We start from the raw sequence: 144,179 nt of genomic DNA on the forward strand, positions 1-144,179 counted from the left end.
TGATATAGTCTTTTCAGGAAAAAAGAACTTATTACTTTAAATCTTTTCGTTTTTTTAAGACTTTATAGTTTGGCCTTCTATCTGTATGCTGGAGAAAAATTTTCAGCAATTTTTAACAGCATACACCCTTTTAAAAATCTGGACACAAATAGTAGTGTTTAATTTAGTTTCTTACCTCCTCTAGTTAACCTGGAATTTAAGACTTGATACCATTCGCAAAAAAATCTGTTTACTTTCTTTGATAGCTTGGATACACTTACGCTATTTTGATTTGGTTAAATTTTAAGAGCAGAAGTAGCCCCAAAAGTTTGAACATAATACCCCCAGTCGTTCTTGGGATACTGCTGAGATGCCTTATTGGGAATTAGCATTAACACAGTGCATTTTGATTTAATCTTATGGCAAAATTTAGTTTGGAACCCTTTTTGAAATTTCTATAACAACTTTCTATATGAAAAGAGTCCTTTTTGAGTTTCTATGACAACGCTTTCTATAAACACCTTATATGCCCCCAGGGCCTGAATTACAATCCTTACCCTAAGGGCTGTGAATAGGGTTGTCATCTTCAAAGACCTAATTTCCAGAACTTTCAACTACGTTAAACAAAATGGCTATCTCAACATTTTGATTACATGTGTTTGGGGAAATGGTGGGCATGAGAGGGGCGTTAGTTTCTTTTCAATCACTTTCAACTATTAAAAAAGGCACTAGCCCTTTCAATTTCCAATCAAATGAGCCCTTTCAGAAGTTCTTACGACAACGCTTTCTATAGAAACCTTATATGCCCCCAGGGCATAACTTAAAACCCTTGCCCTGAGGGTTGTGGGGGAGTTTCCTCCTCAAAAACATGTTTTCTATCTGAAAATCAACTACGCTGAAACAAAATGAAAAAAAAAGAATTTCCAATCGAATGAGCCTTTGAATTTCCCATCGAATGAGTCTCTTTTGAAGTTTCTACAACAACGCCTTCTATAAAAACCTTATATGCCCCCAGGGCATAACTTAAAACCCTTGCCCTGAGGGTTGTGGGGAAGTGTCCACCTTAAACATATTTTTTTTAACATGAAAACAACTACGCGGGAAAAAAGGGCAATCTCAAAATTTTGATTGGATGTGTTTGGGGAAATGATGGGCGTGGGGGGGGGAAGGGGGTTGGTTAGACTCCAATCACTTTCGACTATTAAAAAGGGCACTAGCCCTTTAATTTCCAATCGAATGAGCATGTTTTTAAGTTTCTACGACAACATGTTCTATAAAAACCTTATATACCCCCAGGGCATAACTTAAAACCCTTGCCCTGAGGGTTGTGGGGGAGCATCCTCAAAAATGTATTTTCTATCTGGAATTCAACTACGCTGAACAAAATGGCTATCTCAAAATTTTTATTGGATGTGTTTGGGGGAATTATGGGCGTGGGGGGGGGAGCGGCTAGTTGCCCTCCAATCATTTTCGACTATTAAAAAAGGCACTACCCCTTTAATTTCCAATCGAATGAGCGTGTTTTGAAGTTTCTACGACAACACCTTCTATAAAAACTTATATACTCCCATGGCATAACTTAAAACCCTTGTCCTGAGGGTTGTGGGGGAGTGTCCTCCTCAAAAATATATTTTCTATCTGGAAATCAACTACGCTGAACAAAATGGCTATCTCAAAATTTTGATTCGATGTGTTGGGGGAAAGGGTGGGCGTGAGGGGGGGGGAGGGGTTAGTTACACTCCAATAACTTTCAACTCTTAAAAATGGCACAATCACTTCAATTTCCAATCTAATGAGCCTGTTTTGAATTTTCTACGAAAACACCTTCTATAGAAACTTTATTTGCCCGCAGGGCGTAACTTAAAAACCGTGCCCTGAGGGTTGTGGGGGAGTGTCCTCCTCAAGAACATCATTTCTTTCAGGAAATAAAATATGCTGAACAAAATGGCTAACTCAAAATTCTGATTGGATTTGTTTTGGGGTATGATGGGCGTGGGGGGAGGCTAGTTTCCCTCAAATCACTTTCGACTATTAAAAAGGGCACTAGCTTTTTGAATTTTCAATCAAATGAGCCTGTTTCGAATTTTTTAAAAGACAAACCTCTATAGAAACCTTATATGCCCCCAGGCCATAATTTAAAACCCTTGTCCTGAGGGTTTTAGGGGAGCGTCCTCGCCAACAATATATTTTCTATTTGAAAATCAACTACGCTGAACAAAATGGCTATCTCAAAATGTTGATTGGAAGTGTTTGGGGAAATGATGGGCGTGGGGGGGGGAGGAGGGCTAGTTACATTCCAATCACTTTTGACTATTAAAAAGGGTACTAGCCCTTTAATTTCCAATCGATTGAGCCTGTTTTGAAGTATCTACGACAACACCTTCTATAAAAACCTTATATGCCCCCAGGGCATAACTTAGAACCCTTGCCCTGAGGGTTGTGGGGGAGTGTCATCGTTAAAAATATATTTTCTATCTGGAAATCAACTACGCTGAACAAAATGGCCATCTCAAAATTTTGATTGGATGTGTTTGGGGGAATGATGGGCGTGGGGGGGCCTATTTGCCCTCCAATCATTTTCGACTATTAAAAAGGGCACTAGAACTCTCGATTTTCAATCGAATGAGCCCCCTTTGAAGTTTCTACGACAACCCCTTCCGTATGAAGTGCCTCTGGGAAAAAAAATAATAATAACTTTCTATATGAAAAGAGTCCTTTTTGAGTTTCTACGACAACGCTTTCTATAAACACCTTATATGCCCCCAGGGCCTGAATTACAATCCTTACCCTACCTTACCCTACCCAAACATATCCAATCAAAATTTTGATTGGATATGTTTGGGGGACTGGTGGGCGGGGGGGGGGCTAGTTGCCCTCCAATCATTTTCGACTATTAAAAAGGGCACTAGAACTCTCAATTTTCAATCGAATGAGCCCCCTTTGAAGTTTCTACGACGACCCCTTCCGTATGAAGTGCCTCTGGGAAAAAAAATAATAACAACTTTCTATATGAAAAGAGTCCTTTTTGAGTTTCTACGACAACGCTTTCTATAAACACCTTATATGCCCCCAGGGCCTAAATTACAATCCTTACCCTAAGGGCTGTGAATAGGGTTGTCATCTTCAAAGACCTAATTTCCAGAACTTTCAACTACGTTAAACAAAATGGCTATCTCAACATTTTGATTACATGTGTTTGGGGAAATGGTGGGCATGAGAGGGGCGTTAGTTTCTTTTCAATCACTTTCAACTATTAAAAAAGGCACTAGCCCTTTCAATTTCCAATCAAATGAGCCCTTTCAGAAGTTCTTACGACAACGCTTTCTTTAGAAACCTTATATGCCCCCAGGGCATAACTTAAAACCCTTGCCCTGAGGGTTGTGGGGGAGTTTCCTCCTCAAAAAAATCTTTTCTATCTGAAAATCAACTACGCTGAAACAAAATGAAAAAAAAAAGAATTTCCAATCAAATGAGCCTTTTAATTTCCAATCGAATGAGCCTGTTTTGAAGTTTCTATGACAACGCCTTCTGTAAAAACCTTATATGCCCCCAGGGCATAATTTAAAACCCTTGCCCTGTGGGTTGTGGGGGAGTGTCCTCCTCAAAAATATATTTTATATCTGGAAATCAACTACGCTGATCAAAATGGCTAGCTGACAATTTTGATAGGATGTGTTTGGGGAAATGATGGGCGTGGGGGGGGGGACGGGGGTTGGTTAGACTCCAATCACTTTCGACTATTAAAAAGGGCACTAGCCCTTTAATTTCCAATCGAATGAGCATGTTTTTAAGTTTCTACGACAACACGTTCTATAAAAACCTTATATACCCCCAGGGCATAACTTAAAACCCTTGCCCTGAGGGTTGTGGGGGAGCATCCTCAAAAATATATTTTCTATTTGGAAATCAACTACGCTGAACAAAATGGCTATCTGAGAAGTTTGATTGGATGTTTTTGGGGGACTGATGGGCGTGGGGGGGGGGGTGGCTAGTTGCCCTCAAATAACTTTTGAATACTAAAAACGGCAATAGCCCTTTGAATTTCCAATCGAATGCGCCTTTTTTGAAGTTTCTACGACAACGTCTTCTATACAAACTTATATACTCCCAGGTCATAAATTAAAACCCTTGCCCTGAGGGTTGTGGGGGAGTGTCCACCTTAAAAATATATTTTCTATCCGGAAATCCACTACGCTGAACAAAATGGCTATCTCAAAATGTTGATTAGATGTGTTTGGGGAAATGATGGGCGTGAGGGGGGGGGGGGGGGTTAGTTGTCCCCCAATCACTTTCGAATATTAAAAAGGGCACTCTCCCTTTAATTTCCAATCAAATGAGCCTGTTTTGAAGTTTCTAGAACAACGCCTTCTATAGAAACCTTATATGCCCCCAGGGCATAACTTCAAACCCGTGCCTTGAGGGTTTTGAGGGAGTTTCCTCCTCAAAAATATATTTTCTATCTGGAAATCAACTACGCTGAACAAAATGGATATCTCAAAATATAGATTGGATTTGTTTTGGGGAATAATGGGCGTGGAGGGGGGGCTAGTTGCCCTCAAATCACTTTCGACTATTAAAAAGGGCACTAGCTTTTTGAATTTCCGATCGATTGAGCCTTTTTTGAAGTTTATAGGACAACACCTTCTATAAAAGCCTGATATGCCCCCAGGGCATAAGTTAAAAACATTGGCCTAAGGGTTGTTGGGGAGTATCCTCCTCAAAAATACATTTTCTATCTGTAAATCGGCTACGTTGAAAAAAATAGCTATCTAGATTTTTGATTGAATGTGTGTGGGGTAATTATGGGCGTGGGGGGGGAGGGTGGATAGTTACATTCCAATCACTTTCCACTATTAAAAAGGGTACTAGCCCTTTAATTTCCGATCGATTGAGCCTGTTTTGAAGTTTCTACGGACAACGCCCTCTTTAAAAACCTTATATGCCCCCAGGGCATAGCTTAAAACCCTTGCTCTGAGAGCTGTGGGGGAGTCTCCTCCTTAAAAATATATTTTCTATCTGGAAATCAACTACGCTGGACAAAATGGTTCCCTCAAATATTTGATTGGATATGTTTGGGGGAATGATGGGCGTGGGGGGGGCATAGTTGCCCTCCAATCATTTTCGACTATTAAAAAGGGCACTAGAACTCTCAATTTTCAATCGAATGAGCCCCGTTTGAAGTTTCTATGACGATCCCTTCCGTATGAAGTGCCTCTGGGAAAAAAAATAATAATAATAATAAAACATTGGAGCCGTATGGCCTTTACTCTAGGCAACGCTACAGCGTTGCCTCTGATACCGGTCTTTTTGGTTCTATATTGTTCATTTTTTAGTAAATATTGAGCAATTCATGTTACTGATCTATGGGTGAAGTAAACATACCACTCGATGTCTTTTCTTATCTTCTTTCCAAAACACTAATTGCTTTTGGCATTAATTCTCTTTACTCCCAAGCCTTAGGTTATATATTTACTCATTAGGGGGGGGGGGGGGCTTGTAAAGTTCATTTCCGACGAAAATAAATGTTAAATTTGGATTCAAGATGCAATTCTGACTAAAGAGGTACGTTTGAACTTTACCCCTCACCCCCACCCCAATGTGAAAATATATACCCTGAATTGGTATATTTGGGCCCCACCCAAATAACGAAGTGAATATGCACCAAAAACGATTATTATATTCGGACAGAGCATAAGAAAAGGCATCGAATGGTATTATTGATAGGTCAAAAATATGAACTGCTCAATATTTGCCCATTTTTCATTGTCATTTTCAATTGGTTCTAATATTTTTGGCCCTGGATTCATTTCTGAAAGTGTCATTCACCTAACTCAACTGCTTTCCAGAATTGCAAGAAGTGTCTAAAGTCTAAACTACAATTTTAGGGTACCCTACATTTTCCTAATTTACCATTTTATATCATGTTGATAGTATGGATCCCACCCAAACAAATTCTTGGGACCCCTAGCTTGTAAGATACGATGTTTGTTTTAGAAACAATGGCTATCACACAATGGCTATCACAAGAAAATATGGATCATTCACGCTTTAAAATGGTGCACAGGTCTAAAGTCTTTGCAGAATTTTATCAGTTTGAGATTAGACTTTAGTAGGTTTATTTTGGTTGTTGCTTCTACATTGCCTTAGTTTATGTTTCATACTCATTTTTCTTTTTTCACGAAGAACAGTTGTGCCCAACAGCTTTCAACTTCCTTCTATAAAACTTTATTTGAATTTGCCACATTTTCGCTAGTTATCTATGCTTTGATCTACTTCTTGTTAAATGGCTGAAAACACGAGAAAGAGGCCTGGGGGACGGGCCAGGTATAGATAACAAAGATCATACCGGCTAGCTGTTCTATCTTTTACGCTTAAATAGTTTAATTTTAATTTTTTATTTCGCTTAATACTTTTTCTATCATTTCTTAAAAATGCGCAAAAAAGAGTGCAAAGAGCAAATAATTGGCAAAAAGAGTGCAAATATGGTCCGTGGTGTGAAAGAGTGCAATGAAAAAAAGAGTGCATTTCACACGAAAAGTGTGCAAGTTGGCAACCCTAATTGGCACAGTGTTGATACACAAATTCTGGCAGGTAGAAAATTCATATAAATTTAATTTGGAAAAGTTTCACTTTTTAGCAGCGCCTCTTCAATGTTTGAATTGTTTGTAGATAGCGTATTACGAGTGAAAATTTTCTGTTCCTCACCATCTTTATAAAGATCAAAATTTTCAGAAGACCAAAATGTTTGGGAAGACCTCGCTCCCTATTTTATCACAATGGTGAGCCTTTGATCTATTGTCATTCTTTGAAAAACTTGGCAGTAATTGCCTTGTCCAGTGTTTTTTTCTTGATAAGGCATACAATTAATTTGGGCTCAAGTAGCCTATTTATGGCAGGCTATGCTACAGAGACTAGATAGGAAATAGGCTACCTTTACCACTTGATCCTTCCTCCATTTGAAGCCCTGTAACTCCTATCACAGGATCAATCCTAACACAATTGTACCCCATCCCTTACCCTAACAAATTTGCTAATTAGGCTAGGCCTATAGGCCTAGCCCTAGGCTAGGTAAATTTGGGAAGGTGCCCAATGGATATTCTTAAAAAAATTACATTCTATAGAATGTAAAAATGATATCCAACTACACTTAGTAACAAGATAAAATATCATGCTAGACAGATAATAAGATTTTTAAGACTCTTACACCTTTACCGGTCAATATCTACCAAATCATATTATTAAAAGGGGCACCATCTATTAAAAGGGGCACCATCCCTTTGAATTTCCAATCGAATGAGCCTTTTTTGAAGTTTCTACGACAACGCCTTCTATAAAACCTTATATGACCCTAGGGTGTAACTTAAAACCCTGGCCCTGAAAGTTCTGGGGGAGTTTCCTCCTGAAAAATAAGTTTTCTCTCTGGAAATAAACTACGCAGAACAAAAATCGTTATCTCAGAATTTTGATTCGATGTGTTTGGGGAAATGATGTGCGGGGGAGGGTGGGTGGGTGGGTAGTGGCACTCCAATCACTTTCGACTATTAAAAAGGGGACTCCTTAAAAACATATTTTCCATCTGGAAATCAACCACACTGAACAAAATAGCTATCTCAAAATTTTGATTGGATGTGTTTGGGGAAATGATGGGGGGGGGGGGGGGGCTAGTTGCCCTTCAATCACTTTCGAATATTAAAAAGGGCACTAGCCCTTTAATTTCCAATTTAATGAGCCTTTTTGGAAGTTTCTATGACAAAAGCCTTCAATAAAAACCTTACATGCCCCAAACCTTATTGAATTAAATTGAATCTTAGCAAAGTTATGGTTTCGTTAAGAAAACAGTAACTGTGCTAGGAATTTAAGCTTGGAAGGTTGTCAGACAGCTATCATATCCTGACTAAATTGTAAAAATAGCAAAGCTTTATTATGACTTTTGGGTAATGGTAAAAATAACGAAGCATTAATTTTCTTTATGTAAGAAAAACCAACCTAACATTGTGAAATCAGACTTGAACCAAATACCCTTGATTCAACAAGGTCCATAAAATGCAAATAAACCGGACCGTTTCAACATCAGAGTTCGATGGTTAGAATGTCACATGACAAGATATAGAACAAAACACGGTTTTTTGAATAGGGAAACCAACATTTTGAACAAAAAATTATTATATTAGCCTTGTTACAAAAAAGAGGGATTACATCAAAACTGGTCTCTCGCCAATGGGAGACAAGAATGAAAAAATAAGACAAAGCTTAAAATAATGGTTCTGGGACCGAAAGAGGGAAGTCTTTTTTGGAACTATCAATGAGTAAGTGTTTTCTTGTAAACTACCACTGTCTGTCTGAATTCCCCTTTGAAGATAATACTAAGATAAGAAGTAACGTTCTGAAAGTTTTCTGTCACCTGGATAATTCAGGCTAAATAATAAATTTAATACGTATGCAGGAGACATAAGAATAAAAAACTAGTGTTGAAGACAAAGCACGACATTTTATTATAATTTAGTGATTTGTGATATCTTGGATTAGAAAGACTTGGGGGCCCTAGGTGGAATACAGCATTTCCTAAGGATTGGAATAGAAGTAAAATCAGTTCGTCTTAGAAACTTGAACTTGGAACAACCTAAGGTTTAAGTACAATATAAACTCCTTGACCTTAAAGGATAAATTAAATACCTTTTTTGACTCCTTCTTCCAGCTTAGTGCCCTTTGGAATTGCTGAAGAAAAATTTTCAGCAATTTTTAACAGCATACACCCTTTTAAAAATCTGGACACAAATAGTAGTGTTTAATTTAGTTTCATACCTCCTCTAGTTGACCTGGAATTTAAGACTTGATACCATTCGTAAAAAAATCTGTTTACTTTCTTTGATAGCTTGGATACACTTACGCTATTTTGATTTGGTTTAATTTTAAGAGCAGAAGTAACCCCAAAAGTCTGAACATAATACCCCTAGTTGTTCTTGGGATGCTGCTGAGATATCTTATTGGGAATTAGTATTAACACAGTGCATTTTGATTTAATCTTATGGCAAAATTTAGTTTGGAACCCTTTTTGAAATTTCTATAACAACTTTCTATATGAAAAGAGTCCTTTTTGAGTTTCTACGACAACGCTTTCTATAAACACCTTATATGCCCCCAGGGCCTAAATTACAATCCTTACCCTAAGGGCTGTGAATAGGGTTGTCATCTTCAAAGACCTAATTTCCAGAACTTTCAACTACGTTAAACAAAATGGCTATCTCAAAATTTTGATTACATGTGTTTGGGGAAATGGTGGGCATGAGAGGGGCGTTAGTTTCTTTTCAATCACTTTCAACTATTAAAAAAGGCACTAGCCCTTTCAATTTCCAATCAAATGAGCCCTTTCAGAAGTTCTTACGACAACGCTTTCTATAGAAACCTTATATGCCCCCAGGGCATAACTTAAAACCCTTGCCCTGAGGGTTGTGGGGGAGTTTCCTCCTCAAAAACATATTTTCTATCTGTAAATCAACTACGCTGAAACAAAATGAAAAAAAAAGAATTTCCAATCGAATGAGCCTTTTATTTTCCAATCGAATGAGCCTGTTGTGAAGTTTCTACAACAACGCATTCTGTAAAAACCTTACATGCCCCCAGGTCATATCTTAAAACCCTTGCCCTGAGGGTTGTGGGGGAGTGTCCTCCTCAAAAATATATTTTATATCTGGAAATCAAATACGCTGGACAAAATGGCTATCTTAAAATTTTGCTGGGAGGTGTTTGGGGAAATGAGGGTCGGGGGGGGGGGAAGGGGGTTGGTTAGACTCCAATCACTTTCGACTATTAAAAAGGGCACTAGCCCTTTAATTTCCAATCGAATGAGCATGTTTTTAAGTTTCTACGACAACACGTTCTATAAAAACCTTATATACCCCCAGGGCATAACTTAAAACCCTTGCCCTGAGGGTTGTGGGGGAGCATCCTCAAAAATATATTTTCTATCTTGAAATCAACTACGCTGAACAAAATGGCTATCTCAAAATTTTGATTCGATGTGTTTAGGGGAATGATGGGCATGGGAGGGGGGCTAGTTGCCCACCAAACATTTGCGAATATCAAAAATGGCAATAGCCCTTTAATTTCCAATTGAATGAGCCTGTTTTGAAGTTTCTATGACAACGCCTTCTATAAAAATCTTATATACCCCCAGGTCATAGCTTAAAACCCTTGCCCTGAGGGTTGTGGCGGAGTGTCCACCTCAAAAATATATTTTCTATCGGGAAATCCACTACGCTGAACAAAAGGGCTATCTGAAAATTTTTATTGGATGTGTTTGGGGAAATGATGGGCGTGAGGGGCGTGATGGGCGTGAGTCGCAATCATTGTTGACTACTACAAAGGACATGATCCCTTTAATGTCCTATCAAACTAGCCTGTTTTAAAGTTTTTAGGGCAACACTTCCTATAAAAACCTCAAATGCCCACAGGGCCTAACTTACAACCCTCATCCTGAAGGTTTTGGGGGAGTTTTCTCCTCAAGAATATATTTTCAATCTGGAAAGCAACTACGCTGAACAAAATGGATATCTCAAAATATAGATTGGATTTGTTTTGGGGAATAATGGGCGTGGGGGGGGGGGCTAGTTGCCCTCAAATCACTTTCGACTATTAAAAAGGGCACTAGCTTTTTGAATTTCCAATCGAATGAGCCTTTTTTGAAGTTTCTACGACAACACGTTCTATAAAAACCTTATATGCCCCCAGGGTATAACTGAAACCCCTTGCCCTGAGGGTTTTGGGGAAGGAGTGTCCTCCTCAAAAATATATTTCTATCTGAAAGTCAACTACGCTGAACAAAATGGCTTTCTCAAAATTTTGATTGGATGGGTTGGGGGAATTGATGGGCGTGGGGGGGGGAGGAGGGCTAGTTACCTTCCAATCACTTTTGACTATTAAAAAGGGTACTAGCCCTTTAATTTCCGATCGATTGAGCCTGTTTTGAAGTTTCTACGACAACGCCTTCTTTAAGAACCTTATATGCCCCCAGGGCATAACTTAAAACCCTTGCCCTGAGGGTTGTGGGGGAGTGTCCTCCTTAAAAAGATATTTTCTATCTGGAAATCAACTACGCTGAACAAAATGGCTATCCCAACATTTTGATTGGATGTTTTTTGAGGAATGATGGGCGTGGGGGGGCCTAGTTGCCCTCAAATCATTTTCGACTATTAAAAAGGGCTCTTGAACTCTCGATTTCAAATTAATTGATACCTCTTTGAAGTTTATACAACGAATCTTTCCATATGGATTGTCTCAGGGAAAAAAAAAATAATAATAACAACATACTCGGGTCGTATGATTTTTACTATAAGCTACGCTACAGTGATGTCTCTGATACCGGTCTTTTTGGTTCTATATTGTTCATTTTTAGTAAATATTGAGCAATTCATGTTACTGATCTATGGGTGAAGCAAACATACCACTCGATGTCTTTTCTTATCTTCTTTCCAAAACACTAATTGCTTTTGGCATTAATTCTCTTTACTCCCAAGCCCTAGGTTACATATTTACTCATTAGGGGGGGGGGCTTGTAAAGTTCATTTCTGACGCAAATAAATGTTAAATTTGGATTCAAGATGCAATTCTGACTAAAGAGGTCAGTTTGAACTTTACCCCCACCCCCATCCCAATGTGCAAATATATACCCTGAATTGGTATATTTGGGCCCCACCCAAATAACGAAGTGAATATGCACCAAAAACGATTATTATATTCGGACAGAGCATAAGAAAAGGCATCGAATGGTATTATTGATAGGTCAAAAATATGAACTGCTCAATATTTGCCCATTTTTCATTGTCATTTTCAATTGGTTCGAATATTTTTGGCCCTGGATTCATTTCTGAAAATGTCATTCACCTAACTCAACTGCTTTCCAGAATTGCAAAAAGCGTCTAAAGTGTAAACTACAATTTTAGGGTACCCCATATTTTCCTAATTTACCATTTTATATCATGTTGATAGTATGGGTCCCACCCAAACAAATTCTTGGACCCCTGGCTTGTAAGATACGATGTTTGTTTTAGAAACAATGGCTATCACACAATGGCTATCACAAGAAAATATGGATCCTTCACGCTTTAAAATGGTGCACAGGCCTAAAGTCTTTGCAGAATTTTATCAGTTTGAGATTAGACTTTAGTAGGTTTATTTTGGTTGTTGCTTCTACATTGCCTTAGTTTATGTTTCATACTCATTTTTCTTTTTTCACGAAGAACAGTTGTGCCCAACAGCTTTCAACTTCCTTCTATAAAACTTTATTTGAATTTGCCACATTTTCGCTAGTTATCTATGCTTTGATCTACTTCTTGGTAAATGGCTGAAAACACGAGAAAGAGGCCTGGGGGACGGGCCAGGCAAAGATAACAAAGATCATACCGGTTAGCTGTTCTATCTTTTACGCTTAAATAGTTTAATTTTAATTTTCTATTTCTCTTAATACTTTTTCTATCATTTCTTAAAAATGTGCAAAAAAGAGTGCAAAGAGCAAATAATTGGCAAAAAGAGTGCAAATATGGTCCGTGGTGTGAAAGAGTGCAATGAAAAAAAAGAGTGCATTTCACACGAAAAGTGTGCAAGTTGGCAACCCTAATTGGCACAGTGTTGATACACAAATTCTGGCAGGTAGAAAATTCATATAAATTTAATTTGGAAAAGTTTCACTTTTTAGCAGCGCCTCTTCAATGTTTGAATTGTTTGTAGATAGCGTATTACGAGTGAAAATTTTCTGTTCCTCACCATCTTTATAAAGATCAAAATTTTCAGAAGACCAAAATGTTTGGGAAGACCTCGCTCCCTATTTTATCACAATGGTGAGCCTTTGATCTATTGTCATTCTTTGAAAAACTTGGCAGTAATTGCCTTGTCCAGTGTTTTTTTCTTGATAAGGCATACATTTAATTTGGGCTCAAGTAGCCTATTTATGGCAGGCTATGCTACAGAGACTAGATAGGAAATACCTTTACCACTTGATCCTTCCTCCATTTGAAGCCCTGTAACTCCTATCACAGGATCAATCCTAACACAATTGTACCCCATCCCTTACCCTAACAAATTTGCTAATTAGGCTAGGCCTATAGGCCTAGCCCTAGGCTAGGTAAATTTGGGAAGGTGCCCAATGGATATTCTTAAAAAAATTACATTCTATAGAATGTAAAAATGATATCCAACTACACTTAGTAACAAGATAAAATATCATGCTAGACAGATAATAAGATTTTTAAGACTCTTACACCTTTACCGGTCAATATCTACCAAATCATATTATTGAGTTAGGAATAAAGTGAATACACCATTTGATGCCTTTTTTATGCTGATTACGAATATAATAAGCATTTCTATTGGAAATAAATTTCAGCTCCCCCCCCCTATATAGCCTATGCCAATTCAGGGCTAGGTTAGGTTAGGTATAGCCTATATAGGGGGGGGGCTGAAATTCATTTCCGATAGAAATGCTTATTATATTCGTAATCAGGATAAAAAAAGGCATTGAATGGTGTATTCACTTTATTCCCAACTCAATAATATAATTTGGTAGATATTGACCCCTTTACCTACCTAGATGAATTGGTAAATATCTACCAAATCATATTATTGAGTTAGGACTAAAGTGAATACACCATTTGATGCCTTTTTTTATGCTGATTACAAATATAATAAGCATTTCTATTGGAAATGAATTTCAGCCTCCCCCCCCCCTATATATGCCAATTCAGGGTTAGGTTAGGTTGGGTTAGGTTAGGTATATATAGGGGGGGGGGGGCTGAAATTCATTTCCAATAGAAATGGGTAGGCTATTATATTTGTAATCAGCATAAAAAAAGGCATCAAATGGTGTATTCACTTTAATCCTAACTCAATAATATGATTTGGTAGATATTTACCAATGAATATTTGACTGTCTATGCAATATACAGAATATCTTGTAAATTTCTACCAAATCATATTAGGCCTGTTTTTTCACTCATCAATGTGCTCAGATCTTACATCTTTTGTCAGAAAATGCTTAAAAGTGAAATCTTTGAACAAAGATCTTACATCTTTGGTCATTTTTGTGCAAAAGTCTTTCATCATTCTGCTATAATCGGTAGTCTGAGAACAATGATGAATGGATCATCAAAGTTCTCTGATCATTCTTCTGTATAGCAAAACAGTGGCGTTCTTCACAGTTTTTGCCAACATCAGTGAGCTTTAAGATCTTAGAAGAAAGATGAGTTAATAAACGATAATCTTTGCAGAAACATGCAAGATCTTAGTGCTAAAAAACAGGCCTATTATTGAGTTAGGAATAAAGTGAATACACCATTCGATGCCTTTTTTTATGCTGATTACAAATATAATAATCATTTCTATTGGAAATGAATTTCAGCCCCCCCCCCCTATATATGCCAATTCAGGGTATATATTTCTACATTAGGGGGGGTGGGGGTAAAGTTTAAACTTACCTTCCATTTACATCAGAAAAAAAATTTGCCCCCACCCCCTAATGTAGAAATATATACCCTGAATTGACATATATAGGGGGGACTGAAATTCATTTCTGATAGAAATGATTATTATATTTGTAATCAGCATAAAAAAAGGCATCAAGTGGTATATTCACTTTATGCATAAGTCAATAATATGATTTGGTAGAAATTTACCAAATATCTACCTAGTTGGATAATAACATAGCTTAGGGCTTTGGATATATATCCAAGTAGCCAGATAAATTGTTTCTCTTAGGCACAGCAAGAATATCTACCTAGTTGGATAATAACATAGCTTAGGGCTTTGGATATATATCCAAGTAGCCAGATAAATTGTTTCTCTTAGGCACAGCAAGAATATCTACCTAGTTGGGTAATAATGTAGCTTAGTGTTTCTGATATATATCCAACTAGGCAGATAAGAAGATTTGGTAAAATTCTACTTTAGCTACTTTTGGCTATCTTGGAATGGGCTTAGGTTAGGAAAATAAAACTTTCAAGTATGGGTCTACAGGCCAAAGTATGTACTGGGAAGGTATTTTGAAGTACCTACCTCCACTCCTTCTCCCTCTAGAGGGTCATGAAATTTGCCTACATGACAGGTGTATACCCATTGAAATTTTGACAAAACAACATGTTACAATAAATTTTAGTTACCATTTTCATCTTCTCGTGCTTTGCTTCTGAAAATGCAATTTCTGTTATTTGAGCAGAATCTTAAGACATATCAATGTTTTATTTTCAAAATTTGGGAAATGTATTTGCATAGGCTATCTTTAAACCTTTTAAATTGGGTTTGAACAAAGTTGTAAAGCTGAAAACAATTTTGTTGTACTTCATTTGGTAAATTTTTTCCAAATCATATTATTGAGTTACAAATAAAGTGAATATACCACTCAATACCTTTTTTTATGCTCTTTAGAAATATAATAATCATTTTTGTTGGAAATAATTATTAGCCCACACCCCTATATATACCAATTCAGTGCATATATTTGCACATTAGGGGGGTGGGGGGAAAGTTTAAACTTACCTCTCATTTACATCAGAAATAATATTTACCCTACCCCCCTAATGTGCAAATATATACCCTGAATTGTATAAATAGGGGTGGGGGTAAAATTCATTTCCAACAAAAATGATTATTATATTTGTAAAGAGTATTAAAAAAAGGCATCAAGTGGTATATTCATTTTATTCATAACTCAATAATATGATTTGGTAAATATTTACCCTTCATTTAAGCAGAAGATCTATTCTGCAAAGTTTCACTTCTATAATTCACAGATTTTTAATGGTCATCAAAGGTCAGAACCCTCTAGAGAGAGAAAGAGTGGAGGTAGGTACTTTAAAATACCTTCCTGGGACATACTTTAGCCTGTAGACCCATCCCTAAAAGTTTCATTTTCCTAACCAAACCCCTTTCCAAAATAGTCAAAAGTAGCTAAAGTAGAATTTTACCAAAGATTCTCTATGCAGTTTGGGGTTAATATCCAACTAGACAGATAATTCATTTCTCTTAGGCACAGCATGAACATCTAACTAGGTGGATAATACCAAGTCTTAACACTCCTGATATATATCCAACTAGGAGGATAAGCAAATTCCATTATACAGTTTTGGGATAATATCCAACTAGCCAGATAAATTGTTTCTCTTAGGCACAGCAAGAATATCTAAATAGATGGATAATGATGCGGCTTGGTGTTTCTGATATATGTCCAACTAGGCAGATGAGAAGATTATGTAAACATTTTGGGGTTAATATCCAACTAGCCAGATAAATTGTTTCTCTTAGGCAGAGAGAATATCTACCTAGTTGGATAATAATATTGCTTAGTGTTTCGGATATATATCCAACTAGGCAGATAGGCATAAGAAGATTCTCTAAGCAGTTTGGGGTTAATATCCAAATAGCCAGATAATTCATTGCTCTTTGGCATAGCATGAACAAGTCTTAACACAACTGATATATATCCAACTAGGAGGATAAGTAAATTCCATTATACAGTTTTGGGATAATATCCAACTAGCCAGATAAATTGTTTCTCTTAGGCACAGCAAGAATATCTAACTAGGTAGATAATAATGTAGCTTAGTTTTTCTGAAATATATCCAACTAGGGAGATAAGAAGATTCTCTAAGCAGTTTGGGGTTTATATCCAACTAGCCAGATAATTCATTTCTCTTAGGCACAGAATGAACATCTAACTAGGTGGATAATACCAAGTCTTAACACTCCTGATATATATTGAACTAGGAGGATAAGTAAATTCCATTGGGCTATGCAGGTTTAGGATAATATCCAAGTAGCCAGATAAACTATTTCTCTTAGACACAGCAAGAATAGGCTATCTACCTAGGTGAATAAGGCCAAGTGTTAAATCTTCTGGTATATATACTGAACTAGGCAGGAAGTTACTTAACTACCTAGTTGGATCAATATCAAAAGGGCTAGGACAAAGTGTTATCTACCAAGTTAGATGTTCATGCTATGTCTAAGAAAAAAAATTGTCTGACTAGTTGGATATTATCACTAGTTTGTATGAAGAATTTACCTATCTGTCTAGTTAGATATATATCAGAAGCAAAAGTATTATCCACCTAGTTAGAGATATTAAGTTGGCTCTTATGCTTTATTGTATTTGGCTAGCAAGATAAAACTATTTTTCTTTTAAATTTTAATTATTTTCCTAGTTGAATAATTTCTTATTTGCTTAAAAGGATTTTTCAGATAGCTAACTAGTTGGATAATTTTGGCAATAACTAAGTATGGTTGGATATTATTTTTACATTCTATAGAATAGAAATTTCTAGATATTATCCATTGGGTATACTCCTGGTAAATTTTTGGCAGTTCATATTATTGACTTATGAATAAAGTAAACATACCACTTGATGCCTTTTTTATGCTCTTTCCAAATATACTAATCATTTTTGTTGGAAATGAATTTTACCCCCACCCCTTTATATACCAATTCAAGGTATATATTTGCACATTAGGGGGTGGGGGTAAATTTTATTTCTGATGCAAATGAGAGGTAAGTTTAAAATTTACCCCCCCCTAATGTGTGAACATATACCCTGAATTGGTATATATAGGGGTGGGGGTGAAATTCATTTCCAACAAAAATGATTAGAATATTTGGAAAGAGCATAACAAAAGGCATCAAGTGGTATGTTTACTTTATTTGTAAGTCAATAATATGAACTGCCAAAAATTTACCAGTATTTTGTAGTACATACCTCCACTCCTTCTCCTTCTAGAGGGCAGTGACCTTTGATGACGTTTAACAATCTTTGTGTCATAAAAGTGAAACCTTGCAAAATAAATCTTTTGCTTGAATGAAATACAAGAAAGCTGTTTTCAGCCTCACGACTTTGCCCAATCCCAGTTAATGAGAAAGGTGCCCAATGGATATTCTTTAAAAAATTCGATTCTGTAGAATGTAAAAATTTAATGTTCTGCCTTATGATAAGGAGACATGTTAAGAAAACAATTCTTACTTTAAAATATGTATGATGATCCTAGTTAACATATTATCCAAGGGGAGAACCTTTATCCTCAAATCTGTCCTTTTTTTTCCTTAAAAGAAAGAAATTATGATTTTTCCCATGCTTTTGACACAATGTGTAAATCTTTGGAAATTTTTGCTATAAATTGTTTTTATAGATGACATTCATCCTGGTTGTTGTTAATTCTGTTTTTTTTTTTTATGATAGAAAACAAAGTGGCAAAAATACAAAATATTGCTATAAACATACATATACAATACAGAGTTTTTCTAAGAAATTCATGAATTTCTTAAAACTTATATAGGCTATTAACAGAGTATATACCCCCACCCCCCTCAGTGGCAGATCCAGGGGAGGGGTGAGGGGGCGCATAGTCTAAAGTATTGTAATTTACTTAATTAACGCAAGTTTGTGTTAATTAAATTTGCTCCTAATTCAATTTTATTGGATAAACGAATTTTGCGCCCCCCCTCTAAAAAAATCCTGGATCCGCCACTGACCCCCCTAATGTGCAAATATAACCAAAATTGCATTCTGAACCTAAATATAACCAAATGAACTTTACCCTAACCCCTAAATATATCCAAATCAGGGTATATATTTGCACATCAGGTTGGTGGGGGCAAAATTCATTTGTGATACAAATGAAGGTTATATTTAGAATCAGAATACAATTTTGGGTATATATTTGCACATTAGGGGGGTGGGAGTATAATAATTTTTTTAATGATTGGAAATGCAGTGGCAAAAATACGAATAAACCACCATTCATATGTTTACTAAAAACAGAATTGAGAATAAATAAAATGGACATAAAAATTACCTTTTTTGATTCTAGGATGATCTTGCAGTTTCACAATCAGAGGGAATTATACAGATGATTAGTTTATAATGATGAGATGATTTAGATGATTAAATTATAATGTCATAAATCAAGAAACTTCTGCTGATAAATTTGATTTAATTTAGTTATTGGCTGGTGCCTTGACTGATGCCAGGTAAACTTTGATCTGGCTGATGAATATCAGGCTTATATAACTCAGCAGCCTGTAGCAATAAATGATGAAGTCTGGCCCCTTTATTGGGAAAAAAAAGTTTTCCAATAAAATTTGGCAAAATATCCAGCCATGTGGTTGTCCAATTTCCTGTACTTAGGGATTGCTTCATGCATTGGATGCCATAGACATTCAATATTTTGTGTGTGGGCCCTAGTCACAGGGTCCACAAAATTTTAAGAATGATTCACAGTTAGGTGCTGAAAACCTTGTGTGCCTAATCTATTGTAAGAGCTCCAGCAATCTGATATTATAGTTGTTCCTGGATGAATCCACTCTTTTATAATTTCAAGTAGTGTGTCTGCTGTCCAGTTGGGAATGGGAACAATAAAAAATTGCGTGTCCCTCTCAATTCCTCCAAACACCCACTGTCCTTCAATGTAACATCCCCTATTATATTTTCTTTTTCCTACATTTGCTTTGTCAATTTCAACCATTTTTCCAGGACCACCCAATTTAGCACTATGTTTATCAATGAAGTCACAACATATTTCACATCAAAAACTTTGCCAATCAATGGCGGTTCTTGATGAAATGCCAATCCCAGGCCTCCCGCTAGATTTTTTGTGAAAAATATGAACTTTATGAACTTTTGACCACAAAAATAGGAACTTTTGATTGCGCTTTTTATGAACCTAAATTTACAATATGTGCACCTCAGAAACTGTCCATGGACACAAAAAGTGGCAGTTGGTGTTTTCATCAGTGGTGCACATATTCTTCTTGTTTTTTTTTGTTTTTTTTTCATGAGTTCAGTTAAATGCGTTTAATCTGTATAAAGGTACAAAATACAACAGTAAAAAATAGTTCCCTCTACTTGTTCCTTTTGGCAAAATATGATGAAATTAAGGACGGCTTTCGTTCGTTTACCCTGCTCTGTATCCGCTCAACCTCTCTGACTGCCTCATCTTCTTCACACATCTTCCGGCTCAAAGCCTCGATCATACTTTGTGCGAGGCTTATTTCTACAAAGTCTTTGGCATCTATGGCTTTTTTCAGATTCTCATTAGCTTCTTGAAGAAGACTTTCTGCTACTTGTCTCTTCTCCTTTTCAACTGAATTCTTTTCAATAAAATCTTTTTCCAGGTGTTCAATGGTCTTCTTCTCAGATAACATCCTCTTTTTTTCCTCTTCTTCTTCTTCCCTTTTGTACTCCTCTTCAGGCTGTCTAGATTGCTCGGTTTTCAGGCACAGTTTATAGCTCTGGCTAGTATTTTGCCCCAAATTCAACAGCTCTCTGGTAATAGGGACTATCTCGGACCTGTTCTCAAACTTCTTTAGAGCATCAGAGACTCTCAGTCTAGCATTGAGCATTTTGACTTTCATAGATGATTTTTCCTCAGTCATGATCCGTCCTGACCAGGAAAAATCATTTTTAACGTCAGCGTTCCCATGTGACATGCAGAGAGCTGTTTTTACTATCTTTGAAACAAGGGGATATTTTGTCTGTCCTTGATGGTTTTTCAGACTAAAAACCTAGTTCCATAAATGCATGTTGCATGTCCCAATGTCAGCTAGGCCTTGGTTGCTGTGCACAGTTTTAACTTTGGAATCAAATAACCTCCAAACTTTCTTGTTGACATTAGGTCCGTCACTTCCCAGCATCAAGACTTGACGGAGATCAAGGTTAGCATCCTTTAGAGCTTGTAGTAGGTGCTGGTGTAAATCTTCCGCTTTTGCGTGTCCTATGAAAAAGAACTATAGGTGGCATACAGAGACTCTTTCTTTGGTCTCCAACCAGTATCTAACCATGATATTCAACTCCTTCATTTGTAGTCTCATTGTAAAGCAACACCAAGTAAGAAGATCCAATGTCGCGTAGAAGGTCCTTGCAAAAAGCATTAGTGTGAATCCATGTAAAAAAAAAAAGAAAAAGAAAGAAAAAGAATAATCAATCAACTTATGATCTTCTGCCAAGAAGTTATGTTACAGCTCATAAGCTTAAATCAACTATTTAAGAATATTACTACTAGAAAACTCTATGAAGGTAGCAAAGACTCAAGCAAGAAAAATTAAAAGACTAAAGGATAGCTTCGTACAAGAAGATATAGGGGCAATATAGGAACCAAGTTAGATGTAACAATGTCTTTTTGAACAGAAGAAAATGTATGTTCACAAAACATGCTGAGTGTTACAGTTTGAAACGTTTTAAATAAAACTATTGCAAATACATTTGCTTCGCTTGTCCTTTATAAAGAAAAAGACACAAACCGGAAGTGCTTTCCAGATAATGACAAGAAAAATATAAAGCTTATGAACCTTTTTTCTAAATTATGAACCATTTATGAACCTAGGTTAAAAATATGAACTTTTTTCATAATTATGAACCCAGTGGGAGGCCTGCAATCCCATCCATCATGAATTGCTGAATATGCAATCCTCTATTCAAATTGCAAAAAACAGCATAATTTTTGTTATTTGCTGATAAGGCAAGTTTGCATTTTTGCACCAAGTCCCTTTATTATGACTTTGACTAAAAGTGCACTGTTTTTTAATAACCTTATGCCCACGTTGCTCTATTCTAGTTTTTTGACAGTAGAATACACGTCTTGTTTCATCAGAATGGCATTCTTTTTGACATTCAGGGTAAAACATTGTAGTTGACAAAATGTTATGATTTATCAAAAATTGCTGTTTGTCATCTTCAGTTTGATGGGATAGTCTAAATGACATAATTTTACTATCACAAAAGACACATAATTATTTTTGTTAATGGCATTATTCAAATTTTTTTCAAGCACAACACAATTTATATAATTACAATATGCCAGTGCTTTTCTTTAAACATGTGATATGACATTAACTAACAAAAACTGGGATGAATGCCATCTATAAAAAAAAATTCAAAAGATTTACACATTGTGTCAAAAGCATAGGAAAAATCATAATTTCTTTCTTTTAAGTTGGAAAAAGAAGGAAAAAAAGATCTGAGGGTAAAGGTTCTCCCCTTGGATAATATGTTAACTAGGATCATTATATATATTTTAAAGTAAGAATTGTTTTCTTAACATGTCTCCTTATCATAAGGATGAACTGTAAATTTTTACCTGTAAAAATAATGGTATAAATGTATGACCATGCCAGGTCATAAGGAAACATGTTAAGAAAACAATTCTTGCTTCATAATAGGCAAAATTATCCTACTTAACATATTTTCCAGGGGGAGCACCTTTATCCTCACTATTTTCACTGTTGTTCAATTTTTTTTTAACAAAATTCTGAAAAATAAACAGATTTTACTACATTTATCCATTTTCAAATAGTCTATATGAAAGTTAAACACCATCACTGACATCTACCAAAAAGATACAAATAGGCAAATATTAATAAATTTAGATTAGGTTCGATTAGCTAGATGACTCTTGGGTGTTTGTTTATAAACAGTTTTCAAGACTTGGAGAATAGGCATAAGAATGAAAAATGTGATTGAAAAACCCAAAAAACAAAGAAAATAGTGAGGATAAATGTGCTCCCCCTGTAAAATATGTTAACTAGGATAATTTTGCATATCATAAAGTAAGAATTGTTTTCTTAACATGTCTCCTTATGACTTGGCGTGGTCATACATTTATACCAAAATAATATCCAATTACGCTTCGTATCAAAATAAAATATCCAGCTAGACAGATAATACTATTTCTAAGAATCTTACACATATAACTTCCTAACTGAATTTTTGATTGTCTGAGTTGCATACTAAATATCTACCTAGTTTGATAGTGATTGAATTTGGTTCATAGCCCAAATATGAAACTAGGTGGATAATAGTATAGGCTATCTTAGACTCTTATATTCACCATATCCATCTAGGCAGATAAGTAAATTCTCAAAGCAATTTGGTAATAGTATCCAACTAGCCAGATATTTATTTCTTTTATGTGTAAAATGAACGTTTAACTAGGTAGATAACAGGGCTGCCACAAAGTCCCTAAAATCAAGTGAAGGTCCCTTAAATTCATAAAGGTCCCTAAAGTCATTCTTGCTGTGGTTTAAAGGTCTGTATACTGAAAGCTACCAATACCTGTGAGTATAGGGTTTTCAGTATTTTTGTTTTGATTGAGATTCATGGAACCTATTTTTGCTTGTCTAAGAAATACAAAACTTGTTGTTACATAGGTTATAGCATTACTGTCTGGACAGAGCAGACAGACTAGTAACAAAACAAAAATTGACCCCCTTTACCTCTGGAGTCAATAGGGTAGGATGCAGCAGGGTTTGGTTGACTTTGTTAATTACTTAGAAAACTCTTTTCAGGGTGTCACTTTGTTACACACAGAGAAACAAAAATTAAGAGAATGGCTGCAAGTACAAAATACAAAGGAGGTGGTGCTAAAACCATTATTGGACATGCCACACCTGAAAACTTAAAGTCAGAAATGGACAGAACAATCAATGAGAGTGGTTTATTTATCTCTAAACTGCTAGTGTTAAGTTTTGAGGGTCCAAACGTGAACAAAAAACTTTTCTGACTGATTGACAGTGCAAAACGTGAATTGACAGGTAGCAAAGGTCTCCTGATATTGGTACCTGCATGATCCATTTGGTACTCAATGCTTTTTGGAAGGGTTTGCAGGAAATTGGCAAGAATTGTTCCAATCTGATCATTAATGTGTACTACCTTTTTAGTGGCGGGCCAGGTAGACAAGAAGACTACAGGAAGATTTAAAATAAAACTGGTGTTCCTAAGTCTTGCTTTTTGAAACACGTACCCAACAGATGGTTAACAATAGGACCTGCTGCTTTGAGGCTAAGGGAACAGATGCCAGCTCTGTTTGAGTACTTTGTTGTCTATATTCCAAAGAAAAACCCTAGTCTTATGAAATCAAATGCATACAAAGAGATCATCCAACTGATCAAACAACCAACCATGAAAGCTGAGTGTCAGTTTGTGGTTGATAGTTCAAACCTTTTCAAACATTTCACCAAAAAGTTTCAACAGGAAGCATCCCTAGTGCAGTGAACTCTATACTTAGCTGAATCTCCTGGTCTTGACATTGGCTGGACAATTTAAAACCCAAAGCATCCAAAGAACTTAGGGATGAACTAACACTTCTAACCATTCAAAGATGAAAAGAAATTTGTGCCACTGCTACAGACAGTTGTGAGTGACGAGATTGTCGACTGTCTTGAGTCAGTAGACAAGCTTCCAAAACGCTCATTCGCACAGCATATTCCAAAGTATTATTTTGCATCTGCAAGATATGTCTTTAAGCAAATACTTGGCAGAGAATTTTGGCAGTTGTTGAAAGTGTTAGCTTTTCTGGATCCTAATGAAGTTTCAAAGCCAGTTTCTGCTCAGAGTTTATTATATGATGCCAGGAAGTTACCCATTGCAACAAAAAGGACGTGCTAGTTGACAAGTTTAAGCTAGTTCAGTTATCAGGACTTCCACCAGAGCCAGGAAGGATCAAATGACAAGTGGAACAACATGTTCCAGGGAGGAAAATATCCAAACTTGTCTGGAGTTCTAAAAAATGCTTTGACCATTTCAAATGAGTCTGCCAGCATTGAGCAGGGTTTCTCCCTTTCTGGGGAAGTTCTCAGCAAAGAAAGAGCTTCAATTAATGAACAAACTTTGAATGCAAAACTGTTTGTGATAGGTGGGCTGGGCAGATTTGGAGGACTTGTACAAAATGTTGCTATCATTGAAGACTTGAAAACTGGCCAAATCCACTAGAAAGAACCATGCTTTGTACTTACAACAGGATAAAGCCTTGAAAGAAAAAGCTGAGAAAGAGTGGCAGGATTTGGAGGCAAGAGGATGACTGAGAGAACAGCAGCTTGCTGAAACCTCTTTAAAAAGACAGACATTAGAGACTCTAAAAAAAACTCTCAAAGAAACAAAAAGAAGCATTTGGTTTCAAGGAACAGGCTGCAGACGAGTTGGTGAAGGAAGCTCATAGCCGGCTGAAAAAGAACATGATCAAGATACAGCTAGCACAGGCCATGATAGATGAGACTCTGTTGATGTGTACTGAACAAAAAAAGTTTGCTGCTACTCTTGAAACTGCTCAGCAGTAGTTAGAGTCAAAGAAACAGTTGCTGATCACATCTCTGTTCTAGCACAAGGCAGTGCAAAAAAGTGGAAACAAATAGATTGTGTGTTCTATTTACCATAGCCTTATCTCTTTCATCATATTTTTTGTATTTGATGGTAAAGTGTTCAGAAAAAAAAGAAGGACAAGAGCTCCTCCCATGACATGATGAATCTCAGGAGATCTGTTTCTTAATTATCACTCTGCCTCTGATCATGGAGAGATGTCTATAAATGATTGTTCCCATTTTTTTCGTTAGTCAAGCATCATTTGCTGTTGTGTCACTGCTTTTTCTTTCAAAATCTTTCTGAAAACTGAGTTTTGGGGTCCATTTTGTGTCTAGAATGGTCCCTAGAGAGGTCCCTTTTTTGACTAAAAAGAGGTCCCTAAGTGTCTATTTTTTTACATCTTGAACATGTGGCAGCCCTGAGATAAAAATTTGTCCTAGCTTTTCTTATATTATCCAACTAGGCAGACAAGTAATTTCTCAATTTGGTGGTAATATCCAGCTAGCTAGACAATTATTTGTTGGTTCAGAATGAACATCTTACTAGATGAACATCATAATACTTTGTCCTATCCTTTTTTATATTATCCAACTAGGCATATAAGTAAATTATCTTTGCAAATTAGACATAGTATCCAACTAGCTAGATTATTAATTCTATTTGGCAATGCATGAACATCTAACTAGGTGGATAATACTTTGGTTTAACCTGTCTTATATTGTCCAACCAGGCAGGTAAGTAACTTCTCTAAGTAATTTGGTGATAATATCCAACTAGCTAAAGAAATTTCTTTGTGATGCAGCATGAACATCCAACTAGATGGATAATACTTTATCTTAGCCCCTCAGATATGTATCCAAATAGGCAGATAAGTAAATTCTCTAAGCAGATTAGTTATATATCCAACTAGCCAAATAATTGTTTCACTTAGGCATTGTATGAATATCTACCTAGGTGAATAATACTGTGTCCTAACCTGTCTTTTATTATCCAAATAAGCAGGTAAGTAATTTCGCTAAGTAATTTGGTGCTAATATTCAACTAGCTAGATAATTATTTGTCTTAGGTGTAGCATGAACATCCAACTAGGTGGATAAGGCTTTGTCTTAATCCTTCTGATATTAATCAATCTGGCAGAAAAGTAAACTCCCAATGTAATCAGATAACAATATCCAACTAGCCAGAAGCTGGATATGATAATATCCAACTAGCTAGATGATTACTTCTCTTAGATATAGCATGAACATCCAACTAGGTGGATAAAGTTTAACTTAGCCCCTCTGATATATATCCAACTAGGCAGATAAGTAAATTCTCTAAGCAGATTAATTATAATGTCCAACTAGCCAAATAAATAATTATCTTAGGCAATCCATAAACATCTAACTAGGTAGATAATACTTTATTCTAGCATGTCTTATATTATCCAACCAGGCAGGTAAGTAACTTCTCTAAGTAATTTGGTGATAATATCTAACTAGCTAAAGAATTATTTCTCTTAGCTATAGCATGAACATCCAACTAGGTGGATAATGATTTATCTTAGCCCCTCTGATATATATCCAACAGGGCAGATAAGTAAATTTTCTAAGCAGATTAGCTATACTATCCAACTTGCCTAATAATTAATTATCTTAGGCAATCCATCAACATCTAACTAGGTAGATAATACTTTATTCTAGCATGTCTTATATTTTCCAACCGGGCAGTTTAGTAACTTCTCTAAGTAATTTGGTGATAATATCCAACTAGCTTGATAATTATTTCTCTTAGGTATAGCATGAACATCCAACTAGCTGGATAAAGTTTTATCTTAGCCCCTCTGATATATATCCAACTAGGCAGATAAGTAAATTTTCTAAGCAGATTAGCTATACTATCCAACTTGCCTAATAATTAATTCTCTTAGGCAATCCATGAACATCTAACTAGGTAGATAATACTTTATTCTAGCATGTCTTATATTGTCCAACCAGGCAGGTTAGTAACTTCTCTAAGTAATTTGGTGATAATATCCAACTAGCTTAAGAATTATTTCTCTTAGCTGCAGCATGAACATCCAACTAGGCAGATAAGTAAATTCTCTAAGCAGATTAACTAAAATATCCAACTAGCCAAATAATTATTTCGCTTGGTAATTGCATGAACATCTACCTAGGTGGATAATACTCTGTCCTAGCCTGTCTTTTACTATCCAACTAGGCAGGTAAGTAACTTCTCTAAGTAATTTGGTGATAATATCCAGCTTGCTAGATAGGCTAAGTATTTCTCTTAGGTGTAGCATGAACATCCAACTAGGTGGATAATGGTTTATATTAGTCCTTCTGGTGTATATCCAACTAGGTGATAACGTTTTGTCTTAGCCCTTCTGATATTTATCAACTAGGTAGAAAAGTAAACTCTCAATCTAATCAGATGACAATATCCAACTAGCCAGATAATTAATTCTATTAGGCAAAGCATTGACATCTATCTTCCCAGGTGGCAACTCATGCAGTATATAAAATAATTTATATACTGCCTAGCCAGTTAGTTGTACATTGTAAAGTAGTTGCTAACACAACTAATTATCCTGGTAGTTGAATATTACCACCATTTGGCTTTTGGAATTTTTTGTTTACCTAGTTTGATATATATCAGAAGGGTTAAAATAAAGAATTATCTATCTAGATAGACATAGATATTGATCATATGCCTAAGAGAAATAATTATCTGGCTAGTTGGGTACAAGGCTGTACCCAGGATTTTTTTTGTAGGGGGTTTTACTTGGGGGGGGGGGTTACACAAAAAAACACATAATTTTTTTTTTATAACCATTTTTGTTATGTTTTTACGAGTCAGACAAACATTTCGGGGGGGGGGGGGGGTTGAACCCCCCTCTGGGTACGGCCTTGGTTGGCTATTATCATCAAATTGCTTAAAAAATTTACTTATCTGCCTAGTAGGATATATATCAGAAGGGCTATGAAGGGTTATGCACCTACTTAATGTTTATGCTATTCCTAAGAGAAAAAATTATCTGGCTAGTTGGAAATTGTCACTAGTTTGTATGAATAATTTAATTATTTGCCTAGTTAAATATATATCAGAAGAGTTAAGATAAAGTATTATCCACCTAGTTAGAGAGATATGGGTGTAGACAGCATCTTGTGTAGGGGGGGGGCAGCCGCTTCTGTGATGGAGGGGGAGGGATCTTACTAATACTTCCCGAGGTCATATGAATATAGGTCTTTAGAAACTTGTCATTCTATATTTCACTAAAACTCAGCCTTTAACATTTTCCCATGTTCTACTTTTCCTGCAACAGCATAATATAAGACACCCACTATCCAATTTCCAATTTCCAGAAAACATAAACACCACAAAAGCGATTTGACACAAATCATATTATGGTTAGATAACAGCTTCTTCTAAGAATTCAACTCAAAAGTTTACAGTTGGACAAAATTACATATCGAAATTGGTATAGGGGAGTAGTAACCTACCTATTGATGGAAAAGGGACAAGAATATACAGTGTGGTTTCACGTGCACATTTTAAAAAGCTGGCAAACCTATAAAGTGGTCAAACACTTTTTGAGAGTATAATTTTTTTTTTTTTATCGAAAACTAGAAATTGTCAAATTGCAAATATAGGAATGATTTTGTAGGAAAGGCTGTCTATCACCCATGCATTATCCACTGTTCCATTTCTTTGAAGTATGTGCTATCAATAATGGTTTCTGATTTTTTTGGACAATTGCCTATAGTCAAGAATAGTTTGTTATGAATGTGTTGTTGCTAATTAAAAAATTGGATGCTACAATCGGAATTGTTTGATTGACATTTACAAAAAGGGTTAAGGGATTCGCGAATTGGACTCTATGAACGATCTTATTTGAATAATAGGGAAAAAAACAGCTAGATAAAATTTGCGAATTGGATCGTATGAAGATGGAGAAAAAGGGTTAAAGTGATTAGCAGTTAAGGTAACCTCGATGGCGTTTGAACAGTGTTGTCAATTTAAAATAGAGTCTAACGTTATAGTATACTAAAAAGTTGATACTAAGACAGATGTAGATGACAAGAAAAGAATTTAAATAATGGATAGCTTTACTTTTTCGATGTATTCTGTATAATACACAAGTGGTGTTTGAACAGTGTTGTCAGTTTAAAATAGAGTCTAACGTTATAGTATACTAAAAAGTTGATACTAAGAGAGATGTAGATGGCAAGAAAATAATTTTAATAATGGATAGCTTTACTTCTTCGATGTGTTCTGTATAATACACAAGTGGCGTTTGAACAGTGTTGTCAGTTTAAAATAGAGTCTAGCGTTTTAGTGTGCTAAAAAGTTGATACTAAGAGCGATGTAGATGGCAAGAAAAGAATTTTAATAATGAAATTCAGAACAAACCTTAGAAATCCTTGCAAATCAAGTAGTAAGGTGTATGTGAGTACGAACCGTCAAGGATCATAAGCACCAACGACCCTAACCAGCAGAGACATCAACCCCGCAAAGGTTCCCAATCCCCCAACTCGAAGGGCGCCCCCTCCCCCCATTTTTTTTTTGAATTTTTTTTAAAATTTTTTTTATCATTTTTTTTAAAATGAAATATTTTTTTCAACTTTTTTTTATATGTCTTCGAATGAGATGAAACATACTTAAAACAAAAAAAAAATAACATTTAATATGTTACAAACTCAAAATGAGAATGATATAGAAATGTTAGTCATAACCTTTACTATTAGAAAAATAGTGTTTGTAGTATCACTTTTTTTATTGGACTAAAATTTTTTTTTGGGACTTCGAAATTATTCACCTTTTTTTTACGTATCTTAAAATGACATCGATGACACACCAGTAAAAATTGTGTATGACTCAAAATAGAATAATGATTATTCTACTGATTACGAACTAAGAGAAGACAATAACTACAATATCAATAGAGAACATGGTAAAATAATTTATGGATCAAATTCAAAATATGGATCGTTCTTCAGATCTTCTTGATAAAATTGTAAAAATATAAATAACAGATTGAATTAATACCTCATGCACATCATTTATCAGATATGACGTATAAAACTGACAAAATCTCTGTATCATAGTGATTAAATGCTTTATGAACATTCTTTGATTGATATCTCAGATACAATCTAAGTACCAGAGAGACTAAATTCTATATCAACATCCCTTTCTCGGATACATGGGATAAAATTGATTAAATCTAAGTATCAGAGTGAATAAATGCTTTATCAACATCCTCTAAATGCATTATCAACCTCATTTGTCGGGTATATCATATAAAATTGACAAAATCTAAATATCAGTTTGATTAAATTCTATATCAACATCCCTTTCTCGGATTCATTGGATAAAATTGATAAAATCTAAGTATCAGAGTGAATAAATGCTTTATCAACATCTTCTAAATGCATTATAAACATCATTTGTCCTTTATATCGGATAAAATTGACAAAATCTTAGCATCGCATTGATTAAATTCTATATCAACAACCCTTTCTCGAACACATCAGATAAAGTTGACAAAATCTAATCATAGGATTGATCGAATTCTATATCAACAACCTTTTCTCGAACACAAGGAATAAAATTGACAAAAATCTTAGCGTCAGAGTGAATAAATTTTTTATATCAACATCTTTTGTCAGATACATCGAATATAATTGACAAAATCTAAGTATCAGAGTGAATAAATGCTTTATCAGCATACTTTGTCGAATATATCAGATAAAAGTGACGAAATCTAAGTACCAGAGTTAATAAATGCATAATCAACATCATTTGTCGGATATGTCAGTTAAAATTGACATGTCGGATAAAATTGACAAAATCTAAGTATCAGAGTGAATATTTTTTTTTATCAACATCTTGTCAGATACATCCAATATAATTTACAAAATCTAAGTGTTAGAGTGAATCATTTTTTTTATCAACATCATCTGTCAGATACATCCAATAAAATTGACAAAATCTAAGTATCAGACTGAATAAATTGATTTATAGACATCATTTGTCGGATATGTCAGACAAATTTTTTTTTTCAATGAAAAATCTTAATGCGTTTAAGTTATTGTACGAATGACTTACAAAAAAATCAAAAATACTATCAGAATGAATAAATTCTTTATAAACATCCGTTGTTGGATATGTCATTATGAAAAAATTGTATTAGGTAAGTAAGTAAGTAACAAACTCTTTCTTGAATTCACCTCTTGGATACACAATAAAGAAATTTAATTAAGGAAATTATGGAAAAAAAATATTGAACAAATTCTGTATTAACATTAATTATCGATTGAAGTCACTTCCTAGAAAGACAATGGAGAAACTTCAAAAAATCTAAGTATAATAGTGATTAAAATCTATATCAACATCAATTTCTCGGATACATAGGAAAAAGCTGAAAAAATCTAAGTGTTAGAGTGAATAATTTTTTTTTATCAATATCTTTTGTCAGATACTTCGGACACAATTGACAAAATCTAAGTATCGGAGTGAATAAATTCATTATCAACATCCTTTGTCGGATATGTCGGATAAAATTGACAAAATCTAAGTATCAGAGTGAATAATTTTTTTTTACAACATCCTTTGCCAAATAAATTGAATAAAATTTATAAAATATAAGTCTCAGAGTGAATAATTTCTTTTTATCAACATCCTTTGTCAAATACATCAAATAAAATTGACAAAATCTAAATTTCAGATGAATAAATGCTTTAACAACATCCTTTATCGGATATGTCGGATAAAATTGACAAAATCTAAGTAACAGAGTGACTAAATTCTATATCAGCATCCTTTTCTCGAATACATAGGATAAAATTGACATAACCTAAGTTTCAGAGTGAGTATTTTTTTTTATCAACATCTTTTGTCAGATACATCAAATAAAATTGACAAAATCTAAATTTCAGAATGAATAAATTTATTATCAACATCCTTTATCGGATATGTCGGATAAAGTTGACAAAATCTAAGTATTGGAGTGAATAATTTTTTTTTATCAACATCTTTTGTCAGATACATCAAATAAAATTGACAAGATCTAAATTTCAGAATGAATAAATGCTTTAACAACATCCTTTACCAGATATGTTGGATAAAATTGACAAAATCTAAGTATCAGAGTGACTAAATTCTATATCAACATCCTTTTCTTGGATACATAGGATAAAATTGACAAATTCTAAGTGTTAGAATGAATAAATTTTTTTATCAATATCCTTTGTCAGATACATCAAATATAATTGACAAAATCTAAATTTCAGAATGAATAAAGTCATTATCAACATCCTTTGTCGGATATGTCGGATAAAATTGACAAAATCTAAGTATCTGAGTGAATAATTTTTTTTATCAACATCTTTTGCCAAAAACATCAAATATAATTGACAAAATATAAGTGTCAGAGTGAATAAATTTTTTTATCAACATCCTTTGTCAGATACGTCAAATAGAATTGACAAAATCTAAATTTCAGAATGAATAAATGCTTTAACAACATCCTTTATTGGATATGTCGGATAAAATTGACAAAATCTAAGTATCAGAGTGATTAAATTCTATATCAACACCCTTTTCTCGGATACATTGGATAAAATTGACAAATTATAAGTGTTAGAGTGAATAAATTTTTTTTATCAACATCCTTTGCCAGATAAATCGGATAAAATTGACAAAATCTAAATTTCAGAATGAATAAATTCATTATCAACATCCTTTATCAGATATGTCGGATAAAATGGACCAAAACTAAGTATCAGAGTGAATAATTTTTTTTATCAACATCCTTTACCAGATACATCAATAAAATAGATAAAATATAAGTGTCAGAGTGAATAATTTTTTTCATATCAACATTATTTGTCTGACACATAAAAAAATGGACATAATCAAAATTTCAGTCTGAAACAACATCCTATGTCGGACTTGTTGGATACAATTGACATAACCTAAGTATCAGAGTTATTAAATTCTATATCAACATCCCTTTCTCAGATACATGGGATAAAATTGACAAAATCTAAGTATCAGAGTGAATAAACGCATTATCAACATCCTTTGTTGGATATGTCGGATAAAACTGACAGAATCTAAGTATCAGCGTGATTTAACTAAGTACAAACCCCCCTTTCTCGGATTCTTGGAATAAAATTAACAAAACCCAATTATCAGAGAGAATAAATGCATTATCAGCAATCTTAAAATTCATTATTAACATCATTTGTTGGTAATATTGAAAAGAATTGACAAAATAGATCCCGCAGATTAATTAAATTTTTTATCGTAATCTCTTTCTCGAATACTCGGGATAAACTTGATAAAATCTAAGTATCAGAGTTATTAAGTTCTATATCAACATCCCTTTCTCAGATAGATGGGATAAAATTGACAAAATCTAAGTATCGGAGTGAATTAGTGCTTTATCAATATCCCTTAAATGCATTATAAAGATCACTCGTCGGATACATCAGATGAAATTGAAAAAATCTAAGTACAAGAAAGAATAAATTCGTTATCAAAGTTTTTTTATCGGGTACATCCATCCTTTGTCGGAAATTTCAGATAAAATTGTCAAAATCTAAGTATCAGAGTGAATATTTTTTTATCAACATCCATTGCCAGATACATCGAAAAAAATTGATAAAATATAAGTGTCAGAGTGAATAAATATTTTTTTTTATCAATATCCTTTGACAGATATATAAAATTAAATTGACATAATCTAAATTTTAGAATGAAACAATATAATTTCTTGGATATATTTGATAAAATTAACAGAATCTAAGTATCACAGTGAATAAACTCATTATCAACATCCTTTGTCGGATATATCAGATAAAACTGACAGAATCTAAATATCAGAGTGATTAAATTCCAAATACATCGGATAAAATTGACAGAATCTAAGTGTCAGAGTGAATAAATTTTTTATCAACATCCTTTGTCAGATACATAAAATAAAATTGACAAAAATATATATTTCAGAATGAATAAATGCTATAACAACATCCTTTATCGGATATTTCGGAAAAAATTGACAAAATCTAAGTATCAGAGTGACTAAATTCTATATCAGCATCCTTTTCTCGGATACATAGGATAAAATATCGGATAAAATTGACAAAATGTAAGTATCAGATTGATTAAATTATATATCAACATCCCTTTCTCAGGTACATGGGACAAAATTGACAAAATCTAAGTATCAGATTGATTAAATTCTATATCAGCATCCCTTTCTCGGGTACATGGGATAAAATTGACAAAATCTAAGTATCAGAGCGAATAATTTTTTTTTTATCAACATCTTTTATCAGTTACAGCAATTATAATTAACAAAATCTAAATATCAGAGTGAATAAATTCTTTTTCAGCATCAATTGTCAGATATGCTGAATAAAATATGCAAAGTCGACATAGCTTTATTTCATTTTTTAAGTTTAATTTAGACGAGGTTACGTGCGCGCACGTAACCTCGTCTAAATTAACCTTTGTTAATTTGGATGTTGATATAGAATTTAGTCACTCTGATACTTAGATTTTGTCAATTTTATCCGACATATCCGGTAAAGGATGTTGTTAAAGCATTTATTCATTCTGAAATTTAGATTTTGTCAATTTTATTTGATGTATCTGACAAAGGATGTTGATAAAAACAATTTATTCACTCTGACACTTAGATTCTGTAAATTTTATCCGATGTATCTGACAAAAGATGTTGATAAAAAAAACTGTATTCACTCCAACACTTAGATTTTGTCAACTTTATCCGACATATCCGATAAAGGATGTTGATAATAAATTTATTCATTCTGAAATTTAGATTTTGTCAATTTTATTTGATGTATCTGACAAAGGATGTTGATAAAAAAAAATTTATTCACTCTGACACTTAGATTCTGTCAATTTTATCCTATGTATTCGAGAAAAGGATGTTGATATAGAATTTAGTCACTCTGATACTTAGATTTTGTCAATTTTATCCGACATATCCGATGATGGATGTTGTTAAAGCATTTATTCATCTGAAATTTAGATTTTGTCAATTTTATTTGATGTATCTGACAAAGGATGTTGATAACAAATATCTATTCACTCTGACACTTATATTTTATAAATTTTATTCGATGTATCTGGCAAAGGATGTTGTTAAAAAAAATATTCACTCTGATACTTATATTTTGTAAATTTTATCCGACATATCTGACAAAGGATGTTGATAATGAATTTATTCACTCTGATACTTAGATTCTGTCAAGTTTATCCGATGTATCTGACAAAAGATGTTGATAAAAAAAATTTATTCACTCTAACACTTAGATTTTGTCAACTTTTTCGTATGTATCCGAGAAAGGGATGTTGATATAAAATTTAATCACTTTTATACTTAGATTTTGTGAAATTGCTTTATTGTCTGTCTAGGAAGCGACTTCAATCGATAATGAATGTTAATAAAGAATTTTTTCATTTTTTTTTCAAAATTTTCTTAATTAGATTTCTGTATTGTGTATCCAAGAGGTGAATTCAAGAAAGAGTTTGTTACTTACCTACTTACAATTTTTTCATAATGACATATCCAACAACAGATGTTGATAAAGAATTTATTCATTCTGATAGTACTTTCGTGTTTTTTGCAAGCCATTCGTACTATACCTTAAACGCATTCAGATATTTCCTTTATAAAAAAATTTTTTCCGACATATCTGACAAATTATGTTGATAAATCTTTTATTCAATCTAATACTTAGATTTTGTCAATTTTATCCGATGTATCTGACAGATGATGCTGATAAAAAAATTATTCACTCTAACACTTAGATTTTGTCAATTATATTTGATGCATCTGACAAAAGATGTTGAGAAAAAAAAATTATTCACTCTGACTCAATTTTATCCGATATGCAAATATAAAAAGACATATTCGACAAATGATGTTGATATTGCATTTATTCACTCTGTTACTTATATTTTGTCTATTATATTCGATACATCCGACGAAGAAAGTTAGTTAACTATTTTTTCACTCTGATATATAGATTTTTTCAATTTTATTCGATGTATCTGAACATAGATGCTGATATAAAAAAACGTATTCACTCTGACGCTTAGATTTTTTTCAATTTTATCCTATGTATTCTAGAAAAGGTTGTTGATATAGAATTTCATCAATCCGATACTTAGATTTTGTCAATTTTATCCCATGTATTCAAGAATGGGTTGTTGATATAGAATTTAATCAAACCGATACTTAGATTTTGTCAATTTTATCCGATATACCTAACAAATGATGTTGATAATGCATTTAGAGGATGTTGATAAAGCATTTATTCACTCTGATACTTAGATTCGATCAATTTTATCCCATGTATCCGAGAAAGGGGTGTTGATATAGAATTTAATCAGTCTGATACTTAGATTTTGTAAATTTTACCAGATATATCTGACAGATGATGCTGATAAAAAATTATTCACTCTAACCCTTAGATTTTGTCAATTATATTTGATGTATCTGACAAAGGATTTTGATAAGAAAATTTATTCACTCTGACACTTAGATTTTGTCAATTTTATCCAACATGTCAATTCTAAATGATATATCTGAAAAATGATGCTGATAATGCAATTACTCAATGATACTTAGATTTTGTCAGTTTTATCCGATATATTCGACAAAGGATGCTGATAAAGCATTTATTCACTCTGATACTTAGATTTTGTCAATTATAATCGATGTATCTGACAATAGATGTTGATATAAAAAATTAATTCACTCTGACGCATATATTTTTTCAATTTTATCCCATGTATTCGAGAAGGGGTTGTTGATATAGAATTTAATCAATCCGATACTTATATTTATTCAATTTTATCCCATGTATTCGAGAAAGGGTTGTTGATATAGAATTTAATCAATCTGATACTTAGATTTTGTCAATTTTATCCGATATACCCGATAAATGATGTTAATAAAGCATTTACTCACTCTGATACTTAGATTTTATCAATTTTATCCCATGTATCCGAGAAAGGAATGTTGATATAGAATCTAATCAAACTGATACTTAGATTTTGTCAATTTTATCCGATATACCCGATAAATGATGTTAATAATGCATTTAGAGGATGTTGATAAAGCATTTATTCACTCTGATGCTAAGATTTTACCAATTTTATCCCATGTATCCGAGAAAGGGATGTTGATATAGAATTTAATCACTCTGATACTTAGATTTTATCCGAGATATTCAACAAAGGATGCTGATAAAGCATGTAATCACTCTAATACTTAGATTTTTTCAATTTTATCAGTCATATCAGACAAATGATGTTGATAAAGCATTTATTCAATATTATACTTAGATTTTGTCAATTTTATCCAGCATATCCGACAAAGGATGCACATTTTGAATCCGTTCCATAAAATAGTTTACCATGTTCTCTCTTGATATTGTAGTTATTGTATTCTGTTAGTTCGTAATCAGTAGAATAATCATTATTCTATTTTGAGTCATACACAATTTTTACTGGTGTGTCATCGATGTCATGTTAAGATACGTAAAAAAAAGTTGAATAATTTCGAAGTCCAAAAAAATTTTTTAGTCCAATAAAAAAAAGTGATACTACAAACATTATTTTTCTAATGGTAAAGGTCATGACTATCATGTTTATTTCATTCTCATATTGAGTTTGGAAAATATTAAATGTGATTTTTTTTTCGTGTTTCATCTCATTCGAAGACATGTAAAAAAAAGTTGAAAAAATATATCATGTTAAAAAAAAATAATAAAAAAAAGTTAAAAAAAATTCAAAAAATAGGGGAGGGGGCCAAAAAAATAGGGGAGGGGCGCCCTTCGAGTTTGTGAATAGGGGACCTTTGGGGGGTTGATATCTCTGCTGGTTAGGGTCGTTGGTGCTTATGATCCTTGATGGTTCGTGCTCACATACACCTTACTACTTGATTTGCAAGGATTTCTAAGGTTTGTTCTGAATTTAGTTATTAAAGTTCTTTTCTTGCCATCTACATCTCTCTTAGTATCAACTTTTTAGTATACTATAATGTTAGACTCTATTTTAAACTGACAACAATGTTCAAATGCCACTTGTGTATTATACAGAACACATCGAAGAAGTAAAGCTATCCATTATTTAAATTCTTTTCTTGCCATCTACATCTCTCTTAGTATCAACTTTTTAGTATACTATAACGTTAAACTCTATTTTAAATTGACAACACTGTTCAAACACCACTTGTGTATTATACAGAACACATCGAAGAAGTAAAGCTATCCATTATTTAAATTCTTTTCTTGTCATCTACATCTGTCTTAGTATCAACTTTTTAGTATACTATAACGTTAGACTCTATTTTAAAGTGACAACACTGTTCAAACGCCATCGAGGTTACCTTAACTGCTAATCAGTTTAACCCTTTTTCTCCATCTTCATACGATCCAATTTGCAAATGTTATCTAGCTCTGTTTTTTCCCCTAATATTCAAATAAGATCGTTCATAGAGTCCAATTCGCGAATCCCTTATCCCTTTTTGCAAATTTCAGTCAAACAATTCCGATTGTAGCATCCAATTTTTTAATTAGCAACGACACATTCATAACAAACTATTCTTGACTATAGGCAATTGTCCAAAAAAATCAGAAACCATTCTTGATAGCACATACTTCAAAGAAATGGAACAGTGGATAATGCAAGGGTGATAGACAGCTTTTCCTACAAAATCATTCCTAAATATGCAATTTGACAATTTCTAGTTTTCGAAAAAAAAAAACAATTATACTCTCAAAAAGTGTTTGACCACTTTATAGGTTTTCCAGCTTTTTAAAATGTGCACGTGAAACCACACTGTATATTCTCGTCCCGGTTCTTCTCCCTTTTCCATCAATAGTTAGGTTACTACTTAGGGGAGACCGGCCCACGTCTAGCCAAAGCAAACAGTTTCAATACAAAAACCTATGGGGCTTCTGGTGGATTATAAACGCTCTGACAGATTGCAGTGTATTTTTTTTTTTAAAGTCTGACCTTAATTAATACTTTTACCAAAACTTTCAGATTGGATCAGGTTTTATGGTGATTAACTCTGGAATTTTGTTCAATTTTGTCTGAAATCCTACGCCTAATTACGAATACTAGAAAACTCGCGTTGTAAACTCACATTGTATTCTCCTATTATTTGCCTGTTTTTGGCAGCTTCCGAGACGTGCCATCTTCACCAGTTTGCTGTTAGTATTTTTTTATCCTGTGGGATAGTGAACTCCAATGTTCGGCCACAATACCCAGGGTAAATTCGGCATGCCGTACTAAGGTGTCCAAAAGTGGGTTATGCTTGTAAAAGCTGTGTAAACAGCATATTTAAAGGTTGAAGGCAAGCTTAATACCCAAAACTGTGTTATTTCTGGCGTTGTTTAATCCTGTCAGAACAGTAGGTGAACTGAAGTTCTTTTTTTTCTGTTAAATTTCATTCAAGATAAAATGATTAAAAGTAAAACAGAAGAGAAAAGAAAGAAAGTTGGCTGTGATCCAGAAGAAAATAAAATAGCAGTTTTTTCTGTCTTATTCTAAAAGAAATCAGTTGGATTCTCTGGAAGTACCATGGGTGTCCCTAGAAAAACGCAGCAAGACTACATAAAAACAAGCTTAGAAGCTGAATATCCCTCTAAAAAGTCTGGACCTGAATTTCCTTACACCCTGTTACAACCCATGATCAATATTTACAGAGGAACAAGCAAAAAGACTAAAAACTTGCTTGAAAACGCTGTTAAATAGAAGAAGAAGAGAAACGATAGCTTATATGCTTTCGACTTGACCAAAATGCTTGACCAAAAACTTAATTTCCACCTCCACATTTCAAACACAATAAAAAAATGTTATAGAAAAGCAAATATACTAAAAAGACTTCTTTCCACACCCTGGGGTTGTAAGGAGAAAACCTTACTCCAGTTTTATAAATCACATATAAGACCCCATATTGACTATGGACTCATTGTCTATGGTGCTTGTGCAAAGACACAGATGCAAAAATCGAAACAATACAAAATGATATAATACGTCTCATACTTGGTCTTGGGAAACCCACAAGCACCAAGTTTCTGCTAATGGAGGGTGGATTAACAACAATAAGGGAGAGACGTAGCTTTCTCTTGATAAAACATCTTACAAAAATTGAATCAAATAGCTCACACACATTACATAATTGGTTAAGAAATCCAGCCATGTATAGAGGTATTGCAGATGAGTATGCCAATATTCAAAAGAAGTTCCCTGTACCAGCAAAGTCTATTGCACCTACTTTCCCCCAATCCCCTCCATGGAATTGGTCATTTCCCATATTAAATACTGAATTTTCAAAATGGAATAAAGATTTAACCCCCATTGCTTTTGTCCAGAAAAAATTTGCAGAACTTAATACAATTACCTATAAAAATCACTTCCAAATATTTGTTGATGGGTCAACAATGGATGAGAAGGTTGCAAGGGGTGTTTTCCTTCCTCACCTGAAAATTGCAATGGGAGAGAGATTATTTAATAATGTATCTATAATGTCTGCTGAGTTAAATGCCATAATCATGGCATTAGAACACCTTAAGCAAAACCAACCTTTGATTGAAAATTCGAATAATATTATCATCTATTCCGACTCTTTATCAAGCCTTGAGTTGCTGGCCTCAGCTCCTCAATATAAGTTGGACATTGACACTTATCATTGTCTCAGTATTATTGATAATCTTGCTTCAAGCGGCATAAAAACTTACTTTCAGTACATTCCTAGCCACTCTGGAATAAGTGGTAATCATCAGGTTGATGAAATAGCAAAAAATGCTATAAATATTGACCAGCCAAGTGGGAGACCAATCCCAATTAGAGATATTTACCGATGGAGGCTATCAGATATTAATTTTAATAAGATTAATCCTATCCTTTCCCCCTTTCCCAATAAATATCTTTCTAAAATTTATCATAGAATTCGTTCTGGAACAAATGGACTAAATTTCCTTGCATTCTCATATAAGCTTTCTAATTCAAGTGGTTCAATTCCCCTGTCCCCTCTTTGCAGGCATTGTAATATGAATAATGAAACAATTGACCATTGCCTATTTGAATGTAATATGCTGACGTCTGCACAACATACCTTGCTTTGTAAACTGTTAAAATACTTCAAACACCACAAAATCCCAATATCAGCCAAGAGCCTAGCCAACTATACCTGCACACAGAGCATAGAAATCGACATCTATCATCTTATATTTGAACTCCTAGAGTCGAAAGATCTGCTGAAAGATATCTGAATATATCTAATAAATATGAGGCAATCAAGCCAGTAGCTCTGTAGCTCACAGAGTGAAGCAAAAGGAAAACGGCTAAATAGTTATACTGAAAAGCCCGCCTGCTGTTAAATAGAAGAAGGAAGAAGAAGACTGTATTCCCCTAGAAGCGTGTAAATTTGCTATGTAAATCATGCTATGCCTAAGAGAAATGAATTATCTGGCTAGTTGGGTATTAACCCCAAACTGCTTAGAGAATCTTCTTATCTGCCTAGTTGGATATATATCAGAAACACTAAGCTACATTATTATCCAACTAGGTAGATATTCTTGCTGTGCCTAAGAGAAACAATTTATCTGGGTAGTTGGATATTAACCCAAAACTGCTTAGAGAATCTTCTTATCTGCCTATTTGGATATATATCCAAAATACTAAGCCTGGTTATTATCCAACTAGGTAGATATTATGTATATTGCATAGACAGTCAAATATTCAGCTAGGTAGGTAAAGGTGTAAGTGTCTTAAAAATGTTATTATCTGTCTAGCATGATATTTTATCTTGATACTACGTGTAGCTGGATATTATTTTTACATTCTATAAAATGTAATTTTTTTAAAGAATATCTATTGAGCACCTTCCCGATTCAAAAGGGTAATTATTATTTTCATTATTCTTATTTGTAAAATATTACTATGAAAATAAATTTGTAGTAATTTCTAAAAGAGCCAGAAGCACCTAAAAAATGCTGTTATTTTCCAATGTGATGTCATTTCCAAGGGGTTTCAGTCTTTTAAAAAATTCCTGTAATTTTTTTTTTGAAATAATATTCAACTGTTAAGACTCAGGAAAATAATAATTACCATTCCTGAATCAGCTAAAAATGTTAATTTTTCTCACTAGGCAGGTTTTTTCTTTCTTTTTTTTAGTAACATGTTTTTAAACTTTTGGTTACTGTGGACAGTTTCAGCTTTTTGGGCCCCATTAAGGGCTCAAAAGTAATTCCCCCCAAAAGCAATTGTTGAATTATGAAACAGTATGAAATGACATCAAGTGATGTGTTTACTTTCATCCTAAATAATGTTGAAAACTGTATATTTACTGAACCTATAACATATCCTATCCCAAGGTTCAATTAAGGTAAATGCCTAGAATAGCAGTTGTCCAGAAAGAGACGTACTAGAACAAAAAAAGACATTTTTCGATTGCTAATTATATGTTCATTTTTATGGCTTTGTTCATGTTTTTGACAATTAATACCCAGCCCTCAGCAGCAACTCTATAAGAAAATTAAAAATAAATTTTCTTGTGAATTATTATCACTTCTAATCAGCAGTTATACCAAACCAATCCTGCTCAACTCATCCTCAGGGCTATACTGTGGTGTTCTCCTTCCCATAGTATAGTGCAGACGGTTTGATATCATTCTATTTTCCCTTCTTGCTTTAGTTTTGTTTTTTTCGGTTTAAAGCTTTTTCCAATAGGCAATGTTTAGAAGTCCTCCAAAAAAAAATTTCCCCCCAGATCCCAAATCAAATTCCAGTGAATGTGCCATAGTGAAAGATACACATCTTGGCTGGTCAAGCACACTTTCTCAAAGTTCAATTGATAGCTCCAATTCGGAGAATAGGACAATGATAAGTGTAGGGGCTAATGTAACCATGATTGATGATAATGGGTTTCAAGAAGTCCTCTCTAGAAGCTCTAAAAAAGGAAAAATATCTCCCCAATCAAAAGTATTTCCCCTCTCCTTGCGCAACATCCTCCCTCCAAAAACTTGGGAATTTACCTTCAAATTACTCCTACTACCCCCTTCGAAATAAAAATAATCACCGCAATAAGAGTTGCAATTTTTAAATTGCTAAAATCAATGTTCTCTCTTAACATTAACCGTGATGGATCTCTGCTAATAGCTGTAGAAGATCAGAAATCAGCAGATACAATAATTAACCTAAAATCCCTTCTGAATATCCCAATTATTGCATCTAACTGGAACCCAAAACAATCATCAACAAAAATAGTAGTTTATAATGTTCCCCCAGAGATATCCACTCAGGAGTTAAAAGAAGGGCTCTCAGATAGGGCTGGAAACACAATCCCAGTTGAGGATGTTACCCAACTTGGCAAACCTAACTCTAATGGCCTAAAAACTAGTAGATCCTTCTTATTTACACTGAAGGAAAAAATTGATATTCCAGAAAAATTATTCCTATTTGGGCTAATCAAACCATACAAAGAATACAAACCTAAGCCTATTTAGTGTCAGACGTGTCTCGAACTTGGACACACAATAAACAACTGCAATAAAATTCTCTGAGAATGTAGTAATTGTTAAGCTTTCCATCCCAAGGAATTGAAAACTTGTAACAACACTCAGCCCACATGCATCAATTGCAAAGGCCCACATGAATCTACAAATAAATTATTATGCCCTGCACACAAAAAAAGAGCTAAAACACTCCAAATATCAACAGAGAAGGCCATCCTATACCCCTTTGAAGAAATGTAAGAAAATGCTACCAACAAATACCAAATAAAGCATGTAATGAAACCAACCAAAACCCCCACGTCACACACCCCCCATGCATCAAGCACCCCAAATAAAACACCATCTTCTAAGCCCCCTAGCTCAAATCCATATCAGAAGGAATCACCAAGCCAACAAGCCTCCTTGTCCAGTGAGATGAGGTCAGCCTGCCCCCCCCTCCCTAGAAGAAACAAACCAGAAACACTACCAGGAATTAACCCCTTAACCGACAAACAGGATGCACAACCAAAAATGCAATCCCCAAATATACGCTTATTTATTCTGACCTGTAATGCAGTTCCGGCCATGAACATAAATCAACAACAGAAAACAAAAATCATTGCAGAATTGGCAAAAATCGACATCCCAGATGATATGCTCATTCAAGCAAAAAAAGATCTTGCTTTACTTTTAACAAAGCTGAACATTGATACACAGTCATATGAAGAATAAATCAACAACACAACATATATCAATACTCCAATGGAATGTAAGATCACTCACAGAATTAAGCTAAATGAACTAATATCATTTATGAATAATAATTCCATTAATAATGCTTGCCTCCAGGAAACTCATTTAACCCAAAATCAACAAATTAAGTCTCTGGGATATACTATCCTCAGAAAGGATAGATCTTCAGAAAGAAAAGGAGGTGGGATAGCTTTATTAGTGAATAATAATATAAAATTTCTGGCATCAATTTTCCAGATTTTGTAAATGATGTTGACGCAATTGGTATCAGTGTTTGGCTGAATAATTTAAAAACCTACATAATAAGCTTTTATAACCCTAATGGCCAAACTACAGATGCCAAGGATTTCTTTAATTATATAAATAATTCTAATATGTTAAAAAATATTATTTGTGGAGATTTCAATGCCCACAGCCTTTTGTGGGGGAATAAACCAGCAAATAAAGCTGGTAAATTCATTGAGCATATGACTTCAAATAATTATGAATTAGCTGTTGCTACCCCTCCAAACCTGAATACATATTTCAACCCCAAAAGTGGCAGATTCTCCACAATTGACCTACAAATTGTTTCATTAAATTTTTTGAATAAAATTTACATAAATAAAATTGATAGTCTATGTACTGACCACTTTGCTATAGTTTGCTCCGTAAATGAACCTGCTGAAACTTTATCTCATATCTCCAAATATATCAACACTAAAGCAAATTGGTCTATGTTCCAAAATAAGCTAAATGATGAAATTACAAGTTTCACCCAAATTTTATGCATTTCTAACACAACAGTTGACACACATGCTGAAGCCTTGACATCTTTACTAATAAATACAGCTAATCATGCTATCCCCAGGGCAACACCTAAGAAAACTTTCCCTAAACAAATTCCTAAAGCATGGTGGACAAATGAGTGCCTAAATAAATGGAGAATAAAAAAGGCAGCTAGGACAGAATTCATAAAAAAAACCATCACCTACTACATATTTAAAAAAATTACAAGCAGAATCTAATCTAAAAAGGACTATAATAGATGCTAAATATAAATACTGGAATAATTTTGCAAATAATCTCTCCAGAGAAACACATGAGCCAATTATACACAAAGTCATAAGCCACATCTGTGGGAAAAAGACTTCCCCCGACCCACTCCTGTATGAGCTTATACATAATAATACCCATTATGACAATGATAATGAAAAAGCTAACCTATTTGCAACTCTTTTTGTTAATAAGCTAACTTCAAATAATCAAAGCAAACTGTCCCCAATCCCTATGAACCCAAGTTACCAACCACGCCCAGGATCCGAGTACATAACTAATCCATTCTCAATCCAGGAATTGAATAATGCAATACATCACATTAGGACCAAAACTAGCGGCAGCTATGACAATATACACCCTACATGTATAAAGAATCTCACACCTTCATACAAACAAGAAATGCTAAATTGTTATAATTACGCTTGGGCATCTTCTATGTTCCCCAATATATGGAAATGTTCGTCCCTCCTACCAAACCTAAAGAAAAATAAACTCAAAGATAACCCTGTGTCTTATAGGCCCATAATGATTACTCCTGTCCTGGGGAAAATAATGGAGAAAATGATCTACCACAGACTCCTCTGGTTTGTTGGTAAAAATAATATGACCCCTCATACTCAAACTGGATTCAGGAAACACCACTCCTCAACAGATGCTTTCATTTTGCTAACAAATGCAATGAATGAATCTTTCTCAAAAAATAATGTCCTAGTTGCAGCTTTCCTAGATTTTGAAGGGGCATATGACAATGTGAACCACCAAATCTTTTTAAACAAACTTGCAAACGTTGGAGTACCCCCTAAGCTAGAATCTTTTATTAAATCCTTCACATAAGTGCTAAGTTTCATTGTTTGTGTTTGTTCAGCCTCTTCAACCCAGAAGAAAATAACCAAAGGCCCACCTCAGGGAGCAGTCCTCAGTTACCTTCTATTTGCCCTATATCTCTAGGACATGAATCTACCCCACACGAATCTACAATATGCTGATGATCTTGTGCTATGGTCATCTGGCAACACCTTTCAGATAGCACAGTCAAATCTGCAAAAGTCACTTTTCCAGTTTGAAATATTCTCTCAACATTCTGATTTACCCATTGCACCCACTAAGTCAAAAATAATCCAATTTCACCGATAGTATACCAATGTTAATGCAAAACTAACTCTAAATAAAATAACTATTCCAGAAGATAATAATATTAATTACCTAGGTCTCCTGCTTGACCAAAAAATTAATTTCCACCTCCACATTTCAAAAACAATAAAAAAAATGCTATAGAAAAGCAAATATACTAAAAAGACTTCTTTCCACACCCTGGGGCTGTAAGGAGAAAACCTTACTCCAGTTTTATAAATCACATATAAGACCCCATCTGGTGCATGTGCAAAGACCCAGATGCAAAAAATTGAAACAACACAAAATGATATAATACGTCTCATATTTGGTCTTAGGAAACCCACAAGCACCAAGTTTCTGCTTATGGAAAGTGGATTAACAACAATAAGGGAGAGACGTAGCTTTCTCTTGACAAAACATCTTACAAAAATTGAATCAAATAGCTCACACACACTACATAATTATTTAAGAAATCCAGCTATGTATAGAGGCATTGCAGATGAGTATGCCAATATTCAGAAGAAGTTCCCCATACCAGCAAAGTCTATTGCACCTACTTTCCCCCGATCCCCCCCATGGAATTGGTCAAGTCCCATAATAAATAATGAGTTCTCACATTGGAATAAAGATTTAACCGCCCTTGCTTTTGTCCAGAAAAAAATTGCAGAACTTGATACTATTACCTATAAAAATCACTTCCAAATATTTGTTGATGGGTCAAAAATGAATGAGAAGGTTGCTAGTGGTGCTTTCCTTCCTCACCTGAAAATTGAAATGGGCGAGAGATTATATAATAATTTATCTATAATGTCTAATGAGTTAAATGCAATAATCATGGCATTAGAACACCTTAAGGAAAACCAACCTTTGAATGCGAATTCAAATAATATTATCATATATTCCGACTCTCATCAAGCCTTGAGTTGCTGGCCTCAGCTCCTCAGTATAAGTTGGACATTGACACTTATCATTGTCTCAGTATTATTGATAATCTTGCTTCAAGTGGCATAAAAATTTATTTTCAGTACATTCCTAGCCACTCTGGCATAAGTGGTAATCATCAGGTTTATGAAATAGCAAAAAATCCTATAAATATTTACCAGCCAAGTGGGAGACCAATCCCAATTAGAGATATTTACCGATGGAGGCTATCAGATATTAATTTTAATAAGATTAATCCTATCTTTTCCCCCTTTCCCAATAAGAATCCTTCTAAAAATTTATCATAGAATTCGTTCTGGAACAAATGGACTAAATTTCCTTGCATCCTCATATAAGTCTTCTAATTCAAGTGGTTCAATTCCCCTGTCCCTTCTTTGCAGGCATTGTAATATGAATAATGAAACAATTGACCATTGCCTATTTGAATGTAATATGCTGACGTCTGCACAACATACCTTGCTTTGTAAACTGTTAAAATGCTTCAAACACCACAGAATCTCACTATCAGCCAAGAGCCTAGCCAAATATACCTGCACACAGAGCACAGAAATCGATATCTATCATCTTATATTTGAACTCCTTGAGTCAAAAGATCTACTGAAAGATATCTGACAATATCTAATAAATAAGAGACGACCAAGCCAGTAGCTCTGTAGCCCACAGAGTGAAGCAAAAAGAAAAGGGCTAAATAGTATTAACTGAATAGCCCGCCTGCTGTGAATTAGAAGAAGAAGAAGACTGTATTCCCCTAGAAGCGTGCAAATTTGCATTCACTTATGCCATTATTAAGAGCATAAAAGTACCGGGTAATGGAACTGCAATGGTAGTGGAAACAGTGGAGGAATTACAGGTAAAGATTGGTACCGTGGTTTTATGGATTGACTTAAAACTCTATCAGTAAGAACACCAATAAGTACAAGCTTATGACGGACAACTGCTTTCAACTGTCACAGTGTAGGAGCTTTCTTTAACAACCTGGATTGAGGCCCATATAAACACATGTTCAGACCGCAAGAGATTGGAAGTTTTGACGAATCAGGTCTGAAAAAATCCACAAGCCTGGTAAAATCATTGCACAGCGAGGCCAGAAGTAAGTAGGGAAGGTCACTCGGTCTCTCTAAGAGAGACCGAGTTGGTTCTCATGCTTTATTATATCTGGTTAGTGGGCTTTTTTTCTTATATAATTTCAATTATTTCTCTAGTTGGCGCTAATGTCTTGTTTGCTTAAAAGGACTTCTCAATTAGCTAACTAGTTGGATAATCTATACAAACCTTTGTATAGGGTATATTCCCCAATTTATGAGGTTTCAAAGATCTGTAAATATATTTACTAAATTTAGAAAAAACTCATTGAAATGGATTAAATTTCTGCTCAAATAACAGGATTTGCATTTGCAGAACTAAAACCAAAGAAACTGAAACTGAAGGTAAAATGTTGTTTTGTCAAAATTTCAATTGGTATAGACCTGTCAAGTAGGCAAATTTCTCAGACTTAGAAATCAGAATAGGGTTAATAAGCTAGCTTGGCAATATCTTCCAAGAGTCTGTTGTGGTCCCTGGATTCATTACTGAAGGTTTCCTTTTCATAACCTAGCCTCTTTCCAAGATAACAAAAAGTAGCTAAACTAGAATTTTACCAAAGTTGGCCACTTCTGAAGGAAATATGGCAAAAAATTAAAATTGGTACCATTAGATTCCTTATTTTATATTATTTCCAAATGTCCTAATATTGAACACCTGGCTGCTTTCCCGACAGTGTACTCCCCCTCCCCTAATGTTCACATATATATCCCTAAGAATATACAGACAACTAACCTGTAATAAAACACTAAAACAATGACATTTTCATAATAGGCTATAGCCTATTGCATTTTTATATTTATCAAAATATCATGTTTTTCTACTATTATCAATTATTTAAAATAATTCCAAGTAATGTATTTTTATTCAATAGGTCTATTGCAATCAATTATGGACACAACTATATTTCATCAAGTTAAGACTGCAGAAATCTGTTTTGAAAAATAACCTAGAGGTAAATTTGCTGTTTTGAACATAATTTGGCTAAGTTGAAAGTGAATACATTAAGTTTCGCTGGGCTAAAAGGGCCCAAAACAGCCCATAGTAACCAAAAGTGTTAAAATGTGCTTCTAAAATAAACTGGCTTGTGAGAGAAAAAAAAATACCAATTGCAGCTGATTAAAAAGGGAGTATACCCAATGGATAATATCTAAAAATTTATATTCTATAGAATGTAAAAATAATATCCAACCATACTTAGTTATTCCCAAAATTATCCAACTAGTTAGCTATCTGAAAAATCCTTTTAAGCAAGTAAGAAATTATCCAACTAGGAAAATAATTAAAATTTAAAAGAAAAATAGTTTTATCTTGCTAGCCAAATACAATAAAGGTTAAGAGCCAACTTAGTATCTCTAACTAGGTTGATAATACTTTAACTTAATGCTTCTGATCTAACTAGACAGATAAGTAAATTCTTCATGGAAACTAGTGATAATATCCAACTAGTCAGACAATTTTTTCTCTTAGACATAGCATGAACATCTAACTTGGTGGATAACACTTTGTCCTAGCCCTTCTGATATTAATATAACTAGGTAGTTAAGTAGCTTCCTGCCTAGTTAAATATATATCAGAAGATCTAAGACTCAGCATTATCCACCTAGTTAGATATTCTTGCTGTGCCTAAGAGAAACAATTTATCTGGCTAGTTGGGTATTAACCCCAAACTGCTTAGAGAATCTTCTTATCTGTATAGTTGGATATATATAAGAAACACCAAGCCACATCATTATCCACCTAGTTAGATATTCTTGCTGTACCTAAAAGAAACAATTTATCTGGCTAGTTGGATATTGACCCAAAACTGTATAATGGAATTTACTTATCCTCCTAGTTGGATGTATATCAGGAGTGTTAAGACTTGGTATTATCTACCTAGTTAGATGTTCATGCTATGCCTAAGAGAAATGAATTATCTGGCTAGTTGGGTATTAACCCCAAACTGCTTAGAGAATCTTCTTATCTGTCTAGTTGGATATATATCAGAAACACTAAGCAACATTATTACCTACTTAGTTTGATATTCTTGCTGAACCTATGAGAAACATTTTACCTGGGTAGTTGGATATTAACCCCAAAACTGCTTAGAGAATCTTCTTATCTGCCTATTGGGATATATATATATCCAAAATACTAACCCTGGTTATTATCCAACTAGGTAGATATTCTGTATATGGCATTGACAGTCAAATATTCAGCTAGGTAGGTAAAGGTGTAAGTGTCTTAAAAATGTTATTATCTGTCTAGCATGATATTTTATCTTGATACTACGTGTAGCTGGATATTATTTTTACATTCTATAAAATGTAATTTTTTAAAGAATATCTATTGAGCACCTTCCCGATTCAAAAGGGTAATTATTATTTTCATTATTCTTATTTGTAAAATATTACTATGAAAATAAATTTGTAGTAATTTCTAAAAGAGCCAGAAGCACCTAAAAAATGCTGTTATTTTCCAATGTGATGTCATTTCCAAGGGGTTTCAGTCTTTTAAAAAATTCCTGTAATTTTTTTTTCGAAATAATATTCAACTGTTAAGACTAAGGAAAATAATAATTACCATTCCTGAATCAGCTAAAAATGTTAATTTTTCTCACTAGGCAGGTTTTTTCTTTCTTTTTTTTAGTAACATGTTTTTAAACTTTTGGTTACTGTGGACAGTTTCAGCTTTTTGGGCCCCATTAAGGGCTCAAAAGTAATTCCCCCCAAAAGCAATTGTTGAATTATGAAACAGTATGAAATGACATCAAGTGATGTGTTTACTTTCATCCTAAATAATGTTGAAAACTGTATATTTACTGAACCTATAACATATCCTATCCCAAGGTTCAATTAAGGTAAATGCCTAGAATAGCAGTTGTCCAGAAAGAGACGTACTAGAACAAAAAAAGACATTTTTCGATTGCTAATTATATGTTCATTTTTATGGCTTTGTTCATGTTTTTGACAATTAATACCCAGCCCCCCACCCACCTACTGGACTTGTATAGCCCTAGACTGTATAAAAAAAAATATATATATATATTAGAAGTGATGTAATTCTTACTTTATAATATGCAGCAAGTTTCAACTAATCATATAAACACATTTTTTAAATTTTTATGTTCCTAATAAATTTTTTGTTGTTGCTGTTTGGGGTTTGACGCGTTCGACCGATAGGTCATATGCGTTCGTATCACTCAATTTTTCTGTGCCTTCTGTAATCACTAGCTTGCTTGGGTGTCACTTTGGTCAATATTCACTGAACCTGATCATGTATCACTTATCTTGCTATTGGTAGGGGATAATTCACCTGCAGCAACTGCCTGCATTGAAAAACAGAAATCAAAATAATGCAACTGTGCTTATTCATACAGCAATTAAAATACCTATACAACACAATTATAATAAATAATATATTTTTACATTATAACCTATTACATACCTCCATATATAGAAATTTAATCAGATAAAATATGAAAAGATAGATAAGGATAATAAAATAGAAAAAGGATAACTCTAAAATCAAAAAATTATGGGAGGGGCATCTAGGCCATCAAGATAAAAAATATAGAACATCTACCATTTAACTTGCTTAAATTAGGGGTTAATCCCCATAATCACCTGCCATCAATTATGAACAGGAACCATAATGATGCAAATACCTTATCAAACATCAAAATACAAATTTCATACAAGTCAATTATAATAAATAATACGTTTAACCTGTCACCTAGGTCAAAATAGTCAAATAAGGCAACTCTAACAAAGGAACATTTAAAAAAAAAAAAAAAAAAAAAAAAATGGTAATATAATTTTATTTTATCTGAAACACAGCTGTCAGATTTGAAAAATGGCAATATTTGACCAACAGATTTGCAGTGTATATTTACAAATGTTTCAGAAATAGTATTTTCCATGGGTCAGCAAAAAATTTGTAGATTTATATTTCTCAATTCTAGCTATACTGCTAGGCAAATAACATCATTTGTCAAGTTTGATAGCTGTTTTTCAGATGAAATAAAATGGAATCATAGTATATTATAATCAAAAAGTAATTTAGAAACATAGGATGAAAAGATAAATGGTGTTTGTGTGATTAATTGAAACTTGGTAAATATTATAAATTGGTGCTAGGTGTTTCCCCTGGAAAATTCCCCCTTCTTCCTCATATTTGCCCTGGATAATTTTGGATGTTCATTACAGAGGAAACTGAAATTCCTACTCACCTATTTAAGTCAGAGGCAACACTGTAGCATTGCCTACAGTAAAGAGCCAGAAGACTTTAATGTATTATATTTTTTCCCCAAAAGCACTTCATATGGAAGGAGTGGTTGTATAAACTTTAGAGGGGACTCATTCAATTGCAAATTAAAAGTTCTATTGCCCTTGTTAAGAGTCAAAAGTGATTGATGGGCAACTTTTAGAAAAAGGAACAGACAGCCCCCAGTAACAGATTGTAAACTATCCAATTTCTCCATTCTTAACATGCAGGATTTATCATTAGGAAACTTAACCTGAATCAACTTGGTCACTGTTAGGTTACTACTACTCCTCCCCCTCCCTGCAGTAATATAGATCAAAAATATACATGGGATTCAAGAAGGATTAGACAACAAGTTGTAAAAACTCATTCAGTTTCATTTGATGGCTCAATGAGGCTTAGAAAATTATGCCATTGAAATGTACTCCTTTAGACATCTTACCCCCCCCCCCCCCCTATGCAAAGACCACCCCTCCTTAAATAATAAATCATTGTATTATGAAGCAAATCACTTCAATTAAATAAAGCATTAAAGTAAAAGCCATACACAATTTGGTGCAATAAAAAGGGATGTGTCACCCTGCAGCGCCCTTGGACATTACCCAAATTTTCCACAGAAAAATCTGGCCAGACAAATTGGTCCGTGCTGAAACTTTCCCCTGGACAATTCCACCGTGACATTCTGTCCATATGTAAAATTGTGCATCCAAAGAGAAAGAAAGGCAAATAAAAAGAATACTGTAGATGAATACAAGGGAATTCTACCCAGAAAATTTTCTCCCCCTGAAAATTTTCCCCAGGAAATCCCTCTCCCCTGCAAGGATTGTCTGTATGTTTTCCAATAACAAATACTATCTTTAAACAATGGAAAAATTTAAAAATTACAGCCCTTTCCCTAGGATCTGTGCGGGGTCATGTCATCCCCAGAGGCATATATATCAAACTTTCCAATTATGGTCAACCAGATAGCTATCTCAAAAATGACAGTGGAACGCAATTTTAAATGAATATTTCGACCCTATATCCAAGGGTCGAAAGCAAAATAAATGAAGGAGAAACGAATATAAAAGAACTCGTATTAAAATTCAATCTTTAAAACTAAAATATTTTCAAAGCAGCCTTAGCATCATTACTTTAAGGAAGTTCAATCAGGACTGGTAAATCAAGCGAAGTGGAAAAAAGCAATTCATTCAAATGGAATAAAAACATTTACAAACAAGCTTGTTTTTAATGCCAAACTCCATGAAAATATAGATTTCAGTTATAAATCAACTTTAGTTTTGATGCAGCCCAAACTTTTCTGAAAGTAGCCAGATTTCTTGTATTTAAACTATTATTTTTGTTGATTATAAACTAGTAAGGCATGAGTAATATGCAGAATATAGGGTGTCTTAAAAAAAAAAATATGTGCAAATATAGCAGATGCCCTTTTGGCGAAGTTCTTTCCTGTTTTAGCCAAATTTATAGCAAAGTAAAAAAAAAGATATAAAAAGGAACAAAACCATTATTTCTGTTTTTTGTTTTTTTCTCACATTGGATGTTGATTGTTTTTTGCTCAGAGAAAAACTTGAGTTTCCTCTCTTTTCAGGCATATACTCCTATAGTATATATTTCATAATTTTAGCAATGCTGCCGAGCAGGTTCGTGGGATGGCCACCTTAAAAGCTGTGTCTATTCGCCTGAAGTCTGTTAAAAATATTCAGAAAATCACACAGTCTATGAAAATGGTATCAGCTGCAAAATACACCAAAGCAGAGAGAGAATTACGCGTAGCTAAGCCATATGGACAAGGTGCTATGGTAATTGACATATTTTTATTCTATCTAGACTAGGATACATGTATAAAGCAATTAAGAAGATAATAAACTATTAAAGGATTATCCTGAGTTTTAGTCTTGTACAACTATAAAAGTTAACTTTTAATCTGACATATCCATCTGAGCCTAAAAGTGCTCTTGAATGTGTTTTTTGTATATTAAATGGTATGTGTCACCCCCCCCCCCCTAAAAAGGCATAAAAGTCATAAGTTCATGTAAAGCCACTCAGATATGGACTGTTTTGAAGGGTCATGGCTAAGAGGGTTTTTATTGCTATTTTTTGTTAATTTAATTATTTTTGTTGTTATTTTTCTACACTAAAAAAGAAGCAGTTACCACTCATAATGAGTCAGTCACTACCAGCAAAATTAGTTTTGTAAAATAGCAATGTAAAATAGCAAAAGGTAAAAATAAATTATGTTTATTCTGATTTGCTACCATTTCTTTTTTTTCAAGTCCATTAATAACCCAGGGTATTATGTTGGGTATAGGTCCACAGTGGAATATTGCTCATTGCTCTAACTTAATGGGTAGAAGGGAAAACAAGCAATGGGACTTAAAATAGTTTGGAAATGCTTTAATTCATTTATTTTGGGAGGAAGATTATAATTTTTCTTCTGCAAAAATGTTATGAAGCTTTTCCTATCTCAATGTTTCCTGCCTCTTCTTTTTCCTGTTTGTAATCGTCTAGTAATATTTCAATTTTGAATTATAGTCATTCTAAAGTTTTTTTTTCTGACATCCAATTGTGAACTAGTAATGACAGCTAGTAATTTTCTGTTAGCCTATGGCCACAAAAGTATTTGCTAATAAAAAGTGCTTGCTAGTAGTTCTCAGAAACGTTTTCGTTAGATGAAGAAATACAAAATTTGAAAAAAATTTGGTTTAGCCTATTAAACTAGCCTATCTTGAAAGATATTTTGTAGGAAATTAACGAAAGAATTTGCTAACTGTGAAATATTAGCAGTCATAGATTCTCTAGAAGTAAAAATTAGTCATCCTGCTTTGGTGCTTTATCAATTTTTAATGTCACAACCATTCTGTTTGTTGAGGGAATTCACTAACAACATTAGCTAGTAATCTTTATCAGCTCGCGGAACTGCGATTGTTAGTTAACATTTTTGTTATGATGGTTGAAAAACGGATTAAAGGTTCTATAGGTTCCATAACCGGACAGAGACACCTTACAATTGTTTTAGAAGAGATTTTATTGTATATGGCAGTACTATTTGGTGCATAGTTGGATGGAACCATTTGGTATAAACTGTGAAGCTGTTTATAACTGAGGCTTGAGAGGACACTCTTTTAATCCAAGAGGAGTTGTTTTTGATGTGGTATGAGGGATGAATTTCTAATCTGGAAAAGGTCGAATAATTTTTCGTATGAAGTTGCTACATTAAGTTCTTGTAAAATTTGCATAATTTTTGGTATAGTAACTGCTATAATAGCTATAATAAAGAGTTAGCATAATATGAGACTATAAAAATTGATTGTTTCTTTCAGAATTTGGAATATACATTATTTCTCACCTGGATCCAGTCCCTAAATCCTAAAATAGATCATAGACATGATGGAGTATGAATCACAGGTTGACTAGTGGTTTATAAGGGGCTCCTAAAATATGAAACAAAATTTTATAAAGAATATTTAACAAAAGGATAAGGATATGACTCTTGTAGTTCCCCTGCCATGTTTGCCTAAGTACTAAGTAACATCAGGGGATGTATCAAAAGGAAATGGCATAATTCTACTTAAGTTTCAAAAAACCATATCTATTATCTGCACCTGTATTACTTTATTTTTTCAGTGTAGCCTAATCTACTCAATGAAAACCTTCACTGAGTTTTATTTTATATGATTGTATTCTGCTCTTAATCTTTTTCACTTGTTGGATAGTCTCAACTATAATTTGCTTTATTAATGATGGTATAAACACATACTATGGTTCTGGGGTTATTTTATTCAATTTATTTTTAATAGAATCTGAATCATACAAGTGATAAGGCCAAAGACGAACGGCTGCTACCGAGAATTTCCAGTGGCGCATTGGTGTTTTTCATTTGTGTGCTCATAATTTATTATACTAATAGAGAAAAATTAAGTTAAAAAAAAGTCAAAAGCTGTATCTACAAAATCAAACAAAACTGCCAATTCTGTTAAACATTCTTACGAAATTTAAATTGATCAAAGCTCAATTCATAACAGAGTATAGCTATGTTACCTCAACATTTTGCTGCTATTAAGGGAATTTGTGCAAGGCAGCTGAATGCAAGTTATTAAGACATCTTTAATAGCTAATAAAGAGTCTCTTGTCAGATGCTCTAATTTACTTGTTTATCTAGAAATTTTACGAGAAGACCGAACTTAAAGGGAAGGAAGAAAAGCCAAGCCAGTTGATCATTGCCATTTCATCTGATAGAGGATTGTGTGGTGCTGTGCACTCATCAGTTGGGCGTCAACTGAAAGCAGATTTAGCTGCCAATCCAGACACTATGGTTATTTGTGTTGGTGACAAAATCCGCAACATTCTTCAACGGTATTTTCTTTTATTTTTTCGTGCTCAGTTACTGTTGAACTCTTAACTTTAAGCCCACAAGTGCTCTTTTAGACCACTCGACCAGGTATGGAAAAAGTTCCAAAGCTGCCAGTAGCAGAATTCGATAGAATTCCAAAAGCTGCCAAATCTACCAACAAATTTCAAAGTCTGCTAACAAATTTCACTGGGCCATGAAAACTGCCAATTAGCATTGCAACTGTGCTACCTCTCTTTTTCCACTGCCGCACTCGACAATAGTATGCTAATTTCCATACCAGCATCAAGAAATTTAAAGTAGTTATAAATTGCTAATTATCATTAGCAATAAATCACTAACACAAAGCAATTAGTCTAATTAAATAGCAAATAGTGAAAATGCTTAAATACCAAAAAAAGTATCCCTCAGGGATACTTCTTTTAGTATTTAAGCGTAAAAAAAAAAAAAAAAAATATAAAGCAAACGATAACAATTTTCTAGCAGGTCAAGAGCTAAATGACAGGATTGTTCTATCTCTTAATTTCCATACATTTCTTTAGCTTTGCAAGGGTGTTCACACAACTCAACCACAACCAAACATCTATAAAGAGAAGACTCTTTCGTTATTTATTCGTTAAGTTAATATCATCCTGTCAAAACCGACAGGGGCATCTTGAATTTCAATACATTTTTAAAGAGACTAAAACAAGGGCATCTGCAGAAAATTTGCCAGGGGGGGGAGCAGATGCCAAAATAAAAGTGGTGGTTGGATGACAGGGAATAAATTTCAGGATATTTTTTTGTAGGGAAAATTCCATGTTTAAATACTTTTGGGAAAAAAACTCTTAAATAAAAAGAGCAATTAAATTGCATGCAAAAGGAAACACAATACAGTAAATTTTAAATGACAAGGATTCCTGGCAAAGGTGTCAATTTATTTAACCAATAATATATTTAATTTTTATGCATTTAATCTTAAAAGAAAATAAAATTCAAACCAAAATTACGGAAAGATTTATTGCTTCCGTATAACAGACGTAGACTTATCTTTATGCAATTTCCTACGCCTTAGAATAATTTACAGAAAGAGTAGAGATACTCAAAAATCATCCCGCCTGCATAGATACCACGTTTTGATTTTATACCGGCCATGTAAAATGTACCTATTTCATAACAGGACAATTCTCACTCTCGAACTTAAATTCCAAAAAAAAAAAAAAAAAAAAAAAATTGAAAAACGAAATAAAAACAAAATTTAAACTTAATATCCAGCTGTCAAAATGACCCTCTTCCTTTTTATTGTCCTAAGCAACTAAATAAAATGAGCAGGTTCAGAAAAAATTTCTTCACAAGAGAATCTTATCAAATAGTTTGTGATAAAAAACTGAAAGTAAAATATGACTTGGGCCAATATTCACCAAAACTAAAATTGGAATTCTCATGACAATGGCTACACCGGCAGTATTGGCTTTTTATGCTGATTCTAAATATATAAAACTCTTTCAGTTTATTGTCACCCATTCAAAACTAAAAATCTGAGAAAATTTGCCTGATTTTTTCCGGTTTTTAAAGATAGTGTTGTTGTAAAAACTTCAAACATGGCTCATTCAATTGGAAATTGAAAGGGCTAGTGCCCTTTTTAATAGTTGAAAGTGATTGAAGGGAAACTAACCCCCTCAAACACCCACCATTTCTCCAAATACATCCTATCAAAATCTTGAGATAGCCATTTTGTTCAACGTAATTTAAAGGCCTGGAAATTAGGTCTTTGAGGATGACAACCCCTCCTCCCAACCCTCAGGGTAAGGGTTGTAAGTTATGCCCGGGGGGCATATAAGGTTTTTATAGAAAGGGTTGTCATATCAACTTCAAAAAGGGCTCATTTGCTTGGAAATCGAAAGGGCTGGTGCCCTTTTTAATAATAGAGTGATTGTAGGGCAACTAACCCCCCTCTCACGCCCACCATTTCTCCAAACACATTCAATCAACATTTTGAGATAGCCATCTTTTTCAACGTAGCTGATAGGTCCAAAAATTATGTCTTTGAGGATGACAAACCCCCACAGCCCCCAGGGCAAAGGTTGTAAGTTATGCCCTGGGGGCATATAAGCTTTTTATAGAAAGCGTTGTCGTAGAAACTTCAAAAAGGGGTCATTCAACTGGGAATTGAGAGGGCTAGTGTCCTAATTAATAGTCAAAAGCGATAGAGGGTGAATGCCCCCCACGCCCATCATTTCTCCCAAACACTTCCAATCAATATTTTGCTATAGCCATTTTGTTGAACGTAGTTGAATTGTCTGGAAATTAGGTCTTTGAGTATGACAACCCCCCCCCCCCAACAGCCCTCAGGGCTAAGGTTGTAAGTTGTGCCCTGGGGGTATATTAGGTTTTGATAGAGGCGTTGTTGTAAAAACTTCAAAAAGGGCTCATTCGATTGGAAATTGAGAGGGCTATTGCCCTTTTTAATAGTCGAAAGCAATCGGAGGGAGAATCAACCCCCATGCCCATCATTTTCCAAAACATTTTGATATGGCTATTTTGTTCAACGTAGTTGAGAGGTCTTGAAATTATGTTTTTGAGGATGACGACCCTCCCCCCATAGCCCTCAGGTCTCCTCAGGACAAGGGTCGTAAGTTATGCCCTTGGGGCATGTAAGGTTTTTATTCAAAGTTTTGTCGTAGAAGCTTCAAAAAGGGCTCATTTGATTCGAAATTTAAAGGGCTAGTGCCTTTTTTATTAGTCGAAAGTGATTGGAGGACAAATGCCCCCCCCCCCCATGCTCATCATTTCCCCAAACACTTCCAATAAAAATTTCGAGATTGCTATTTTGTTCAACGTATTTTAATGGTCTTGAAATTATGTCCTTGAGGGTAGCAAATCCCCCCAGCCCTCAGGGCAAGGACTGCAAGTTAAATCTTGGGGGCATATTAGGTTTTTACAGAAAGCGTGGACAAATAAACATCGGAAGGGGCTCATTGGATTGGTAATCAGACGCTCTAGTGCTCCTCTTGAGAGTCAAAGTGATTGGAGGGCAGCTACCCCCTCCCCCCACACACACACGTCGTGTTGTCCTGAACTGCATCTAATATAAATTTTTAAATAGCCATTCTATTCAAAATAGTCTAAATATCATACAACAAGGCTTTTGGGGTTGAAACAAACCCCAGTGATTAGGGGCAAGGGTTGTAAGTTATGCCCAGGGGGTATTTAAGGATTTTATGGAAGGGGTGATTTTTTAACTTTAGAAGAGGATCAGTCTTTTTCAGGGAAAAAGACTGAGCCTCTTCTAAAGTTGTCAATATAAAACGAACAGAAATTAATAAAAAAAACTTTTTACAGAAAATAAGTTTTTGTTTTTTTTTAAGTAAAGAACTTCATTAAACCAAAAATGAACAAAAATAGAATCAAATAATCTACCAAGCATACAACTACCGCAAATCAGTATCAATAAATAAATGAAACCTAAAACAAACAGAAATTAAAATAAGTCAAACTCAAAACGATAAGAAATTAATATGAGTAGGGTTTTAAACCCCTATGCTTTCTAAAAGCCAGAATATAATTTGTACTTTATTGAAAAAAAAATCTTTAATTGTTTTCATTTTTATAACTTTAAGAAATCAAAAATGAATTAAGATTTTAAGGAACAAATATCTGTATATGTATGTTAAACTGACAATGCTCATTTGTTTTCAGTAAATTCATTGGACTTTTTTCAGTAAAGTACAAATGATATTCTGGCTTTTAGAAAGCTTGGGGTTTAAAACTCTACTCAGGTTAATTTGTGCTCTTTTTGAGTTTGACTCTGTTATTTATTCTGATGTCTGTTTGTTTTGGGTTTCATTTATTTATTGATACTAATTGGTGGTAGCTGTATGCTTGGTAGATTATTTGAGTCTATCTTTTTCTATTTTTGGTTTAATGGAATTCTTTACTTTTTTTTAAAAAACTTATTTTGTGTAAAAAGTTTGTTTAATTAATCTCAGATAAAGACTTGAGGGAATCAGGCTCACTTTCTAATTCATACTTGTCATCTTGTTGCACCTTGTCGCCTGGTGTAATATATATCTTAATATGAAGAAATACTATTTAAGACAATAATGACATCTAAAATTGTCAATTTTAGATATTGTATTTGGAACTGTATTAGAGAAGACTTAAATGACATTATCTAATGAGTACTTTCTACTATGCTCTAAATGAGTACCTGGAGAAATCTGGGGAAGGTAAGCAGGAAGGGTGTGCAAAAGCACAGGATGGCTGGCCCCCCAACCCTCCATTGCACTTCCTGGCTGAAGGGACACGAAACGGAGATCAGCACCGCCGGTTTGGACCTTGAGGGTCTTGTGCCGTCATGCTTACTTCTTACTTTCTACTTTGGTGGTTCTAGTTATGATATTCAGTGACCCACTAACGGTGACAAAAAAAAATTTTAAAAGGAGACGCATCACTGCTTTTCATGCAAAAAAGTGAACTTCCTTGTTGCCCAGGATGGGGGACTGTAATGAGACGTATCTCATGCGAAAAGGCGATTTTCCTTGTTGCTCAAGATGGGGGACTGTAATTCTCCTAAATTGGGTTTTCGGATATGGAAATTTGAATGGGGCATTTTTCATTTCGATCCAACGTCATTTTTATGGTCCCAGACTGTTTTTCAAAACTCCCATAAATTTCATTTCACAATAAAAATTTTCTTTAACATTAATCGTAATTATATTTGCCATTCCTGAATCGGCTTCAAATGGTGATTCTGTATATGGTGGTTTCTTTGTACCTTGAATAGTGAAGACTCTTCGCCATAGACTCTGACTCGGAATCCACATCCTTGGTAAGAAGATCCAGGTAATCAATGAATTTCTGCGCCATGTCGTCTTCAAAAAGAATATTCCTCAAAGTTTGCTGTTCAACTAAATCAAAGGCGGCAACATAATCCAATAATATGCTGATGAGTGGAAAATTATACCTTTGGCATTGTGGCATGATCAAACAGAGGGCGAAAATTTGGTCTGCGTATTCTCTGCCTGACAGAAATCCAGACTGGTATTACCTGTATTCGCCTATCTCTTGCTTTTTGGAGTCTCTGTAGTAGAATAATAACAAATTATTTGGGGGCAGTGTCAGTGAGAGATCTGTTTCTATAATTAGCATATTCTGCCTTTTCGCCTTTTTTGTAAACGGAAAGGATGACAGAGACTTTCCAGTCCTTTGGGAAATTATTAGTTTTCCATGTGTCAATAAATGATGGCTGCAGCTGGTATGCAATTTCTGGCAAAAAGCCATCATCACCTGGAGACCCGTGACGTTTGAGACTCCTGATTGCTTCGATGCTTTTGTGAAGATCTGGCGGAGACATGCTTATACCATACGTTACTTTCAAGATCGAGGATGGTGTATTGTTCGAATCTACAGGTGCAATGATGTTAGAGTTTAGAAGCTCGCTAAAGCACATCTTCCATTGCTCTACTTTTTGGGCACATTCGGCTACGGTAATCCCTTGTTTGTCTTTGATAGTATTGGAAGATTGCTTTCTGGTAGCTTCTTCAAGAATTTGATATGTGTGTCATGAGTTGCGATTTCGTGCTGCGTTTTCTAGCTAGTGAGCGACTTCCTCCCGGTGACAGGTGTGGCTCTTTCTTGCGCTTTGGTTAATGAGCATCCTCACTGCAGTTTTAGACTTTTCCTAGATGGCTTTCCTTTCGACACGTCGCTCTTCGATCATGTGCAGGGTCTCTTTCGAAATCAAACTCTATCTTGAGGGGTGGGAGTATCCAGGTATATCAGATCTATGTTGAGTGGCGGTGGTCTTATCCTGCAGCCACATCTCTTCGGTGTCTTGAGCACCGGTGGGTTGGGCATCGAACATCTTATGGAGCTGAAGACAAAACTCATGCTTAGTTTCATCAGAATCCAGTTTGACTATGTTTAGCCTTCTCTTTGGAGCTAGTTTCTTCCTCGTGCTAAAGTGGAGAAGGACCTTTGTTCCAACAAGTGTATGTCACTCCCTGCTCTGGATCCAGTTCAAGCCTCCCTATAGGTACGGGCTTCTTGAACAGAGGATATAGTCTATTTGTGCTATAGTGTCATTGCCATTAGATTGTTTGGTGATGTGTTGTTTTTTTATGTTGGAACAAAGAGTTTGTAATCCATGTCTATGGTCGGGAGCAGACATGACGATGCACTCACCTTTTTTGCATCGCCCTCCGTATCTATAGCATCATATGACGCCCTGGACTGATTTGTTTGTAGGTACAACTCGCCATTCCAGTTTTCTGTTGTTATAAGACAGTCTTGCTTTGAACATTTTTTCACCGCATGTTCGAACTCCATGCAGAGTTAATCTTTCAGGGCTTCAATAAGATCTCGGGTGGGAGCATATACCGCTATGATGCATATATTGATCAGTCTACCCTTTCAGCGGACGAGGGTAATTCTTGGGCCTATAGGGTCCTATGCAAGAAGTGCGTTGAGCTGAAGCACTTAATGTGAACCCCCTCCATTTATTCCGGAACCATCCTGTATTGTAGAGTTCTAAATTCAGTTCTTCTCATCTGATTCTAATATGGGCATCTGTTCGGACAAGACATCTCCGATCCTTGTTTTGGAAGGGTAAACCACATGTGTCTTATATTTGTGCAATCCATAGGCTATGATTTGGTGGACAGTCTCTTCTTTTATGGATCTTATGTTCCAGTAGAATATTCCAAAAATCTTTCCATCTAGTGAATGTGGGTTGGGTTGGATTGCTCATTTATTGGCCTTGCCATTATCCCTTGATGTGAGGGCGCGTTACTTAAAACCGGGGACTATGTAGTAGATGAAAAACTATTAAGACCATTCATTTTTCACATATGTTACGTGGGAGTTTCCTTAACCGTAAACTCCCCAGACTCAAGACACTTGGTGCGTTTTGGGATTGGATTGTGCTAGGCGTGTCACTCGCCGACAGGGTAGCGGGGTGCACACTCGGACTTTCCTTCAATAGTTAGGGATGGAAGAGCTCGACCAATAGCTGGGAGTCAGCATATGTTAAAAGTATATTTTTCCACATCGTATCCTAGATACTGTGTTGTCATGTGCCCCTCCTGGCTACCTTTTCTCCTTTTTATGCTTTTATCTGTATTGGGAAACTATGAGACTGGAATAATACATTATAACATATTATGCAGATTTTGAGTTTTGAATAACAAAAGCACAAAGTGCTTCTCCTCAGTTCTGGAGCTTACGGGAGAGCAAAAGAATTCCAGGGATCGGCCGCAGTCACTTTTTGTCACTTTTGTCACTTTTTTGGGGACCTGTCACTTTTTGTCACTATTTCGGTCATTTTGTCACTAAAGTCACTTTTTTCGACGTTTCGGACCTAATTTTTTTGCTGAAACAGTATGTTATAGTTGACTGTCGACTGTGGCATAATTCATAAAAAAGGTAAGTTTTTTTTTTGATAGTTTGGACTATATTTCAACACGCAAGATGTCTATGGCTGTTATAAACGTGGTTAGTGTGTGTTTGTGTTAAAATCTAGGCTCTTGTAAATAAGATGATTGATTAAATTACTTCTACCGTACCATAACTGCCTATGGTTCTTTTCAGGCTGTTGGTTCACTTAGCATCCATTCTTGCCTGGTTGCTTAGCAAATGGACAGTTAGGCCGATATTCCTTCTCTATATTTTCAGTGTTAGCCAGTTTCTTTGATTTTAGACCGTTTCTTGCAAAAGGCATGCATGCCCACAGGTCTGAGGACGTCAAAATGTAAGATTAAATTCGTGTTTTTATTGGTTTTTCAGTTTGTATTTGTATGAGCTTTATGTGTTTTTGAATGCTGTCCTAAAACCCATTCTTATTTCAAGTTGCTGTAAATAATGGGCAAGATAAAATTTTTGGAGAGCTGGCTTAGTATGGAAGACAGCGCTGGGTGTGAAGTGAAAGAGTCGTGCACAAAAGGAAGTGACAATGACAGCTCGTTCTATTGTTAAGTTTGTAAAAAGACACTCAGCGACTAGAAAGGGTTCCAGGCCCTTCTTCAACATGCAGTCGCACAAGATCACAAAAAGAATGCTTCTGTCATGTTAAACCAGCGTCACTTGAGACTCCCTGCATTATCTCCAACTAGAAACCCCCCAAACTCAAAAACTGGCGATAGCGTACCACAAAAGGATCTGGAATTGCTCTGCAAGTGAGATGCAGCATCAAGGGTAGAGATAGTTTCGGTTTTAAAGAGTATTGATAGTTCTTTAGCTGCAGCTTCGTGTGATCATATTGCCGAGGCGTTCCAAACAATGTTCCCCAATGCTGTACCAGAGGGCTTCTTGTTAAATGCTAAAAAAGTGACATAGTTGTTGATGGAGGCTATTTATCCATACTTTTGAGAAATTCTAGTTAAAGACATCCAGAAATCTGACTTTGTGCTGGAATATGATGAAACAACGAACAATGGTGGGGTAAAGGAGCTCCAAATAAGATTTCAATACTGGTCAAAAGAGCGGAAACAAGTGGTTACTCGGCATCTTTAGAAATATTATATGGGACATGCAACCAGTGAAGATCTGAGTAAGGAAATCATGCAGAGTATTGAAGATGAAGGACTTTCACTTGAGAGATTGCTGATGCTTGCAAGTGATGGCCCAGCTGTCAATAAGAAAGTTTGGTCAATCGTTGACTCAGAAAAGAGAAAACGCTATTCAAAAGGCATATTGAATATTGGAACCTTCAACATTCATGCAGTGCATAATGCATTCCTGAAAGGGATACAAGAACTCGGGGAGGAGTGCTCTGATATGATCATCGCCGTTTACCACTTTTTCAGCGGATGGCCAGCTCGTTCTGACGATTTCAGCCAGTGCCAACGGAAAGCTAAAGTTCTTCAGCATAAGTTTGTGAAGCACGTCCCCACGAGATGGCTCACCATAAGGGAAGCAGCAAGCCGCTTGATCGAACAATGGCCTGCATTGACAGAATATATCCTAGAATTCGTGCCAAAAAAAAATAGTCTGAAGTACCTGATGTCAAATGCAAAATATTTGAAAATTGTAAGTTGGCTAAAAAAGCAAACAATGAAAGCCGAAATTGAGTTTATTGTCAGCGCTGCAGCAATTTTTACTGCTTTTACTGGTGTATTTCAATAACAAGAGCTGTAGATTCATGTGGTACACTTTGAGCTGAGATGTTTATCCACAGTTCTTTTTGGGCAGATTGTGCTGGCTGATGATGTCAATCTCCGGATCCTCGGGGGTTTTGAAGGCTTAGATAGTACTGCAGATGTTTGCTTACAGCAACCCTTGTGTAATGAAAGGGTCCTGGCTGCCCTGGATTCTTCGAAAGTTATTCTGAAACACAGGACATTTTTTTTTTCCTGAGAATCAGGAAGCATATCAAAGCTGCTGTACAGTACCTGCTGACAAAATGCCCTGTTAACAATGAGTTTTTCCGAAGCCTTGCCTGCCTAAGCCCTCCCAGTCCAGATGGCCAAAGAGCGAGTTTTAGGGATATCCTCTACATCGCAAGAGAACTTCCATTCGATACAGACATCGAACAAGTCCAGGGAGAATGATTGTTATTAGAGTCAGATCCCGTGCCGCCACCCATGGAGAGTACTCGAATCGACAGCTATTGGCAAAAGATCCTGGAACTGAAGACACGATCTAGTGAAACCAAATATCAGTCCTTAGGTCGGATCGTCCGGGCAGCTATGTCGCTCTGTCATGGAAGTGCAGACGTAAATAGAGGATTTTCTCGGTCAGCTCTGCTGATGACTCACCTTCAAGTGCATACAGAAGAGCGGGCACTGAATGCTAAGGCTTTTGTTGCGGATGCGCTCCGCGACTATGAGAACAGACCAGAGCATGTGCTGATCACAAAGAAGCTGCTTTGTCTGGCTAGATCAGCTAGAGCCAGCTATGAATTATACCTTATTGAGTGAAGACAGGAAGAATCAGAGAGAGAGATGCTTAGAAAAAAGATGCTGAATAAGAAACCCAGGAGATGGTGCGGAAGAAGCAGAAAATAGCGGACTTAGAGTCAGACATTGTACGAAAAAAGAGATGGTTAAGCAGAAGAAGGAAATAGGCGATACTCTTCTGAGAGAGGCAGGGGAACGGTTGAAGAAAGCTGTCGAAGAGAAGGACTTCCTGAAAATTGGTCTTGCTCAAAGTATGATGGAAGTAGCATTAAAAGCTCGCTCTGAAGAAAGGGCAGATAATGCTGAATCGGTTGAAGTACTTGTTCTGAAGAGGAAATCTGAACTAATTGATTGTCTTTCAAAAATGTCAAAGAAGTGATGACATAATATCCAGTGATCGGTTATACCTAGTTGTGGCAGATGCTTGTTTTTTTATCGTTTTGTATAAGTAAATAAAATCAATTGAAGAAAAAAATAAGGATTTCAGCCTTTCCGTCCGTAACTTCTCGGGCTCTCATAGGCCAGTGATGATCTTACGGTAGTAATTGGGATCCTTGTAATCCATCTGCCTATGCTCTGACGGCTTCTGAGTAGTCACTTTTTGTCACTTTTTTGGTGTTCTCAAGTAACTAAAGTCATTTTTTTCGCGTACCTTGTCGCGGCCGACCCCTGGATTTCAAATTGAGGTTGGATTGTGGGTGTTGAGTTGTGTGGGGCCATGTAGCGAGTAACGACAGTTATGGGGGATTAAGCTTTGGTAAGTAGGGCCAGACTGATATATTGGCCGGCCAATATTATCGGGCCGATAATCAGTATGATTATCAGATAAAAAATATCGGATATTGGCCGATTTTTTTTTATGTCTAACTTATCCAGACGATGGCATCAGATTTCCTCAGGCAATTTTTGCTTGTCAAATCCTTGGGGGAGACCCACCAGCTAAATCTGAACACGGTGGAGAGAGCAGCAGAGGGGAGTCACATGAAGTCAAAGTATATTTGTTGTCAATACTTATCAATACACACCGGGTGCAACAATGTTCGAAATGTAGCCTGAGTTCGAGGACGTACAACCTCTTACAAAACAACTAAAAAGAAAAAAAAACTTTCTTAAGGTAGGGAGAAGGGGGGGGGATTCAAAGGTGTCAGCGCCGCGTGTTGACACCTTGGAAAATTTACCTATTTACCTTGGAAATTTAGCTTATGTGTCCGTATTTGTTGGCATACTGGAGGATTTTGTTGACACATTCTTTAAATTCCTCCTCCAAACTTAAAACCCAAGCTGCATTCCTGTATCCAGTGTACCTAGGTAAGATTTGTTTTCAGAGAGGAATTTATCGGTAAATTATATCGGTACGATACGGATATATCGGTATCGAACCCCAAAAATCCATATCGGTCGGGCCCTAGTGAAAAGTGTTAATGACATTTAGTCGTTTTCATCAAACCAGTTATTTGCCGGTTGAGATTATATATTTATATCAAGTAAGCAAAGGGCTGTTGTTTCTTTCAAGGTGAGTTTCATTTGTGGGTACGGTTTCTTTATTAATTACTCTGTTTGGTTTCGTCTACACTTCCAAAATTGTTGCTATTAAACAAAGTGAAGGTGTTAATGGGATCTTCTTCCGATTTAAAATAATGTTTTTTTTTATCTTTTTGTTTTGGTTTTTATCTTTTTTTGTTTTTATCTTCTTTTGTTTATTATGTTTTCCTTTGTGGGTACGGTTTCTTTATTAATTACTCTGTTTGGTTTCGTCTAGAGTTCCAAAATTGTTGCTATTAAACAAAGCGAAGGTGTTAATGGGATCTTCTTCCGATTTAAATTATGTTTTTTTTTGTTTTTTTTTGGGGGGTTGTCGTATTCGCCTTGCATGTAATAATTTTGGTAAAATTTGATTAAGACGCTCTCCATATATTTATCAAACTGCGTCAAATGGCACAACGAAATATGAATTAATAAACCTAGATTGTATTCTTAAATAATAATAATAATAATAATCAAATACCGTATGTCGAATTTCCTGGTTTTGAAAATAACAATTCATAAAACTGAAGTGTGAATTTTTTTCTTCTTCAATTTTTCTTATATTATGTCCAAATAATTCAATTATTATTTGTGTGTTTTTGGTGCTCCGTCTTCTGAAATAAAGATCTGCATATGTATCTGATGATATTGTTGCGTTTATACACTTATTTATTTTCAGTCTGTATGGAAACAACCTGACTATGGTTTGTAATGACTTCGGTCGTCGCCCACCAGCATTTGGAGATGCTACAAAAGTTGCCAGAGCAGTCCTGGAATCTGGAATGGAATTTAGCAATGGAAAAATAGTCTACAATGCTTTTAGGTACGGTTTCTTTATTAATTACTCTGTTTGGTTTCGTCTTGGCTTCCAAAAGTGTTGCTATTAAACAAAGTGAAGGTGTTAATGGGATCTTCTTCCGATTTAAATTATGTTTTTTTTTCTTTTTCGTTTGGTTTTTATCTTTTTTGTTTTTATCTTCTTTTGTTTATTATGTTTTCCTTTGTGGGTACGGTTTCTTTATTAATTACTCTGTTTGGTTTCGTGTTGGCTTCCAAAATTGTTGCTATTAAACAAAGTGAAGGTGTTAATGGGATCTTCTTCCGATTTAAATTATGTTTTTTTTCATCTTTTTGTTTTGGTTTTTATCTTTTTTGTTTTTATCTTCTTTTGTTTATTATGTTTTCCTTTGTGGGTACGGTTTCTTTATTAATTACTCTGTTTGGTTTCGTGTTGGCTTTCAAAATTGTTGCTATTAAACAAAGTGAAGGTGTTAATGGGATCTTCTTCAGATTTAAATTATGTTTTATTTGTTTTCCTTTGTGGGTACGGTTTCTTTATTAAAATTTTATTTAATTTAATCTTGAGAATCAAATTGTAAGTGTTAAACAAAATCGGTAGATGTTGAAGGAATGTTATCCCCTTTTTAAATTATCTTTCCTTTTTATCCATTTTAGCATTTTTAAATTTAAGTGTATGGTGAATTTTCCTTTCTAACTTGTATTTTACTTTTTGAGTTTTTTTTCTCTCCTCTAGTTTTTTTCCTTTCCCGTCATTACGTCACAGATTCGGCCGTTGTTAGCTTGCTAATTTATCATTTCGACTGCTTTTTGCAGTCGAAATTATTCTTTTTTTTTTTTTTTTTTTTTTTAGCCTTCATGCACCCAAAGTTTAATAGAAGTGACAAGTTTAGTTGCAAGCGAGTTTTTTTTTTTTGGTTTTTTGATTTTTTTTTTATGGAGTTTTTTCGTATCGTTTTTGTTCTACTATTGAAACTTGTTGCTATTGAGTTTGGTAATTTATTTTTAACTGTATTTGCTCATTTGACAAGAAGCGCAAATTTGGCATTTATTGTTTGTGAGAATCATTTTCGAAATAAAATTCATCTTATCTTGAAGACTGTAGGAACTGAAGAAATCTGATATTATTTGCTTAATTTTTCGTTAAAAGTTGCACTTCTCTAAAACATCAAACCGTCAAATCCCCTATGTTGTAAACTTAAAATTATTGCATTGAAGACTATAGAAGATGCAAAATTTCGGATTGCAGTAGTGAATTTAGTCATAAAATTCTGTTAGAATCGCGTATTTTAGTTCTTGAGCCCAAACTAAAGTTTTTTTTTTCCGTCTTAATCAAACAAGCTGGACGGCCATCACTAATGCATTTTGAAATTATCTGTTGTTCATTAGATTTTCAAAATAGATATTGCATATTGACATTTCCAAGTTAAAAATACTTTCCACTTTATTTATTGATGGAACCTAAAAAAGCATAGCCAAGCAAGGGGTATGGAAAACTGAAAAAAAGGAATCTTTGGTACTTTAACTGGAATTAAAAATTACTACAGTTGTGGACTTTTAAGCATTACGAGCAGAATTAGAAACGTTCAAAACAAGTCTTTTTCTAGTGTATTAAACTTTATTTAAATTCAAACTGAAATACTCTGAAAGCACGCGGATTCTTCAGTTTTTAAACTCTTTATAGATATTAAAATAGTTAGTACTAAGGTGTAGACAAATATACCTAATTTGCATTTTGGAAAAAAGGAGTTCTTCGTTTTTAACCAGATTTAAAGAAAAAATTAAAGAGAAAAAATCCCTAACCAATATTTCGTGGATGTTTTTATAACTTCGATGTTAATTCTTCTCTTGTTAATTCTGCAGTCAGTGTTTTTAATCACTCACCTGCGTCGAACACGTTCCGTGTTGGTTCCAGTTATCCCACCCTTCCGCATAAGAATGATTGCTGATGGTTTTGAAACGAGAGTGGGAAAAAAAATGCCATCCATATTTACCATTAGTTTATGATCATGTATTTGTCATGCAGGCCTGTTTGGGGTAGATCTAGATGATAAGACAGAGACAATAAGTCTCTAAATGGGCACAGTGAATGAAATCAATTGTGTATGAAAGGCAAGCTCGCTATATGTTCAGCTCAGCACAGAGTTCGCATTATACAAGACAACGATCCTGGTATTGTTGAATACTCAGCAAAAATAGTGCTCTGCGTGTAGCTAAACTTAGTTTTCTGTATCTTGGTGTAGATTTGCTGCTACTGGATTATGGCAAATATTCTAAATTAAAGTCGTTCTTTTCCTTGGTATTAAATACCTTGATATTAAATAGAGAATTGTGATACTGAAAAAATTCATGTGAGGAAGTTGGTCTTTACTCAGTGGGACTAAAACCAAGTTTATTGTCTTTAGTCGTAGGAGTGAACCAGCCCCCAAAGGAAAATTGTTGACATGGTAGTAAAACCTTCATCTCCAATAGTTTATCTTAACCTGTATGTTGGCTATGATATTAATTTGACACGTTCTTTTATTAATTGATAATTTTGCTAGAAAAGTCCGAAAAGCTTGTGGTATGCTTGTATGTTTAAAGGCCTCTTATGGTCGAGAGGTTTGAGCCTTATTGTTTTTGTTTAGTAACATTGTTATCGGTGACTCCTTTTACCTGTTTGCAAATTTTCATTGCGTGTATCTCCTTGGAGGCATAACTCATTGATTACTCATTGTTACAGCTTTACTGATCTGTACACAGCTGTTCAGAAAAGAAGGAGAAGTTCTGTAATTGTTTAACAGGAAACGTATTCTGTGACCCTTTATTGTATTACTACTACTACTGCTAACAACTCACCGCAGCACAAAACCACCTGAAGCCAACACAGCTACGTATGCTCCTTCTCCATCCCAATCTATTTAAAGCCCCTTCTTTACAGCATCCCAGGAAGTTCCCATTTCCCTTAAATCTATCTTTACATCTCCCAATCCAACCATGGACCACCTGCTTTCCGTTTAGCCCTAGACGGCTGGCCGAAAAGAACAATCTTTGGCAATCCGTTATCCTTCATCGGCAGAACGTGTCCTAGCCATCTCAGCCTTTCTCTCATTATAACCCTAGAAAACGGGATCTAAGAACACTTCGTACAGCCTACTGTTTGAAGTACTGTCAGTCAGCTGGGTACCCAATATAACCCGTAGGCAGTTTCTCTGCAAAGCATCTAGCAAATCTGCCTGTGTTTTTTGGAGTGCCAATGCTTCAGAAGCATATTTGACCACTGTCATCACTGTAGCTTCCAATATTTTAATCTTGGTTCGCAGACTTATGTTCCTATTCTTCCAAGCTTTTTTCAACTGCGAAACACCCCGAGCCTTGGCTATTCTGCTTTGAACATCCTCCGGCACCCCCCGTCCTTACTAATAATATATACTACCAAGGTAAGTGAAGCTGTCGCTTGATCTATCTTTCCGTTACCCAACTTCACCTTTTCATCTTCACTTATTCCTAGCCTTAGCGACCTGTATTAGTTGTTTAGTTATTGTTTTATTTGTTTATATTTGCACGTCTCTCATATTTTTTTTTGGTTCTTGTTTGTTTTTTATTGGTTACTCCGCTAGTGACCTTTTTTTCGGAAGCAAACACGGGTTTCCTCTCTTATCGTTTTATCATGTTTTTTAGTTTAGCATTCGTGCAATAAACTACAATCACTTTTTCAGATCTGTTGTATCTTTCCGCACGACTAACATACCCGTTTTTAGCAAGAATGCCATCGAATCAGCTGACACTATTGCTGCTTACGATTCCCTAGATAGTGACGTTATCCAATCTTATGTGGAGTATTCACTGGCCTCATTGATCTACTACACAATGAAGGAGAATGCTACTTCTGAACAGTCGTCTAGAATGACTGCTATGGATAACGCCAGCAAAAACGCTCGTATGTTGAATTAAGTGCGGTTTTATTTAGGCTAGAAATCAAACCCTAAAGGTAACCACCTACGCTTGTATAAAGGCGACCACCTACGCTTAAATTTATTTTGAGGGAGGGAATAAAATTTGATGAGAACACTGGCTGCCCCCAAGCCCACCCTATTCCTCTTTTTCTTCTAGCTTCCCTATAGATTTTTTTTTCTACAAAACTTACAGATAGTTTCTGTTAGTATTTCTTCTTGTTCACCTATAAAATTGAAGAATCGGCTAAAATTAATTAAATCATAAATTAAAAAAATGAAACCATTTGTCACATACTTTATGACTTAACTTGCCTTTTTCCTGCATAATCTTCATCCAAATTAAAGCACTTATCCTAATAAGCGCCAAACACGAATTTTTTCGGGGAGTGGTTGATAATCATAGTCCGTATAGTCAAAAATGAAAGCGTATAGATAGGCCTTAAATTTCTTCTTTTTTTAGGGGGGTGGTATTCAGACCAATTTGAGAAGAATTTATCCCTCCATCCTCTTTTGTTGAAAGAGGTCAGACATTCAAATTAGTACATTGAAGGTGGTTTTGATCCCTTCACCCCCTCCCCTTGAAAACTGTATATGTACATATTATAATGTTGTACGACGTCTTTCCATTTGGCCGGGGGTGACTGGTGCTCATGGTTTTGAACTACAAAATTTTAAAGATATTCAGTGACAAGTTCTTTGATTGATATTTCATTTTAGAAGTTCTTATCTGCATTAAAAAGTTTCAGTAAAGCTATTTTTATATTTTCTATTAGTTGAAATATTTTATAGGAAGTAGACGCTTTGTTTAACATGTAAGAGTAATTCATTCAAAAGGAAATGTCTCAAAATTTGTTAAAAGTAGTACACGATACTTATACCAAGTCTACTTTCCCGTAATCTGCAACATATTGCTGTGTAATCTGTATAATGCAACATAATTCATATCTATGTACCAAAATAAAGCAGAATATATTGGCGTGTTACTTCAATTCTTTTAGCACTTAATAACAGTTGTTGAAAATAAGTTGTTGAAGTAGAGTATAAAAGATAACTCTTTATATATAATTTTGTTCCAATGTTGCACAAATAAATTCAAGATATATTACTTATTTCGTCTTGTGTCGTCAATGTTTTGGAATAACGGTTGTTTCTGACCTTCAGAAACAACATTGAATGTTGCATGCTTGCAACATGGTTCCAACATTATGCTTCAAATTGTATTGCTTCTGTTGTCATATTTGGCAGATAAATAATATAAAAAAAATAGTAGTTTGATAGTTCATGTTTATTTGTTTTGGGTGAGGTTTTTTCATCATCTCAAAGGCCTGTAGCTTTTCTTCCACTTATACGATGACGAAAATTTTTATAAAAATTCAGATTTTAAGGAATCCTGCAAACATAAACTACCCAAGCCTCCCACCAATAGGTACTACTTTAGTTATTCGTGTATTAAGCGTTGTTCAACATTTACTTCTTGTTTTTTCTCTGCTTCAAATTTGAATTTCAGGGTTTTTGTCTTCAAATATGATGTCTCGTTTGATTTTGACTTTTATTTCAGGCGAAATGATTGATAAGTTGCAAATGACGTACAACAGAACTCGCCAAGCTGTTATCACTCGAGAGCTTATTGAAATTATTTCTGGCGCTTCAGCTCTTTAAATATATCATGAATGGGTCTAACAGGATATTCTGTATGAAACTCGCTTCAGTTTAACCAACCATTGGAATATGAATTATTGGAAACTCTTGATTTGAAGTCTAGTAGCCCCCTAGTATCTTCAAATTGACAGTTTCTAGTACAATTTTTTTTTCTTGTTGTAAAATGTTTCAATTAAAAGCAAGTAATTGCCCTTTTCACCAACCATTTGGTATGCCTTTCTTTTTATTTGCATGCAATCGACTGGGTGTAAGAAGACCGTGCGAAGCTGTGTTGGCCTCAGGTGGCTTGGTGCTCCAGTGAGTTGTTATTAACAGTAGTAGAATCGACTCCAGATTCAGAACAAAAAGGCTGGCAATGTACAATTTAAACATCATCCTTAACAATAATTCAGACATGTTGTAAAATAGTATTCCAGTCTGTAAAAAGGGTTATGGAAGAAGGGTATGGGGTTCAAAATATAATAGTGGGATATTTTGAATCCTAATCGCATTTGTCGTGGAATTTAGTGACCAACTACATAATATTTCTTTATGTCAATGTAGAAACAGAAAATAAAAATGAATAAAAATGGTTTTTTAGAAGTCATACTACTGATTTTAGAGATTGGGGGCTCTTTCAAGTTTGTTTGTTCTAACTATAAGGGCATAAGTAATTGAAGCACTAGGAAAAACGATCCTTTATTTAGCATTCAAGACTGGGTGTCGTATATGTGTGTTTATTCAAAAAAGAAAAAGTTTACATGCGTGCAAAAATAAGACGGAAAAACGGCCAGCTAAATTCTTCGAATGCGTCTAAACTTACCATTAGCATTAAAGCTCTAGATTGGACTTTAATTTTTTATCCACAAGGAAAGTCCTGGAAAACTAGATTTTATCCCTTCCCCCTTCGAAAAAAAAATGCGTGAGACCCATCAAAAGCCAATTGACTTGACTATCTTAAAATTCACTTAAAAACCTACTTACTCGAAAGAAAATTAATGATTCTCTTTTTTTTGGAGAAGTTGCCTGTTTTTTTTTTGTTTCTGTACGTTTTCGAATTTGCTCGTTCCTCGAAATAAACTTTCGCATAAGTGCCGGAGTCTTGGTTCCTAAAGGTTCATTCACAATGAGATTTAGCTAACTTGACTTGATTCCCTAGTTATTTAGACTAGATAGAAACTAAAAATGCTCAGACAGAAAAAAAGTTACATATTAGATAGGAAATACTTGTGTAGTTAAGCTAAGAAATTTTTTCCTGTATTACCCCTGTATTTAGAGCAGTGGCCGTTAAACATCGTACCATAGTAACCTACATCATCATCAACATATGGTAAAATTACCAAACAGTTTTTTTTCATACAGCTAACAATTTATAATGAAGCCCTATGATTGGCTTGCCTTAACTAAATTCAAAAATCCAAAATAACGAGGTCTAATTTCACCTTTTGAGCAATTTTTTGTAGCAAATAACTTGAATTAATCAGACTTGGATCAATAGGATTTGGGGGGGGGTCAGACTTGGATTCATAAAAAAAAATTGTCTCGCTTGTAAAAACGTAACAAAAATGAATATATTTTTTTGGATGCGTTTTTTCAAAGTTTAAAAAAATTATCCTCTCGAAAAAAATATCGTGAATACGGCCCTGACCAAGGCATAACCGTTTATTTTTCCTATACCTTTAAAAAGAAAGGATTTAAAGAGTCTATTTAAAACAGTAAAACTAAATGAATTTTTTGTAATCGTTTTATGTTGAGGATTTTTACCACAAATAGGTATAGTGTCGTCGCTCCACAAATCGGGGGTTATGTTGGAGGATCTGTCCATGAAGGAAGTTTTCATGGGGGAAAGGAAATTGCCATGAAGGGGGCACCAGACTTGCCAGCATTATTTATTGGTTATTGGGAAGTCAAACCCCTAACTACCCCCCCCCCCCTCCTGGATACGGCCTTGCAAAAGGGGTTCGCCCGATGTATTTTTTTTTATTACTGGTTTGCCAGCAAATAAATACCCGATGAAAGGCCAACAGTGTTTTTTTATTTTTTATTTATTTTTTTAACGGCTTGGAACTTCATCCATAACTAGAATATTATGGTTGAAAACTGTGGCTTATCGGAGATTTCACTGAATATTAAAATTTAGCTTAAAATCTAAATCGTATTTCAACAGTTTCGTTGTCAAAAAGAAAAGATGGACACAACTTTAAAATTATTTCCACAGTTAACAAATAATAAAAATATGTCCATTAAAAAAGAATTAGGATTGATTTGATAGAAAATGTTTACAAAACTACCCCGCTAAGCTGTTTTATTTAATTTTTAAAAAAGGTTGTATCAAGTTTTAATTTAGCCCAACCCTTACTTTTACCAAGCAAAATAATTAAATTTTTAATCTCTAAAAAAACGTGAAAGACTCGTACCCTCATCTCGGAGCCAGCTCGTTAATGTCATTAAATTTTGTTATTATTGGGTCCGGGTTTAGCTAAATATCATTGTGAATGATAATGAGCTTTAATAAATATGAGCTTTAAGAGAATTTTACATTCCCCGTAGAAAAAATTCCAAGATTTTGGCTGAAATACAACTTCATATACATACCACAATACGCAAAAATCCCCCCCCCCTCGTAATCGTATCTCAAACCATAGATCCCTCGTCGAAACGATTTTTTTTTTTTTGCAAAATATCTTATATTTATGTCTACCCCTCTAAAGAAGAATCTGCTTGGGAAAATGATTCAATCCCCCAATGATTTGCTTGACTCTGCAGACAACACACGTTAAAGTCAATTCTGTTGTTCTAGAGCATGAAGTGACAGTGCAACCATATAAATCGCTTTCATATTCGATGGTAACAGAAACATTATGGATTCCTGATACCCTGCTTGTTGTTTACGTGGTTTCAGAGGCGGTTTTGAGGAGTGGGGGGGGGGACTTTTCTCGGGTTTATAAATATTAGGGGCACAAAATTGGAAATAAATAATCTAATATTTATAATCATCTTGTAATTCTATCTTTATTAAAATAAAGAAAAAGGCGCAGTTAGCAGTAAGTATAAGCAAATTGAATCCGAAACTTTCATTTTTCCTATATAAAGTAAGGAAAGCCTGATTTGAGTGTATGAAAAATTTCGCTAATAAATGAAAATTTTGTTAGAAGTTGACCTGAAAATTTTTGGGAGACAGGGGGATGGACGCAAGATAGGCGAGAACCACCCCTGCCTGGTTTAATTGCTGGGTTTTATATATCTCTTGAGCCTTTGCCTAAATCAAGCACCAAATGGTTCCGGACGTACATCCCTCTCGGAGAGACGTTTCCTGGTATATTTAAAGTTTTTTTTTAAATATCTTTCTTTCCTCCTTCAGGTAGTGAGGGCGAGTAAAAAGGTGATCAAAATTTTTTTCCAAACATAACACCATCATCGACCTATTTTCAGAAATATATATGTTACCGCGAATGTTCACGGTAACATGAATGTTCGAGATTCATGAATGTCGACATTCTTCTACTTCTTCTATTTAACAGCGGGCGGGCTTTTCAGTGATACTATTTAGCCCTTTTCCTTTTGCTTCACTCTGTGGGCTACAGAGCTACTGGCTTGATTGCCTCATGATTATTAAATATTTTCAGATATCTTTCAGTAGATATTTTAACTCTAGGAGTTCAATTATGAGTTGATAGATGTCGATTTCTATGCTCTGTGTGCAGGTATAGTTGGCTAGGCTCTTGGCTGATAGTGAGATTTTGTGGTGTTTGAAGCATTTTAACAGTTTGCAAAGCAGGGTATGTTGTGCAGACGTCAGCATATTACATTCAAATAGGCAATGGTCAATTGTTTCATTATTCATATTACAATGCCTGCAAAGAGGGGACTTATTGGGAAAGGGGGAAAGGATAGGATTATTCTTATTAAAATTATTATCGGAGAGTCTCCATCGGTAAATATCTCTGATCAGGATTGTGCTCCCATTTGGCTGGTCAATATTTATTGTATTTTTTGCTATTTCATCAAACTGATAATTACCATTTATGCCAGAGTGGCTAAGAATATACCGAAAATAGGTTTTTATGCCACTTGAAGCAAGATTATCTATAATACTGAGACAATGATAAGTGTCAATGTCCAACTTATACTGAGGAGCTGAGGCCAGCTACTCAAGGCTGGATAAAGAGTCGGAATATACAATAATATTATTTGAATTTGCAATCTAAGGTTGGTTTTCCTTAATGTGTTCTAATACCAAGATTATAGAATTTAACTCAGCAGACATTAGAGATAAATTATTATATAATCTCTCGCCCATTGCAATTTTCAGGTGAGGAAGGAAAGCACCACTTGCTACCTTCTCATTCATTTTTGACCCATCAACAAATATTTGGAAGTGATTTTTATAGGTAATTGTATTAAGTTCATGAAATTTTTTCTGGACAAAAGCGATGGGGGTTAAATCTTTTGTTCACGTTGAGAAATCAGTCTTTATTATGGGATTTGACCAATTCCATGGAGGGGATTGAGGGAAAGTGGGTGCAATAGACTTTGCTGGTACGGGGAACTTCTTCTGAATGTTGGCATACTCATCTGCAATGCCTCTATATATGGCTGGATTTCTTAACCAATTATGTAGAGTGTGTGAGCTATTTGATTCAATTTTTGTAAGATGTTTTGTCAAGAGAAAGCTACGTCTCTCCCTTATTGTTGTTAATCCACTCTCCATAAGCAGAAACTTGGTGCTTGTGGGTTTCCTAAGACCAATTATGAGGCGTATTATATCATTTTGTGTTGTTTCAATTTTTTGCATCTGGGTCTTTGCACATGCACCATATACGATGAGCCCATAGTCAATATGTGGTCTTATATGTGATTTATAAAACTGGAGTGAGGTTTTCTCCTTACAGCCCCAGGGTGTGGAAAGAAGTCTTTTTAGTATATTTGTTTTTCTATAGCATTTTTTTATTGTGTTTGAAATGTGGAGGTGGAAATTAAGTTTTTGGTCAAGCATGAGACCTAGGTAATTAATATGATTATCTTCTGGAATAGTTTTTTTATTTAGAGTTTGTTTTGCTTTAACATGGTTTCGCTTCCGGTGAAATTGGATTATTTTTGACTTGGTAGGTGCAATGGGCAAATCTGAATGTTGAGAGAATTTTTCAAATTGGAAAAGTGACTCTTGCCGATTTGACTCTGCTACCTCAAAGGTGTTGCCAGATGACCATAGCACCAGATCGTCAGCATATTGTAGATTCGTGTGGGGTAGGTTCATGTCCCAGAGATATAGGGCAAACAGGAGGCAACTGAGGACTGCTCCCTGAGGTAGGCCTTTGGTTGTTGTCTTTTGGGGTGAAGAGGCTGAACCAACACAAATAACGAAACTTCGGAGTTCCATGGTAGAAGTAATAAAGAAGGCGTGCTTGGGGGGTGGTCCAAGCTTTGCAAACTTGGCAAAAAAGATTTAGTGGCTAACATTGTCGCACGTCATCCAAAAGTTTAGAGACGCTCAAACTAGGTCATTATTTTTTGAAACTGATTTATGTATTGAATTTGTTAAAAAATGAAAGCATCTGTTGATGAGTGGTGTTTCCTGAATCCAGTTTGAGTGTGAGGGATCATATTGTTTTTTTCAACAGACCAGAGGAGTCTGTGATAGATCATTTTCTCCATTATTTTTCGCCATCACAGGAGTAATCATTATGGGCCTATAGGACTCAGGGTTCTATTTGGGTTTATTTTTCTTTAGGATTGGTAGGAGGGACGAACATTTCCATATATTGGGGAACATAGAAGATGCCCAAGCGTGATTATAACAATTTAGCAGTTCTTGTTTGTATGAAGGGGTGAGATTCTTTATCCATGTAGGGTGTGTATTGTCATAGCTGCTGCTAGTTTCGGTTCTAATATGATGTACTGCATTATTCATTTCCTGGATTGAAAATGGACTACTTATATACTCGGATCCTGCGCGTGGTTGGTAACTTGGGTTGATAGGAATCGGGGACATTTTGCTTCGATTATTTGATGTTAGCTTATTAACAAATAGAGTGGCAAATAGGTTTGCTTTTTCAATATCATTGTCATAATAGGTATTATTATGAATGAGCCCATACAGGAGTGGTTGGGGAAAGTTTTTTCCCCACAGATATGACTTATGACTTTATGTATAATTGGCTCATGTGTTTCTCTGGAGAGATTACTTGCAAAATTATTCCAGTAATTATATTTAGTATCTATTATAGTCCTTTTTAGGTTAGATTCTGCTTGTAATTTTTTTAAATATGTAGTAGGTGATGGTTTTTTTTATGAATTCTGTCCTACCTGCCTTTTTTATTCTCCATTTATTTTGGCACTCATTTGTCCACCATGCTTTAGGAATATGTTTAGGGTAGGATATTCTTAGGTGTTGTCCTGGGGATAGCATGATTAGCTGTATTTATTAATAAAGATGTCAATACTTCAGCTTGTGTGTCAACTGTTGTGTTTGAAATATATGAATTTCGGGTGAAACTTGTGATTTCATCATTTAGCTTATTTTGGAACATAGACCAATTTGCTTTAGTGTTTGATATATTTGGAGGTATGTGGTAGAGTTTCTGCAGGTTCATTTAGGGAGCACATTATAACAAAGTGGTCAGTACACAGACTATCCATTTTATTCACATAAATTTTATTCAAAATATTTAATGACACAATTTTTTGGTCAGTTGCGTAGAATCTGCCACTTTTGGGGTTGAAATAAGTATTCAGGTTTAGAGGGGTAGCAACAGCTAATTCGTTATTATTTGAAGTCATATACTCAATCAATTTACCAGCTTTATTTGCTGGTTTATTCCCCCACAAAAGGCTGTGGGCATTGAAATATCCACAAATAATTATATTTTTTAACATATTAGAATTAATAATATAATTAAAGAAATCCATGGCATCTGTAGTTTGGCCATTAGGGTTATAAAAGCTTATTATTTAGGTTTTTATATAATTCAGCCAAACACTGATACCAATTGCATCAACATCATTAGCAAAATCTGGAAAATTGATGCCACAGAATTTTATATTATTTTTAACTAATAGAGCTACACCACCTCCTTTTCTCTCTGATGATCTATCCTTTCTCGGGATAGTATATCCCAGAGACTTAATTTGTTGATTTTGGGTTAAATGAGTTTCCTGGAGGCAAGCAAAATTAATGGATTTATTATTCATAAAATATATTAGTTTATTTAGCTTATTTTCTGTGAGTGATCTTATGTTTCACTGGAGTATTGATATGTGTTGTGTTGTTGATTTATTTTTCATATGACTGTGCATCAATGTTCAGCTTTGTTAAAAGTAAAGCAAGATCTTTTTTTGCTTGAATGAGCATATCATCGGGGATGTAGATTTTTGCCAATTCTGCAATGATTTTTGTTTTCTGTAGTTGATGTATGTTCATGGCCTGAACTGTTTAGAATGAATAAGCATATATTTGGGGATTGCATGTTTGGTTGTGCATCCTGTTTGTCAGTTAAGGAAATAATTCCTGGTAGTGTTTCTGGTTTGTTTCTTCTTGGGAGGGGGGGGGGCAGGCTGACCTCATCTCACCGAACAAGGAGGCTTGTTGACTTGGTGATTCCTTCTGATAGGGATGTGAGCTAGGGGTCTTAGAAGATGGTGTTTTATGCGGGGTACTGGATGCATTCGGGGCGTTCGACGGGGGGGTTTTATTTGGTTTCGTTACGGGCTTTATTTGGTATTGTTGGGCAGCATTTGCTTCCATTGCTGCAAAGGGGCATGGGATGGCCTTCTCTGTTACTATTTGGAGTTTTAGAGCTCTTTTCTTATATGCAGGGCATAATAATTTATTTGTAGATTCATGTGGGCCTTTGCAATTGATACATGTAGGCTGAGTGTTGTTGCAAGTTGTCAACTCTTTAGGATGATATGCTTTACAATTACTACACTCTAGGAGAATTTCATTGCATTTGTTTGTTGTGTGTCCCAGTTTGAGACACTTCTGATACTGGATAGGCTTAGGTTTGTATTCCTTGTGTGGTATGATTTGCCCAAATAGGAATAACTTTTCTGGGATACTAATATTTTCTTTCAGTGTGAATATGACGGGTTTACTAGTTTTTACACCATTAGAGTTGGGTTTTCCAAGTTGGGTAACATCATCAACTGGGATTGTGGTGCCAGCCCTATCTGAGAGCCCTTCTTTTAACTCCTGAATGGATATCTCTGGGGGAATATTATAAACTACTATTTTTGTTGGTGATTGTTTTGGGTTCCATTTAGATGCATTAATTGGGGTATTCAGAAGGAATTTTAGGTTAATTATTGTGTCTACTGATTTCTGATCTTGGACGGCTATTAGCAGAGATCCATCACGGTTAATATTAAGAGAGAACATTGATTTTATCAATTTGAAAATTGCAACTCTTATTGCAGTGATCTTTTTTATTTCAAAAGGGATAATAGGATTAATTTTAGGGTATAGTACAAAGCTTTTGAAGGAATGATCTTGGGTGGGGACAAGTAAAATTCATTTGGGTGGGAAGATTTTTTTCCTTTTTTAGAGCTTCTGAAGAAGGCATATTGAGAACAATTATCATCAGTTATTTTGACACTAGCCCCTACAATTATCATTGTCTTATTCTCAGAATTGGAGCTATCATTTGAACTTTGAGATAGTGTGCTTGACCAGCCAAGATGGGTATCACTATCACTGGCATTTGAGGTGGGATCTGGGGGGGACTTTTTTTTGGGGAGGACTTCTAATCATTGCCTATTGGAAAAAGCTTTAAACAAAAACAAAACTAAAACAATAAGGGATAATAGAATGATATCAAACCGTCTGCGCTATAATATGGTGAGGAGAAACACCACAGTATGTCCCTGAGGATGAATTGAGCAGGATTGGTTCGGTACAACTGCTGATTAAATGCGATAATATTTCACAAGAAAATTTCGAAAATTGCCAACCAATGATTGGCAATTTTATTCTACTATATAGACTATTTCTTCTTCTTCGCTAATAAATGTTTCGCTAATAAATGAAAATTTTGTTAGAAGTTGACCTGAAAATTTTTGGGAGACAGGGGGATGGACGCAAGATAGGCGAGAACCACCCCTGCCTGGTTTAATTGCTGGGTTTTATATATCTCTTGAGCCTTTGCCTAAATCAAGCACCAAATGGTTCCGGACGTACATCCCTCTCGGAGAGACGTTTCCTGGTATATTTAAAGTTTTTTTTAAAATATCTTTCTTTCCTCCTTCAGGTAGTGAGGACGAGTAAAAAGGTGATCAAAATTTTTTTCCAAACATAACACCATCATCGACCTATTTTCAGAAATTTATATGTTACCGCGAATGTTCGAGATTCATGAATGTCGACATTCACCGGCAAATGTCCGAAATACCTTCTATTTCTCCTTGGATTTAGTCAGCGTTGCCAGTCAGCTTTTTCAATTTAATGCAAGGTTTAATGATGACAGGTTAGGTTAGCTTAGGTTTTAACCCATTTCTGATATTTATAACCGAATTTAACCCTAAACTAACATAATCTAACTTTAACTTTTACCATCATAGCTTGCATAAGACTGAAAAAGCTGACTCGCAAAGCTAATTGAATTCAAGCAGAGGAAAAGGACATTCACGGTAACACATACATATATATATATATATATATATATATATATATATATATATATATATATATATATATATATATATATATATATATGTATATATATATATAAATCTTATCAGAACACAAAAATGTTGTTTTGTAGTTGATATTTGAGTACATCAATCGCTCATATACGTGCGATCCTCTTTCACCACTAGGACCCATTGTTATTGATCCAATTTTAGTTACAAGAATCAATCCTGCCCAAATGGTTGGCATGCTGAACTCACAGGGTCGCTGGTGCAAGTCCCAGTGGTGCCTATTGTTTGGTTTGGGGCGAAGGACAGTGGCGTTTCCCTGTAAGAGAAGCCAAAAGTCCATCCAACTTCAAATGGGTACCTAGAGGAATCTAGGGGAAAACAAGAGAAGCGTCGGATTTTTTAAATAACAAATTGTATTCAAATATTTCATGTAGATTAGTTTTGGAAGATTTGAATAGACTATCCGTGAGCAGGGAAGCGTAATAATTCCCAGTCAAGAATTATTATTATCACGAACCAAAAAGAAATATATTTCAGTCTCTGAATACTGTTATAGTTAAATGCATTCTTAGTACTGAAGCTCGCTAGGATTTCAACAACAAATATGTAGTCAAATTTGTAGTTCATTCATATTTATCATTTTTGTAGTCCAGCTACAAATATGAATAGTTCAGAAGCTAAACTTGAAGAAGTTAAACTTGTTCAATCCACAAAAAAAATAAAAAATAAAAAATGTGTAGTCGAATTTGTAGTTCATTCATATTTATCATTTTTGTAGTCCAGCTACAAATATGAATAGTTCAGAAGCTAAACTTGAAGAAGTTAAACTTGTCCAATCCACAAAAAAAAAACAATGTGCACAATAGTTGATGTTTCAAATACGTTGCTGATTTAACTATAAGGTGCCAATAGGCAAAAAAATATGCAGGATTCTTTTTTACATGCCGAAAAGAGATACTTAAAGTACCCAGGACACCAAAATGAAAACACATTTAGCCCTCTTAATCTATTTTAGGTCTATTCATACCTGAAAATCCGGGTTTCCTACGAGTTTTTGTTTAGCTGCTATTAGCATTTTTAGTTTGAATAAATTCACAAAACAGTGTTGTCAATAATAAAACAACGATAAACTTCGGAGCTGAATAATATTAGCGAAAACTATTTCCTACGAATTCGACACTGTTTTTCATTTGTGAAAATTTAAATTTACAAAATCTGTTGATTGTTATATGTATAAATTAGTGAAAATACATTTTGTGAAAAAATATGACCTCAAGTTCAGAAAGTGACTATTCTGATGTGTCAGAAAATATTTTGATGATGACCAAGCGCTAGATGGTATGCAAGATACCATTTCAGGATACTTGTTCCAGCTAGACCCCGACGCCGCGCCGGCGGATCGACCAAACGCCGCCGACGAGAGGCCTGGTGCCACCGAAGTGTCGCAACACCGCCGGCGCACCGCAGGCACGCCGCCGCCGACAGAGTTGTTGAGTTGAGTTGATTTGAGGTCACCTCACGTTTTCAAGGACCTTGTGACCAAATTTCGTGTTATTTATCTTTCTTCGATGTGCAGTAAACTTCCGACTGCTGCAAATGAAAAGACGGCACTTTATACAATTTTATAGATAGGCACTACACATTTCCAAGTTTATCAGTCATTGACAAAAAATCCAGTATGAGATTAATTATTGTTAATGAATGTTCACTATTCCATGTAGCATGATTTATCTGCAATGGTAAACCATACAATTCAAAAAAGTCCTTAATCTTTTTCATATATTTTACATATGATGGACAATCTAACAAAATATGTTACATTGTTTCATTTATTCCACAGATTTCGCAATTGGGATTTTCACCATAAAAACGCCCCATATAACTTCCTGTGCCACAATGTCCTTATCTTATACGAAAAGCAGCTCTTCCTCTTTGTCGGTTAAGATGATGGTAAATGCCAAGATTTGATTTGGCTGAGGTCATGCTGTCATTGCTAATTCTGCTTGTTGCTGTATTACTTAGCAATAATTGGTCATTTCTTATTATCTTTTGTATTATATTAGCAATCTGGTTAATTTCATTTGGTGTGTCTGGCATTAAAACACCACCATCCAATATGGCTTCTTTTGCTAGTTTGTCCACAACCTTAGGACCAGGGATCCCAGCATGACCAGGCAACCATTGTAAAGATATTGACCAGACACTATTCAATGAATAAAGCAACATAGAGTAACATTTATGAATTTCGAAACTTTTATTCTTTTTTAGATGGAAATTTAGAATTGCTGTTAGAACACTCTTAGAGTCACAAAATATTATATATGGTTCATGCTTTTGGCAATAACTTCTGATCACATTGACGGCAATTTGAATTGCAATGCAGTCTGCCTGAAAAATTGAAGAGAGATGGGGGAGACAGTACTTTTTACTTATTTGCAAACTAGGTATTAAACATGCCAAACCGACTCCTTGATTATCTTTTGAACCATCAGTGAACACCTGGATATGATACTTATATAGGGATTCTGTAAGTCTCTTAAATAAAGGAAGTGCATGTGGTATTATGATTGCAGGGAATTCAGTGCTTCCTGATAGGGATTTCAGTGTCCAAGGGGGGATTTGTATCACTGAGGGAACCTTCAATGCCATTGTTAGGTTCAGTCTAACATCTTCTTCATTTAGCAATGAAAGAGCAAATTCAATGCAATACCGCTTATTCCTTTTCCTGGATGGATTTTTTGTGAGCATTTTACCAGTCTTGATGATTCTGGTTTTAATAGGATTATTGTCACTGATCCAAACCTTTTGAAGATAACTTAGTGCTTGAATTTTCATACGGGTCAGAATTAACGGTACTCCAGCTTCACTGTGTAGAAATTTTGTTTGCGTTGTTTTCCTGGCTCCAGAGGCAATCCGAAGAGCTGAATTTTTGATTGCGTCAATTTCTTTCAGAGAACTAATCCCTGACAAAACATATATCTGCAAGCTGTATTAAATTTTTGGACAAATATATTTGCAGTAAAACTCCACAAGGAAAGGAGCTTTTATTCCATGTTTGGGTCCAGTAAACATTTTCATCACATTCAGTCTTTTTTGGCACGATCTGCTTACATCATTAACATGATTTATCCAAGATAACTTAGAATCAATTTTGCAGCCCAGAAATTTAGTCTCTTCAACAAATTTAATTTGATGCCCATCAAGGAGCAATGTTGGCTTTGTCACAAGCTTTTTATTTGTGATTAACATGGCTACTGTTTTTTCCAAGGAAAATTCAATGTCAGCATCACCGGCCCAGGTTTCCAGAGCTCGAAGTGAAATTTGTAAAGCATCTTTTACTTCTTCGATTGTTCTACCTGTGGCCCATAAAGCTATATCATCCGCAAAGACAGATGGGTGAGTAGATCCATCATCTATGGGTATGTCATTGACACTATAATTAAATAAATGGGGACCCAATGCAGAGCCTTGGGGAACAGATCTCATAGGTGTTATTTGGTCCACTGTAGTTTGCTTTCCAACTTTGACCTTAACATTACGTTTGGTTAAGAAAATATAAATTAATGCAAGTATTCTTCCCTTAAATTTGGCTTCAATAAGGTTATTAAGAATTTTCCTATGAACAATGCTATCAAAGGCATCCTTCAGATCTAAGAATACTGCAACCATAATCAATTTGTTCTGGAGGCAATGCAGTGCAGTTTTTTGAAACATTACCAAGTTTTCAACTGTATTACGATCTTTGACAAATCCACATTGAAAATCATTCAAATTCTTTTTCTCTGTTGTGATGTAATTTATTCTATTTTTTATAAGTCTCTCATAAACTTTACCAATAACTGGCAACAGGGTAATAAATCTATAGCTATTTAAACTGGTTAGGTCCTTGCCATACTTGGGTAGCATAACTGCAACACCTTCTTTCCATATTTCAGGAAATTTGTTATGGAACCATTGATCATTTATGATGTTCAAAAGAGTTGTTACCCAAGTCTCAGATAGATTTTTAATGAAATGGGGGTAAATTCCATCATTACCTGGTGCAGTAGCTGGCAAGCTACATATCACACTATTCAGCTCAACAATTCTAAATGGATCATTATAAGGCTCATCATTACCCTGGTTGTTGATGTGATTTATTTTCCAAATAGTACGTGCATCTCCCTCAGAATCTGGGTCATGGAACCCAACACAGCATTGAAGAAGTTCGAATCCTGCCATAGATTTTTCTACATCTGTAACTAGTACAAGACCATTCAAATATAGAGGAGGATTGGAACAGGCTGGTGGAGTACCCATCATTGACTTTATAAATATAAAAACATTGGAGGAAGGTTTTCAAAAGTCAAGACATCAAGGAACTTCTTCCATGACTCTTCTTTTGCTTTAACTATAGTTCGTCTAAAACTGGCTCTAGCCTTCTTAATTTCTATGAGCTTTTCAATACAGATTACACGGTTATACTTCTTTTTAAGATTGTTGAAATTTTTTTTTGCTTGTTCACAACTTTCATTCCACCATTTAGACCATTTATGTTTGTTCCTGCCAACAATTTGTGGCACTGTACTGTCTGCAATTTTTAAAATTTCACATTGGAAAATATTTATACGGTCACAACTACTTATACCATGGCTTATAATTTCCTTTATGTTAGTTTGTCTGCACTTCATTGTATATTCATTCCATTTCGCTTTATTCAAGTTATATTTTGGTGGTGTTTGTTTTTCATTTTGTGGTGATAGGTGTTGGACTACTTCAATTAAGATACAATTATGGTCACTTATAAAAGATGCAGAATCTAAAACAGATATGTTTGCTTTAGAAGCAATATTGGGGCTAAAAAACTGAAGATCAATGGTGGTATATGTTAACCTCTGGGAATTGTGCCTTGTTCTTAACCCTTTGGGAGTCAATAAACAACATGTGCTATTTAGGAATAAATACTCCACACTGGTTCCAGGTTGGTTTATAATTGGGCAGTAGCACCATACACTACTATGAGCATTTAGGTCTCCTACAATAATATAATCACAATTGCTTGGGATTTCACTGACTAAAGCAAGTAACTCGGTACCAATGTCATTGTTCTCTGAAGGATTATAAATATTAATTATATATAGAGGTTTCTTACCTTTGATGAATATATTGCACCCAATTACTTCTTCCTTTATCATTCATAGAGTCCGTAGAATGCATTGTAAGTGGAACAAAATGTATATTTTAATGTATTCCTATAATTACACCACCACCATTACCACTGCTTCTGTCCTTCCTTATAGTTTGGTAGGGATATAGTTTTTGAACTATTTTATTCTGAAGCCAAGTTTCTTGTATACAAAAGATGTCAACATTTTCTTTGTCCATACAATTTAGGAAGATTTCTTTTTTATTTCTAAGAAATGATTGTGAGTTCCATGTTATTATCTTCAGATAATTAGTTGTTTTGTTCATTATTATGAGAATTTAAAATAGCACCTTTAATTTTGAGACTGTCTAATTTTGCACTGGTCAAAGTTTAGATAACTGTGCATAAATGATCTATTCAGCCGTTTATACTGCTGTCCTGCATTTGAAAAATCTCAGGTGTGATAGCCAAGGCAGAAAACAATAGGTATAAGAATATCTCCTGCGGATGTATTATCTTTACTTTTTTGATTCAATGAGCTGTGGCTGAGGGATTATTTGCAGGCTGTTGGTGCGTATGTTCTGTACACAACCTGGGCTCTCTTGTACCCCATGTTATATTTTTGTGCCATCAGTAATACATTTCTATCTTGTTGCCTAATGGGACATTCCCTAGATGTTGAGGAGGAACAGACTTTGCAATTGGCACATCTATAAGTTTGTACTTTTTCTGTAGAATCACTGTTTTTGAGAGGGCAATTCACAGACTCATGCTTTACAGAACAGCTTAAGCAAACTGGTTCATTTGCTTTACAATTTTTTTGTAGATGACCATAACGTTGGCATTTAAAACACTGAAGAATTCTACGATTATATACAAAAACTTCCTTTTTCCTTCCACAACACCACACAATAGGTGGCAAGTAATTGCTAGAAAACACCACCATAACAGCATAGCTATCTTCAAGTTTCCTTGACTCTCTATTGTATCTCTTCTGCCGTATAACCTCAGTGATCTGAACTGATGAATCTATGCACTCTTTTAATTGTTCATCACTCAAGTACAAGGGCTAGGGATATAGTTTTTGAACTATTTTATCGATTCGGTCGATTTCAAATTAATTTTGCGGCAATTCTTTATTGTGTCAACCTCAAATTCGGAGCTTTTCCTTCTTGTGTGGTTTAGTATTTCAATTTTCCTGATTAGAAATCAAGCAGGGCTTGCACTACCCCCAAATTTTCGGGTATTTCCCCAAAAATCTATGCGTCAACCCAAAAAAACATTTGGTTCTCCGAATCCCCGAAAACCACGCAATCACGGTGCCACCCCTAGCGATTTATCACCAGTGAATTTCCCTGCCAAATATTAATTGGCATACCATAATTCTTCACGTCTCTCTTGTTCATTAATTTTCGTCTCTTTTGTTACTTTGCATAAATAACAGACAGATGCAATTGCCAATATTGCAATATACAGATCTTCGTATTTTGACAAAAACAGGATTGTCTTTATGAAATGGGTTCAAATCATATCGTATGCAGTTTCCCAATCGATATTTCTTACATTGTTTGTAGTCAAGAATTTTATTTTCAAATTGAATCCCCCAAAAAAAAACCTTCTATTTTGACAAAATTTAGCTATAGACTAAGCTATGCACAAGGTTTGGGAATTAAAGATTAAATTGGAAGTTACCTAAAAAATATGATTAAAAAATAAATTGTAAATTATTGCCTATAGGAAGGGTGATAGGGAGATATCATATTTAAGTGATGGTACCTCATTTTTTTATTGAAAGCAGGGATGACAAAAGTTTAAATATTTTTTTCATTTAAAATGGACACAGATCAAAATGATGTCAAATTCAATGGGAAACCATTAAAATATTTTGATTGACCCAAGGGCCCCCATTAGGACTTGTTCATTGTCTTGGATATTTTGCGATTTCTCATAGGCTACTGGCCTAATTTGGCTTTTGTGTGTGCTCCCTTTTAATTGTATTCTTTGGATCTTATTGAATGCCACGGCAAATCTATGACTCAATTTTCAAATAATTTGAGGTATATCTAAGTAATTTCGACATTTTTATTGTTGTATTTGCACCACCTTAATCATACCCTCAATTTTTTCAATGAACACTAAGCTTTTTAACGTTAGTTTGCGTTTTTGTTTGAACCATATAGTGACCTAGTTAATTATTAAGTAACTTATTTTTCTAATGAAAGCTGAGACAGTATCCTATCAATGTGGTATCCAGAGGAGGGGGGGAAGTATTACATTTAAATGATAATATCTCGAAATTTTTTTTATTAAAAGAAGGGATCCCCCCAAATTTTTTTTTTCTAATTTAAAGCAAAGACGGTATTTTATCAAGGTGGTATCCAGAGAGGGGGGAGGGGTTGTGAGCTATAATATTTAAATCATAATACCTCTATTTTTTTTAAAGAAGGGGTGCCAATAAGTTAAATATTTTTGTTATTTAAAGCACAGACGGTATCTCATAAAGATAGTATCCAGAGGAAGGGGGCATAGGGAGCTATTATATTTAAGTGATAGTACCTTGATAGTACCTGTTTTTAATACAAGATATCTTTTTAAAAATCCAGAAGAGCAAAAAAAAACAATCAATATCAAAGTCACCCATTTCAACTGTTTTAAATGTGATAGGCAAAGGGCATTATAAAAAAAATTAAGCTTCTAAGTTCAAAGCTATATTCAAAGTTTTCTGATTAGCCTAATTTAATATTAAGATGGTCTGGCCTAAAAAATAAGACACACGTATAGTCAGAACTCCATTGCAAATCCATATATAGCTAAATTTATCAAGACTCCCCCTCCCTCCCTCCATAATGGTGAAAAATATACCCTGAATTATAAATCAACACCATATTTTTGGTACATAGCCTAGACTGCAGTTTTTAACAAAATTTAGTGTTTCAGCACAATTCCAAATAATGAGTTTTTTTCATGCTCTTTTATAATTAAATAATCACTTGACAGGGACAATTAATTTTGAGCCATGAAGGGGCTAGAAGGTTCAGAACAGCCCATAGAAACCTAGTAGCCCTATGCTCAAAAATTTGCTTCTTTAAATAACTGGCTAAGGAGAAAAATAGGTCATATGTAGCTGAATCATGACTGAAGCTGACTTAGGCTATATATTTCCATATTAGGGGGAGGGGGAGTAAATAAAATGCTCGTGGTATAAAATTAAAATTAAAAAAAACAAAATAATTTATTTATTATGAAGTAACCAAGTAAGAGTCTTTTATTCAGGCTCATCACTAAACAAAATATAACCCAGTTGTGCTGATGATTTGTATCTGGTAATTATGTCAGTGATTCCAATCGTAAAATGTAAATGGGGCAAAAATAACCAGTTAGCCATGATAAAATAAAAAGTAGCAAAATAGAAATAAGAAGGTATTTCTCAAAGTATAACTGAGGCAACTGCTCCCCCCTCACATAATTGGCACCCCAAAATTATGTGGCCTAATGCTGAGTTAGAATAAACAGTGTACAATGGCAAGTACAAACAATGCAACAATATATTGTATATGATTCATAAAACAATAGTATATATTACATAATAACGTTGACAGATAATGGTCTAATGGTATTGCTTTATTTAATCAACATTTGTCATTCAGAGAAGACATGACTCTCTAATTTTGTTCTTAATATAATTCCTGTTTTGTTCCACTAAATTTTTTTTGGTACTGTTATAATATATGGGCAACATGCAAGAATGCAACTTGAGAAAACCCAAGAACAGATAACATTACCCAGTAATTTCCTATCTTATGCTATATAAACAAGGGGTTTCTCACTCCAGGAACTATATTCAAGCTTTAGTTTTGTGGGGTTTAGGAGGAAAAAAGGTACCCAGGTTAGTTTAGGTTATGTATTTATTATATTCTATGCTTTACCCCCACCCCCCCAATGTGCAAATATACAGACAAAATTTGTTTCTAAAATATTATATTTTTATCCTATTTAGTTTTATATCACTAGCATTTACCAAACTTCACTTTTTGCATGTTCCCCAGATATTAGAACAGTACCTTTTTTTCCTGCATTGCTTTAGTATAACAGTGTGACATCCTTTTCACTAGTAAATACCCATAATGTTTTGAAGGCCTATAGGATATATGTTCTGAAAATTCAATCCATTATTATTATTGTTGCTGGTTTGCCTGTGAGTCTAGGCAATTTGATGTTCATATGTTAGTCCTAAAACTCAGCTGTCCTTGCTTGAGACTATAGGCAGGCTGACTTTATGTCACTTGTTCACCTGCAAATCCAGGCAACTTGTTGGGTCAACCAATTTTGAATGAATTTTGTGTTAGTATAACTGTCTGAGCTTATAAACTGGATTGCCTGTCTAAGACTTTAGGCAGGTAGACCCTATGCCACTTGTTTGCACACAAGGCCAGGAAAATTTTCAATAAACCAATTTCCCATTAAATTAGCATTATTGTAATTGTCGTGGCTAATAAAGTGGGTTTTCTGACTGAGGACTGCAAGTCCACGTAACTTGGTTGTTATGCTAATCATAAAACTTGGTCAAAATGCCTTACACTCTAGGCGGACAGGCCTACTTGGAAAGTCTACTTCAATTACAATAGAGATGACTAAGATTTTTGGGCTGACTCACAACAGACAATGTCTATGGAACTTGCTGATGAAGAAGCATCCTAAGCCTAATTTTCCTGGCCACATAAATTCTCAGGTAGGTTGACTAAGTCTTAGGATTGATATGTGACCACCAAGTTGCCTGAACTGCGATTGAAACTATGAAAAGCCATCTGTATGACTTTGTTGTTTTCTCTATGTATCAGTGGGATAATGTAATTTCTTTTGTATGACATTTTAGTGGATCATATATTAAATAAGAAAACCAAAAAGCATTTAGCATAACTTTATTAATGTTTCTCTATAATAATGTAAAAAGTCATAGAGAAGACTTTATATCATTCTCCATGTTTAAAGGAAACACAATATTGCCTATTATTTTTATTTTATAGTGCTTTGTATATAAGAGTAATTGAAAATATTTGTTGCTTGGAGTATAAAGAACCAATGACTTTGCCTAGTTAAACTGTGCTCACCCAAGTAATTTGTATTTCTAATATAAAAAAAGCATAAAAGGTATATGCTACTATTATATAGTAACTATGAGGTAAATTTATATCAAAATATTCAAGCAAATCACCCAGCCTACTAGGTGTCTTACCTTAGCCTACATAAGGTAGGCTATCAGTGGAAGTCATTAGGTCTGCAAAACTACCAATAGGGTAGCCTATATATTGATACTTTCTTTTAGAATCATTAATGTTTACCTTTACACTGCTTCATGGTTAAAATATCCTGGAATGCCAAAAATCCTAGTAGGCCTAACATCAAAACTAGGCCTAGTCTAGCCAAGCTCTTTTCAAGAAGCATTCCTTAAAACTATTTTTCAAAGAAAAGAGCTTTGCTGAACTAGGTTCCAATTTCTGTTTTACCAGAACATACAAGAAAACAACACTTTCTAAGGCTGTATGCTGATTTATTTATTTTTTGGTCATTTTCTGCTGTTTAACAGCACACGTTCTTTATTTTTGAAATTGACCACGAACTTTCGTATTGGAATACATTATGTAAACTGGCGATCTTTCTCCTTCAAAAATGAATTATCGGTTTTTCACACTAATTTAAGACGTATATGGCTGTGTAAGTTTGCACTTGACCAATTTAATGAATTAGTTTTCATTTTAGGTGTCCTTGGTACTTTAAAGACATTCTTGTTACATAAGCTTGTTAACATATAGAATACAAAATCTTGAACATTGTTCCCAAAGACAATCGGTATGTTACAATTAAAACCAACAGTGTATTCATTACTCAAATTCCTCTGTACTTTTCTTTACAGAGCAAATCAAGTCAGTATCTGCACATGTCATTTTGGGTTCGTAACTTTTCCCGCTTTATGTTATGCTCATTAACTATTTTAAGTTATCAAACGCTGGGCTGGTAAAGAGCGAACAACGGTCTATTGTAGCCAAAATTTAAAAAATGTGGGTTTTCGAAGAAACTTCTATTATATAAAAATATATTGAGCGTAGCGGAACAAGTTCAGGGTCGATGATAGTCGTTATGGTCCTCTGGCCAATTACTACTCTAAGGCCTACTATGCATAAAAATGTACATATTTGCACGTATTCCATATTTGCACGTATTCGATATTGGAGTCAAACACATTTTGGCCTCTTAGAGGCCAAAATCTGCAGTATTAAATCATAGCAAAAAATATTTTTCAAACGTTCTTCATGTAACTACGCTAGGTTAAATATTCTTTGATAGACATTAAAAAGTTTCTGGATTTTGTTTATTCTTTTTAGCTTAACCTCAAAACTTTTGCATCACTTTCAGATTCAGAATTGTAGCTTTCTTTCCTTTTCTGCTCCAGTCTTTCATCTTTTCTTAGTTTGTAATCGCCTTCATTATCAATTCGTTTGTGATAAAATTCTGAGAAATCCTTGTAAACCATTTGAGCAGTTTCTGAAAAAAAGATCAAATGAAACATTACAGGATGGAAACTTCTGGCAAGTAAGGGCAGTCTTAAGAGCTAGGGAAATTCTATAATTGATGGATTTAAAGGAAGTTATTCGCTGTAACCTGCCATTGTACATGTTCGTATAGCCTCTCCTGTATACTTACCTTAGCTGGTAATATAATTCATGCCTGAAATCGGTGGGTGTATTTAACGTTCATGGGTGGTGATAGTAAGTTTTGGTTTCTTCGCCACGGAAAGAATTTTTTAGGAAAAAATTCGAGGCAACATTTTTTTTTAGCGATTCGACTCAAAGAGAATCGATTCTAGAGAGAATTGCAGGCGTGGATACATATTCTGTCTATTCTGTACTAGTCTCTCTGTTTCTAGTCAGTCTCTCCCATATTTTAGGAGTTACATGCGCCTCTGAAAATGCCCTAGTGTATAAAGATTTCATGTAACTTGTCCAAAAGTCGTATAGCAGAGGTTGACACACTGGCAACCTCCCCCCTCCATTTCAGTTCCTCTAAAGCTTTTCTTTTGGCTGTTCCAAGTAACTCCAGAAGGTTTCAAGTCAATTCTTTATGTACTGGATTAAGATCCATGTATTCAATTAAGAGATGTTTAGGAGCACTCACATTTAGAAAACGTGACAGATACACTCTTTACCCATTAAAAATACGTCAAGTGCTCTCTAAGCCATAAGCAAAAGAATGTCTCTTCAAAATTAGGAATTCATGCATGAAAAAAAAAAAAAAAAAAAAAAATATACCCTCTAGAAAACAAAATTACAAAAATTTTAGGGCGAAAAACTCGATTAGTCTCGTTTATTATATCTCTCAAAAAGTTTGTGCAACGATTTTAAATAACTTGTGTAAGGATTTTGGAATTCAACATTCAATAAGTATCCTCATGAATGTGGGGCTCTTTTTACAAAAATGTACTTTATTATGAAAGTCACCATTTTGATAGCCTTATTCAAACGCTTTCTTTATTTTGGAAGAATTCCAGTGAACAGCCATTTATGATAATGGAAAGAATCTTGTTCTGTAAAGTCTTGTGATTCAGTATTCGTTAAGGCCATTTGTGATAATGTTAAGAATCTTGTTCTGTAAAGTCTTGTGATTATTCGTTTAAAGGTCTTTTCCAGCTCCTATCTAGATTATTGAGAAATATTTGAAGATTTCACCGGAAACAGGGATGTTTAATCAATTTTGGCGACCGTGGATCATAAGACGACAATGTTGCTACGGAGAAACATTGTCAAAACTACAATTGAGATGATTAAACTACAGTCTTTACGGTCGCTAGAACAGCCTTTAGTTAATCTATACCGGGAATCTCAAAATCCTAGACACAAAATAAGACTATTTTCAAACTATCTCTACGCGTCATACTTGCGCCGCGATACAACAAGCAGTCGAGTGAGATATAATACCAACCTCAATTTTTCTCAATCGAGGTTATTGGTTTGCTACCATATTGTCACTGGAAAACACCTCTAAAGTTATGGGTGTCATTCTGGCTCTTTGATAAAAGTAAATTATGCTTTAATTTCGCTATTTGCAAGCGATCCCTATGCACGTTCTTTGTCATACTGATTCGCTCTGAAAAATCAATTGCACTTTAATTTTGTTGATCTTTCAAAACATGTCTTTCAGTGTTTTACTTTCCAGGCACACGCGTTTGAGCTGCCAAACCCAGAGAGGCAGGTTGAAGAGCGGTAGCCTGGCAAATCTCTCTAGTTATCTGTCGCTGTTTTCCACACCTCCGGCGAAAGTGCAGAGTAGAGCAGGCTGGTTTTATGCCTGGCCGATAAACGACAGAGTAGATATTCTCCATAAGACAAATCATCGAGAAGGTGAACGAGTTCCACCAGCAGGCTTTCATTGCTTATGTCGATTCCAAGGCGGCATTCGACTCATTTGATTGATATTCTCTATGGAATATCCTTTCTAACACTGGCCTCCCGTCAAAATATGTCCACCTACTAGAGACCATGCATCAAGAGACTGAAAGCTGTGTGAAAGTAAGTGGTAGACATAGCGCGTTCTTTCCAATAAGAACAGGAGTCAGACAAGATTGTTCAGTTGATCTTGGGCTATTTAAGTGTATTATTGATCATGTTATGAATTGAAGAACCCGAAAGTTGAGCTTTGGACTCAAGTACGGGGATAGAGTTGTCACTGGTTGTGACTTTGCTGATGACATAGCACTAGCCACCAACCCCAAGTCACAGCTGCTCATAGCTCTAAACACGCTTCTGGGCAAAGCTACCAGGACAGGACTATCCATTAACTGGAAAAAGACGAAAGTCATGGTAGTGCACCTAATTACTTGTTCGCCCAAAACCGAATCGAAGTGGTTGACCACTTCACTTATCTTGGTTCTATTATATGATCATCGGATGGGTGCATCGACCATGAAGCTGCTGGCCGCAAGGACAAGGCCTCTGCTGTCTTCGGTAGACTAAGCCATGTTTGGAAGAAGCCAATGATCAAACGAGCCACCAAAATGAAGATCCTTGGAAGGTCAGTCTATTCGATCTTGCTATATGAAACTGAAACTTGGCCTGCAACTGTCCAGTGCCGTCTCAACACTATTCAATCTAAGCGGCTTCGGACAATCGAGGGAATCCGATGGACGAACTTTGTCAGCAATGATCACCTACGAAGTAAGACTTCCCAGTCACCTTTGTCACATCTGGTTGCCGAGCGGACACTTCGTTGGTTTGGACATCTTTTACGATTGCCTGCCGTTACTCCGGCTCAGATGCTTTACAACTTTGAACCAACCAGCAGTAGCTGGAAGAGTCCAAGAGGAAGACCCAAGTTCCGGTGGAGTGACAGTCACGGGAATATCCTGGACCATGCTGAAATTTTGCTGTCTGATGCATAGGGCCTTGCTGCAGACCGCCCCACGTGGAGAAGGCTGACGACGCTCTCAATGTCACCCCAGCATGAGGATTAAGTAAGTATATGGCGCTAGTGCCTGTTTTCCGACGAAAACAAAACTGAATGTTATTAATGTACTATCTAGATCCTTGAAAAAAAAAACGCCTAGATCCTTGCCTAGATCCCAGCATGAGGATTAAGTAAGTAAGTATATGGCGCTAGTGCCTGTTTCCCGACGAAAACAAAAACTGAATGTTATTAAGATCCTATCTAGATCCTTGAAAGTTTTTTACACATTAGCATTATTTTGTAGAAACTCTTTTCGAATCTTTGAAGTAAAGTTGCGATTGTATTCGTATCATGTAAAGAAAGGCTGATAAGCTGTATTAGAAGTATGTCATCCAAAGGGAAAAAAACAATTGAAAATTGAATTTCCCATCAGATGCGCTACACTGGGTTGGTTGTTTGTGATTGCTTTCTTTCTCGGAAATGAGCTTGAACAAAGGAAAACAACCAAGAGAGGAAACTCAAGAACTTTTTATTGTAAAAAGAAAACAGCAAACAACACCATATAGCGTTACCTACCAAGACACTTAAAGACACAAGAAGTTAATTATAAAACCCCCCAAAAATTAGTCATACTTTTCTATCTTTTGCTATACACTGAGCTGAAGAACCACTTCTTCCAAAAAGGCAGGTTTGAATTTTTCTAGATCTATATGGTATCACCTCACTGGCATAGACACTATTAATTTTAACTTTCTATTAAGCCCGTATTATAGTACCAAATCTTTCTCTCTAATAAGTTTTCCATTCTCTTTGTTGTCATGAAAAGTGGAGGTTTTCTTTGCATAACGTAAAGAAAAGTGTTAGTGTATAGAAAAACGTAGTTATAATTACAAATATCACAGACACTTACGCAAAATACTTCCATCAATGTAGAAGTCTTCTCTAAATAGATACCTCTTACGTCTAGCAGTTGGCGTTGGGTAGTTTTTTTTTTCTTTTTCTTATAGACTAACTTAAGGTTCTTCTCTTATCAGCTCTCCAATCTCTTTGATTGAAAGCTTTGAGAAAAAGAAGAAGAGTGTACAGATTAAAACAGGAATAAAAGAGACGGAGAAGGTTGGAAAATGAAAGGGATAAAAAGACAAACTTTCAAAAACAACAAAACATTACCCAAGAGAACGGAGGCATTCAATCCACATAAATTGAGAACTGGGTAAGCAAGATTTTAGAATGTCAACTATCCATAGAGATATGTAATTATTAAGTGAATTTTAGCTCTAGAGATAACACTGGTGAGCCAAAAAAAAGAAAACACGAATAAAAGCCCGAGAATTATTTAGAAAATTTTAGAAAATAGCTAAGATTTTAATATTTCAGGAAGGGGTATTAATATACCCCTTTCTGGGGGTATATTAATATAAACCTTCCTGAGGGTATTTCAGGTTTGGATATCAACCTGGAGGTTTGACTTTTCCTTTACAAAAGAGGCTCTATACACTACTATGTCAAAACGTATATTATCGTGGTAATGTATGCATGACCAAAAATAGTACTAAAACAATAATCTGGAAACAAAACGAAAAACAGTACATCATCAGGACCTCAAGTAATAAATACTTTTTGTCAACGAGTTTTCAACAAACATCTTCACTTTTTAGAATGATGCAACGCTGTTTCGATGCAATTCGATAAAATAAATCACCGTAAAAAGCCTTCAGTAACAACAATCGAGCCAATTTAGTACAAAGATTAGCAAGGATGTCCAAATTTAACCCTCTAATATTTATGTAAATTGAGACCGATCGACTGTTTTCATATCCTGCTCTACATTCATTGAAACAGTTTTTTTTGTCAAAGAATACACTTCAAATTAAAAGAAGGGCAAGATATAGCAGGGTTGTTGCAAACAATCCCACGGTACTAAAGCTCGCAAAATGTACCTGCCTCTATGAAACATGTTATTCCGGTTGAAAATATCCCATCATTAGCGGATGAATACAACATCGTTTTTCCGTAACCATTTCAAGAGACTCAGAGACCGTTTTACCAATGCACCTGAGCTTTCTATTAAATACGCAACGTTAATTCACACAAAATCTACATTACTTGACCCAACGTGTTCCATTTTTTCGAATTTTTATATTTTCAAATTTTGAAATTACTACTCCCAAAAGTAGTGTTGCTAATTTCAGTATTGAAACCAACTTCAGAAATTTTTCACATCTTGTTTTATAAATTAAATTACTTACCTCTTAGCTTGGGAACTAGGTCACTTTGCAAAACCAACTCACACTCTTCTAGCTTTCCCTCTTGGTACTTGTATTGCAACAAAGGTTTTTCCGCATGCAAAGTCAAAAGCAGAACTGAATCTGTTGTTTTTAGAACTTTTGCAACCTTGCTTGGAATCTCAGAATGGCACAACAGTTGAGCTTGGGCTGATTTATCAGTGACTTCATAGGAATACAATAGAAGTGCATTTGGACTTGAAAGAAAATTAGATAGTTAAATGTCACATAAAGTATTCAAGAAACAACCAATACTACAAGCAAAATCTCTAGAAAATATTAAAGGTTAATTGAACCCCAGGCTCGTCTTTATCATAGCACCCTTTTATGTATTTTATTATAATACTTTTAATAAAAAGGGATCTCTTACTTATAACGTTTTGCGTTTGTCCCTAAATTTTCTCTGCAGGACCATAAAAACCTCATTTGCAGTAATGAGACAAATTTTCAAACCTATAAAAAATCGTAATCCATTTATAGTTCTCCACCAAACTTTTATTTGCATATGATGTCAAACTCGGTGGTTGCGAGTTTATTACACTACCACAGCTATTTCTCACCTAGAATTACTTATGTTCTCATGTAGCAACACATTATGCTATAAATAGCCAATTTTTAGTCAGATTACTTTTCTCTCCTCATTGATAGATATTCTGAGAGCATCCAGCCAGGAGGGAGGGGGCCCAGAATTGAGCATCTTTAAAAATAGCAACTAACTCGCCTCTTTCCACTTCTAGAAAAAAAAGGACAAAACATGGCAATTAACAAATTCGTGTTCTAAAGATAATAGAATACTATTCATTTAATTGAAGGCCTTGGAAAATACACACCTATCGGGGTGGATTTTCACTGGTATCTTGGCTGGTTGTTTTTTTCTTCTTTAAACAAAAAATCGAGAACTTGTTCTTTTTTATGTCGAATATTAGTAGCAGTACAATAACTTATTATAAATCAACATACAAAAATCATTCAGCAGCACTTTAAAAGTTAAGTTGACAAGTGTATTCCAACAAACAAGGAAAACTATACCTCTGGTGCCAAGGCCCGGTTGAGTGTTGCTCTGCAACTGTGATCCACGGGTCACAGTTGCAGAGCAACACATGCAACTATATCTCACGGGTTATTAATTTGTTTGCCCCCTTATCACGTTTGCGGATGCTTTACGATTATTCTATGTTAGGTTTTTGTAAGGTAAACATGTAATTAGAGAGCATCTGAAATTAGTTCTGTATGTACCAAGTAATCCTCAAACTCTGCATTCACATCGTTTTGTTTTTACGTGCATTAAGACTGTGTACTATTTGCTGGGGTCAATGAAGATCCATGGGACAGTTCACTCTACAAATTTAACGGAAGTGGTGGTTTCTCTTAAGCATTGAAAATTGTTTCAGAGATTTGAAGCTTCGAAATTAAGTTTCAAATAAAAAATAATATAGGTCGTGGAGCCTTTGTGGGGGATTTGTGATTGTGCTTTTGAGGTTTTTCTTGTTTGTTTTTTTTTTGGTTGAAATAAATAGGCCCTATCTTATGTTATCTTACAAATTGGAAGAAGACACAACAAATGGCATGTACACCAATTCATAAAATCAACACCTAAAATAAAAAAAAAATCGCAGAATGAATTTTATTTTGGAAACACAAATGTTAGCTTCAGTTCTTGGAAGAACAAGACATGTCTATCCGCTTTAGAAAACAAATTCTACTTTGTCTAGAAAAAAGTCACATCTGTCAGGAAAAGTCACATCTGTCAGGATGTCAAGGAAATTGATGTGCGATGACATCTTTAGAAACTATTTCTTATTGTATGGTACATTTTTGGATACAGAATAGTGCATATTTTCTTGCTACTTTTCATGACATTAAACGTCTAAAATACAATAAACACCAAAATCGAAATTCTGGAAAAAATCAAAACTTCTGTGTTTCAAAATCACGATCTATAGAATTACTTCCCACAAATTTACGAGAGATACAGAAACTTTGCTTAGGTTGTCAAAGAGATTATATGAAGTTCTATCAGTATTCAAAGTTATCTGAGTTCTAAAAAGTTTAGCTTCAAAGCTAAGACACTTAATTTAGACAAAATACAGGGAATTTCCAAAATTAAAACATAAAAATGGAAAAATCACCGAAGGAATTTTATTTCTGGAGAGCCAGTTTCAGCTCCAGTTCTTAAAAGATCAAGATCTGTCTATCCGCGGTGGAAAAATAGATTCTACATTGTCTAGAAAAGAAGTTACTGCTTGGATATCAAGAAACTTTTATGCATCATAACAACTCTGGAAATTGTTTCTAACAAAAAAGGCTTAGGTATACAAGGAAATTCATATCCTCTTGCATACTTTTCATACGTAGTACTAGGCTACTTGATTAAAATACATAGTCAGTTATCTTTCAAGGGGTGGCTCACATTCACCGCAGTTGGTTTGAGGGTGAAGTCTAGGGTAATCGGGGGCGCTGATAATGAATATCGGGGTGCACAAGTTCGCACGCGTGTAGAACATGGTCATTTTAGCCTATAAAGTTAAACTTGGCCTATAACGACATTATACCGCTCTTGATTTTTTTTACACGGTAAAACAATCTGAAAACTTTATAAACTTGACATAGTTTGAATCCTAAGAATGAGTAATTTCACCTGGTATTTTTAGTTTTTCCCCACAACCTTTATTTTTTTAGTTAACTTCTATTTAATTTTGAAAACAAGGTTTTTTAATATACTTTTTCTTAGTTTTTTCGGTTTTTCCAAAATTTGTGCCTACATAAGTATATTTTTATTTATGCTTTATTTGAATCCTGCTCCTTATTACGTTCAAACCATTTGCCTTTTTTCCAAAAAATCTTAATTCTTGAGCAAATATTTATTTTTTCTAATTAACGTCATTGCTTTCAGAAATTAGCCTACAATGACCAAGTTTTTTTAATTTTTTTTTTAGCTGTAAAAAAAAAAAAATGAAAACGAATCAAACTGCGGATCATTCGAACCTTCAGAATGTCCTTTACACGTTGTTAATAAAACAAAGTCAAGGTTTGAATCTGCAAGAATATATATAAGCGTTTGAACAAGAAAGTTTTCTTCCCCAAAAATGAAAATTTTCTGAATAGTGGCGTTTTACTCGATAGACAACCTATAATTTTTATTTCACCAAACGATAGATCGCTCTTTTTTGAATCAAATCATGTATTTACATTCTATACAACTAATATTTTTAAACAGAAAAAAAAAGAAGTAGTAGATACCATCTGGCTTACAAAGGCTCATATACGATCCTCAAGGTGGCGAAGCCGTGTGAATGTGTGGTTCAGAGGTGACTAAGGCTGATTTAAGATACTATTTTCTTTAGTTCCCAGCATAGCAGGGGCCAATGATCCAATCGGGTCAACGGCCACTGATGTAGTAGACGGTAACTGTCATGATCAGCTGAAAGTAAGGTTTAAACGACTGCCTTAGCAGTTTAATATCAAAACAAATAAAAAATCGAAAATTTAAAACTGAACATGAAACCGTGGCTCAAATCTCTTTTTCTTCTTTGTCTTCGAACTCGTTCTGATTCACATCGAAAAGTAGGCATTTTTGGGGGTCAGCTCCCTATTTGCATGCGCTGTAACAGAAACCTATTTTGAAGCATATGCAGCGCGAGCTGCACCTCGTCTTATCACAGTTACAAAAAGAAAGCGGTGCTAGCCCATGCGGCATCACAAAAACTAGGTCTGACTTCAGTTCATGATCTTCAATTCTCCAGCCCATATCGGTAGCCTGAGATAAATCAATACGGGGCTTGTGGCTTTGGATCCAAATCAGTGACTGGAACATGCACCTTTTCAAATGAAGCGGAAACTGGATATCAGTTGGTGGTAAACGCTGCAAATTCTCCAATCTTGGGTACAAGTTTACTCAAAGGTCTTTCAGAATATTGAAGTTAGTCGCACTTTTGCCATACACTGTAACCACAAGCTGGTTATAGACGTCGACTAAACCATAACTTTGCATAGATGATGGCTTCTCTGCAAGAGCTCGAACTTCATCACCTAAAGACCCCAACAAAGTTTCCAAAGTCTTCGCAGGTCGAAAAAAGCGGACCTTTCCAATTTCATACAGAAAGCTTGTAGTGTCACATCCAATCTAGCTGTGGACAAGCGGCAAGACGTTGCAAAATGTTACTCCTAGTTTTTGTGCTGCCGTATGAATAGGTATGAAGTAGGAAGGAAACTTAACCCAGAGCTGCTTGAGGCTGAGACTAGCAAGATACTGGAAGTAGTATGCAGCTAGTAAGACGGTATCAGCATCGTTGGCTTGTATTATCACAAGTGTGCTCTTTCATCTTGCGGCAACTACTGTGTGGTATAATACCCGAGTGTCTGCTTCTTCATGGCCAGACGAGAGATCGTCATCAACGGAGCTTCCATGGGGCGTAACCGTAACAGCTCTATGTCGACTCTCAAAACCTACAGCGAGATAAACCATCAGACGGGTCGAAATTTTGTACTCCCAGACCTCGAAAAGAACTTTCAAGAGTCGACTTTTGGCTGAGCGACTACTGACAATCCCGTCCCAGAACGGATTGGGAAGCGAACGGGCTGGAAATATTTCCTCTAGGATCTCTTCTTCTTTCTCGACAGCCAGATGCGTCTTTGAGGTTGAACGAGTAGTCATCACGGGTTCTATTGTCACTAACACCGTCACACCTGTCACCAGCCAAGTGGATAGACTGACAAGCTTCGGGTATGTCCCTAAGAATCCCACCGTAAACTCTTATTCCAAAATCTGCTAGCGTCTCATTTTGTTCTGGTCGATAACACCTTATGACACTCATGACATCAACTATATAACCAGATCGAGGAGAGTCTTCAAAAAGCGTATGTGGAATCCTTTTTGGCCATTACTGCAAGCCAGACTGTTGCAGAATGTATTTCAAGACTGTTGACTTTGTGCCAGTACGTAACTGAGGCTCCCTACGACTTGATGATAATACTGCAAGTGACGCCGAATATGGTTGTAGCTCGTACTTCAGCAGCTCACAGAGGGACGAAGTTTGTGCTGAATTTGCAAGACGCAGAGCTCCTTTAAGCAGCTCAGTTTCCCCAAAATCTCATGGCTTCAAAGCCAATGTCTCGGAAGTTCAGCAGACTATTTGCTACGGCTTCTGGAGCTGTATCCCCTATCATAAAGTTGTTCAGCTCTGTTCTCGTCGTCTTGAATGTATTTCCGAACAACTCTTCCAAGTCCATATCACGATTTCCACCTTTTATTGTCAAACTCGTAAACGCGATGGTATCTTAATGATGCTTCATTGCCTCGTCATCCATATTCAAGTTTGCTTTCACCGTTCTGGTGACTGCTGCAAGAAAGGGGACAGTAGCCAGATATCGAGCTCGGGCATTTTCATTCGTTGTCGCACCAACGATACCAGAAACTCGTCGATGACCTTTGATGTCCAGATTCATAGTCGACTCTAAGGCCAGATCACATACAATGCTGCAAAATGAATTGGTTGTTTTCCCAACAGCAAAATTGCCGCTTACAAACTCTCTGTGAACTTCTGGCACTTTTTCAGGCAGGCGTAGCATTTCTTCTAGGTAGTTAAGCGCAGCTGCGGCGTATTTATGGTTTCTAGATGCGAAGAAAATCGGAATCATCTCTCTTGTGGCGTTTAAGTGTGATCCCCAGTCCGCAGTTCTTTCAGCATAAAGATGGTCGTTTCCGGTACGGATAAGATCTAAATAGTTGATCCAGAGGCTATGATTCCTTATGGTAGATCTGGACTCGTTGTACTTCGAGAAAAGCAGAGCAATGCTGTCCAACGCATCTCATATCTGTTTACATGCTTCAGAACTAGATTCACATTTGAAACGTTCAATTGCATCACTCAGGATTCGAAGTTTCTCGACTGTAGAAGGCACTAAAACAAAGCAGGATGTTTCAAGCCTATTCTCAAATGCTTACCACCAGAGTGCGTTCATTCCTTTCTAGACCTGTAAGTGAGCATGGAGTGCCTGGTACATGTCCTTTCCTAAAAGGACCTTATTCGCAGTACCTTCCCTAAGAATCTCTGCCGCAACAATAACTTCTTTTAGTCCTGCTCCATCCATAAGAGATCTAACCACTTTCAAATTGTTCATGAGCTTGTGAAAATCACCCAATAAGAGAACTAGATCAGAGAATTTTACGGGCTGAGATTTTAGAAGGCCATAGCTTATTTCATAAACAACTAGATCCTGACAGATGACTGTGTATTTGTTTCCAAGCTTCACTGCTTTTTTTTGACAGATGCTAACGGTAGAGGCTACGACTTCGCATGATGTTGGTGAATAGGGAAGCAAGGCTAAGTAACCTACGGTGGTTTTTCTATACCAGAAAAGAACGATTCTTGCGTTGAAGCCTTTCCAACTGGAAGTTGGCTCTTAAAATTCCACTTCAAGAAGTTTCGTAGTACACAACCTACAAAGCGTCCAGCAGAGGTTCAATTTCGGCGCCAAGAATGGCATCGGAGTCTCGTAACTATTTTCAAACAAAGAAAGTAAGGAAGCAGTCACAAGGTCGCGTTTTCCTGGGGAGTTTAACCTTCCAGGTATGTTCACTAGCTTTGGGTTTCAAACCCAGTTTTTTTCGTCATACGGCACAGGAGTACGTCACAACTTATCAGTCAATATCTAATCTGGAAGCTATGACGTAATGCTGCCGAACGGGTAATAGTGTCTGATCTCAGAACTTGAAAACATGGTGTACCTCACGCAAGACAACTGACACCCCCTAAAATCGTTGTTGCCGGAATCCTTACCTTTAACTAGATCAGATAAATATCCTAAATCATTTCCTTTTATGTTGTAGTTTTCAGTACTTTATGCAATAGTCAGTGATCCAAGGCTCGATACTGTTTCAAAAAAGGCAGGGGGTGGCTCACATCAGCCGCTGTTGGTTTGAGTACGGAATCTAAGGTGCTTAAAATGAATATCGGGGTGGACATACTAGCACTAATGTAGAACTTGACGATTCTGCCTATAAAGGAGAAATTCGCCTTTTTTAGCTAAATACTGTGTGCAACTAAAACCCGATATGTAAGATGCCTGGCTTTTTTTTTATTGCTGTGGAAACCAAATTCGCTCGTGCGATCGCAGAACGAGCCATCTGTTGTTGTTTTGTTTCTGGTTAAAAATATTAATTGCATAGAATGTAAATATATAATTTGATTCAGAAAAGAGCTATCTATCGTTTAGTGAGATAAAAATTATTGGTTGTTATGAAAATATTTCGAGTAAAACGCCACTATTCAGAAATTTGTTTTTTTCTGGGGGGGGGGGATTTTATTGTTCAAACGCTTATATATTCTTACAGATTCAAGTCTCGACTTTGTTTTTATTAACAACATGTATAGGGCATTCTGGAGGTTCGAATGATTTGCAGTTTGATTCGTTTTCATTTTTTTTAACAGCAAGAATTTTTTTTTTTAACTTGGTCTTTGTAGGCTAATTTCTGAAAGCTATGACGTTATTTAGAAAAAATAAATAGTTGCTCAAGAATTAATTTTTTTGGAAAAGAGGCACATATTTTGACTCGTAATGACAAGCAGAATTCAAATAAAGCATACAAAAATATACTAATGCAGGCAAAAGTTTCAGAAAAACCGAAAAAACTAAGAAAAAGTATATTAAAAAACCTTATTTTCAAAATTAAATAGGGGTTAACTAAAAAAAAAAAGGTTGTGGGGAAAAACTAAAAATACCAGGTGTCAGTACTCGTTCTTAGGATTCAGAATATGTCATGTTTATGAAGTTTTCCGTTTATTTTACCGTGAAAAAAAAAAAAATCTAGAGTGGTATGACGTCGTTATAGGCCAAATTTGACTTTATAGGCTAAAATGACCATGTTCTACACGCGTGCGAACTTGTGCACACTGATATTCGTTATCAGCTTCCTCGATTACCCTAGAAACCACCCTCAAACGAACTACGGCTGATGTGAGCCACCCCCTCCCTTTTTTTGAACGATAGCAAGCCTTGGATCACTGACTAACAAGAGGCAACAACTCAAAAATAGGAGTTTGGCATTTAAGATCGACTTTTCCAGAATAATTCCCAAGAGCACCCAGTGCGATCGTCAAATGGAGATGCAGAGCCATTGGAGGCGAGGTAAAGACCCCAACGAAGAGCAACGGCAAATATGAAGTAGAATAACCAAAGCCAAACAAATGCCCCCATCCTTCAAGCCTAACAAAAAAGCTACTAAAGTAAAAACACTAAAGATACTATATTTAAATGCTGATTCACTACCAAACAAATTATCAGAATTAAAAGTAGAAATTGCAGCAAAGAACCCAGACATAGTAGCAGTGGTCGAAGCTAAGCCTAAACACTGTTGATATCTCCCAACTTTACTAGAGTTGCCATCAACAGCTACAAAAGCCACACCTTGAACATAGATCAAGAAGAAGGTCGGGGAATTATTTGCTATGTCTTAGACAATTTATCAGTCCAGAAAGTATCATCAACAACAAATGGACAGGAAGTTATTTGGCTTCAGATATCAAACACAAACCAAGCAACTCTAAATTTGGCTGTAGTATACAGAAGTCCAAATAGCAGAGCCGGGAATGACCAAGTACTCTTTGAAGATATTCACACTATATGTCAAAGATTAACAGAACCTACTCTCATCATTGGAGATTTCAGTTACCCTAACACAGATTGGGACCTTCCACACCTCCTAGAGCATAGCGGGTCACCCTCACAGAGAAAATTTCTGAAGGTAGTGAACGATAATTACCTAGAACAGCTTATTAAAAAACCAACAAGAATCCGAGTAAGCGACAAACCAACACTACTGGACCTAGTCCTATGCAGTAATAAGGAACTAATAAAAGAACTTACTATAGGTCCTCCCGTTGGAAAATTGGACCACGCTACAATTTACTTAGAGGTGATTATAAGTTGCGAAACTATGAGAAAAGAGAGGTGGATGTATTCAAAAGGTGATTACAATACCATGCAAATGGAGCTAGAAGTTCTTAACTGGACTGAAATACTAAAACAACACAGATCTAGTAGATGGCATGTACAGAAAGTTTGCATCCGTAATCATAGACCTCACAAAGAGGCATGTACCTATAGTCAAAATAATTAAACGACCGCCTCTAAAACGAGAGATCCTTGACATAATAAAAACCAAGCGGCAAGCCTGGGAGACACTTAAGCAGACTGATACTGAAAGTGATTGTAGAAATTATCGCAGAATCGCCAACAAAGTGAGGAAAGCCACTAGACAAGAAGCAAGCGAAAAGGAGAGGAAAGTAGCCGAAAACTCAAAAATCAACCCCAAGGCGTTTTGGAACTTCGTGAATTCGAAACGAAAAGAACAGCCGGTTATTCCCAATCTTAGAAACTCAGCAACAAATGTAACAATCAGTGACCCAATAACTAAACCCAACCTACTAAATCAGCAGTTTTCCACAGCTTTCACAACAGAGAGTGACAAAGATGAAAGGCAAGAGGAATGTCAGCCACTAGTCACAGGCAAATTTGAAGAAATAGAACTGACAATACAAATGGTCTACAAAAAATCTAAACCCTTACAAATCAGAAGGTCCAGATGGCCTACATCCTAGAGTACTCAAAGAGCTGGCACAAAAAATTGCAGCGCCATTGCACTACATTTTTGTTAAGTCACTACAAATAGGAAACCTGCCTGATACATGGAAGCAAGCAACGGCGATATTCCTCTTCAAACAAGAAAGCAAATCAGATCCAAGTAATTACAGACCTATCAATTTAACCTGTATGACATGCGAAATGCTAGAATCTTTACTCCAGGATAATATATTACAGTACCTACTTAAAAGAAGCCTCATTTCACCTGCATAGTTTGGGTTTCTCGAGAAAAGATCAGCAGAAAGGCAGCTACTTGTTGCTACAAACGCCTGGAGAAAATATAAGGATAGCGGGATGCAGGTAGATTTTTTATACTTAGATCTCAGAAAAGCCTTTGATAAAGTCTCACAAAGTCAACTTCTTCGAAAACTACAGTCCATCGGTGTTGGCGATACTATTCTAAAGTGGGTTCTCAACTTTCTGAAAGGAAGATCTCAGCGAGTGAGACTGGAGGGATAACTTAGCAGCAATGTGACAAAAGTCACAAGTGGAGTAGTTCAAGGTAGTGTTCTGGGGCCTTTAGTATTCAATATTTACATAAATGATCTCCCAAATAACATAGATTCTGAGATACTGCTTTATGCAGATGACACGAAAATCTTTCGCGCAATAACAAGCTTTGAAGATACAGAAATACTACAGCACGACTTAAACAAAATAGCAGAATGGATAATAAATTGGAGCATGGATGTGAATACAGAAAAAAGTAGTCATGTTTGGCTAGGCCCAAAACACATTTCTCAGTACTACTGCTTAGAAGGGCAACAGATACCTATACAAGAAGAAGTGCAAGATTCGCGAGTGACAATAGACAGTGACATGACTTTCACCAAGCACTACAAATCAATCATCTCTAAGTCATCACAAGTCTTGGGAATTATTCGAAGAAATTTCTCTCTTACTGACTCAACACTGTTTTCTACACTCTTCAAATCGTTAGTGAGACCAATGAGTGAGACAATCGTTAGTGAGACAATGAGACCGTTAGTGAGACGGTCATACAACAACTAGACCATTTTTTCAAAAAGACAGCAATGCAATAGAAAAAATCCAAAGGAGGGCTACTAAATTTGTTCCATCACTTAGAGACTTATCATACCAAGACTGTTTGAAAAAATTGTCACTCCCAAGCCTCTTATACCGATTTTTGAGAGAAGATCTTATTGAAGTATATAAAATATGCGACAGATACTACGACAACATCCCTCCAGAAGACATAATAACATTCAAGAATAATAACCTGAGAGGTCACAAGTTTAAGCTAACCGAAGAACGTTTCAGAAGAGATGTTGGTAGATGGGCATTCAGCAACCGCATTGTCTCTGAGTGGAACACGCTACCGTCAGACACTGTCAACTCAGATTCAGTCAATGTATTTAAGAACAAGATTGACAATCATTATAGTGAAAAAGCATTTGATTATTTAAATTTTTGTAGATAGAGGCGCAAGCCTGTTTTCGCATTATATTATTATTATTATTATTAATATAATTTTATATTTACCACATATGACCTATTAATGAAAAACAATATTGCAAAGTTTTACTAAGAGTGGGTTAAGTTAAAAGTTGTTCGGTAATACATAGACTAGGATGTTTGGCAATAAGGTCAAAAGCTTTCTGGAGGTCAACTAAGACAAGGTTTTTCGAACTCACGACCCTAAGGTTATGAGTCGTATGATCTGTTGACTGAGATAGCTGGTCTCCCTTTGTTGGTTTTATACCTTTTGTGTACATTTTTAGAATAAACAGGTTTCATATAAACAAATTTTCTGTGAAAATGTTTATAGAAATAGCCTAATATTATACAGAATATGCATATTTACTTACTTTTCAGATACTACTAGCAGCATTCCTCCAATAACTAACAGTGATTTGATTATGACCTTTTCAGAAGACTTTTCAACTATTTGCGAACAATCGATTGTAAATAAACACTTGCAACTCTTTATATTCCATATTTTAACAGTTCCATCTCCAGATCCACTTGCAAAAACCTCATGTTCTTCAGATAGCATTACTAAAGATGTCACAAATTCACGATGACCCAAGCAGAAGCCATGAATATTATAAGAGTTTGGAAAATGTGACACTCGAACCTTCTCATCCCTATCAGCAGTAAGAATAAACTTTTTATCTTTGGTTAAGCAAATATCAAAAAGAATTGATGTATGCCCCAAAAGAAGCTTTGACTCTGAGCCGGATATTACGTAGACATCACCAGCTTTGTCAATGACTATGGTAGATGAATCGATGAATATAATCTTCGAAGGTTTTTTAGGCAAAGTGTGAAAAAATAACTGTGACAACTTTTCAGATATATCAAATCCAAAAATATTTTTGTTGTCATAGTAAATACATAGCTGTTTCAGGTCACTAGAAATTCCTACTATAGAAGGACTCGAAGGTTTTTCAGTTGATACACTTAGTGATATCTCAAAATTAATAGCCACTTCTGGTAAATTTAAGCTAAGATGAACCACTGATGATTTTGTGACTGCCACTGCATAATCCCTGTTTACTTCCATATTTGATCAGGCCAGCCTAAGAAATAAAGCAACAGGATAGCTGAAAATCAATGAAGTTAATTGACAACAGAGTATATAAGTCAAAATATTTATTCTTTGACAAAAATACGCACAGTAAAATTAATGCATTCAAATCTTGAATTTAAAATGAACCTTAGAAGTTATAATAAAAACCCCTCTATTATTCAGTTCGCCATAAGGTAAAGTAATGACCAATGACATTATTCGTGATTATTTTTAGAAGACTTATCTTAGCTAGTGACAGAAAAAAGAGCAATAGTACTCTTTCCTTGCTGGTTTCTCGATCAAGAAAAGAGTGATACCTAGCTGTTATACTCCATGTGACATAAACATTACCTATGTAGATAGGATTATCCATCTAGGTAGATATTATCTATTGGGGGCACATAGGCAGGAAGTAGGGCTCACAATGAACAAGGAAACTTACAAGTCTTCCTTAGGTTGGAAAATTATTAGTAACATAATTCTAGTTACTCGTTTTATGTTCAAAAAGTAAAAGGTATGAGTTATAGCGGTATAAACCTCTGTAGAAGCATCTGACTGAGACGTTATTTTGTCACTTACATGCCTGTGTACCGTGAGTAAAATGTGATATATTTAAAATACAAAAATAAAGTTCCTTCTTTCTAAAGATAAGTCCGACTTCCTCTAATAAAGTTAAATCTTGTTTCAAAAAAGAAAAGTTCTTAATCAGCAAAAAGAAAAACTGCCTTTTAGTTCCAGCCAAAACTCGGCGCTAATGACGGGAGATGGTTTTGAATTTCACCGAGAAGAGTGGTAATAAAAAAACTACTAAATACAATGTTTCGCAGGAAGTCTAAGTTATAAGAGTGTGTGAACGTTTAAATCATCAAAAATATTTAAAACAAATTATTGGACGAGGAGTTTGGCCCGCCTCAGGACTTGAACCAATTGTGAGTCAGCTTTTAGAGCGCAGGACAAAAACTATGTTTGATAGTGTGGTAAAAGTGCTTTTTGTAAGATTATTATGAGGAGAATTATTTTCGGCGTCAGGCATTGCAGTTCAATCATTATTATTATCTCTGCTCGTATTTGTCGTCAATTGAAGTGAGCATTGCTGTACACCTAATATGTAAGTTACAATAAATCTATTGCTTTTCTATTTGTGTTTATCTTATTTTATATGTCTGTATCTAGTCGCACAACAGATAATTAGTTCGCATACTTCCAAGGTAGCGCTCCCAGGAATCTGATTTCTGCATAATATAAGAGGTAATTGATTTCCAGATAACTCAAGGAAAAGAGGTTACATTTATATAGCTACATATTTTATATAGCTACATAGATATATTTCTCGCATTCAGCGAGTGGTGCGATCGGTACACCACTTTTAAGCATAATATTACATTTGACGCGGTCATTTCTCATTAATACACTCGCCACAATCTATAATTTTTATCGCTACAAATGGTACGGTCAGAAATTGGAGAAAATAATGCGAACTAATTAGGCTAAAAACTTTGTAATTTAAATTTAATTATTGGAGAGATACAGACATATAATAAAAAGTAATTAGGCCTATAACCGCTAAGCTGTTACAGAAAAACCCTTTAAAATATCTCATAGGAGATAATAGTCTCCCCCAAAAGAGTTTAACTTAAATGATAAATTTATTGTGAGTTATTAAAACGCAAAAAAATGTCAGAATATCTAAAGGAACTATTAATTGCGCAATCATTTTTCATGAAAAATATAAAACTAGCAATGTCAATCCAGCACTTCAATGGAAAATCGGATATCGATGAATATAACATAAAATTAGTCAAGTTTGAAGAATTAACAAAAAAAGAGCTAAAAACGTTAGTTGGGATGCTTCTATTAAAATTAAAAGGCCAGGCCTTAACCTTTCTAAAGCAGATTGAACGTACTATAGGTGATGACGCCAACTTGCCAATAAATACGGTGGACAAACTATTAACGGCATTTAAAGACAGATTTATCGAAACAAGTTATACAAATAAATTAAAACACGGAATGGTATGCTTTGAGCATTCACAAAATATAAGAGAATATCTTGATAATATACGTATTTCAATAGAAGCAAAATACGGAGAAGGGTCGGGAGAGCTATATGAAAAAGTCATATTACATACCTTTTTGCAAGGGCTACCCCCAAAGCTATATAGAATGGTAATATCCAAAAATATTCAGTCGTTGGATCTTGCAGTTCAGGAGGTAGAACGATTGATCAAAGTTGATACGATGGTAGCTAATCACAGTAAAGCAAAAATAAATAGCCTAGGTGAATCAAACACAAATATGACCTTCAAGGGCGGTGAGGTGTCTCCTAATTTCTTTCCTAGGGATAACTCTCCAGTGTCAAAAAGAAATAACACGCAAAAACCCACCAGGCAGAAAACAGTACGTTTTTAGCCCGTCAAAAAATTCAGTTATGAAAATAACCCTACAATAATAAGATGCTATATTTATAATCGACCTGGACACATCGCGAAGGAGTGCCGTTATGTCCCCAATATCACACCAAGAATTGCTGTCGGCAGTATGCAAAATTATGGCAACCATTTGTTCGGAAGAACAAATTTTAACGCCGGTGGTGCACTAGGCTATAGCCAGGGAAGATTGCGCCAATCAATACCTTACAACGCGTACCAACCAAATTTGTATAAATATCCCCTCAATAGACAAAATAATTATCGGCCGACGGGAAATACAAATTTTTCAAGCCAACGGCATTTGCTGTCAGCGTCAACACCCGACACTGGTGCAAGAAATCCTAACTATAGTAATAATACATGGCGAAGGCAGACAAATGTAAATCAACTAGATATGCCTAAAGAATCTTACATGTCTGAATCTCTATTGCAGACACCGACGCACGTAATAAGTCCACGGGGAAACTCGTCAGGCCCCTGGGAAGAATAAATTGGGCCCAGAGGGCGCCTAGAATGTTTTATAGGTCTAAACCGATAGTAGTACCGTCTTGTAGTGATATTTATAACAAGTTACCTATATTTAATGATTTTTGTGTGGCAAATGTTTACTTTAAAGCTTTGATTGACTCTGGTGTAACAATTAGTATTGTAAACTCATGGTTATTTAATATATTGCCATAGGTTGTTAGGTTACAGACGAAGCCCATTAATCTCAATTTCACTAGCTTAACAGGGCATCAATCGGAGGCAAGAGGTTCCGTTGACCTAAATCTAAAAAGGGATGATTCAATTATTCCGAAAAATTTTATAATATGCGATAACTTTCCGTACGAAGCCATTATCGGCGAAAAATTTTTTAAGGTCTAATAGAGTACTATTAGACGTGGCTAAAGAAAGGCTTGTCTACCCGGCTAAGATCGGGGAAGAAATTTCTACCTTAAGAAAATGTAACAGAGGTTACGAAGACAACGCAACCGTAAATAAAATTTCTGGCGGTATAATGTCGTAATCTTGGGAACCTTATGTCTCTCCAGGAGGACATGGCATAATCAGAAATTTTTTCAATTATTCTGAGAGACATCGCAGAAACAAAGTAAATTTAAATAATAAGTGTATTGAATCTGCAAAAATAAAAATAGGAGATATGCGGCAGTAAAGGTCAAACGAAATCAAGAAAATAGTGGAATTATGGAAAAAAGTAGTGAACCTCAATGTAGTTCAAGCAGAGTCAACGCTATCGGCGGGTCGCGCCAGCCTAAATTTAAGAGACAATGAAAATTAAGAAAAATATTATGGATTCGCGATACGGAAAACAAAAACCCCTCCCATAACAATGCAGAAATTTCTAATATCAAAAATGAAGGAGCCAGTAGACAGCAAATCCAAAATTTGGTTTGCGACCTCAACAAATGATATTCAGGAAAGTTTGCTATGCGAGGAATAGATTATACTTTAGACAAAGGACAAAGTTTTATTTGGGTAGTTAAAAACCAAGAAAATGAAATAATTAGAATAAAAAAAGGGACGTTTTTAGTCCAAATACAAGTTATCTCGGAAAATGATTTAAATAGATGGGAAAATTCCAAAAGAAACCTAGTAAATGGCATTAAAACCTCAATTAACAAATACTCTCTAACTAAATCGCAATTCTTAAATAAATTTAATATGGATCATATTACGGACTTAGATCTTAAGAAAAAATAATGCGAATTATTAAGGAATTCTAAAGATCCATTTTCCGCATCTTAATACGATATCGTACTTATACCTTTTCATTAAAATAAGGTTTACACGACTGGGAACCCCTTAGCAAAACATCCATATTTCCTGCTTTATAAACATAGGGAACTGTTAAAAAATAAGATTTGTAAATAAGAAAAAAATTAAGTTAGGCGGCCTAGTATTAGCCAATATTCTGTAAGATTGGTAATGGCCTCAGAGAATAAGGGCGACTTGTGAATTTTTGTATATAAGAAGGCACTTAATAAATAAGTAGTTAGTAGTAAATTTTCTCTAGCAGGAATAGATTAAAGTCTTTGCTCAATATCATGCAAAAATAACATTTTTAATTTTTTGAATCTCACCCAAGGCTACCACCAAATGAAAATAGCCGAAAAAGTTATCTATAAAACTGCGTTTTCAACGGCTGAGTTTGTTTTTTATGAATACTTAAGAGTACCTTTTGGACTTAAAACAAGTTCAAGCGCGCTATATAGACCCCTATTACATCTGTTAAGAGGATTAAGGAATATCATTCAGTTTGTTGATGATGTCATATGCGTGGGAGAAAACGCTGAATAAAACTTAGCAACATTAGCTAAGGTGTTCGAGAAATTCAGACAGGGCAACCTAAAATGCCGGCCTGAAAAAGTAAATTTATTTCAACCTAAAATCAAATTTTTAGGAGTAGTCGTGACGCAAGGAGAAATATCTCCAGACCCTGATAAAATAAAATGGGTTCAAAACCTCAAACTCTCTAGAAATATGAAAGATAAAGAGGAATTTTAGGTCTTACTGGTTACTTCAGAAAATTTGTGCGCAATTGCGCCCAAATTGCGAAACCCCTCACGGAATTAACTAAAGGGAAATCCCATAATGTTACCTGGTCCCAGGAAGCTTAAACTTTCCTAGACTGTCTCAAAAAGGCACTCACTTCTGAACCAATATTATCGCTGCCTGATTTCGAAAATGGACAGTTTGTGGTCACAACCGAAGCTAATTCAAAGGGCATTGGCACTATTCTTTCGCAAAAGATCTCGGTAAAAAACCCTAATCCTCTAGAGGGAATACCTAAACAAAAACAAATAGAAAAGGTTATATGCTATTCGAGTAGAACTTTATAAAAAGGCGAAAGTAGTTATTCCGCCACAAACTTAGAAATATTATCTATAATCCACCACTTGTATAAATTTAGACACTATTTGATTGGTAGAAAATTTATTCTACGATCAGACCATAAAAGCTTGCGGTACCTGCGTACATTTAAAACCCTACGGGAAATCTAGCCAGATAGATTATGACAATCCAAGACCTAGATTAAGAATTTGAATATTTAAAATGTAAATAAAATGCAGCTTGTGACTTTTTGAGTAGATACCCAGAAAATATTCCGTCAGAAACTGAGGAAAATGAAGTTAACGCTATCCATACTAAGAGCAAACATAAATGTAAGAAAAACAAAGTCAAAGACACAGCAAAAGAAAATTAGGTTAATTATTGTCCCTTGTCTTTAGAAAATATAAATGAAAGCAAAAAAAGGACGAAATGTGTGTAGCACTTATTAATTATTTGGTGAAAGGAAATGCGTTGCCGGATAAATTCAAAACTCTTCGAAAAGAGATAGATAATTTTTACTATAATCTGAATGGAGAAATCCTATTCGGAATTGTGACCTCCGAGGCAAAAAGAAAGTTAACATCAAATATATTTCAATTGCCGTAAAGCTTGATAATGTCCGCTGTCAAATATTTTGATTAGTACGTAACTTGACACTTAGGAGTAACAAAAACATCCATAAACTTAAACAATGTTTTTACGCGCCATCGGTACTAACAAAACTTAAAGAATTCGAAAATATATACGAAGGTTTCAACTAAAGGAAAAACCTCCAAGCTTATTCTAATTCCCAGATGGGAAGAGTCCCGGTAGTAAAGTACCCCTTCGATATTGTCTCATTTGACTTATATAGAACCAGCGGAAGCTTCCCTGTTTCCAACAGAGGCCATACTTATATTCTTTCAGTTATAGACCATTTTCCCAGATTTACTTTTGTAAAAGCATTAAAATATCAAAGTACTTACGCCACCAGTAAGGCGTTGGCGAAATTATTTTTAAAATTTGGCATTCCAAATAAAGTTTTAAGTGACAACGGAAACAATTTTGTTTCAAAAGTAACAAAAGACTTAATGAGTTTTCTTAATATAAACAAGTTGGTGACATCCCCGTATCACCCACAAGCTAATGGTAAAATAAAAAATAGGCATAAAATATGTTCGAATGTATTAAGCATTTATACAAAAGACAACAGGAATGATTTGGATCAATTCTTACCTTATTTAACTAACGTAATCAATACCGCTTATTCAGAAACAACTAAAGACAATCCATTTTATTTAGTTTTTGGTCGTGATTTTAGAATCCCGTATGATGAGATTATTGAATCTCGGCAGTATTACAAAAAACTCGGAGGATTACAAACAAGAATTCATAAATAGGACGAGGAAAACTTATAAGATAGTTAGGCAAGAGTTGGAAAAATTTAAAATGAACCAAGAGCTAAGAAACCATTCCAAAGTCAAGGGGAGCATAGACTTCAAGATAGGAGATTGCGTCTACCTAAGGAACGAGGCAAAGAAGGAAGGCAAAAAACTTTCCAACACATAGTTTGGACCGTAAAGAATAGTCAAAAAGTACGATAACCATTATACTTTTAAAATGGTGAGCCCCAATACTGGAGGAACTTAAGAGGCACATGTTAACCGACTAAAAAGAACAAAATTTCCAGAAAGATTGGTAACGCGTCCCTCCTCTAGCAAGTCTTCAGATACAGAAAATGAACCCCCTAAATAAAGGTTGGCAGAGATAAAACCATTCAAGTTCAAGCAAAAATATTTCGAGAATAATTGTGACGATTAAAACTTAGAATTTTTGGCTATGAAAAGTCTAATTAATCTCAAAAGATATTACCTAATACCAGTAAGAATAAAAACGCCAAAAAGCCCAAAAAGTTCATCATCAAAGAGTGCAGGAGAATTTGATTATACGATATCTCCAAAAACCCAATTTTTCCCTGATAGAATTTCGACCCCTTGTCCCCCCAAAAGATTTTCAGACGATATGGTTTACCCTGCAATACCAATAGAGAGGCCCCTGTCATTACAGGAGGAATTGAACAAAGCGGTAGAAACCCCCGGTATAACTGTAAAGAAAACTCCTCCCAAAGATTTAAATAAAACTAATCTGCGAGAAGCTATGGGTTTAATAAATTTCCCAATAAAAATGGGTAAAATTACATTGTCTAAGAATGAGAATTCCAAGGAGGACCAGCAAGGACACTATCTTTATATAACTATGTCCAAGGTGAGACCTGAACAGTAAACATCATGCATAGACACCCTAGTGAAAAAAATGTCCCATCCCCCTGAAGACATGAAATTTAAACAATGGAGGAACCCCGCAAAAACTTTTGATTCCTCTCAAAGCTTTCAAAAATCTTTCAAATTTCCCGAGTTGAAAACTCAAAGCGAGGACTTAGAGAATAAACCTTTTACTTCCAGAGGAGTAAAAAATTACGCAGGAAAGGGAGATGATACCTCAAAAATGCGAGATGCAACTTCTAAAACTTATAATACAGAATCATCGGAAACCAGTTCCGAAGAGTCTGACGGCGATTCAGACCATATAGTAGTTAAAGAAATAGGGAAATAAAAACCAACTTCAGCAGCCGCACACGCGAAAGAAACAAAATTAAAAGGGCAAGTATTTTTGAAAAAACAATATAAAAGTTTTATATTATTTTGAAATAATAACCAAAAAAGAAAAAACCGGAATAAACCGCAGATAAAGTCACGACATAATCGGGTAGAACTGTTAAAAACTCGATAGATGAAACTGCACTTAAATCAGTACAGGATTAAAATACTTTAATATATAGGTTTCATAAAGGATTAATAATTTAAAGACTATTAACTCACGAGTAAAAATCATACAATTATAAAAATGCTGTAGAAAAACCCTGTTCAACATATATAAATTCCCGAAAACAAACTCTAAATAAAAAGCCGACTCCAGGAAGAAATTAAATCGAAAATTTGTAGAGGCATTGTTAACTATAAGGAACAACCCGAGGGTCGGACTAACATATGCCTCTCCCATTTTGCACTCCCAAATTGTACACCCAAAGCAGTACGATCAACCTTAAAGCAATATAGTTTAGTTCAAGATATAAGTGGCTAACGAGAAAGCCCAAAGTAGGAAGCTCGTGGTTGGCCGATGATGACAAGTAATGTTTTAGGTCCTATTTGGCACATTCTGCCTACTGGGTAGCTCCCTTACGAGAATCAACTGTACCCCTACAAAAGCGAACTAATCAATAAACAACCCAAAATAAACCCAGTTATTGAGATTAATGACGGATTCTGTATCGTGGGAAGTTCGGGCTCTGTTTCGCCTACTAACGGTGTTTTGTTCAGTTTGTTTGGCCTAACAGTGCCTATACTCCTCTACAGCAGTCAACTTGTATTCCTAAAAAATGGCAGTTTAAATCCATTTCCCCCTTCCGTATTATATGATGTTACAAACAAAATTATTAAAGTGATGATCCATGTATTGTGGGAAGCCTGGGGGGGGAAGGCAAAACCCAGGCAGTGTTCAGTTTGTTTTGTCGGTTTTGTCGGTCTCTTCCGACTTCCTATGAAAAATCGACCAATGTCCTAACAAGGATTGATATTATCCAAAACCAAAATTACCAGTATAAAAGCGTCTAATGATGTCTTGTTACAATAATACAGAAAGAATAGACCCAAGTTACAAAACATAATTACTTTTACAAAATGTGGGTACGATAACCATAAAACAATGATGTCGACTTGTAACTAAAGATTCAACTGTTCGAATGCCTTTAATTACCACGAGCACAAAGATAATAAGTCCCAAAATAATCAATTTCATGGCAATTTACCTGCCGTACACTATTCCCAATATAGAAAATGAGGAAATGGAAACCTCAATATGGTCCAAAATAGAAAAAAATAAAGGGACAGTAAAGCTTACAAATAAGAGAGAAGCATTAGACTCCCAGATTCCCTTATTTACATATGAAGAATAGAGATTAAAGTACCTGAATGATAGATACGGATTGTTTTAAACCAATAGTTCGAGGAACAAATTACTTACTGTTGGTTTTGCATTTGTGACTTTCTCGTCCATAAAAACTAATTGATGTTTAATTATTAGACAATAATGTTACTAAGAAAGCGAAACGAGGAGAGTAACACGGGGAACCAGCCGAAATAGAGAAGTTAAACAAACAACCCCATGACAACGTCTAAGCTAATAAAAAGGGAAGACATTAGAAAACGACTGGGTATAGAGGTCTCCACTCGTCCTTGCTATGTCTTGTTCCCTCATTGTAAGTGTCGTTTACGTAAAACCGTATGGCTATGACGCTGCAACATATGTTTCTTAAACATTAGGGACTTGCCTGAATACTGCAGGCAAGATATATTGAGTAGAATCAGACATAAAACTGAATAATTTTCAATAGCAAATGTTTAAAAATTTGTTTTAAATCTAAGAGGGAACTGAACATGTGCTAAGTGATTAGAAGAGGCTTGTATCTGTATGAATGTATTTAGAACAATTATAGTGAAATCTCCGTAATATAGTTCCCAATAGGAATTGTGTATTTCTGAAACTAGTATGATAATAATGTCGTTTTATGTAGTAATATCAGTGTATCTTTTTATATTGTCTTGTAGGGTAATCTTCACCCTAAAATGCACCTAATTGTATTGTTTATTATATATTATGACTATTTGTTTTAAAGAACGTGTGATTCTGCCTCGTTATTTTTATTACAGGGAGTGGTGTGACATTTTGGAAATCAATCATTACAATGCGTTGCCCAGTGCAGATACAGCCTAGTAGCATCGATTTTCATCATACGTCAACCTACGAAGAGTACTCACCATAAACTCCAGGCAATTTTCATCCGATTATCTACGAAAATTATAGTTACCTTTGATCGTTGTTTCCTCAACCACGAACCATATTGCGTTTATGCTAACACTATATTTGAATCTCAGTGTCCAGTGCAATATTGAACTATATAATAACATAAATCCTAAGAGCCATCGACCAGTAAAAGATATAAGTACATAAATATCACCCTTTATAATCATTATGGAACCAAAGTCAAAACGAAAGTATTGATATGACATTTAATGACCCCAGATATCATTTATGCTTCTCAGATTCACGTGTCAAATCTGTTTCGACCATTTCTCGGTATCCATTCTGTCACCTCTATCAAATGCATGAAGTCAATATCTCGGTTATCCCATAAATGTTAAGAATTAATTTCTGGAAAATGAACCTGGAAACCAAACATTGAATTACAGAAACCCAAATTAACCCCAGTGACTAACCCCTCAATAAAAGTGATCAGTGTTAAAAAATAAAAGTAATCAGTGTTAGATGTAGAAAAAAAAATCTTTAGTATAGTAGATAGGCTAGAACCATAGATAATCTTAGTCCGGTAGGCGAACTTTAGAACGAGAGGTATAATGAAATAAGAAAAAGTAATAGAGAAAATTTTATTAGACTCCTTATTAAGCCAAAATAAAAATATAAAATAATACCAGATAAGTCAAACTTTTATAGAATAAACTGTTCATAAATGGAGAATATTTCGAAGTCCAAAGGACAAGCACATGGTAATGACGGAACAGCACTAAATATTAGGACAGGTTATATGTACTGTGAGTAAAATATGATGTATTTAGAATAGAAAAATAAAGTTCTTTTTTCTTAAGGTAATTCCAATTTCCTCTAATTAAGTTAAATCTCGTTTAAAAAAAGAAAAGTTCTTAATCAGCAAAAAGAAAAACTGCCTTTTAGTTCCAGCCAAAACTCAGCGCTAATCACGGGAGATGGTTTTGAATTTCGCCGATAATAGTGGTAATAAAAAAACTACTAAATACAATGTTTCGCAGGAAGTCTTATTTGTAAGAGTGTTTGAACATTAAAATCATCAAAAACATTTAAAACAAATTATTGGACGAGGAGTTTGGCCCGCCTCAGGACTTGGACCAATTGTGAGTCAGCTCTTAGAGCGCAGGACAAAAAACTATGTTTGATAGTGTGGTAAAAGTGCTTTTTGGAAGATTATTATGAGGAGAATTATTTTCGGCGTCAGGCATTGCAGTTCAGTCATTATTATTATCTCTGCTCCTATTTGTCGTCAATTGAAGTGAGCATTGTTGTACACCTAAGATGTAAGTCACAATAAATCTATTGCTTTTATATTTGTGTTTATTTTATTTTATATGTCTTTATCTAGTCGCACGACAGATAATTAGTTCGCATACTTCCAAGGTAGGACTCCCAGGGATCCGATTTCTACATAACATTAGAGGTAATTGATTTCCAGATAACTCGAAGAAAAAAGGTTACATTTACATAGCTACATATTTTATTGTCTCGCCTTCGGCGAGTGGCGCGATCAGTAAACCGCTTTTAAGCATCATATTATATTTGACGCGGTCAATTTTCATTACCACAATCGCCTCAATCTATAATTTTTATCGCTACACCTGTTATCTTGTCATATATGTAGGATAAATCGTGTTCTTATTAATTTTTAACTTTATTGTTTGTTTAACCTGAATTATTAAGACTGAAATAGTAATATCATTACAATATAGTAATATACAAAGTAATTATAATATTCAATCATAAATATTTCAAGATTCGCCTATGATTTTTAATTTTTTGTAACATTTGACTGTTTTTGTTTATATTTCGAATGTAGCCCACCTAAAACATGACACCCATAAAACAAGTTTGTCTTTTGAATTTAATAATTTAACTGTTTTTCGGCTTGAATTGTTACTCTTTTAGGAGCCAAGTTCATTCAATATTGAGTGTAATTCATTTCATTTTTTCTTTAGCCTCAAGTTTGTTTTACAAGATCTTATTATATTCTAAAGATGTTTATTTATTTATTTTTAACCTGTCAAACAATAAAAAGGGGATACCATGGATGAAAACTGATTTTGCGGCTGTGCTTCAAAATATGTTTAGACAGAGCTATTGCTGGGTTGACTATTTTATATTTGCGAATTAATACTGAATTTTGGGTCCAAAGGGTTAAGTAAAGTAAATATTTAGCAAATTTGAAATAAACTAAACGGAGCTAAGCTTATCTGTTTGTGAGAAAATCTTCCAAAATGGGGCTGTGTATAGGAAATGAGGGTAGTGCTGTTGAATTATTGAGTTTAGCGAGGATTATTCGGTTAAAACGTTTTTATTTTGGACAACTGAAGCATAAGAACGCACCACACTTTTTTTTGAGGTGGGAAATTAGCAGCAAACGGGTTTGCTTTAGGGATGGCCCGACTGGAAGACCAAGATAAACAAGTTTTTCAACTGGGTTTACTAAAGAACATCCCAGCTGGACTGACGAGGTAGGACCCGAATTACTACAATTAAATAGAAGAACCTCAGATTTTTCAGAGTTAAATTCCAACCCCAGTTTAGAATATTCACTCTCAAGCATGCTGAATTTTTCTTCAATACATTGTATCAAGCTGCTAAGATTAAAGCCATCATCCACATAACAGACATTTGCCACGGCAGTTGCTGCCTCAATGCATGAGAATATGCATTTTGATTGAGCGTCTCAGACACAGTTGTTAAAAGAGAAGGCGAAGTTATAGCACCTTGACGCGTACCTTTATAAGAAGAAGCAAAACTATTCAGATCATTTGGTAGGCTACAAGGAAGCCTGTTTCGTGGAACACGTGTTAGATCAGATGAATTGGAAAACGGCAACCGAAGTAAAATTTGTAATTTTAATGCATAATTTAAGCCACGAATTTAAGTTTCTCAAGGTGCAAATAACAGAGGGATGAACACCTCTTTTTTCCGTGTCAAGGAGCATGGCTCTGTGTACCCATGAGTCAAATACATGCCTAAAATCATGTGCTGCTAGAATGAAGCTTTCTCGGGCCTTTTCAGCTTCCATTAGGGCCTCAGCTGCAACAATAAGTGCATCGCGCACCCTATTTTATTCTGAAAATCAAACTGGTATGGAGGAACACGACATTTCTCCTTTAATTCATCAACAAAAAGCAACTCTAAAAGTTTCCAGAATGTAGTTGAGATTGTTGTAGGCCTAGAAATCGAACACTGAATGCTAGATTTATCTTTCTTGGGGATAGGAGTGACACTACAAATGACACTACACTACAAATGCAAAAAGACAATGGCATTGTAAAAGTATTGAAATTTCATCAGCATGAGCAATCCTAGGTGTGACATGAGCAAAGAGGTTCTATGGATAACATTTACTGCACTAATAATATCTATACCAAACGAAGCTTTCGGTTTCGGCTCGAAGACCGCCATTATTATGCTTACATTGTAACAATGTAAAGAGACTCCAAGTAAACCGATAGAAATTCATCAAGTTCAGATTCATACTTAAACTCTAAAATTGAATCTGGTGTGGTCAAATCATTCAAAAAATGTGTTTCCTAGTCAGATAGGAGGATATTAGAAGCCTTAAGAGTATTTGAAAATGTGGTAATATTAGAAGCCTCCTTTCCTACCTTAACCGCAGCAGTGTTATTTTCGTACATAGAACTAATCACTTTAATGTATTTGTCTGGTATACCATACAAGGATAATACCTTTGCTAAAGCTCTTCTATCAACAGAATCGAACGCTTGCTCATTATCTATACGACTGAGGACCAAAGGTGTTTGACAACTCAGGAACTTCTCAATTATTAACCTAAGAATGAATATTTGGTCGACATATCCTCTGCTTTTCCTAAATCTGCACTATTCTTCTCTTAAAAATTTGTCTACAACCTCACTCAGTCTGATAACTATCATATTACTAAGTAATTTGCTACCTACAGAGATCAGACTAATGCCTCAATAATTACCACACTCACTCTTATCACCTTTTTTATAGAAGTGGTTTAATTACGGTTTTCCTAAAATCGTTAGGTACTTCCCCTTTTTCAGTAACTTATTTCTAACCTCAGAGCCACCATATTTAAGAAACTCATTTACCACACTATCACCACCTGGAGCCTTATTTTTTTTTAATCCTTTTAGTACTGTTGCTAATCCTTCCTCACAAACCAATCTTCCTTTACATCCAAGGTATCTCAAACTTTTTCATTTTTCTCTATATCTTTTTCTGCAACTGTATCTCGTTTTAGCACATTCTCAAAATGTTCTGCCCATCTCTCTCTAACTCTTTCCTTATCACTAATTATGGGCCCGTTCCTATCTTAAATTGGGACAAGTCCGGATTGACTACTCCCTCTCAATTTATTAACATACCAGTGCAATATTTTACTATTATGCCGTCTAGCTGCATCTTCCAGATCCTCTGCAATTTTATCCATGGCCTCCACTTCACACCTCCTTAGTTACTATTTTAATTCTTTCTACTCTTTCTTTACATTCCTTTTGTTTTCATATGATTTATCACCCAGATAATTCTTGTACTCTATTAAACATAAGAGTACATGTCCCTTCTCTTCTCTATAAAACATAAAGCTTTTTCACTAATATTCCTAGCAGCAGTCTTAACTTTTTTCCCTGACACACCATCAGCAAGTTCACAAATTGTTTTTCTAAAATTATTCCAACCATCTCCTGCATTGTCAAATTTTAAATTCTCAAGTTTAGCATTCAACTGTTCCTGAAAACTTTCTCTCAAATTCTCATCCTGGAGTCTACCAATATCATAACTTACCGGTAGGTAGTTACCCTTCTGAATTTTCAGCTTTAAATTAAGCCTAGACACTACTAGATGGTGATCTTTACTTGTAACATCAATAACAGCACTCCTATATACCTTAGTATCTTGTATTGATCCTGCTGATCTTTGGTTTACTATAACAATTAATAAGGTTTGTTGTCTTATCATCACGTGAATACCATGTCAACTTATTGGTCATTTTATGACCAAACACTGTATTGGTTATAATTAGATTGTTATACCTACAAAATTGCAAAAGTCTGTAGCCATTACTGTTTTCTTTTCCTAAACCAAATTTACCAAGGATAGGGTACCATCTATCCCTATTTCTACCAGAATGACAGTTAAAATCTCCTAGTAAAGACACTAGTATCTCTGTCAGTTGGTTCAACAGGGGCATATACAACTATAACTGATACCCTCAAGATTTTAGTCATAAAATGAGAAATTAGTATTCTATTATTAATACCTTCCCAGCCTAAACAAGTCTTAGCAGCTTCCTTATTCATCATGAGCCCTACTCCCTGTCTATGTACCCCATCCTTTGTGCCTGAGTAAACAAATTCTATATCACCTAATTTCAGGTTTCCAACCCCTGGGATATGAGTTTCTGAAACTCCTAATAAGTCCAGTTCGAATCGTCTGAATTCGTCGGTCAAAATGTTGATACGATAGTCATTTTTCAACATCGTAACATTCTATGTTCCAATTTTCATGTTCTTTAAATCATTGAAATTATTTTGTCTTCAGGAAAAGCAATGATCTCAAATACCAGTGCAGGACGGGGATCAACATATCTTCTCAAGTCTACACAGAAGTGCTTAAACTGGCCTAGAACTGAACAGCAAGAAGTCCCTGGGACCTCCAGTATGAATGGAGGCTTTGTACAATCCTGGGCCCATCTTGGTCACAACATGGTTTTCAGCACTTGCCGATGCTCTTCTATCAACAAAAGACGAAATCCTGCACAGACAGTCCCAAGCCTATTACCTCCAACTCATTATATATTCATGCCTACAAATATTATGCTACTATGGGGAGGCAACCCATAGTAGAAAAATTAGCTAGGAAGTGGTTTTTCAGCCCAAAAACGCCCGTCACAACAGACCAAGCCCAGAAGAGTTATCCATTAATCAGAGTCCCGAGCAAATGCTGTGTTGTTTACGAGACTATAATCCTCAAAGGGCACCACTCCTCAAGTGGGAATAGAGTTGACCACAAGGTCCCCAGTCTTGCAGGTACCCCAAAAGGACCAAGGCAGCCCTTTGCAGAGGCCATTATCTATAGATCTGGGTCTTACGCCCTGCCACAGTTGTCCTCCTATAGAGGATCCTCCAAAATTGGTGTTCTGCATCACCATGCAATTTAACTCATTACTGCAAGAAGGTTTGTAACTCATGGGACGTGTGGACATGCCAGTGGGCCCTATTGAGTGTACATTTGAGGACCTTCTTCCTCCTCCGCCTGTATTTGTTTGTTTGTAGACACATGCTTTGTTTGTTGAAAAAGAATAAAAATAACAGTGGTGATTCAAAAACATATAAGATATAAATTTTTGCAGCTACTTTTTCTGTTGTAGCCTATAGTTGGATAAGAATATGAAATTAATCTTCTACTTTATAGTCAGCATTTTTCACTAATTATAAGGGGCTTGCTGCCCTCTAAGCATCAATTATAAATGCAAAGTCTGACTATATTCTCTCAAATTATGGGGTTATGGGTACTCTCCCCATATTATTTCTGATTAATTTGGAGTATTTTTTGCAAGAAGCAGGAAAATCTGGGCCTAAAGTGCACTTTTTGAGGCTTCATTCCCTTACCTTACAGAAGGTAAATAGCGTTTTGCAAGTAAATTGGAAATAAGACATGCAATTTCTAATCAGCTATGCTTGCTACATTCTAATATGTTTTCAGTGACTCACAAGATAAATGTTTGGTACCGTAAAACCACCTAACAAGGGACGCAGCCCAATCTAGGGACGATTTTCCAGGAAAGTTACTTAGGCCAAGATATCTGGAGTAGTTTTTAAGGATATTGCCAAAATGAAATTACTGTCGGTAAGTCCATTCGTTTTTACACAGAATCGTGCCATATTTTGTTGAATTTAGCATTTTTTTGTGTTTAAAAAAATAAAAAGCAAGAGTGGGTATTTTTTTTTTTTAGGTCTGGAAGTGTTGTCTGGTGCTACAACTGGACGAGTGAAGCTCAGCTGACAACTATCTAGACGGAAAGCTACATTGTCAAGGATGACTGTCACCAATTTTCAAAGGAAAAAGTTTAGTTTCTAATGATTTTTTACTAAAATCTGTCCTTTTCAGGTTGTAAAGTGCTCAATCAAGGGACATGAGCATAAGATAAGATCAGGTGGACAAGGATGCCCTAGAACGTGCTCTAGCCACCTTTGACGGCGAAATTTCTTACAGAGAAGCTGATGATCAATTTGGCATCCCAAAAAGTATCCTCTATAGACATCATAGTGCAAGAAAAAAGGGTCATAAAATCTTAAAGATGGGAAAACCCCCCAAGATCAACAAGTTTCAAGAGGAAGAACTTATGAAAAGCTTGGTGACTTGTGGACAGATGGGGTATCCCTTGATAGTTTTTGACTTGAGGTGTTTTGTGAGTATCACCTAGATTGCCAAGGAAGATCATCTGGCAGATTCAAGGACAATATTCCTGGCATGCAGTAGGCAGCGAAATTTCTAGAAAGACACAATGGCAAACTGTCAGAGAGAATAGCCTGAAACATAAAAAGAGCTAGAGCAAAAGTGAATCAAGCTTTGGTTAGGGAGTTTTTTTAGGAATATGCAAAAGACACAGAAGGAATTCCTCCTCAAAATATCATAAACTATGATGAGACAAATCTGACTGACGAGCTGGGGGGAAGAATAAAATGACTGTGAAATGTGACACAAAGTATCTTGAAAATGTTATGAACTCCATAAAAGGAACTATTTTGCAAATTAATGACAGGTACAGCAAGTTGTAAAGTGCTTCCTCCCTATGTATGCTACAGGGCAATCCATTTGTATGATGCCTGGACCACTGGTGGCCCAACTGGGGCAAGGTACAATAGAACAACGTCTGGTGGTTTGACAGTGTCACATTTGAAGATTACTTCAAAAAGATTATCTTGCCCTACTGTTGTTGGCTATCTGGAAAAAAAAAGTAGCGATTGGTGACAACCTCTCATCACACCTGTCCCTAGAAGCAGTAAGATTATGTGAGGAAAACAACATTCTTTTCCAGTTCCTGGTACCAAATGCAACTCATCTTCTACAGCCACTTGATGTTGCATTTTTTGTTCCTTTCAAATGGAAGTGGAGAGAAATTCTAGACAAGTGGAAGATCGGACCAGAAAGAAATCTAAGTATCATTGGAAAAACCCAGTTTCCAAAGCTTCTGAACACTCTTCTCAGATTGATTGAAGCAAATGCTCCAGCAAACCTCAGAGCTGGTTTTGAAAAGTGAGGGATATATCTGTTTAAGCCAGAAATAGTGCTTGCTTGTCTGCCAATTGGTGAACTGACTGATGAAAACTGTGGTGAACTTCAAGACAGTCTTGTTTCTTATCTCAGAGAAATCAGGTTTGGTCCTGAGGAACCCTTGGGTTTGGCAAATGGAAACAATAATGCAGCAGACCATGGCAGAACAAAACGCTAACGGTGCCTGCCGGCTGGAGTGTCAGAGGAAGGGATACTGGCACAGCCAGGGAACAGTCATCTGAAGAGTCAGATTCCGACTGCTCAATGCCGGTAAATAAACCAGTCGATCTTCCGCCTAACACACAGTCACGTTTTACCAGAGAGAAGAAAACAGCTAATCCTAGAAAAAAGGAAACTGGTGTGTGTTCAGGAAGTCAAACAAACAAGCTTGGCACAAATCAGAAACAAAGTTATAAAGGTGAGCACTTCAAGCAAAGAAAGTGATGACAACCTAGTGACCTTTTTCAGCAAAGACAGTAGCACCAGTGCTGACCTTGAGGATTGCAACTTGCAAGGGTCAAGTTCTTCTGGCTTGGGCACAGAACCAGAAGTTGACACAGAAGAGCCAGAAAGAGACACCAAATTGACTCTTGGATCCTGGGTTATTGTGAGCTTCTAGAACCCCAGTGACACTTGGAAGAACAAAAGCCAGAAGCTTTATATTGGGAGAGTAAGTGAAGTGAAGTGTGAGAAAGTCACAGCCAAATTTGTAAGGAAGACCACCTTGCCCTACTTTGCATTCCCAGCACAGGAGGACAAGGCCACGTTCAGAAAGTCTGACATCATAAAATTCCTCCAGCCTCCAGAATTGACTCATAGAGGAGCTCTAAATTTCCAAGATATTGGAAGTTTACCAATTAACTAGCTCAGCACCAAAAATAATTTATGTGATTTACCATTTTAAACTGATTTTTTTTTTTTTTTTTTTTTTTAAGTTGTTTTGGAAGAAACTTGTAGTCTAATAGTGCCATATTGCTCTTGTAAATGAAAATAAACCTTTCTTTTAAAACATATTTAGTGTCCCTTGATAATTTAAACAGCAAAAACAAGATCTAACAATATGATTAAAGTTACTGTCTCTAGATTGGAAACTGGGCCCAATCAAGGGACACCTCTTAAAAAAAAAAAAAAAAAAAAAAAAAAAAATTTTATACCATAAAAAATTGATACAATAAAAAATTGCGGATTCTGCACTCTTTTTCCTCTCATTGAGTTGTATCCAATGGCATAAGTTTCATCCTTCTACAATGAACAGTTGACAACATATTAACAAAAAAACACAATAAGTGTCCCTTATATGGTTGTTTTATGGTACTAAAGGCAGATAAAAAGCATTATAGTATCTTAGAAGGATCTGCTGCACTATAAATAGCCTCTAAATCATATTGTAGTCAATGTAAGGACCAAGGGGTGAGGGGGATAATCCACAGCCGGGTGAAGGGGGATTGTCTACCTGAGAAGAGTCTGGAGGACAGAAGTAGATTAACAATAAGAAAGAAATCTCTAAATTCCAAAAATGGTTCTGCAAGATAAACTCTCAGGATTGGCCTACAGCTGAAATTACAGCCATAAGGGTATGTTCACATTTGTATATTCACCTCTTCCAACTTGTAACTCTTGAAAAATCATGTGCTAAAATTCTAGAAGGGTTGTTTTTGGCTGGGTGGGAAAGTTGCTGGGATAGAAGAATAAAAATTTTAGGAACGGACCTTTACTAAATGAAGACCCAGGAAGATTTTTTCAAGGACTCAATTCCACCTGCCTAACTCTTCAAGACAGTAACTTTTCATGACCTTACAAAATGTTTCTGTTAAGTAAACAGTTATCAAAATAAATGGATCTACAGCACTAACAAGAGAGGGATGAGATAATTTTTATTTTTAAGAATGGCTCTTGTTCAAAAAGGCTACTGCATTTGCACTTAATATATAAAAAAAAACAGCAGTAATATAAAAAAAACATTAGCAAAATATGCAAAGGAAAAAATAATAACAGTTGACTAGAAAAATTTGAAGCAACATAAGATATATAAAAACTCAGGAACATACCTGGCTTCTTCCCAAATTATAGGGTTAGAAACATTCTAGGATGAGATCAATACAAATGAGTTAGCCTAAATCAAACAGTTAGTAGTAACAAACTGTAAGGGGGATCAACTTGGGCTGATAGTAACCAAAAATATGAAAACAGGAAGTTTGCTAACAATTAATACATCACCTTACCTTATCTTAATCCCCTTAATGCATTTGAAAGCTTTAAGGTCCTCCGGACCTGTAGTGCTCTTGAGTCGACGACTCCCAATTGAACCTCCACTGACAGTTGAGTCCTTCAATTGATTCCAATGGTTTATGACTCTTCTTGAGAAGTACATTTGACGGGTTCTCGATCGAGAACTTAACTTTGGCAGCTTCTTGGAGTGTCCTCTTGTGTAATGATGACTAGTGCTATGACTGCTGCTAAAGATGGTAGAGTTTTCTTCTCGAAGTTTGTAAGTCAACATCATATTGCTACGCATACGTCTGTAGACGAGGGTAGGTAGCTTAAGTTACTTGATGTGGTCCTCATATGAAGTTGATTTTAGGCTTTTCATGCACTTTTTTGCTCGCCTCTGAACATTTTCGATGAGCCTTACATCTTGCCAATAAGAAGGACCTGCAAGGCACATGCCAAAATCAAGATGGGGTCTGACAAGAGCTTTATATAATTTTATGAATAATTAGTTTTTTTTTATTCTGTATCAATATATAACCTGCAAAACTGTGCCCCTACCTACAAAACTGTGGAATTTAGCTTCTTTTTTTCCTAGAAGAAAGATCATTGATACATGTTTATTTATTGATTGTATTTTTTTTATCAGGGGTGATTGTATCATAACAATGGTCCTAGAATATCAAGAGAGGGCTCAATCAAAGTGAAAATTTAAAGGTCTAGTGACCAAAAAGATTGTACCATGGGGAAGTAGTATTTTCTGCCATTTTACTGCAACAAACTAGAACTTTGCCTCAAAGAGGACCTGCTATTGATGGACAATTCTGAGATAGCCAACTGATTTGAAAACAAACAAAAAATAAGTTGAGCTCCCCAGTTACAGAGGAAGTAACACCCCATGGTGATGCATTCATTCCTGAAAAGTCATGTAGTCAATACAAGATAAATGGTTAATATGGAAAATTAGCTTAATCATCACTGAAGCTGGTGGACACAGGATTCATTCTATCACTAGCAAGTGTGATTTAGGGTGATTTAAGGTAATCTATTTAACTAAGTTGGTTCATCTGATTCAAATTGTGTTCAGTGATGTATAATTGTGCATCAGTTATTATGAAGAAGTGCTGGGTCATTGTGTTGGCAGTTTGGAGGTTAACAGATGCTTAAAAGAGTGCATTTCAATGCACAAATTGTCTAACTATCATAAGCCTCCACATAAATATGGAAAGTGTCTTCTTTTTTTTTTTGGGGGGGGGGGGTATTCATCTCTAATGTCCATTCATTTAGCTAAGCCTGAATAAGGGTGCTGCAGGCTGATACCTCCCTTCTTATTGCAGAATAATAATTCTGACTTTACTTTATAGATTCATTTAACTAAACTGATGTCTTCATATCCTGTAAATTATATACAGTGGTGTGTAAGTATGCATTGGCTATTATGAAGGAGAGGTGATGGGTTTTAGGTAGAGGGAGAGGGCAGATGCCTCAAAGTGTGCACTTAAAAGCCCAAACATCCTAACTCCTATCTCACTGAACCTTCAGATAAAGATAGAAAGAGTTTTGGAAAGGGGATTCATTTGGATTCAATTAGAAAATAGACTTTGCAAAAAAAATTCATTTACTGACTAAGACTAAAATTTTGGCAGGTATTTCAACATTTTCATCTTCTTTTATGGGTTGAATGATTCCATTTATTTTCTTTTGTTAATCTATTTAATTTAGAAACTAAGTTGGGAAAATAGTTGTATTTACCAACTGAGACCAATCTTCTTTGATTGATTTGATCTAATACCTCTTGATTCCAAAGAATATATTGGTCTTTGTCTTCATGTTTCATACCTGGAGGGGGGGGGGGAGTTAGAGAAAGTGCAACAATTTTGTTTTCAGTGATTTTAAATGGTAATATTTCTCATTTCATATTTATATACAATCTTTCAATGTATTTAAAGATATGTATACAATATATTTGAACATTAGAGAACCCTATTGTAGTGGTCAGGATAGGATGGCTTCAGCTGCATAGAAGATCAAAAGTCACACAGAATTTTCATTTATATGAACAGTAAAACCCCTATCATTCCACCTGAAATTCTGTAGTAAAAATATTATTAAGAACTTTTCAACAGAACTACTGTTCATTGGTAGGCCTATAGGGCCTAGACCTGTTATTCATGGGATCTTCTAAGCCCTAGAAATATAGAGATTGTGGTAAATTTGGAGACAGTTTCATTATTTCCATAAGGACAAGGTGGACACACTACTTGATACATTTTTTGTATGCTCTCTAAATAGCCTATAATATTCATTTCACTTGCACTTCAGTGTAAAGCCCATAAATGGACCCTAAACTACCATCTAATTCCTGTCACTCTTTAATAAAAGTAGTACTACTACATTCCTTATCTCATTCTCCTTTTCAATATAATAGTTGCTACCACCCCTCCCAATGATCCAATGTATGTTCTGAAATAATCTATTTTTTTACTGTTAAGCACCTTACAATGTATGATGACTTTTTCGTTTTAAAACAGGTTTGCTGAATTCTTGACTTGTCAAAACAGCTCTGTCTAAATCATTTCAATGGAATTTTTAGAATAAGGTTTCACTTTAGGGTCCATTTAAGGGCTTGAAATTGGATCTGCAAGTGAATAAAATTTAATATTTGGAAACACCATAAAAAAAGTGATCAAGTAGTGTGTTTACCTTGCCACTATATAAGTAATGTACGGTAATCATCTCCAATTCCACCAAGATTGTAGCTTGACAACATTTTCCCAGGGTGTAAATCAAGCCCTTGATTAATTCTTAAATATTTTATTCACCTAGCTCAGGTTCTTTCCAAGGAAGTAAAAAGTCTCTCAACTTGAAATTTATTATGTTCCCTTTAAACTAGGACTAAATTTGTAAGGTCAACCAGGTAAGTAAAAAAATAATGCAGATTAACAGATCCAGCAAAGACAAGAATATAGCCTAGGGCTATTTTTGGCTCCACAAGGAGAGGGGCTATAACACAATTGTCAGCATAGCATAATGACCACTATATTTGCAAACAGTGTTGAATGAGCCATTGAATGCACTACTTTTTTAGTATTAGTGTTCAGTTCACAAAAGGCAATGCACAAGAGTGTAACTAAGCCATACACTTAAAAGCAACATAGCCTTGCAGCTTCTCAAGATGACAAATCCTCTCTAAAAATGATATTTGTCTTCAAATAAATGTGAAGGTCTAGATTAAGGGCTATTGAGAAGGAATAATCATAATACAAAGATTAATTGTAGCTAACACATTTTGCATGTAGCCCTGTTATGTCTACTTTTCCTATATTAAAAATTTTTTTTTACTTCATAATATTCAGAATAATCATAGTTAACACATTTTGCATGCAGCCCCAATCATTGGCGTAGGGGGGCAGCTGCCCCCTTAGACCTTCAAATTTACATTAGATATGGCTGAAAAAGCAGATGGTTGGAAAAGCTTTTGATAAAAGGCCCTCCATTACACTATTGACTGCCCCCCCCCTAGACAATACGCTGCCTACGCCCATGGCCCCAATATACTTTACCCCCTCCCCCCCTGATGTGCAAATATACAGCCCAAATTATTTATTTCCTACCTATTCTCAGAATGTGTCTCAGTTGTTTCAATTCAACCCATTTACCTGTAAATTGAACCAACAGTGACAAAACAAAAACTGGAAAAAAAAAGTTAAATGTGACATAATACATTGAAAAATATATAGGCTACTTTGGGCAGTAAAATTCTACTTTAGCTACTTTTGGCTATCTTGGAAAGGGGTTATGTTAAGAAAATTAAACTTTCAGGGATGAGTCTACAGGCTAAAGTACGTCATAGGAAGGTATTTTGAAGTACCTACCTCCACTCCTTCTCCCTCTAGAGGGTCCTGACCTTTAAAAATATGTGTGTTATAAAACTGAAACCTTGCAAAATAGATCTTCTGCTTAAACGAAGTACAGCAAAATTATCTTCAGCTTCACAACTTTGCTCAATCCCAACTTATAAGGTTTTAAAGATATGCAAATACATTTCCTAAATTTTGAAAAAAAAAACATCGATAGAGCTTAAAATTCTACTCAAATAACAGGAATTGCATCTGAAGAACTAAAGCCAGATAAAAAATCTGATTAATCAAGGTAAAATGTTGTTTTGTCAAAATATCAATAGGTATAGACCTGTCATGTAGAAAAATTTCATGACCCTCTAGAGGGAGAAGGAGTAGAGGTAGATACTTCAAAATACCTTCTTGGGACAAACTTCAGCCTGTAGACCCATCCCTGAAAGTTTCATTTTCCTAACCTAACCCCTTTCTAAGATAGCCAAAAGTAGCTAAAGCAGAATTTTAGGTAAATATTTACCAAATCATATTATTGAGTAACAACTAAAGTGAATATACCATTTGATGCCTTTATTTATGCTGATTACAAATATAATAATCATTTCTATGGGAAATGAATTTTAGCCCCCCCCCCCCCCCTATATATGCCAATTCAGGGTATATATTTCTACATTAGGGGGGTGGGGCGGGGGTAAAGTTTAAACTTACCTCCCATTTACATCAGAAATTAAATTTGCCCCCACCCCCCCTAATGTAGAAATATATACCCTGAATTGGCATATACAGGGGGGGGGGGGGGCTAAAATTCATTTCCGATAGAAATGATTATTATATTTGTAAACAGCATAAAAAAGGCATCGAATGGTATATTCACTTTAGTCATAACTCAATAATATGATTTGGTAAATATTTACCAAATTTTACCCTTCGCGCTATAGGGTAGAATTCTACTTTAGCTAGTTTTGGCTATCTTGGAAAGGGGTTAGGTTAGGAAAATCAGACTTTCAGGGATGGGTCTACAGGCTAAAGTATGGGTATACCAAAGTATGTCCCAGGTAGGTATTTTGAAGTACCTACCTCCACTCCCTCTAGAGAATCACAGGTCTATACCTACTGAAATTTTGACAAAACAACATTTTACCTAAATTTTCAGTTATCAGTTTCTTTTTCTCTGGCTAAATGCCATTCCTGTTGTTTGAGTAGAATTTTAAGCCATATCAATGGTTTTTTTTCAAAATGTAGGAAATGTAGGAATTTGCATATTTGTAAAAACTTATAAATTGCAATTGAGCAGTTGTGAAGCTGAAAACAATTTTGTTGAACTTCATTTAAACAGAAGATCTATTTTACAAAGTTTTACATTTATAGCCTAACACATGGATTTTTAAAGGTCAGGGATGTACTTCAAAATACCTTCCTGAGACATACTTTAGCCTGTAGACCCATCCCTGACAGTTTCTTTTTCCTAACCCAGGGCTGCCACAGATACAAGTGGTAAAAAATAGGGACTTCTTTTTAGTTGAAAAAGGGACCTCTCTGGACCCCAAAACTCAGTTTTCAGAAAGCTTTTGAAAGAAAAAGCAGTGACACAACAGCAAATGACACTTGACTAAGGGAAAAAATGGGAATGATCATTTTCAGACATTTCTCAATGTGAAGAGGTGAAGTAATAATTGAGAAATAGATCACCTGAGAATTCTTCTTCTTCTTCTTCATCACCTGAGAATTTAAAATGTCACATGTTTTATTCTTCTTCTTCTATTTGACAGCAGGCGGGCTTTTCAGTGATACTATTTAGCCCTTTTCCTTTTGCTTCACTCTGTGGGCTACAGAGCTACTGGCTTGATTACCTCATGATTATAAGATATTTTCAGATATCTTTCAGTAGATCTGTCGACTCTAGGAGTTCAATTATGAGTTGATAGACGTCGATTTCTATGCTCTGTGTGCAGGTATAGTTGGCTAGGCTCTTGGCTGATAGTGAGATTTTGAGGTGTTTGAAGCATTTTAACAGTTTGCAAAGCAAGGTATGTTGTGCAGACGTCAGCATATTACATTCAAATAGGCAATAGTCAATTGCTTCATTATTCATATTACAATGCCTACAAAGAGGGGACAGGGGAATTGAACCACTTGAATTAGAAAACTTATACGAGAATGCAAGAAAATTTAGTCCATTTGTTCCAGAACGAGTTCTATGATAAATTTTAGAAAGATACTTATTGGGAAAGGGGGAAAGGATAGGATTAATCTTATTAAAATTAATGGTAAAATTCTACTTTAGTTACTTTTGGCTATCTTGGAAAGGGGTTGGGTTAGGAAAATGAAACTTTCAGGGATGGATGTACATACTAAGGTATGTCCCAGGAAGGTACTTTGAAGTGCTTAACTCCACTCCTCCCCCCTTCTATATAATGGTAATTTACTGCACAATACTAGTTGTTTTAACTCATATTTCATCCTATATTACTATCATAATCATAAATCACTGCTTACCTTACGCAACTTCAGCTTTTAACCTTGTTCATTAAAATATATTCCAAAATCCTATTTAAATCCTAAACCATTTAATTTCCTATCCTTGCTGACTATTGTTATGGTATAATAAAACCAGGTTTGATGTGATGTCACAACATTGCTTATCAGAAACCCTTACCCTTGAGGGTAGCAAACACCTCTGTGTGGATAAGACCATTTAAACTGTATTAATTAGGGAAAGGATTTGACAAGAGAGACCAGTAAAAATAACCTAATCGTTTTTAGAGGACAAATTATGTCATGGGAAGATGTTTTTGGAATCCCCCCTCCCCCCAAACTCAAAATTTTCTAAAATTCTACTTTAGAAGCTTTTTAAATATTTCTAAAGCATTAATAGATAGAGTGCTAAAAACATCAGAATCTACTTCAGAGGACACGTTATATCACGGGAAGAGGTTTTTAAAATCCCCCTTCCCCCCTAACTCAAAATTGACCAAAATTATCATTTAGAAGATTTTTAAATATTTCTAAAGCACTAATAGATAGAGTGCTAAAAAAATCAGAATCGACTTCAGAGGACACGTTATATCACGGGAAGAGGTTTTTAAAACCCCCCTTCCCCCCAAACTCAAAATTTTCCAAAATTCTACTTTAGAAGCTTTTTAAATAACATCTTCCCATGACATAACTTGTCCTCTTAAGTTGATTCTGATGTTTGTAGCGCTCTGTGTCTTACCTAGACCCCAGCACCATGCCGGCGCATCAACCAAACGCTGCCAACGAGAGGCTCGGTTGACTGCCACTGAAGTGTCACAACGTCGCTGGCATGCCGCTGGAAGAGGCGGCGGTGTTTGGTTGACTTTGAATTAATTTTTCGGCAATTCTTTATTGCATCAACCGCAAAGTCGAAGCTTTTCTTTTCTCGTGAGATTTAAGTATTTTGATTTTCCTTATTAGAAATCAAGCAGGGCTTGCAATATTCCCAAATTTTCGGGGATTTTCCCAGAAATATCTGTGCCACCCCAAAAAAAATTTGGTTCCCCAAATCCCCGAAAATCATCCAATCATGGTGCCACCCCTAGTGATTTATCACTAGTGACTACCCCTGCCAAATATTACTTTGTATACCATAATTCTTCACTACTCTCTTGTACGTTAATTTTCGTCTCTTGGTTACTTTGCATATAAACCAGACAGATATAATTGCAATATACACGGTTCTTCATATGGTGACAAACGTATCGTCTTTATGAGATTAAGTAATAAAAACAATTTTTTTTTTAAACTGAAAGTAAGGAGCAACATTAAAACTTAAAACGAACAGCAATTATTCAGTATATGAAAGGGACTGTTCCCTCCTTTACGCCTTGCTCTTTACGTTACTTTAGCGTAAAGAGCTAGTGGTTGAGGAGGGGACAGCCCCTTTCATATACGGAATAATTGAAAGTAAATAAGAACTGAAACTGAAAGTAAGGAGCAACGTTAAAACTTAAAATGAACAATAATTATCCCATAAATGAAAGGGCCTGTCCCCTCCTCAACCACTAGCTCTTTACGCTAAAGTAACGTAAAGAGCAAGGCGTGAAGGAGGGGACAGTCCCTTTCATATACTGTATAATTGCTGTTCGTTTTAAGTTTTAATGTCGCTTCTTACTTTCAGTTAAAAAAAAATTTGTTGTTATTACTTAATCTCATAAAGATAATACTTTTGTCAGCATATGAAGAACCGTGTATATTGCAATTATATCTGTCTGGTTTATATGCAAAGTAACAAAAGAGACGAAAATTAACGTACAAGAGAGTAGTGAAGAATTATGGTATACAAAGTAATATTTCGCAGGGATAGTCACTAGTGATAAATCACTAGGGGTGGCAACATGATTGGATGATTTTTGGGGATTTGGGGAACCAAATTTTTTTGGGGGTGGCACAGAGATTTCTGGGAAAATCCCCAAAAAGTTGGGAATAGTGCAAGCCCTGCTTGATTTCTAATCAGGAAAATCAAAATACTTAAACCTCACAAGAAAAGAAAAGCTTCGACTTTGTGGTTGACGCAATAAAGAATTGCTGCAAAATTAATTCAAAGTCAACCAAACACCACCGCCTCTTCCAGTGGCACGCCAGCGACGTTGTGACACTTCAGTGGCGGTCAACCGAGCCTCTCGTTGGCAGCGTTTGGTTGATGCGCCGTCATGGTGCAGGGTCTAGATGAGACACAGAGCACTACAAACATCGGAATCAACTTAAGAGGACAAGTTATGTCATGGGATGATGTTATTTAAAAAGCTTCTAAAGTAGAATTTTGGAAAATTTTGAGTTTGGGGGGAAGGGGGATTCCAAAAACATCTTCCCATAACATAATTTGTCCTCTGAAGTCGATTCTGATATTTGTAGTGCTCTATCTATTAGTGCTTTAGAAATATTTAAAAAGCTTCTAAAGTAGAATTTTGGACAATTTTGAGTTTGGGGGGAGGGGAGATTCCAAAAACATTGCTCTATCTATTAGTGCTTTAGAAATATTTAAAAAGCTTCTTAAGTAGAATTTTGGAAAATTTTGAGTTTGGGGGGAAGGGGGGTTTTAAAAACCTCTTCCCGTGATATAACGTGTCCTCTGAAGTCGATTCTAATGTTTTTGGCACTCTATCTATTAGTGCTTTAGAAATATTTGAAAAGCTTCTAAAGTAGAATTTTGGAAAATTTTGAGTTTGGGGGGAAGGGGGATTCCAAAAACATCTTCCCGTAACATAATTTGTCCTCTGAAGTCGATTCTGATATTTGTAGTGCTCTATGTATTAGTGCTTTAGAAATATTTAAAAAGCTTCTAAAGTAGAATTTTGGAAAATTATGAGTTTGGGGGGAAGGGGGATTTCAAAAACATCTTCCCATGACACAACTTGTCCTCTAAAGTCGATTCTGCTGTTTGTAGCATTCTATGTATTAGCGCTTTAGAAATATTTAAAAAAGCTTCTGAAGTAGAATTTTGGAAAATTTTGAGTTTGGGGGTAAGGGGGATTTCAAAAACATCTTCCCATAACAAAATTTGTCCTCTGAAGTCGATTCTGATATTTGTAGCACTCTATCTATAGAAATATTTAAAAAGCTTAAAAAGTAGAATTTTGGACAATTTTGAGTTTGGGGGGAAGGAGGATTTCAAAAACATCTTCCCATAACATAATTTGTCCTCTGAAGTCGATTCTGATATTTGTAGAGCTCTATCTATTAGTGCTTTAGAAATATTTAAAAAGATTCTGCGTTAAAATTTTATAAAATTTTGAGTTTGGGGTGACGGGGGATTTCAAAAACATCCTCACATAACATAGTTTGTCCTCTGAAGTCGATTGTGATATTTGTCGCGCTCTATCTATTAGTGCTTTAGAAATATTTTAAAAGCTTCTAAAGTATAATGTTGGAAAATTTTGAGTTTGGGGGGAAGGGGGGTTTTAAAAACCTCTTCCCGTGATATAACGTGTCCTCTGAAGTCGATTCTAATGTTTTTAGCACTCTATCTATTAGTGCTTTAGAAATATTTAAAAAGCTTCTAAAGTAGAATTTTGGAAAACTTTGAGTTTGGAGGGAAGGGGGATTTCAAAAACCTCTTCCCATAACATAATTTGTCCTCTGAAGTCGATTCTGATATTTGTAGTGCTCTATCTATTA

The 144,179-nt window shown here is 35.3% G+C and overlaps 2 protein-coding genes across 4 annotated transcripts; one reads left to right on the top strand and one right to left on the bottom strand.

The window, feature by feature from the left end:
• Positions 1-12,673: 12,673 nt before the first annotated feature.
• On the top strand, positions 12,674-75,130 carry ATPsyngamma (ATP synthase, gamma subunit). The gene is made up of 6 exons (XM_089094416.1): positions 12,674-12,812; positions 54,414-54,588; positions 56,949-57,142; positions 69,216-69,359; positions 73,033-73,253; positions 74,828-75,130. The coding sequence occupies exons 1-6, from the start codon at positions 12,775-12,777 to the stop codon at positions 74,926-74,928; spliced, it is 873 nt and encodes a 290-aa protein (XP_088950542.1). The 5' UTR covers positions 12,674-12,774; the 3' UTR covers positions 74,929-75,130.
• A 20,887-nt stretch (positions 75,131-96,017) lies between these two features.
• On the bottom strand, positions 96,018-139,863 carry wuho (tRNA (guanine-N(7)-)-methyltransferase non-catalytic subunit wuho). 3 transcript variants are annotated; one of them, XM_089093949.1, is made up of 4 exons: positions 139,764-139,863; positions 112,860-113,597; positions 101,353-101,585; positions 96,018-96,208 (listed from the first exon to the last, which is right to left on the bottom strand). In XM_089093949.1, exons 2-4 carry the CDS (start codon positions 113,555-113,557, stop codon positions 96,045-96,047), a joined length of 1,095 nt encoding a protein of 364 aa, XP_088950075.1. In that variant the 5' UTR covers positions 113,558-113,597; positions 139,764-139,863; the 3' UTR covers positions 96,018-96,044. The 3 variants fall into 3 exon arrangements, with proteins under 3 accessions (XP_088950075.1, XP_088950077.1, XP_088950076.1); XM_089093951.1 differs by lacking the exon at positions 139,764-139,863 and adding an exon at positions 139,688-139,716 and having other exon boundaries at positions 112,860-113,573; XM_089093950.1 differs by lacking the exon at positions 139,764-139,863 and adding an exon at positions 134,205-134,610 and having other exon boundaries at positions 112,860-113,573.
• Between the last annotated feature and the right edge of the window lie 4,316 nt (positions 139,864-144,179).

The sequence above is a fragment of the Artemia sp. Qi Xiang Cuo genome, chromosome 9 (assembly GCF_049724085.1).
Source record: "Artemia sp. Qi Xiang Cuo chromosome 9, ASM4972408v1, whole genome shotgun sequence".
NCBI lineage: Eukaryota > Metazoa > Arthropoda > Branchiopoda > Anostraca > Artemiidae > Artemia > Artemia sp. Qi Xiang Cuo.

Excerpts from the sequence above, each read along its gene's own strand:
- wuho (XM_089093949.1), bottom strand. The coding sequence starts at position 113,557 with ATGGAAGTAAACAGGGATTATGCAGTGGCAGTCACAAAATCATCAGTG. Across the intron at positions 101,586-112,859 it reads CTGCTAGTAGTATCTGAAAA|TCCAAATGCACTTCTATTGT; the intron begins GTAAGTAAATAT and ends TTTTCTTTCAAG. Across the intron at positions 96,209-101,352 it reads CCTAGTTCCCAAGCTAAGAG|AAACTGCTCAAATGGTTTAC; the intron begins GTAAGTAATTTA and ends TCTTTTTTTCAG.
- ATPsyngamma (XM_089094416.1), top strand. The coding sequence starts at position 12,775 with ATGTTTGGGAAGACCTCGCTCCCTATTTTATCACAATG. Across the intron at positions 12,813-54,413 it reads CTCCCTATTTTATCACAATG|CAATGCTGCCGAGCAGGTTC; the intron begins GTGAGCCTTTGA and ends TCATAATTTTAG. Across the intron at positions 73,254-74,827 it reads TAACGCCAGCAAAAACGCTC|GCGAAATGATTGATAAGTTG; the intron begins GTATGTTGAATT and ends CTTTTATTTCAG.